This window comes from Sitodiplosis mosellana, unplaced genomic scaffold (genome assembly GCF_009176505.1).
Source record: "Sitodiplosis mosellana isolate CC-2019 unplaced genomic scaffold, AAFC_SMos_1.0 Smas_scaffold_6226, whole genome shotgun sequence".
In the NCBI taxonomy this organism is placed as follows: domain Eukaryota; kingdom Metazoa; phylum Arthropoda; class Insecta; order Diptera; family Cecidomyiidae; genus Sitodiplosis; species Sitodiplosis mosellana.
The window spans coordinates 17,777,328-17,897,317 of record NW_022601467.1 but is presented as its reverse complement, the minus strand read 5'-3'; the positions used below and the strand labels follow the sequence as shown (position 1 = coordinate 17,897,317).

The 119,990-nt window shown below is 36.4% G+C and overlaps 8 protein-coding genes and 1 long non-coding RNA gene across 22 annotated transcripts; 5 read left to right on the top strand and 4 right to left on the bottom strand.

Annotated features, from left to right (window-relative positions):
• The first annotated feature begins 8,253 nt into the window (after positions 1-8,253).
• Positions 8,254-16,071, top strand: LOC129579157 (uncharacterized). Of its 3 annotated transcripts, XM_055468871.1 has the most exons (8): positions 8,284-10,533; positions 10,655-10,801; positions 10,879-11,040; positions 11,132-11,308; positions 11,396-11,539; positions 13,805-13,888; positions 14,445-14,749; positions 14,819-16,071. In XM_055468871.1, the coding sequence occupies exons 1-8, from the start codon at positions 10,110-10,112 to the stop codon at positions 14,900-14,902; spliced, it is 1,527 nt and encodes a 508-aa protein (XP_055324846.1). In that variant the 5' UTR covers positions 8,284-10,109; the 3' UTR covers positions 14,903-16,071. The 3 variants fall into 3 exon arrangements, with proteins under 3 accessions (XP_055324848.1, XP_055324846.1, XP_055324847.1); XM_055468872.1 differs by lacking the exon at positions 13,805-13,888 and having other exon boundaries at positions 8,285-10,533; XM_055468873.1 differs by lacking the exon at positions 14,819-16,071 and having other exon boundaries at positions 8,254-10,533; positions 11,396-11,832; positions 13,805-14,585.
• A 147-nt stretch (positions 16,072-16,218) lies between these two features.
• Positions 16,219-19,510, bottom strand: LOC129579156 (transmembrane protein 161B). Its single transcript, XM_055468870.1, has 8 exons — positions 18,947-19,510; positions 18,503-18,656; positions 18,116-18,422; positions 17,815-18,030; positions 17,433-17,690; positions 17,192-17,366; positions 16,828-17,121; positions 16,219-16,724 (listed from the first exon to the last, which is right to left on the bottom strand). Exons 1-8 carry the CDS (start codon positions 18,947-18,949, stop codon positions 16,605-16,607), a joined length of 1,527 nt encoding a protein of 508 aa, XP_055324845.1. The 5' UTR covers positions 18,950-19,510; the 3' UTR covers positions 16,219-16,604.
• LOC129579155 (membrane-associated protein Hem) lies at positions 19,460-25,377 on the top strand. Of its 5 annotated transcripts, none has more exons than XM_055468865.1 (4): positions 19,460-19,629; positions 20,186-21,554; positions 21,639-23,310; positions 23,461-25,377. In XM_055468865.1, exons 2-4 carry the CDS (start codon positions 20,410-20,412, stop codon positions 24,013-24,015), a joined length of 3,372 nt encoding a protein of 1,123 aa, XP_055324840.1. In that variant the 5' UTR covers positions 19,460-19,629; positions 20,186-20,409; the 3' UTR covers positions 24,016-25,377. The 5 variants fall into 5 exon arrangements, with proteins under 5 accessions (XP_055324840.1, XP_055324842.1, XP_055324839.1 ...); XM_055468867.1 differs by having other exon boundaries at positions 19,582-19,888; XM_055468864.1 differs by having other exon boundaries at positions 19,589-19,757.
• A 1,151-nt stretch (positions 25,378-26,528) lies between these two features.
• LOC129579251 (uncharacterized) lies at positions 26,529-62,125 on the bottom strand. The gene is made up of 5 exons (XM_055469120.1): positions 58,989-62,125; positions 30,125-30,185; positions 29,832-29,906; positions 29,374-29,634; positions 26,529-28,072 (listed from the first exon to the last, which is right to left on the bottom strand). The coding sequence occupies exons 1-5, from the start codon at positions 59,083-59,085 to the stop codon at positions 27,985-27,987; spliced, it is 582 nt and encodes a 193-aa protein (XP_055325095.1). The 5' UTR covers positions 59,086-62,125; the 3' UTR covers positions 26,529-27,984.
• Positions 62,126-62,205: 80 nt separating this feature from the next.
• On the top strand, positions 62,206-64,137 carry LOC129579252 (uncharacterized). The gene is made up of 3 exons (XR_008689212.1): positions 62,206-62,332; positions 63,703-63,918; positions 63,980-64,137. It is a non-coding gene; the product is annotated as an uncharacterized LOC129579252 (long non-coding RNA).
• Positions 64,138-67,420: 3,283 nt separating this feature from the next.
• LOC129579250 (NADH dehydrogenase [ubiquinone] iron-sulfur protein 3, mitochondrial) lies at positions 67,421-69,355 on the top strand. Its single transcript, XM_055469119.1, has 5 exons — positions 67,421-67,585; positions 67,666-67,737; positions 67,828-68,075; positions 68,140-68,385; positions 68,522-69,355. Exons 1-5 carry the CDS (start codon positions 67,525-67,527, stop codon positions 68,681-68,683), a joined length of 789 nt encoding a protein of 262 aa, XP_055325094.1. The 5' UTR covers positions 67,421-67,524; the 3' UTR covers positions 68,684-69,355.
• On the bottom strand, positions 68,873-84,054 carry LOC129579246 (longitudinals lacking protein, isoforms H/M/V). Of its 4 annotated transcripts, none has more exons than XM_055469110.1 (9): positions 83,609-84,040; positions 83,104-83,288; positions 82,092-82,514; positions 81,927-81,999; positions 81,751-81,827; positions 81,493-81,622; positions 78,371-78,574; positions 77,177-77,305; positions 73,449-76,802 (listed from the first exon to the last, which is right to left on the bottom strand). In XM_055469110.1, exons 2-9 carry the CDS (start codon positions 83,272-83,274, stop codon positions 76,165-76,167), a joined length of 1,845 nt encoding a protein of 614 aa, XP_055325085.1. In that variant the 5' UTR covers positions 83,275-83,288; positions 83,609-84,040; the 3' UTR covers positions 73,449-76,164. The 4 variants fall into 4 exon arrangements, with proteins under 4 accessions (XP_055325083.1, XP_055325084.1, XP_055325085.1 ...); XM_055469111.1 differs by having other exon boundaries at positions 81,927-81,992; positions 82,091-82,514; positions 83,609-84,039; XM_055469108.1 differs by lacking the exons at positions 73,449-76,802; positions 77,177-77,305; positions 78,371-78,574 and adding exons at positions 68,873-72,216; positions 72,289-72,971 and having other exon boundaries at positions 83,609-84,054.
• Positions 84,055-84,500: 446 nt separating this feature from the next.
• Positions 84,501-108,785, top strand: LOC129579248 (melatonin receptor type 1B-A-like). 5 transcript variants are annotated; one of them, XM_055469117.1, is made up of 5 exons: positions 84,501-84,549; positions 87,878-88,107; positions 105,256-105,620; positions 106,210-106,382; positions 107,220-108,785. In XM_055469117.1, exons 3-5 carry the CDS (start codon positions 105,275-105,277, stop codon positions 107,958-107,960), a joined length of 1,260 nt encoding a protein of 419 aa, XP_055325092.1. In that variant the 5' UTR covers positions 84,501-84,549; positions 87,878-88,107; positions 105,256-105,274; the 3' UTR covers positions 107,961-108,785. The 5 variants fall into 5 exon arrangements, with proteins under 5 accessions (XP_055325092.1, XP_055325089.1, XP_055325093.1 ...); XM_055469116.1 differs by lacking the exon at positions 84,501-84,549 and adding an exon at positions 87,040-87,285; XM_055469115.1 differs by lacking the exon at positions 84,501-84,549 and adding an exon at positions 87,040-87,285 and having other exon boundaries at positions 87,635-88,107.
• An 8,487-nt stretch (positions 108,786-117,272) lies between these two features.
• Positions 117,273-119,985, bottom strand: LOC129579247 (insulin-like growth factor-binding protein complex acid labile subunit). The gene is made up of 3 exons (XM_055469112.1): positions 119,442-119,985; positions 118,953-119,371; positions 117,273-118,886 (listed from the first exon to the last, which is right to left on the bottom strand). Exons 1-3 carry the CDS (start codon positions 119,662-119,664, stop codon positions 117,885-117,887), a joined length of 1,644 nt encoding a protein of 547 aa, XP_055325087.1. The 5' UTR covers positions 119,665-119,985; the 3' UTR covers positions 117,273-117,884.
• Positions 119,986-119,990: the final 5 nt, after the last annotated feature.

The window sequence follows — 119,990 nt, the reverse complement described above, 5'->3', positions numbered from 1 at the left end:
TCGTCGTCGTCGTCGTCGTCGTCGTCGTCGTCGTCGTCGTCGTCGTCATTGCTGCTGATACTCTATGGCTTGTGTTTCGAAAATTTCCGAAATTTCACCAAATGGTCTTTCCGTTAACAGAACGCAACCAACTGAATAAAAGACTTTAACCACAGTCTAGGCTTCGTAACTTTATCAACGAAGCATTTCCAGTGTGTATGTAGTATGAATAGTTGGGATGTATGGTACAGGGCCTCATTTCCATGTATTCCTGATTGATTACAGGTTTTGCTTTCACATCATCACAGTGTTTATTCGGCACTTTCTGACATCTCCACATCACACTTTTGTGCAACGAGGAAGTTCACGTTGATATCGACATAATTGTTCATTTGATTTGAAATTTCCTTGGAAAAAGCGCCCTGCTACATACACTTATGTCTATATATGGCTTTTCCATTTTCCAAACCAAAGCAGCTCACTCACTGCTTTCTTCTTTACACTCTTCCTGTTTCGCTCTTCCCCTGTCTCTCGCTCTTTCTATTTCTGCATCGTCTTGTCAATAAAAATAGACACAAAAAGGAGAGAAAACGAGAGAAAATAATTCAAATTGAAAGAAACGGCATTGTGCATGCATGCCGTAATAAATGAGATCTAAAACACAGTCATATATGTGGAATCGCAACCCGAATCGGAAAACATTGTCTCATTTTTACTCGTTCCACTCGTTCACTCTCACTCTCGCTTCTCAGTCGGCACAGCAGGCAAAGTGACGCATACACATCCACACACACAGAGAGAGAGAGAGACAGCGGTATGGTAGTGTATGTTAGCGGCATAATATGTGCGTTATGCGTGCGTATTATTTAATCAAAGAGAATAAATGAACATAGTAATTTTCTCGAATCTAGTAGCATTTATGCCAAACTAATGCAATTTGTTAATCGAATTATTCGCGATATAATTGAATTTACTGTCACAATCTATTAAAAAGTTCTATGCGTTCAGTACATGCCATACGATGCGTATGTTGTTCGGCCAATGTAGCCGTTGAAGTAAATACAACGCGACTCCAAATAGCATCATTAGAACCGACCGAGTTCTGCATACTAGAACGGCAACGGCAACGGCAACAGCAACATATTCAACCAGATATCTAGATTCAAATTCCAACCATTTCACATTTTGTCTCTCTGTATCTGTCTCCCTCGTCCCATCTCTCTATGTGCCCCCAGGTCTCTCTGTCTCTGTGCCATGCATCAACACATGCGACTACGTATTCAATTTACTGTGCATTATTTTCTATAATTTCTTGTTTAATGAGCTTCGGGTGGAAGACAATCAAAGTCACTCATTGCGAACCGAACGTTTCGCATCAGTCAAGATATACAAATGCCAGTGTATGTGTGTGCAGTAGCACTTTGCACAGAAATGGAAATCGATCGTTGAATGTGTTATGGTTCCAAAAAGGTTGAAAATTTTCATAATTGATTGAATCTTAGAATGAAAATGTTGCACAAAATAATAATGTTGAGCGCATCATAGCACTAAATGAAAAAAAAAATCTCTCCTTCTCTAATTTTCACATCACCATTGATATGATTGCATTCGTTTTTTGTTTTGGCTTGTGTTTGATGAATAAAAGCGGTTAAAATTCGATAGCCAAAGATGTTGTTGTTGTTGTTCAAGACATAACGAAATTACAGACGAAGGAAATTTTTGCACTCAACCAATGTATGATGGTAATAGAATTCAACTACCACTGTTCATGTCGAAAGTGTACAAAACGAAATAGAAAAAAAATAGAGAAAAACCATCGCATCACACTCATTCATACATATATGTATATGTGTGGAGGATGCAAATAGACCATCACAGCGAACAACTCTCGTTGTCCATATTCTCGCATTCATTTCCAATTTAATTCACTTGTCGTCGAAAACAATTTTCAACTAATACCATTGGCCATAATTACCACCGTCCGCATCGCATGACATGGTATGGAAATAAAATCCAGCAAATTATTTGCATTATATTGATTTTGACACGATGTGTGTCTTGCACCGGATTATTTATGTTTCCATTCATTTTTATTATTCGTTTCATTAGGTCATCTGTTTGTTTAGCCACGTTGTTTCTCTCTGCCGTGTACAGCAGTAGCAGCAGCAACGGCAGCAGTGCATGTTATTACCTTTTTTCCTCGCTCCAGCTTGCTTTGAATATCTGTAATATGCACATTACGTATTTTAATTAGTTGCGGACGCGCAATATTCCGGATTTTATTGTTCAACAAAATATTAGATACGGTCCAGTGGACTTGTTGAGTATCGTGCGATGCGGTGCCGAGGCATCATCACCGGTGTTCCATCTGTAAAAGCCGTTTGATAAATGTTTGAGATTATTTACCAAACCAGGTTTAATTGAAAGGAAGTGGGTGAAAAAGATTCATTTGTGTCTCTAGCCAAAGCCCAAACGAATGAATGAATGACTGAATAGAAGACAGTACAGAAGAATAATTCTCTTTTATGCCAACACATTAGCGACGCAGCCTGTTCAACCGTTCAATTTGTACGTTGTACAATGAATAACAACAGAGAAACAACGAGCAATACAGTAAATGAACAAAAACCATCTAAATAACAGGAGCCGGGCAAACAAAACGAAATCATAGAAAAAGCATGCATGGACATTGCACTGGAACCGCACACTTGATTCTTTTGCCTCATGGTGCATATATATTAGGGTGTTTTTGGTATTAAATAAACAGAAAATGGTAGTTTTAGTTTGATAGAGCAGAGAATTTGGAATCGATTTCATATATTTTTGTCCGGAATCAGTCCAAGATGGCACTACCCACAAGCAAAACAAATGTTCGTCGAATTTTGAGGTTATATCACTATTCGCTAAAACTAATCTGATTTTTTCCATTTTTTTCGATTCAATCTCACTGCCAGAGATGAATTCTCAATGCAAACATTTATTTTCACGTAATTTTCATTAAAATAAGTGGCCAAATAGTCGAAAATTCACACAAATTGTATTGCCTCTTTGACCGGTTCTTCAATCATAGAAAAAAAACCGACAAACTCATTTTTTCACAGAAATTCATTCAATGGATTTGAAATAGACGATAAATTATCTAAATCCACCAAAATATCCATTCGAAAAAAAACAGGAAGGCCAAATTGCAGCAAAACCAAAACGTAAACAAAAACGAGCTGTCATTATGAAATTCGGGCTTAGTTTGATGTTTGACAAGACCAAAATACATCTGCGCGAATCACTGTGTGCGAATTGACTGTGATCCATTCGCACAAGTGCATTGGTAGCCCTTTAAAATTTCAAAGAAGCCCAGATTTCATGATGACAGCTCGTTTTTGTTTACGTTTTGGTTTTGCTGCAATTTGGCCTTCCTGGTTTTTTTTCGAATGGATATTTTAGTGGATTTAGATAATTTATCGTCTATTTCAAATCCATTGAATGAATTTCTGTGAAAAAATGAGTTTGTCGGTTTTTTTTCTATGATTGAAGAACCGGTCAAAGAGGCAATACAATTTGTGTGAATTTTCGACTATTTGGCCACTTATTTTAATGAAAATTACGTGAAAATAAATGTTTGCATTGAGAATTCATCTCTGGCAGTGAGATTGAATCGAAAAAAGTGGAAAATATCAGATTAGTTTTAGCCAATAGTGATATAACCTCAAAATTCGACGAACATTTGTTTTGCTTGTGGGTAGTGGCATCTTGGACTGATTCCGAACAAAAATATATGAAATCGATTCCAAATTCTCTGCTCTATCAAACCAAAACTACCATTTTCTGTTTATTTAATACCAAAAACACCCTAATATATATATATATATATATTCGCTCTTTTGATCGTCAATCATTCGTACAGCCATGTATACTTAACAGCGCAACGTGTACATTATGCATCAGCGTCTAAGATGATAGATTGGAAAACTGCTGACGGAAACGTCGTTGATCGATTCAGATTGAATGGTTTGAAACATTCGTTCGATTCTATTCAAATTATAATTTGTAAGTAGTTTTTATGTACTGCCAAAAATGAAAGGTGCCCAACAAAAACGTCCACATTGAGCAAAATCCGTTTTTGGCTCTGTTCAGGTGTTAATATTCAGTGTTGTGGTGTATATAAAACAGTGGCTATCAGCAGTTCATCACTCGTTCGCTTGAAGTTATTTTTTTTCGCTCCGGATGGTTGTGCTTCACCCCAGCATATCATCGAAACCACCACATTCTATCGGTTCGGCTCATTGGCAATGCATTTACTCTCATTTTGAGAAAGTGAATACAATGATGGTGTCATTTATATATTGGCAGCATCAAAGGAGATAGACGAACCCAACAACGATCGAATAAATCAAACACAAACACACACGCATACATACACCCAGGCTCACTCACATACACGATTGAATCACATTGCGGGGCCATTAAAATAGAGACCAAGAGAGAGAGAGAGAACAAGGGGCCTTGATGAAAGGTTAAAATCTCGTTCCCATCTTCAGCACTCACATATTGTCACCTAATTTGTTTAGGTATTCATTGAACTGTAAACATTCTCAAAAAGGTTTGTGGCAAACGGTTTCGTTAAAATATTATGTCTAACGATTAACACGTATCCCATCTGAACACACAGTGTGTGCACACCGGGTGGGTAGCTCTCATTGGGAAAAATAGTTGCTAAGTGTACATTTAGCTGTAAATCGGTTCGAAGAGGTGAAAAAATGACGACGACAACAACGACAACAACAACATTAACATCAATATTCTCAATTTGCAAACAATATTATAGATCTCTGTGGCGAAATGTCTGCCTCCAATGCGAACGACAGGAACATCGAAAGCGAATGAAAGGAAGAGAGAGGAAGAGAAAAATCCCTTGCACGGAAAATCACAACGGTTACATTTAAAACTATGGATTATTGGCTGATGGAGAACATGGAAGGTTTCAAAACTATGACAAAATCCATACACGATGCCGAACATCGATTGGGATATTCACGGAAATCTAAATAGATCCACTTGTTTTTAATTTCTCCCTCGCCCCTTTCCTCTCTTCCTCTATCTCTTTTTCGAAATGTGTTCGCCTCCATTAACTAATTAATAACACTTCGATAAATGATTGTGTTCCAAAAGCGCTGTTAGTTATGATAATCGACAAAAGGATAAAGGCATCAGAAGAAAATTTAATTGGCACATTTTTCGTTTAAGCCGTGTGCCCGTTTTTTGTACCCTCTTTTGGGCGTGTGTGTGTGTGTTTGCTTTTTTTCATTCCACGCTAATTTGTTCATTTGAGCCGTAAACATTAGTTGTGCACAGCCGTCGCGCTTCTATAAAAAGTTTAAATTTTGCAACACTTTTTTTTCGTGTGTGTGTTTGTGCTGCTGTGCTGAATAAAGTCGATACCATATGTTAACCTGTATGACATATATGTACTTTACTTATATTGGTTTTTATCACCGATTAAAACGTGTTTCTTTTGACAACCGACTATTCGTTTTTCTTACCGTTTTCTCTATTTCATTATTTCGATTATGCTCATCGACACATATGCATTCGCTTCCATCGAAATGGAAAAATATGCTCAAAAGATAAATGATGCACAATAAGCGAAAAAGAAACCGATCATAGAATGTGAAGGGGTAGGAGGAGAAGGAGCGGAAGAAAAGAAGAAAAAACTATGACAAGCAAATAATCGAAATACCTTTAAACATTCTTTTATGCTCATTCATTCGATCACTATACCAGGCTTCTTATTGCCTGCAAAAAAATTGTCTAAACACTGTAAATATAACACATTTGTAAAAGAGATGAGAAAAAAATCGGAGCTAATCTCTTAAGCGATTTATTACCTAGTTGTTGAAAGTTAGCTTCAACTTCCTGTAACCACCACTTTGGTAGCATTCACAATGAAATAACATCCATATTTTATGAACATTGTGGAACTGTGTTATGCATATTATAACAAAGTGGATCTTCTCTAAAATATAACACATTGGAAATGGATGCAAATGATTCAATAATGGAACAAGTCAGAATCAACAAATTCGCGCTTATGTGATTGACACAAACATGGCTTTTGGGTAGATGTACCACTGCTTATAATGCTAAAAACCATTGATTGATCGACACAGTCCCCACTCATTTCTCGACATTTCGAACGAAACCCACTAAGTCAAACACTAAATTAATTTTGAAACTACATTAAAATCATTTTATGTTTAATTGAACGAACACACATTTCAACCGATATCATTCACACTTGCTCGGAAAGAGCAAGTTGTTCCAATTTTTGGCCATCTGTATTTTTAAATTTCAAAAGGTCAAATTTGTGCTCTATTTTCGAACAAACGTTCGTTTTGACACCATTTGTTTCCCCTTTGCTTCGATATTGCAATATCGGCGGAACCGTTTTTAGTAGTCACCACGAAAATATGTTAATTTGCAACGTGAAGGCCGAGTCAAAAACGGTTTGAAATCCAACCTTTTTAAAGGTGGAATATTTTGTATATATTAATGCAAGATTTTTATTATATAGTTGCATTAGAATGAAATAAATATTGAAATCAACCACATCGTACATTGTAAGCTATTTATTGGTGGAGTGGTGCCCAATAAACCTCTTCGCAAACTTAAAGCATTGCATACTCCAGTTGTAATAAAAGCTTTTGCAAAAGCTCTCTCTATTCTTGTGGATTACATCGTCTTCATCTCATCTAACGTAAACTTTGGCATAGCGTTTGTCTTGTGAGAGAATATTTTTTTTCATCATTTTTGAGTGATTTGACATTATATTTCCTCCAGAACTCAGATTTTCCAAATCCACCCAAGCTTGACCTTAGTTCATCATTTTTAATGTCGAGGAAGCGAAGGGTTGTAACAGTGATATGATCGGCACATGAGCACCATCTCTACTGATTGCCATTATTGCCATGTAAATGAATAGAATGTCTACTTCTTCTACTTCTTTTTCTCAACATTAATTGCATACGACTTATGGTAACTCTCCGTAATCATTAGAGGTGGCGCTACTTATGCGCATCAATTGACTTTTGCATTGGCTCTTATGTACTGTGCGTGCCTTTTGCGAGGAAGTGAGCCTAACCATTTTCAATCGGTAGAAGTTCAGCAACTGATCATTGTTATGGGCTAGCACTCTTTAAAGAAAACTTTAAGACACGTATAATTCATGTTGGCTTTTTTCTATTTGGTGATAGTTTCGATCGCTCTGAAGGTCAGTAGCGTTTCCTTGCCTACTTCGCAATCTTCACAAATCTTTCTTTGACAATAGGACATTTTACAACGGTTTGAGCTAATATCCATAAACTTTTCGGTGCTTTTTTCATAAATTTAACTACAAAAATATTTCATTTTCCAAATCCATCACTTCTACTGACATGCCAATATTTGTTATCACGTTTTCTGATACTTATCTACCCTGCAACACTTTTGAATTCTCGTTTTTGTTCAAATCTTTTGAAAACTGTTTGCGATTTCTTTCTTGTACGGAATTCTGTATACTTAGAATGATTGTAGCCAGTTGACTTTAGTGAAACAAAGTGATGATAAAATGGCCGTGTGATGTACAGAAAATCACCTGTATTAGTAGCTCCATCACACGTTCTGACCAGGTTTCCAAGATGCAGAATCATCTCTGAAAATCTCTCGGAATGAATTTCGAATTAACCACTCATTTCAAAAATTTCACCCCAAACCAGAATTTTTGAAATATGCTTGGAAACAACTTGGCGTCAACGAAGCGAAAATTGTCAATCAATTTGAATGAGTGTATGCATTTAAAAAGTGCAATGGTAAGCTGTTTTTGATGGAGTGTTTTCTTCAGTGTTCGATGGATGCGTTATCTCAACGTTACGGCCAAAGCTTTTACCTTATTGCAAAATGGAAATTGCAAAAGCTCACGTCCTTGTGAACGGCATGGATCATCTCATCTTGTCAATATTTCCACATTACCTTCGGTGCACTGCTGTGTGCGTCAGATGTGTTGAAATGGCTTTCGAACTATTTTAACATTGGATATTCCAATGGCAATGAGCGGAACGGTCAATTCACTCCATCTAACGGTGTGCCGATTTCGCAACTGAATATACTTCCTTCTCCTCTGCCAGAAGGAAAAATGCGCGCGCAAAATTTTTGCTCTTGAAAACTAAAGTAGCACACATACTTCAACTCACACACACACACACACCCATCAACTCTTTAACTCAACCAATGACTTTACGGCATAGACACACTACGAAACTACAGGTTGGCTGTAGTTGAATTGTGGCAAAAGGGAGAATAGATATTTTAAGCGAACATTGAATATATGTTAGATGAACCATGTCGAGCAACAAGATGTCAAATAAATAAATTGCACAAACATTGCAACAACGAATTTGATTGTTCGAATAGTCGATTGTTTTGGTAATTCGTGACTGGATTTTGGCATTCGTTCAACATTTGGCATTGCGAAAATCGTGTAGTGGTGGTGGTGGTATCGTATCGTTGGCGCGCGCGATGCATTCATTCGCCTTAAAATAAATTCGAATACGAAAACAGAAGAGAATGAAGTAGCTTTTCGAAATATCACGCTTCTAAACTAAAAAGTCAATCGGCAAAGTTGGCATTTAAAATAGCTGGGCCATCACTCCTTTCCTCCGTCATTTCATACAGCAGCAATCCAGAGGTGGTGAATCCATCGGTACTCCGTTTGCAAGCAGAAGGGGTTTTGCGCTATTTTTTTTTTCCTATTGTGTTGTGCTATTTTCTGTGCAACGGTGAAGTAGTGCTCATTACATATTAACTTCTTTACAATAATAATAATAGACATTTTGTACAAAACAAACAATGTGTTTCAGTGTGAAGGCAAAAATGACTGTTCTCATTTTCGAAATAAAGAAAAAAAAGGAAAACATGAAGCATTGCATAATCGGATTTAATTTTATTTTTTTAATGGAATTGTGAGGCAACAGGACATTCTTGGTGTGCAAAAAGACAAACACAGTCAGTGAAGCGGACACAAGTTGATAAACATTTCGGTGGTGCGATTGAGTTCAAAACATTTCGCGCAATAGTTCAATAAATATTCCATTAAAATTTCAGTTGTGCCAATAAATTACAACGGCAATAGCACAATTGACCAATTGTCTAGTGGAGAAAAGTTGATAAACTATACCACCAGACAACAAAAAAAAAGGAGACGAAGAATAAAAATTGCATCGTATTCGTTACTGCCCTCATTGAAAAATCAATAGTGCACTAATTCTTGGATGTGCTTTCTTAAAATAGATTGAAACAAAGGAGCCGAAGCAAAAAAGAAAAACAAAAATGAGTGAAATGTTTTAGAAAGAGAGAGTAATGCAACCATAAATCGTACGATGGAGCTTTGATTCACCATCGTCAACATTGCGACAGAATGCATTGCTACAAGTGTTAAATTGTGATTCACTGGCAATTAATTTAGTTGTTTGCTCCCTTTTGACACGGTTGACAATGTAGTTATCATGATATGTTTCGGAAACTCTTTAACCGTTGAGTGGTCTCGCGCTACTTTTGTTCGCATTTGCTGTTATTAAATGTTCAATTTGCATAATTCGCATGGCATGCAATGCGGTGGTGATGGTGCTGATGTGTTTTTCGCCTTGCCACACTCACAATGTTACAACGCGAAATTCCAAAACGAAACGAAACGTGCGTTACACACATTTTCCATTCTCTCTCACCCCTAAATGAATTTCTACATGTATGTTGCGTGTCAACGAAAAATTACACACTTAATTGACGCATTAGCAGGACCAGTGTGTGTAAGCTGAAACGCAACTTTTTATCGAAACCAACGTTAAATGTTGGCGTTATTGTTATTTAGCGTTTACAGTAATTGTTTTCATTATTTTTTTGCTTTTCGGATTTGACATTGTCTTAAGACACACTGGGCTTAAGAAATGTTGAAACAATAAACGAAAAAAAAAGAAATGTTCATAAAATCCACGTAAGAAAGTGTTCACACAAGTGATTTTTCAAATGCCTTCATTTGGTTATTATTACTATTATTGCACGACATCGACTGCGAATCCAAAAATTGTTGTGTTGATTTTATCAAGATGATAAAACACGAAACCGATCTGAAATGTGATTTGATGTCGCCGTCACTTTGCATGGTCGTTCAACGTTTGTTCTACCGAAAGCGTCGGCACGTCACATCTTGCTACGAATACAGTAGCCATGGACTGTTTTATGTGCTTCTGCTACTAATTTATAGCCAATTTTTGATAAAATCGCCAGCCATTGTTTTGGCCGAAATTACGACGATGAGCCAAATCAAAGGCAGCACCAACGACGAACGTATAAAGACATCCAACGAAATGGATCACATTGTAATGGCTGTTAAAGTGGAAAATATTGGGGTTGCTGCCGATGCCGATGCCGCTGCCGCCGCCGCCGCCGTCGCCGTTGCTGACGACGAATACTTTGAAGACGATCAAGATGATGATAAGGAATACAAAGAGCTGCTATCAAACAAATCGGGTAATTACATGGGCTGGCATGACCTTAGTGTGTGTGTGTGTGTGTGTGTGTGCCAGTTTCATTCTGTCTGCCAAGTGAGATTATTTCAATGGTGCTTTTGTCTGTTTTACTTCATTTACAGCAAAAGGAATGTATGTTGGTTCGCCATGCGAGAGAGGCTGGTGCAATATCAAATTGCATCATGTGATTTGTGATAAAGCGACAAATACCTGCATCTGCGAAAAGAAATATCCCGTTGTTATCGGTCTATTAAAAGGATGTGCCAAACGTTAGTTACTCAAACATACACATTTCAATTCTAGTTTTGTATTCTATTCATTAACGAAATTCTTTACTTCTGTGCAGCGAAAAAATTGGGTGAACAATGCTTTTATGATCAAACTTGTATGCATAATGATATCAATTCATTGTGTATTCAAATTCGGCATAATGCATTGTGTCAGTGCGTGCACGGATTTCACTCTGTCAGCTATTTGAAGCCGACCAAACGAGTGTTCTGCACTGAGGGTGAGTATACTGTCCCCAATTTCAATAAAATACATGACACATGACACATCCGTGTGCATCATTGACTTCTTGTTTCGTTTAATGTTTTCAGACATGTCGACACTTACATCGGATCTGCCAACATTGCTGGGCGTTTCAACGGGGATTGCCGTTTTGGCCGGTCTCATCTGTATGGTTTTGCATTTGTTTACCAAAACCAAGTATCCACGACATCGACACTTTAATGACAATAATTTACCTCCGCCAATTATGTATTCAAGTGATACAGGTGATTTTTATTGGACTTCCATTTACCAAACATATTGATTTGTTTTCCAAAGCCTCCACCTAGAAATGTTCCATTCGTCCATTTTAGTTCATTCAGCCCGGCCATCGTCACGTTCAGCGAGCATCCGTTCAAGCAATTCATTCGGTTCGTATGGTCATCGTCGGCCATCGAGTGCACCGCATACCAATTCATCGGGCAGCAAAGGGGTGCTCGTATCAACAAGTCGTTCAGGTGCAGCTAGGTCCGCGGCCATATTGCTCATCTCAAGCCACATTTCTGCTACCAGTAAAAATACCAGTCAACGAAATAGTGACGAGAATATGAAGAAACATTTGCAGAAGCAATTGAAACAACAGCGCAACCAATTGACATTAGAATTGCCACCAAATACGGCACGCATATTGACAAAGCTATTAAAACGTGGCTTGGATAATTGTGACGATGATTTAAATAGTCTTGGCAATGGAACCACCATTGAAATGGGCGCACTTCCGTCACCAGCGTGTGAGACGGCTCGAGTCGCGGTAAAATTTCTGATTTGTTGTCAATAAAAAAAAACAGAAAAAAACATATTTTTTCAACCAAAAAAAAAAACAAAACAATCATTAAACAGAAATCTCGGAGATTTTTGAAAGAGACACACACAAAAAAAATAAAATAGAATATTTAATTTGATCCCATCGAAGCCATATGCCATGAACGACAGCCAACAATTACACACAAATAAACGAAAAACAAACAAACAAATAAAAACTACATCCACAATTCGAATTCGTTCGTTCGTTGGTTCGTTCGATGTATGTTTTGGAACGGCGTCTCTTTTGTTGACATATTTTTGTTATGTTTGTCAAGCTTCATTGTTGTATTCGTACATGTAATCTGTGTATTGATGCCGTTGAAATCAGTAAATTTGATTGAAATTCTGTTTATTTTTTTTATACCCGACATTTTTCCCCTTTTTTGTTTCCTTTTTGGTTGGTCTGAAAATTGAAACCAATAGACAACAGCATTTATGAACACACACAATTTTTTTCTTCAGTTCGATTCTCCCTCGGAGATAATGTTTTGGTTGGATGAATTCTACAATTGTTTTTGTTTTTGTATTGGAAAATGGATTATTTATCGTATCAGTTTTTAAGTAGGTTCTTTTTTCGATGTAATTTTCATTTATCAATGGTATCATTTTTTGTCGTTGTTAATTTTTCTCATCGTTGAAAACTGACTACCGCATCCTTTCGAATGAGATTTTAATCATTTTCATCGTTTAGTTTTTAATTTCGAATCATCTTGTGGCATTTCATTTAATTCTCGAATTGAATGCGTTTTTCTTGTCTCATTTAATTGTGTCTTTTAAATTATCCTTTTTTGTTTCGATTGTAAAAATGAAATTCTATGGTAGCAATTGATAAAATATCATTAGAAAGAACAACACTGAGTTCCTCATTTCCTCACCCGTTTCGTTTGGTTCGGATTTATTTATTTTTACGGTGGACAAGTTTTAGTTTCGATTTGAAAGCTCCGTACAAAATGTGAGATAGAGCGCGAAAGAGCAAAATAGTGACAGACAAAAAGAAAATGGGAGAGGGAGAGATGATTGAAAAACGCTCGAGAGAAAGAATATGCGGAAAAAAAGCAGTTAAGCGAACATTTTCCCAGTTGCATTGCCTTCACTTGATTCCAATTCATTCCATGTGATTGTTCTCAAAAATTATGTTTATCAGATATTGTGTCCTAGATTTCCCTCAATGACTTGTTGTCGTATACAAGCCCATTTCCATTCGCATCAATATCAACAAACGAAGAAGAAAAAGAAAAAGAAGAACAAGAAATATGTGTGCCTGTTGGCCAAATGCCAATTAAGATAAGGACGTAAGCGCAAATCAAATAAGATGAAAACACGAATGGCAATTCAAACAAGACAATCACATATGAAAATTCATTTCATGATTCATGTTGCCTTTCGCAACTGACACATTTTACATTATTTCCATTCAAGTGAAAGAGGGGTGGGTGAGAGCGAAAGTGTAAGGATGAGAGAAAAAGAGGGAAAGAGAATAAAAGTAAAAGATAAATGAGAGAGACAGAAATAAAACAGCGTAGTTTACTACAGAAATGTAAGCAGATTGAGCAATATGGCGGTGATGTTTTTTGGTAAACGTTTTGAATTTTCAATAAGTTTTTGACTCCCTTTGTCTTTACACATTTGATTTTACGTAAACTTTGATTTTTTTCTTATCTTTTTTCAAATACATACGACTTTTTTTCCGTTATTCTTTTATCACTTCAATTTTCGATTAATATATTCATTTTAAGGAAAAAAAAATAAAATCAAGGAAATTCAATCCAAAATCCACATCAGAGAATTTTTTTTTAAAGCAATAACAACCGCAAAAAAATGGGCACTCTTTCATTTTAATGATAATCAAACACGGATAATACATTGCATTCGCTTTTGGCTTTTATTTTGTTGATTATCACAAGTTTTTTTGTTTTCAGTTGAAACACAAACAGGATGTTTTATAGCATGTGCAGTCTTTCACAGCGCAACGTGTTATTTTGTCGCTTTCGGTCACCAAAAAAGTGTGTAGAATGTGGGTAATTTGTTGTACACGCTGTTCACTGTTGTTGTTGTTTTTTTTCGTTTCTTTTGGATTTTGTTTTTGTTTTAGTTTTATTCACTGTTTTTCGATTTCGACAATATGATGGGCAATGACAACAGCTCATCATTTGAAACACACATACACACAAACAAACACATTTTGAATATTTAAAAAAAAAGATGTTCTTTGTCGTTTTTAAACTCTGCTCGGTGCATGTATCGCATATTGCATATTTTCTTATGTCTCAACGTAACTGTGAGTGCATTCAAACTAATTGAACAACTTCACGCTCTCTAATCGCATGATTTGTTTTTTTTTCTGAATTTTTTTTTCATGGTTTTTGATTTTCTTCAAATAACAGCCGATTTGTTTATTTTTCTCTCAACAATTTATTTATACCTTTGTACAATACTTTGTGTGAACTGGAAATTTATTCGGGAGTAGAAAAACTGGACAATTGATATATTTCTGTTTGGTTTTTTTTTTCGTTTTGTTTTTTTCCCATTTCGAATGTACATTTTCACATGGTAATATAGGTTCAAGAAGACCATCTCTAGCATCCGTGCACAGCACAAGCTCTTCGATAAAAAGCTACAGTGCAGCGCGTTTCGAAAAGGAGCTACAACAAAAGGAGATGCGCCAGGAAATGAAGCTTCGTTTGACCCGTTTACAGCAACAGCAGCAATTAATTCAAAATAAACCGCATATTATAATTACTGATCCGCATGTAATCGTCGGTGGTGCCGTATCTCGCGCCGCTGCAATCGCCTTAAAAACTCCTAGCCCGCTTACGCCCAATTCTCTGGATGAACTATTACCGTGTGTCATCGAAACGGCCGAAGTATTCATTTCAGAAGTTCTTATGACAAGGAAAAAAAAAATGTTTTCTCACAATTTTTTTCTATTACAGCCACCAACGCCGGTTAAACTACACCGTTCAGAAGCATACACCGGCCTGTGCAAATCATCACTTAGTGACGAGCTATTTAATTAAAAAAAGAAAACATACGTAAAGCGTAATAAGACGTAGTTATACTCCATATACACAGACGAAATCTACTGGAATAGTTTGGATATGTCTATTCGATTCCGAATGAAAATAGGACAAAACACTTACCAAACGTTGTACTGTGTACACGAAACATTTAAAAGACAAACACACATTTCGAGAAAAAAAAATCAAACTGAACAAAAACCAAATTTATTTTGATAAATGCAACTTGAAAGTCGATTTTCAATGTCGGTATGAATCAGCATATCTTCAGAATCCGCATCGAATCGCACCGCATTTCATTCTAATCAACAAGCGACAAGAAAGAAATAACAACTACCACTGAATTCGACGGAATACGAACCAACCGAAGAACAGTTGAAGTAATTTCCCTCTGGTTCGTCATTGTTTTCCATTTTAGTCAGCAAACAACACAAAACTGACCAACATTTTGAAGAGAGAAAAGAAAATTAAGCAAACCAAATATTGAATTTAAAAGAGATATTTATTGATTAATATTTAAACACAGAGAATTACGAATGTATGTTAAAAAAATATATATATACTTACGGCTTTTATATAACGACGTTAGAGACAAAAAAAAACAATTGATCTATGTGTAATAAGCTTTTTGTTAAGCCTCAGTCAATGTGAAACGAAAAATTGCGCCAATATTTTGTTTCATCTTGGCTATTTTGGGCTTTGTTTTCTTTTTATATCTCTCACACACAAAACTGAGGTGGACAAACCCGTAGTAGACAATTGAGTACGCTTTCAAGTAATTTCGAATAATTTCCGAATCCTTTATTCTTTCGATAAATTCATATCATAGTCAATAAACTTTTGATCCAAGCAACGGGCATTTAATGCATGGAACTTCGAAAGAATGTCGATTATAAACACAAATGGGTTGAATTCTATTTAATGCACTGGAATTGTATTCAAGTGCATTTTAATGTTGTCTTTCATTGAGTAGAAGAGAAGAAAAAGAATAAAGAAAAAAAAAACACAGACACAGGGCGATTCGCTTTTCAACTTACGACTTTACAAAAGCGATAACAATGTATTAGTTAAACAAATTGTTAGATCATTATTATCAATGAACATTTTGAGTGGACTGAACAAAACAAAAACCAAAAAAAAATATAATTTAGCTATGATGTTAAAATCAATTGTGTCTCAATGGTATTTTTCTTCTTGTGTGTGTTTTCATAACTCTTCACGCTGATTCCAACGAAATCGATTCGAAAAATTCGCAGGTAACGTACTAATTCGATTTCTACCTTTTACAATTGAGTCAAAATAAAACACTTTTCAGATTCAGAGGTTTTTCCATTCAATTTACTTGTGTAAAACGTTTACAAATAAATTATTTCATTTTTGTTTCATCTATGCCTACTAAATTATTATTTATAAAATTGATTTCGTTCCGAAGGAAATTTGCTCAATACGTGTTTTAATGGTAACTTAGAATTAAGTTTACAAACGTAACAATTCAATACTTTGTAGTCAATGTCGCGCGGCATTTTCAGAAGAAAACAAAAATTAATTTCGATTCCAGAAATGACCGAGAAAATGAACATATTTACAAACATTTCACTCGAAATGAGGCGCATATCGTTTACAATTTTGTGTGTATGTGTGTGTGTGTACGATACTGAAGTATTTTGAGGCAAAATGCACAGAGACAGAGAAAATGGTTGATTTAGAATTTGGTGAAATATGATTGATAGATCATTCCTAATGACGATGCTGCAAACCACACAAAGCACGTCCACCACGTCGCAAATCCAAATAGGCCTCGATACACATCGGTGGTGAACACCTGGATTAGAGCAAAAATAAAATGAATAAAATAAAATAAAATACCATACAACAATATTGACGATGGTAAAAATGATTCAATGTGAGTTTTTCCCATAGCTTACCGCTTTCAATCCATGAAAAGATGATTGCAATTCCTTGGCCGATTCGAGGATCGTTTTATCAAGTGATTCTAATGGCTCATCATCAAAATCAGGATCACCTAGTGTTGTAGTTACAATTGACTCCTTTACCGGGATTGTGCTGGTTAGGTTGCTGTTGGTGGTGTTATTGGCAAACAGATCAGTCCAGCTGTAGCCACCCAACGTTTTGTACATTAAGGCAAAGTACAAGCACATCAAAATCGGTGCGACATACTGCAGCGTCACCACACATAAATAATAAAATATTGACGCAATCTGCAATTCAATTGACAATCAATTAGTAAAAGAAAATCAATTTCGTTTCGAATTACCGGATGATTCGCACCTTTTTCTGTAAATCAACATTTGTTATTCGACCGGCTTCTTTTTTCTGCTCTTCCAATCGATCATACGCCAAATTCAGATATGCTTGCAAATAGATTGGCATCAAGATCAAACGCAACGCAACAGCAAGTATAATGAGTAGAAAGCGTATTACGTCAAAGGCTTCTGGCGTCAGCCTGAAATAGAAAAATTAATCAAATTAGAAAAAATGATCAAAGCAAAGAATAAAAAAAATTACTTACAATGGATGATCCATGCCGGCAAATACGCGATTTGTCAACGTTTCACGGCTTATTGGTTTAATCCATAGGATTACAATGATAAATGGCAGCACGAAACTGATGTTCAATATCAATTTCAAGAATTTACTTTCACGGCAGTATTTTAGGGAGTCCCAATGCATTCGAGCCATACGAAGACCGGGAAATGTGAAAATGGCACCTAGAATACCGCACGATACTGCTATACAAAATTTCACAATGATTTTTGATGCCGGTCCACTGAAAGTACAATGTGGATTTGAAAAATTAGAACGACGCGATAGAATTTGAAGAAAGTATTGATGAAGTGATATGAAATATTGTCATCGAATTCAAAAGACCTAATAATCAAAATAAATCTTACGATGAAGAAACTCCTCGTTCCTCCAGGTACACCGAAGCACTTTCGTTGAAACTCTTGTATGCTTGTTCCAAGCCGATTTCCAATGTGTTCTCATCAACAATGAGAACAATCATTGCGATCAACAAATAGACCAAACCGGTAACGATACAAGTGGAGCGTTCACCGATTGACTCATCACTTTTGAAGTATTGCACGGTGAGTGAAATCAGTAGTTTACTGCAAATAGAATCGAAAATGATCTTTAGAAAAAACAATCAACCATTTCTGCGTCGAATATGAAACTGTCGAGCGGTCAACTTACAATGCAAAAAATACAACTAAAAGACACCACATCATGCTCAAATTGACCTCCTCTTTTAGCGGTATGTAATAATGGTAAATTTCCGAGATGACATAGATGATGCATGCGTACAGACTGAAATCGACTAGCCATTGGTATTCGGTGTAATATCGCAGATTTATTACATCGAATGGTGTCACTTTAGTCACTTCCAATTGAATGTCTAAATTTCTTGGTACATGAAATGTGTGCGATTTATCATCATTTCCGTTGCTGTATTTGCTGTGCCGATGCTCTTTTTTCGTTTTGTGCATACTTTTCGGAACACCTGCAAAACACAATCGAAATAATCATTTATGGTCATGCATTCCTACCGTACGACCGAATAAATACGGAATCAATACATACCGGCAAGGGTTTTCAATTCATTATCGGTGGGATGAAGAAATCGAATTAAACCGGTCGAACACAAAATCCATTTGGCTAATGAATAATGCGGGCTTAATTTCTGTATCACACTGACCATAATCAATGTCATCACTAGTTGTGCGCCGAGCAAAGCCTGTTACAATTGCAAAAAATCATTGGTATTTCAATTATTAATTTTCGTAACCGAATGGAATTAAAATTGGATCAACATTATGTGTAATGTGAATAGCGTATCGACATGGTAAGGCAGGAAGAAGTTCATTAACACCATTTAGCATGTATAAGAAAATATGACACTAATTAACTGCCTCGCACATATTCTTCTTATGTAAAGCAAAATATAATTCGTGAAAATTTCAAAAAGTCAAACATAACCAAATACATTTCAAAGAAGAAAATCGATTATTTTTGAATGAAACTTACCATGATTAATTGGTATTTGTCGACCAAAAATGACAAATTAATATCAACAAACAGCCGAAACCGAATTTAGAACCGAACAGAATGAATCAATGATCAAACAAAAGTATTGAAACAATAGCAAGAACAAAAACGGCAATTTAGCTGTTTTTGATGTATAGCTGTTTTGTCTGTTTCTTTATTTTCGGGAAGAAAATCTATTTATAAACGAACAAATTTTTTTTAGAAACATTTTACTCCGATTAATAGTGCCAGGCCTGGGCAACTGAACTTGACAGATGCTCTCGGTAACAAAAAAAAAAGAAGTGTATGTAGTCGGTGCGCAAAACTGTTTCGAACAAAAGAAAATACCACATTTATTTCACACTGGAACAACGTTCAAAATGATTCGATGCGAAAAATGTTCGTTAGTCAATAAATTTAAAATTTAGAATCGATACGAAGCAAAAATGAATGATTTTATTATTTGCATTTTAGATAAAAAGTCGATCGGTGAATAGGCCGCAAGATACTGTCAAACACGCATGTGTCACGACTGCATGTGGCCATACGTCAAAATGCGGGCTAAACTCACGCACGATGGCGGCTGCATATAGACACACACACACGCACATACACAGACGAAGTGATGATAAAAAGGCCTATGACATTTTGATGACATGTTTGTATGCATCATTCTCAACACGGTAAATGTTTCATTTGTGACTTTAGCGATTTTTTTTTCTTGTTATTTTGATAATTTTACGCCGATTTTTATTCGATTGTTTTCAATTTTTATTCGTCGGTCACATAAACAACCCAAAGAAAATCTATTGTGAGTTTGTGCGAGTGCAAAACGAATGAAATCCAATTGAATTGCAGTTAAATTTTAGTAATTTTTTTTTCTCTGTTCATTGTTGATTGTGACAGAGGAAAGAGCAATTATTATTGTTATTATTGTTATGAGTATTAAGTATTTCCATATATACACTGTGTGTGCGGTGTTCATCAGGGCGTTGCACAAAAATTCTCTTCTCTTTGCTGGGTTTAATTTGATTTTACATTTGTGCATCAATTGTTACACTCCACTGATACCATCCGCACACACACACAAACACTAATTCAATTGCAATGTTTGCCAATGTATTAAGTGCATTTTAATTAAATTGTTTTATTTGTTTTTCTCTTGTTTGGTTCTGTTTTATTTTTTCGGTGGTGATTTGCTGGTTTGTGCGGTATGGGGTAATGCATCGCATGCATCAGATTAGAGAGTAAATATACGAAACAGATGAGAACACATTTGGATCTGCTGAAAGTTGGTCAACCATTGAAAATAGCCTCGATTATTTTGGTTGGCTCTGAATCATTACTAGCATTGTGTGCTGCGAAGGTGTTGCGGAAAGATTAGTTATCGTGCAATTATTATCAGTTTTTTTTTCCTCTTCTTCAATCGACAAGCAATTGTTAGCAGTACGTGAAACATAAATATGGCTCGATCGTTGAACGCAAGCCAACAGAAAATCTCCGAAAAATTAGTCATTTTAAATGACCGTGGTGTAGGCATTCTGACACGAATCTATAATATAAAAAAGGCATGCGGTGACACAAAATCGAAGCCGGCCTTTTTGTCGGACAAATCATTGGAATCGGCTATCAAGTTCATCATCAAACGATTCCCAAACATAGACGTCAAAGGCTTAGCGGCTATTGCAAACATCAAAACGGAAATTATCAAATCGTTATCACTGTATTACTACACATTCGTTGATTTGCTCGATTTTAAGGACAATGTGTGCGAAATACTCACCACAATGGACGCCTGCCAAATCCACTTGGATCTCACGGTGAACTTTGAATTGACCAGGAATTACTTGGACTTGGTCACCACGTATGTGTCACTCATGGTGTTGTTGTCACGTGTCGAAGATCGCAAAGCCGTTTTGGGTCTATTCAATGCAGCCTACGAAATGCAACACAATCAAAGCGATCAGAATTTTCCACGTTTAGGCCAAATGATTATCGACTATGATGTGCCGCTGAAAAAACTCTCCGAAGAATTCATTCCGCACAGTCGGCTCTTGTCAAGTGCATTGTTGTCGCTCACACAAATCTATCCCATGCGGAATTTATCGGCGGAGAAATGGCGTGAATTGCAAATTTTGAGTTTGGTTGGAAATCCCGCAATGCTGTTAAAAGCATCCAAAACCGATACCATGTCATGCGAATACGTGTCACTGGAAACAATGGATCGCTGGATCATATTTGGCCTGCTATTAAATCATCAACTGTTGGGACAGGCGTCGAATGCAACACAAATGTGGATTTCAGCACTCGAATCAAGCTGGGTCATCGCACTGTTTCGCGATGAAGTCATTCACATTCATCAATACATTCAGAATACGTTCGACGGCATGAAGGGATACAGCAAACGTATTTCAGAGGTCAAAGACTGCTACAATCATGCCATACAAAAGGCCAGCTTCTTGCATCGCGAACGACGCAAATTTCTGCGAACAGCTCTAAAGGAGTTGGCTCTCATTATGACCGATCAACCGGGATTGCTGGGACCCAAAGCGTTGTTGGTGTTCATTGGCCTTTGTTTTGCACGCGATGAAATTCTTTGGCTTCTGAGGTACGTGTATGCTATGAAATTGTTATGAGACTAGAGATAGAAGAACCTAAGCAGAAAATCTAATAAAATAATTCTCTTTTGCAGACACAGCGAAAATCCGCCGATTGTGAAGAGCAAAGGAAAGACCACGGAAGATCTAGTCGATCGTCAGTTGCCCGAGCTGTTGTTCCACATGGAAGAGTTACGTGCATTGGTTCGAAAATACAGTCAAGTCATGCAACGCTACTACATTCAATATTTGTGCGGTTTCGATGCGACCGATTTGAATATTCGCATTCAACAGCTGCAAGTGTGTCCGGAAGAAGAGAGTGTATTGTTGTCATCGTTGTATAATACGGCCGCCACAGTCACCGTGAAACAGGTGGAAGATAATGAAATTTTCGATTTTCGTGCATTCCGGCTGGATTGGTTCCGTTTGCAATCGTTGATGAGTATGTCAAAGTCAGCGGTTCGCATAATGGATCACGTTGAAATGGCACGTCTCATCGATTCCATGGTGTTTCACACAAAAGTTGTTGACAATCTTGATGAGATTCTCGTGGAAACATCGGATTTGTCCATTTTCTGCTTCTACAGCAAAATGTTCGAGGATCAATTTCACATGTGCTTGGAATTTCCGGCACAAAATCGCTACATAATTGCATTCCCATTGATTTGTAGTCATTTCCAAAATTGTACGCACGAAATGTGCCCGGAAGAACGGCATCACATTCGTGAGCGTTCATTGTCCGTGGTGAATATGTTTTTGGATGAAATGGCAAAAGAGGCTAAAAACATTATAACAACCATTTGCGATGAACAGTGCACCATGGCCGATGCATTGTTGCCGAAACATTGTGCGAAAATTCTGTCAGCTGCGGCCAGTCGCAAAAACAAAGGCAAGGGTAAAAAGCATTTGGAGGACATTCGCAAGCCGGGAGACGAGAGTTATCGAAAAACGCGTGAGGATCTAACAACAATGGACAAATTGCATATGGCACTCACCGAACTGTGCTACGCCATCAACTATTGTCAAACGATAAATGTATGGGAATACGCATTTGCGCCTCGTGAATATCTGTGTCAGCATTTGGAAAATCGCTTCTCACGCGCACTCGTCGGCATGGTGATGTATAATCAAGACACAATGGAAATTGCCAAACCATCCGAACTGTTGACATCGGTACGTGCCTACATGAATGTACTACAAACGGTGGAGAATTACGTTCACATCGATATCACACGTGTGTTCAACAATTGCCTGCTGCAACAAACCCAGCCAATGGATACACATGGAGAAAAATCGATTGCATCTTTATACAACACCTGGTATTCGGATGTTTTATTGCGTCGCGTTAGCGGCGGCAATATTGTTTTCTCCAAAAATCAGCAAGCATTTGTTAGCATCACACCGGAGGGCTGCATTCCATTCAATCCCGAAGAATTCTCCGATGTAAATGAATTACGTGCATTGGGTGAATTAATTGGCCCGTATGGCATTAAATTGCTCAACGAAACGCTAATGTGGCACATCGCAAATCAGGTTCAAGAGCTCAAACGAATGGTAATTCTCAATAAAGAAGTATTAATCACACTGCGAACCAGCTTCGATAAGCCCGAAGTAATGAAAGAACAATTCAAACGCCTGCAACAAGTTGACAACGTACTGCAACGAATGACAATCATCGGCGTCATTCTGAGTTTCCGCCATTTGGCACAGGAAGCACTGGTTGATGTGCTCGACTCGCGTATCCCATTTTTGTTGAGTTCAATTAAGGTGAGTGGAAATCATTTGATTTAATTTCATTTTGGAGGTGACCGGTCATTTAAATCCTTTTTTTTCACCTGGAAATGACTCAAATCGATTCGAACAAATTCCATTTTCAAATGTATTAATAAGCTATCTTTTTCATTTAAATAATTCCAGGACTTCCAAGCTCACTTGCCAATTAATGATCCAATAAAAGTGGTGGCTGAAATGGCCTCGGCCGCTGGTCTTACGTGCAAAGTCGATCCAACGCTTGCAAATGCGTTGCGTTCACAAAAGCCCGACAACGACGAAGGCGAACATTTGATTGCCTGTTTACTCATGGTCTTTGTGGCCGTATCAATTCCAAAGTTGGCACGTAACGAGAATCTATTTTATCGTGCATCGCTTGAGGCTCATTCAAACAATACACATTGCATGGCATTGGCCATCAATAATATATTCGGTGCAATGTTCACAATTTGCAATCAAAATGATATTGAAGATCGTATGAAGGAGTTCCTTGCATTGGCCAGCTCATCATTGCTTCGTTTGGGCCAAGAGTCGGACAAAGAAGCGACCCGAAATCGTGAATCAGTCTATTTGCTACTCGCTCAAATCGTTGAAGAATCACCATTTTTGACAATGGACCTACTTGAATCATGTTTCCCCTACGTATTGATACGAAATGCGTACCATGCTGTTTATAAACAAGAGCAAATTCTATACAATTAAAATTAGTAATAGTACAGATTTTTGTGTAGATGCTAATCGAATGAAACATAAAATTAAATTTATTATTGTCCAAAACATCATTTTCGTACCGCAAATTGTAGAGTAGAAAATCCGGCAAAAAAAAGACAGTGAACAACGCGATATGGGTAGAGAGAGAGAGAGAAAGAGAGAGAGAGAGAGAGAGAGAAAGGGGTGGAAAGAGTGCAGGCGTGAAACAAATGTGCGTCTGAAGAAGCACAAATTAAATGAATGATTATGGCATTACATTTTGCAAAATTTAGTAATAGTATTAATAATCATTATACTAAATTATAGTTAAGAGAGATGAGCAAATATGAAATAAATCCAAATGTGGTGTAATTAAAATGCGCATATTGACTCCGGATATCAAATTTAATGCTAAAACACGTTAATGCTAATGACACTATAGCCACAACATAAAAATTGATATGAAATCAACGAACAAAATTTAAGCATACAGCAATTGTAAAAGAGATACGCTGGACCCGCACCGACCAACCTATCCATTGGAAACCGCGTGTGCGTTTCGGATGCGACCAACACAAATTTTATGTTAACTTTTCAATATTTATTCAGAAGTTTATATTTTATATGCGCATTGAGAGAGATATACAAAATTAATGTGTGTGCATTGCCGCACAAATAATGACAACGAAAAGGGTGAAGAGTGGGCAATGAGAGTCGGCACATAGCGACAGTGAAATAAAGAATTGCATTCAGCTAGTTACAAAAGTAAATTGTTCATAACATTTGACCGCCAATGTGAATTTACACTCAAACAAAACTGTTAATGTCAATCGAAATTAATTGCGCAAAAGAAAAAAAAAACACAAACGGTTTTATATCCTAATCATGGCCAGCAGCTGGGTGCAATGTGGATATGAAAAATGCGCACACAAATCAATGCGGATTTGGCTTGTTGCAACAAAATGCGAACCCACGAAAAAAAAAAGAAAAGAGAGAAACGATTAAACACCATCAATTAAATGAATCTCGGTTTTGAGTGTCATTTGGTGATATTCACATTCGTTCAACACAAATCGTTAGACGCTTCAATATTATTAAATAGTCACAAATAGACATGCCGACACCGCACCACACCAAATACAAATCCATGCATGCAATTAGTTAAATTTGTCTTGTTTATTCAATTTTTTTTCTCGGTCTGTTCGTAATTTAAGTGAATCTACGTGAGAGATTCCATGTAACTGTACGGCTATAATGGTTGAGTCTAATCAAATTGTATTTGAGATTTTTTTTTCATTTTTCACTGAATATTTATTCAAATGAACGAAAGGTAAATAAAAACCAAGGAAATTTCATTATATATATATACATAAATCACCGATTGTTTTATTATAATAATTATTTATTTGTTATCATAAATATCATGTGAGATTTGTTTTACCTTCGGAATAGGACGTCAATAACCGTTCCCACGGATATCAATTAGACGTCAATCGTAGCCCAAAGTGTTGAGAGGTGGAAAGAGATAGAGATAGAGAAAGAGGGAATGAGAAAAACACACATCGTCTGAACGTTTGGTAAGCGTTTATTTTTAATGTTTATTTTGTGTGAGTATAGTTTTCAAACATTTACAATATTCTTGACGAAAACTGGAAAATAAAATCGAGTTAGTATGGACTGTTACTGTTTAGTTGCATAAATGTGCTTTTGACTTTGACAAAGAGAGAGAGTTCGACCGATGGCCGCCTTTAGTTTAGCTATAAATAAAATCATATATATGCATATATATGGTTATTTCATGTCATTTTCAGAACACCAAAAAAACCATTTCCCTTTATTCAATATCAGAGTTGAGATTTTATATATATTTTGCTGCAATATTATATAGTTTTTTTTTGCTATTATTATTTAGTTAAAGAAAACAATCCATTGGTTATTCCATTTTCTCTAGACTTAAAGCTACAAACAAATCCATCTCCAAACAATTATCTTTGAAATTACATTTATGCTAATGCAGCGCCGTAGCCAGGATTTTTGCCAGGAAAGGGTGGTTCCACTTTACCAAGTGATAGCTTGCCCCAAAAAAACAACTATTTCGAAAAAAAATCTGGGGGTGCACTTGGAAGTTTACGGAGTTATGGGGCAAAAAGGCAAAAAAACACGAAAAATCACGAAAAATCAAAGTGGTCCGATTTCGATGAAAATTGGTACACGGGATAAGTGAGAAAATATAAGAACTTTGGCACTAAAACTGGTCCAAAAAACTGGTCCGAACTGGTCAAAAAATTTATTTTGACATTTTGACAACTCCGTAAACTTCCAAGTGCACCCCCAGATTTTTTTTCGAAATAGTTCTTTTTTTGGGGCAAGCTATCACTTGGTAAAGTGGAACCACCCTTTCCTGGCAAAAATCCTGGCTACGGCGCTGTGCTAATGTGTTCTTCTATATGCTGCTTATTTTATGTTTTTTTGTTGTTGTTTTTTTTCTTTGTCCCATTTACAGTATATACAGAAGTGTGTGTGTGTTTCTTTTTTTTCCTCGTTTCTTTGTATATTGATCATAAAACATCCATGAACTAAAATGAAATTCAATTCTACAACATGATGAAGTTCTTGCATTTATCTATGTATATATCGAATAATTCCATGGTTTATCTTTCGATCACATTCTCTTTTTGTCTCTCTTTCTCCCTTTTGTTGTTGAACTTGAGCTTTTCTTCCACTAGTTATTCGGAGTAATTTTATGGTACACGGCAAAAGAGATAAAGAGACACATAGAGAGAGACAGAGAACGAGAGTTTATGTTTCATTACATAAAGTTTCCAATTTGTTATGTTCTGTTGTTTTTTTCTTTCGGTTAGTGAGATTCAATTTTAGCACTACACAGAGATGGAATATCTAACATGAATTTGTATTTGTTCATAAGGCACGACTCTCCATCAAAATTTTAAAATAATTGGATTCTCCTGTTTAGATTAGCATTTTTGCAGAACACTTGCAACTGTTTGCGTGGGGATGACAAACAACAATGTCTTAACCACACTGTAAAGCAGATTCACTTAAAAAATATAAAACGAAAAAATATGTTTGAATTATTCTTTCTCGGTTTTGGTTTTTTCTCTCATTCTTTTTTCCAGCAAACAACAACGACAGCCGAAAAATAATTATATATGTAAAAGATTTAAATGTTGGTTTCGGCTTTGGTTTCGGTTTGTACCACCAGGTAGATTCTTTTTTTTAAATCAGATTTCGAGAGAGTATAGAATTTCACCGAAGACTGAATGGGCGGAGGAGGAGGGTGGAGGTGTTAGAAAAGTTTAGAACAACGTCGTAAATGTATAACACAGAATAACAATTAAGATAAATTATTTCATTGGGTTACACACCAGGTATAGATGTATGGCGATGCTAATGCATTTATTCTTTCTCTCTCTCTCTCTCTCTCTCTCTCTCTCTCTCGGTATGTGTGTGTTTGCGAGCTGTAATATTATATACATATTGAATGTACGATGTTTTGCGTTCAACACCAAGCCATACCAGTTGAAAGCTCGAATGGAAAATACTCAATCGTTTTCCTTCCAACTTTGAACATTCAACATTAATTAACTAAGCTTAATGTAGTGCTGAGCCATTTTTATTCACCTCTTTACCATACCAAAACCCCTCTTTTCATCGGATTGAATCACCGAGAGAAAGAAACAGTAACACAAATAAAAAAAAATCTTTTTTTTTCTTTTCTCTTTTCGTTCGCTTCATTTAAGCTTCAGCCATCCCGTTTGATTCACACACTTTTCGCCATCGTAAAACATTAGAACTTAGAAGTAGAATTATTGTCACGCTTTTGTCGGTATTTATTTATTTCAGTTTTTATTCATCGCAATCGCTGTTGCTCGTCGCTTCAAATACAACATTTGTGATGATGGTGATGGTGGTGCTGGTGCTGCTGTTGTTGTTGTTGTTGTTGGAAAAAAAACGGTGCCGTTAGACGTCGTCGATGAGTTCGTCACCATCCAACATTCTACCCGGTGCTGGCATACTATCGTCTATTATATCTGAAACGTTATCTAACCTGGATATGACATGCGACAAAAAAGAAGAAGAAGAAGGAAAAACAGAAATAGAAAGTGTAAAATGCATTAAATCGATTTTTTTCTTATTGACGAAAATTCCAACGTCTTCCTCGAAATCTTTTTTGGCAAATGCAAACGAGCGAAACAGAAGAAAGAGAGCGAACGAAATTGCGCCGAAGAAAGGGAACGAATGAGAAAAAAACGTCAAGCTTTTATTTGTGCTGGGATTACTCGGCTAATTTTACGCCACATTGACATTACAAGATCCGGCATAGATATAGTCATCCTGCACCATGAACATGACAGGCATTTGTTCAACATCAATAAAATCCAGGAGCATTTTATGTTTCAATTTCTTTTCGCTCGTTGCATGATTCTATCCTTAAAGGCATGACTTTACTTTTCGAAGCAAGCAACAGAAACACTCAAAAGCTGATTTAAACAGAGCAATTTTCCACAAATGTCCCGCCACCAAAGGGTGGATATATATATATATATGTGTGTGTGTATGGAAGTGAGAAAGGGAAAGAGCGTGAGAAAATGAGACTCTCTTGCCATCGGACTAATGTTTCTTATTCGAAAAATTTGCTGGCGAAAATAAAAGGTGATGACAATCTAATTTGATTTGGATTTAATCATCTCTATAAACGGCACCGATATCATTTTGAAAATCTTAATTGATTTTAAACGAAGATTTAGAGGAATGCGTGATGTGCAGAGACACAAGCACCAAGCACAAGCCAAACAAAATCTGCGTTGACGTCATGCATCCAATAATAAATGACTCATTTGGCATTAAGTAAACAGAGAAAATGAATTGAATTGAAATCCGTGCGATTCTGAAATCCAGATGAAAACATCAAAAAACGAGTTGATGGAGGCAAATTATACCTATACATTATGAACAAAGTTTGAAGGCACGTGAATGGCACACCGTTCTCTTGTTTACTTAGATTTTAATGTCATTTTCATGGCAAAAGATCGCACGCAATAGGTGATGAAAAGGCAAAATCAATTATTGTCAGTGATGATAAAATGATAACCAGTGGCAGGCAGGGAGGCACTGTCATATTGTCAACGACAACAACAGCGGTAACGGCATAAAACTCTTTCCGTTGTGAAATTCTTTAATGGATTTTATTGATGCCATAAGCAATTTTGGGTGTCCATGTATATATATACGCGCTCGTCGTGAGTATGGTGTCGAGCGGTCGGGCATGTTCAAGTGTCAGTGTGCTTAAATCGCCTAATTGAAGTGAATAAAATGTAATTGATTTACTTGTTGGGCAGAAATACTTACTTTTCGAAATATTCACGATTAGCGGGCTGCTTTTGTAGAAGACTTTCGCACTTAATCGTATTACTTTGGTAACGGAAAATGGTGAACAATCGCAGAATGGCCAGAACCAGCAATTGGATACCAACGACGGAGCTCAACCAAAGTCCATTTGGCCACATTACGAGTGCAACGCCTAAGGAAATGTAGAATGGTGACAGTCTCCATCCACTTAAAAAATTGTTCATTCGCCTACAGCAAGAACAATATGCGGGCGCATCATTTCTGTAAATGCGAAGACAGTGACAGCAGCAGCAACAAACAACGGCGGCCAAATTGAAACGGAGGCAGCGCATAAGAAAGGAATAAAAATGGATGAGAAAACGAGTGCGAGAGAAATAATGGGCAGTGAAAAAAAGAGATAGAGAATCAACACTGTCCTCATATAACATATTCATCACATTATCGTTGGCAAATCTTACCCTCCACTTAGCAGATCAACGAACAAAATGAGAACCCACTTTGTTTCCAGTATGAAAACCAAAATCGAGGCAAAACTATAAAATAACAAAATTGTCAGAGTGTGTAAGTGTGGTGACTGGGCAAATGCATTTTGATATATAAAATTCTACTTATGCTGTCTGCTTTTGGGCTGTATGCATGTGAGATTGTGTGTCTGTATGTTTCGGTCAGTGCCAATTTGGCAAATGTGAAACCAAAGAAATTCGATGAGGATGAAAAAAAGAGCTACACCGAAAGTGAACAAATGACTTACATTAAATAAATTCCGGCTGGTTTTTGATGGTAGAAAATATCAACAGCTACTCCAATTAGAACTGGAATAAAGGAGAAAGAAAGAAAGAGAAGCATTAGTAAAATTTGTGCTGTAAACTATTTTGCGATATGTAGCTGTTTCCGTATCAGGCATTCGAATAAAATTACACACGTCTATATCTATGGTTATACATGGGATACATAGGATTTATTGATTTGATTATGAGTTACCAAAATTGTTAGTTTATTTATACGTTCGAGAAATGTCGAACGAGAAATGTGAATGAAGCCGAACTTTGGTGTTTCATTCACATCCACGACGAAAAATGTGAAAATGGCATTTTCAAGCCAAACAGTAGCAACAAATGAATGAATGGCAAACACTCATAAATAGAAAACTTGATGGAATAAAATTTATGATAGTGTACGATTCCCACTTAAGATAATTTGGTTTTTCAAATTCAAATTGAGAGTGAGAGGGAGTTGTAAGCAGCAAAAGGGGTTTTTGCGGACGATGGGATCGTCTATGCTGGCAAATGTGAAAAACGCAAATAGTAAGAACAAGAACCAACGAAATGGACAAATAAGCGAAAGAGAGTGCCAAGCGCCAAAAAGGTCGCTCGTTCTCTACTCTCTCTCTCTCTCTCTCTCTCTCTCTCTCTCTCTCTCTCTCTTTTTGTTCGCTCTAACGCTGTATATGCTAATGTCACAAACTTTTCGTTCGGGCTAACGATCCACATACACAATTCGTTGGAAATTTTTCCACAAAGTTTTTCCGATTCGTCGGAAAATCTTTTGTTGTTTGCCAGTCGATCCAAAGCGGTACACGCTAATAACCGTATTTGTATTTTGCAAATGACATTCATTTGTGTACGTTTCTTCATGTGTGTGTATGTGTTTGTTCACATAGGATCTCCAGACGATATATTTACCATCTATTTAATTAGAATGGAATTGTTTGGGCTTATGGAATTTATTCATTTTGTTTTTCATATTAAACACATTTTCGTTTCGCATTTCATTGCTCGAGATTCGATTCGTGTTGGTTTAAGTGGCAAAAAACTCTGTTGTCGTGTTTTTTTCGTTGCTTTTTTTTTCATTATCGTCTTTAATGTCACTAGCAAAATGTTACAATGTCCTTTCATTTGGAAAATGGTGTTCGAGCCGAAAAGGTGTCGCATAACACCACTTGAAATGTGATGAATCAAAAAGTGCGCGTCGGTTCACTGGTTGCCGTGTAGAAAAACACTCGTCGCAAATTAGATTATTTTTAGAGCATTTTCTTTGAGACTTTTGTGTATTTGCATTGTTTTGTATTGTCATGACTGATGAATTCTTCTCTACACGAAAACTCATTCTCTCTGTCACTTTGTATCGTTCTGCCACTCGACAAGATACACAGAACCGCCTTTCTGATGTTGTACGAAATGACGAAGACCGTACACACAAGTGTTGTATGTAAAAATGTCGACTTAACATATTCGGCTGTGCGATTTCAATTTTAGCACAAATAACAAAAATCACCGGGAAAAAGCAGCAGCAGCTACGGCAACTACAGCAACAGCAGTGCTAACAGCAAAAACAACCCTTCAAATGCTCTATCATAATAATAACCATTTGTGAATACCACAGAAGCACATCGTTCAAAGACCAAATAGATGCCACTATTTCTTTATAGTTCAATAAACGGAGATTCTGACATTCTTTTTGGCATGTTTTACAGCTGCAATTCAAAAGTTCATACAAGCTCTTGTCGCACAGATTGTTGCTGATACTCTTCATTGCGCACGGAATGTGAATGTCGCCACAAAAACGAAACAGAGAGCAAAAAAAAAATAACCCACCGGAATACTCACTCATTCATTCGTTCGTTCATTTATTCTGGCTCTCTCACTCTCTTTCTGTCCCTCTATTTCAAATCTGCTGCAATGATTTAATTTGTTCACCTATTTTGCTTATATGTTCCGCTTCCGACAATATTATTTTTAACGTGCTGATGTTTCTTCTCTCATTAACTTAATGCGATCTTTTAACTTTGGTTTGACGCCGTGCTAAAGCAGACAAAATGTAGCATTTCGTCACGTGCATCCGATTTTATCGTGTTAGTATGAATGTGTGTGTGCTGTTGGCACCGAGTGAGCGATCGAGAGAGAGAGAGAGAGAGATACACAAGCGAGGTGTGTGTATCAGTGATTTGTATCCCACTTGCAGTAACTTCGAGCAATAATATGATGAATGGCAACTGCTGGCAGAGAGCTTATGCTCTTGCTGGCTCAAGATTATGGTTTCGTGTTACGATGTGGCCCCGTATGCCCCATCTCCATCCAACGACAAAAAGTCAAGATGATAGAACAATAATCACAACAAAATCTCGAAACCAAGTGAAACGAAGAATGAGAATAGGAGACGGAAAAAAGCACGCACATTCAAAACCAACCGCATTCATCTATCTGGTTGTCTCATTGCGCTCATAAAAACTCGTTAATGTAGTTCATTCCGTAGCATATTCTTTTGTTCAATTCGTTTCGGTTTTTGTAATTGCAATTTGTGTCATGGCATTATTTCTTTAATCGAAATTGTGTATGTATGTGCGTTTTTTTGTTTGATCTTCTTCTACTCTCCTCAGCGTTTGTTCCATACGCTAAAGCTTATTTGTTCACTCTTTTCATCTCGATGCATACGAGTCATAATTACTGGCCGATCTACGTGAACGGATGAGCATTCCGTTTTGAATGTTGATGTAAGAGCATACCAATACGAGGTTTCTTTATTGTGCACAATTGGCAAAAAGAATAATGGGTCGAGCGAGCAAGTGAGTGAGCGATTCATGTTTGAATCCTTTGGAGAACAAACGAGCCGAAGGAGGAGCAGTCGACCAGAATAATCTCGGAATATTGAAACGAAGCAGAGAGTGGAGAGTGTGTGTGAGAGTGAGAGAAACACGAGTAAACGGATATAAATAAAAAAAACCAAAAACACTGAAGTGAAATCGTCCTGCCCATCAATTTATCCACAACGACTTCTACACGATGTTGAATTTGTGCTCTTTCGCAATTTTATATGTATTTTTTTAATGCGCTTTTTACATTCGGTCAGATTTCCTGCCATGCAGTTAATATGTAGTTACACAAACGGTACACAGACACATACACACAAATCGTGTGATGTGCTGTCTTCAGCATTGGCACAGAACATCGATATGCTTATGGAAGGAAACATGCTTTTATCGAATGAATGAACAAAGCGGCAGCGAATGAAGAAATGAAATCCGGTTGAAATGGAATATGGAAAAATAAGGAAATGAATGCCACATCTCACACCAGAAAAAAAACACAAACTCAAACACATACAGTCAGTCACAAAAATATTCGGCCACTTGAATTTTTTTTTTTTTTTTGGATTTTTTCGTGTTATAAATGACAAAAACCGAACTATTTTCTATCTATTTGTTAAAATTATAATCTGTTCTTATAAATTCAGGCCGATTCCGGAAATAATTAACATAATTTTTGCCTTTTCTGTAGCCATGTTTGTCGAGAGGTCGAAATTGTGCGCAAAAAAAGTATTCGGCCAAACAGATTTATTTGAGAATTTCTACAAAATTTTCTATGAAATATCAACATAGACGCTGCAAAACGATGAATTACTAATATTTACAGTGATTTCAAGCCATTTCACGAGTTTTCAAACATCATTGTGTCAGCTGCAGGGTGAAATTTGGCCGAATGGTAGTAGCGCCGGCCAATGGAAGATGTAGCGCCACTGAAAAAGAATTTTTTGTGATAAATATTTATGTTGAGCTATATAATCGTGAAATAGGATAAGTATATGACAAAAATGAAAGATATCAATCAAAAATTTTTACGAAATTTGTGGAAATTCGGTCAAAGTATGGCCAACGACTAGTTTTTGGCGGCTCCTTATTCACGAAAGCGGCCATTTTTCGGAGACTTTGGATTTGGTTTATGTCCAAATTGATAGTTATATAATGAATTAGGTCTTATTCTATCATTTGGATTTAGTTTTAGCCATTTCTAACAAAGTTCAACATGCAGAGAGACCACTCGATTGTCCATTAACAAAATATTGGTAATAATTAGAAATGAAAGGCAAATGAAGTTCAGAATATTTTCAATCCTTGGTGATATACCGTTAAATTTACGAATAGACAAGATTGAAAATGAAGTAATTCAAAGGACTTAGCATGATAATATGCACAAATAAAAAAATTCGTATCAAGAACTTTCATAAAGGGAAAGCCAAACTTTTCATCAGTTGTCAATTTTTGTTCATGGACAATCAAGTGGTCTCTTGCATGTTGAACTTTGTTAGAAATGGCTAAAACTAAATCCAAATGATAGAATAAGACCTAATTCATACTATAACTATCAATTTGGACATAAACCAATTCCAAAGTCTCCGAAAAATGGCCGCTTTCGTGAATAAGGAGCCGCCAAAAACTAGTCGTTGGCCATACTTTGACCGAATTTCCACAAATTTCGTAAAAAATTTTGATTGATATCTTTCATTTTTGTCATATACTTATCCTATTTCACGATTATATAGCTCAACATAAATATTTATCACAAAAAATTCTTTTTCAGTGGCGCTACATCTTCCATTGGCCGGCGCTACTACCATTCGGCCAAATTTCACCCTGCAGCTGACACAATGATGTTTGAAAACTCGTGAAATGGCTTGAAATCACTGTAAATATTAGTAATTCATCGTTTTGCAGCGTCTATGTTGATATTTCATAGAAAATTTTGTAGAAATTCTCAAATAAATCTGTTTGGCCGAATACTTTTTTTTGCGCACAATTTCGACCTCTCGACAAACATGGCTACAGAAAAGGCAAAAATTATGTTAATTATTTCCGGAATCGGCCTGAATTTATAAGAACAGATTATAAACTTAACAAATAGATAGAAAATAGTTCGGTTTTTGTCATTTATAACACGAAAAAATCCAAAAATAAAAAAAAAATTCAAGTGGCCGAATACTTTTTTGACTGACTGTACATCCACGCCGTTTGTTTCTCAGTCGTTCATTCTATCAACAAATTCAACTCTTATGACAGCTGTTGTGCCTGCGATACAATCGCAACCGATTCGAAATTAATGAATGGCAAGTATGTAAGAAGTGACGATACACAGTCACTCTTCCACTCACGCACCGTGTGTGAAACAATTTACCTGAAAGAAATAATTGCAAATGTATACGGAACACAGAGCACAATAGACCCTCTGACGTTCACAAATCAAGTGTGCGTCTGTAAACAAACGTATAATCAAAAGAGCCTGTCCACAAAGCGCATTGGTGCATAGAATACAGCAGTAGCAGCAAAAAAAAACAACTCAAAACCCGAATGTGAAATAATGACGGAAATTTTGCATGAATACCATCCATGAAGGAATAATAAAAGTGACTCTGTCGTTGAAAAAGAGGGAGAAACTTGTTGAGAATTGCATTCGAACGAATTGAAATATCAACTTTGCCTCGTTTGAATCTTGTCGTCAAAGCGTCGTTTGTTTCATTTTCCCTCCTGATTCTCCCATCTTCTGCGTACACAACTCTAGCTCAATTGAAAGAAAACACGGAAACACACGGCATTTTCCAACATCGACACGATGAATTGGCGGATTGATAAAAATGCCAAAGCATAACAATTCCGAATCGTTCGCATCAACACAAAACGGATTAAAACATTATTTACACACGTAGACAACGAGAGACAGACAGAGAGAGAGAGAGAGAGAGAGAGAGAGAGAGAGAGATACCGAGATGAATATAGAGAATGTGAAATCAGAAGCGCAAAACAATAAAATGAAATGGAGAAAAAAGAAGAAATTACAAGAAGAATGTACTTGTGCAAATGGTACCAGGATGGATAGAAAGAAAAGAAGAGGAAGAGATGGGGAGTGAGAGAAAATCGTTTTGCTTATTTTGCCGCGGAATTGGAGATGAAAACACATACACACACAATCCAAATAAGACCAACTTAAAAACTGTAAATACAGAACATATACACAACGAAATAAACAGCTCCTTTAAAAGCGTTTAAAAGCACACATCGATAAAAGTAAAGCACATGGCACATGGCATAGACACATCGCATTGCATCGTATCGCAATTTTTTTTTTCTCCCTTTCACAAAACCCCATTGTAAAGATGAGTGAATGTGGAAGTTGATGCCTCTCTCTTGTTGTTGTGTTGTTATTTAATTTCCGGCAAACACGAGAGAGTGTACGATTTAAATGATGGCAAATGCTTAAATCGTGTGGAAAGGCGCAATAAATTGATAAAAATTCAAAATAAACACGTCATATGTGGAGATACAGAACAGCGCAATTAACGGGTTTATTACATTTTGAATGATTTTGTGTATGTGTGTTTTGTTGTTGTACATTGCTTATCTTTGTTCTTTTATTTGGTTTTATCGTCTCTTGCTTATCAATTTAGCTGAGCTCGGAACATTCTCACATACTTGCAGTTAATTTACATTATTCAGGGATAAACAATTTTCCCTCGGCATCCAATTGATTTTCCCGGCAAGCGAAAATTTTTGCAGTGTACTGTGGCCGAAAAAATGCGACCATAAAAATGTTAAAAGCATGTGGTGAAAACTCTGACTCACAATTCGCCCAATTCTCTCACACACGTTCGAGACTATTATTATTTTCGGCTGAAAACGGTATAGACAAACACACACACAAACACCGAACGCGTAATGGGCAGAGTTTCTCACGATTGAATTACTCACTTCATCCTCGAGCCGTATCTCGGTTTTAGTGTGTCTATATACCATTTTTAGCACTACATGAAATGTAGAGCTACTAATCTGTTTTTTTTTCTTAATACTCTTTGAGTACTAAAACAAGTTATGGTGAATTTGAATTTTATGCTCATATTTTTTATTTAATTTAATTCAAAAGCAGTATATTTCAAAAAAGAAATAAAACCAAGATCTTGTAATTAATTTTTGAAATAACTGAGAATTTTTTTTTGTACTTTGTTGCAAATAAATATATTACTTCAAAGTTACTTTGATGAAATAAGTTTCATGTAGTGCGCCAAAAAATAGTTCGTTGTGAAACAACAAAATAGAATAAGTAACTAAAATCTCAAGATCGCAGAGCGGAGCGAAGCGACGCTCCTGTTTTCTCTCTCGTGTGTTCGTGTGTGTGTGTGTGTCGGTGGTTGTTCGAACTGCAGCCTCATTCATTCATATCACATGAATATTTTCGATTTATTTAAGTACGCGGCATGTGTGTGTTTGTGTATAAAATTCAACCAATTTTCTTGCTTGATTTATAGAAGTCATAAAAGTGTTTTATTTATTTATTTTTCAGCCAAATTTCTTCCTCCAGCCGCCGAATGGTTGAGCCTTTATTCGTGGCAAACATACGCACATATTCAAGGGCATCCGTATTTCGTCTTGCACACACACCGCAAACACCATTTCATACCGTAATATTACTCAACTCACAGCTCAGCATCATTATTTATTGACCAAAAAATTGCTAAATGAAAAGAAAGCACCTCTTGTGAGTTTTGGTTGTTCCCAGCGAAAGGAGCCGAATATCATCTTCATTTCATTTTTCCGGTGCTTCTCTTTCACGCAGATAAATTGGCTTTACTTCCCCAAAATGATCTATAAACACAATTTCAATTTTTCCACCAAATATCGTCTGTTTTTTTTAACACCAATAATGATGATGAATCTTTTCTCTCTGTTTGTCATGGTGACTTATGATCCGTATACACCGTGATGCGCTCACTCTTTTCTGCATTAGGTGAGTACGCACGGTCGCAACACGCCCATTTTTTTGCTGCTACTGCTGCTGTTGCTTGAAATTCTGGCCGCTGAACAACCGCTTAACAGCCTCGGATCAATTTATTATCTCGTACCAAATAAATTTTATTCAACAAAAAGGCCAACATTTTACATTGCAACCGATTAAATCAATTTTCTGTTTAAATTACCATGTTTCGAACCATTTTTGTTGCAATCATGGTACGCATATATATATATATATATATATACACACACACACACACACACATGCATTGGGAGCTGGTCACGGGCACGTTCTACCGCACGTTTATGGACTTTGAATTACATTCAGGGCAACAACAACAAGAAATAAAGGTAAAATGTGTGTCGAAAAAAAAATACGGAAACTTGCTGTGTTAACAAACGTTTCTATATATTTCAAGAACGAATAAAAAAAGCATACACTTACACACACACACACACTCACACATTTTCTTATGTATCGGAGAAGAAAAAAATGAACTGAAAACGGTGCATTTTGTCGTCCCTTCCTTAAAAACTTTGGAATCGGAATTCATTGGCCATAAAATAGATTTTACCAGACACTTTTCCCGAACTTCAATAACAACGGCGAACAGGGAAGAAAAAAAAATGCTCCAGCGCACGAAGTTTGTTCTGTGTAGCGTTTTTGTGTGTTATATCATTTGTTCAATGTTGTGTTGAACAGTTCAAACATATGTATTTGCACGCAAATTGAATATCAATGAATCATATGACTATAGATAGTATAGAGAGCAAATAGAAACTTTTGCCATTGGCAAATGAGCGATAGCATTTCCGATTTTTCTCTCTTCGTCTATCTTTTTCGCATTCGTTATCAATATTCATGGTTTAAAAGAGAGCCGCAGCAAAATTGGGGAATTCGCTCTATTCATCACATTTAATCGGATAAAAGGAAATCGATAACAAATATGATTACTTAATCCATGTGTCCACAAACATTTATATATGTATATATGTGGATATGAATAAATTGCGGCGGAGGAAAGTAGTTGATTACTGCAATCGAAAGCCTTCAAGAAGAGTTTTCGATCAAGTCTCGAGTGTTGTTCGACCAAAATTATATATAGTGTGCTGTAGCTATGTTTGGACGCGATTCAATCACATTTAAGTTCAAACTCATTTTTTATTTAATTCATATTTGACCATTGGTCTAGCGCTTGCAATTTACACGTCTACAAACAGCACAAATTCGGCCATCCATTGAAACTGGATCGAGTGTATGCTCTTATATTATGCTCTTTATTAAATACATCTGGTGATTTGGCGAAGCCAAATAGCCCAAGTATGTGTGTGTCCACTGTCCTGTTGTTGTGCATTCAATGCAGACACAAAGAGTGAGTGAGCCACAGACAGAGAAGGAGAGAGAGAGAGAAAGGGCCATTTGAAGAGCCGATGGGCAGAAAATTCAAATACGCTTCGCATTGAGTAAATATTAGGAATTGTTGTTCGCATCGTATATAACTACAACTAATGATAATGAAATAAACATAGAAATTCCATTCTGCTGGCTTAAATGGTGATTTCGGGTTTGTGGTTACAAAACAAGCCGAATATTGTTTTTGGTTTCCAATTCAAAATTTGCAAATTAAATTCTTTGTGCCAGATAGCATTGCTTCGCTCCTCGAACAGATGTAGCAGTCGGTAGGTTCTAACAGCAGAAGCAGCCGTAGTAAAGCAGCAACACATATGTTCAAATAATTGATAAGTCTACTTGTGTCAAGAAGGAATCGTTTTGCGTTTCTTACTCTCGCTCACACAGCCCATATTCAGAATGCAGCGAATAAATCTACGTTCAACTGTCTCAAAAAGAGGATCAAGTCAAAAGAATTTATAGCACATTTCCGCTCACATTAAATAATATGCTCCAAAATTTGATATTAAAACAGTTCTAATTTAATGTGGTTCAATGGTTGTCTCTTGCAAAAACTCTTTTTCTTCATCGTCGTCGTCGTCGACGTCGTCGACGTCGTTGTCGTCGACGTTGTCGTTGTGGTCGTTGAAAGCAGCAAAATGGATTGTGCCAGCAACATGTAGTTCCAATTCATTTTGGCCACTCCGTGCTGTGTTTTTACAACGATTTTAATGGTTCAGGTCCTATAAAATTAAATACCCTCTCAACACATTACAAAACCGAATCCAATTCAATTCACATTTTTATGAGCGAGAAAAAAGATGGTAGATTGAATCGAGCAAATGGAGAGATAGAGTGAGATAGATAGAGTTAGATAGAGAGACGAGCAAAAAAGGGAAGAGAACGTTCGGTGTGCTTAAAACAAAGATGGAAGATCTTTCACTTAGGTGAATGAAGCAGACTATTGAAGCCTTGGTATTTTACGCTCGCTTCATTTTATTATTATATTACCAAAAACCGAAGAAAATTATGCGTTATTAACCCGCAAACGTGCATAATGGAATCGTTCCAGTTCACTGCTAATCATCAAAATAATTCTCTTCTTGAGTATCAAAGCATTTTACTTGCGTTTTTTTTTCTCTTCATTTATTCATTTTATTTTCATTCTGTCTCCTATGTCGCTCCCTCTCTTTCTCTTATTTTTCTTCTGGTTAAAGCGCTTTTTCGGCAATCGACATTGAATAGAATTTCACTTATCCCAAATGAAGTTCTTGCATTTTTGTATCGTCATCTCGTCCAAATTTTTTCTTCTTTGGTGTAACCGTGGGTAACGAATAGATACGTATATAAAAAAATAGAAATACGTAGCGTCGGCATTCGTAAAAGTCGAGAGAAACAAAATTGGAAAGCATTCGGCGAGATGTATGAGATTAGTAACACAATTTCGTAGATAAAATGAGGATTATTTAATAATAAAAAGCTTTATCAAATAATCGTATTACGTGTGGTTGACTGAGCTCAGTGGCTCAGTGGTTCAGTGGCTCAGTGTCAAAAAGACATGGTAAATGATTCAACAAAATACGTTTCGCACTAATATGCGACTGTGGCTACGTACGCACACATCGCGCGCGCAAAATAGACCATTCGTGAAACATACACGAGCACCCGCCACACCGAGTGCTGAGAGGGAGAGAGAGAATGAGAGTGTATGAGCAAAAACACCGTTTGAATGAATCGAAATAAGGAAATTTGAGGCGAATCAACGCCAACAGAGACTTAGCGATGGTGTATTGCGAGCCGGAGCAAAGTCATGCCAAGCCAAAAATTCGTGTCGAGTGAAATAGTGGCATGTTAAATGTTCATATTGATGGCAACACAGTAGAACTAAATACCAAGGAATGAATAAAAAAAATCCAAACACGATGCGATAGATCTCATTCGAACGAAACAAAGACCAAATCCACTCGCATCGATATAAACTTATAATGAAAGACATATTTCGACACAAAATACCACTAGCAGCTATGAAACTCGAACCTAATTTGGCGATAATAACAGTTGATATCAAGTTCTAGACTTGCGCGCCGAATAAAATACGATCTAAATTCGAATTGTTGCGATGTGCAATGAAGAGAGACTGAAAGGGATGAAAATACGCGGGCAACTTCATTAGAATATACTACAGCCAACGATGTAATTTGAGCATAAGAGAGCATCACTTCTTGCCATTCGGTCTGTCGCACTCGAAATTGACTCGGATCACCCTCCGCAAGAGAAAGTCAAGAACAAGTAAAAAAAAGAACGAACGAAAGAGACGGAGAGTTTGAGAGCGAGGGGAGAGAAAAAAAGAGATAAAAAAACATGCAAAGTGGAAAAGTTCTAATCGTCTAGTTGTTCACAATTCACAAACACAGAACAAATAATTAAATTAAATCGGAGATAATTACTTTCGGAACCCTTCAAAATTGGCGCAGACGGTGCGATATGCAAAATTGCTCGCTATTTCCAACCATTCTGCACACCGCGAACGACGACGAAGTTCGTTTAAAATGAATGGCAAATTGATTGGCCAACGTATCACGTCGAAAATCTGGTCTTGTCGATGCCATCGATTAAGTCATTCACTTTTTCATTTCTTTTTTTCACATTTTCTTCTCCCATTTTGCTGAAATGCTATTATCCCTTTTTTTCTCTTCCTCTTGAATTTTTTTCTCTCCTTCACTCTGTGTGTCGTTAGCTCTCGGTTTGCAAAATTTAAAGAAACAGCACACAGCCAAAGTGTTTCATTGTTGTACAACGCAAATGTACATAAATCATACAATTTAACGGTTGAATGAAGTGTAGCCATCAAAATATGTGGCAACTGATTAAAGTTAACATCCCATTTTAGAGAAATAAAAGTATCCGCATTTCGAAGAACACCTCACTAGAGAACCAAATGAATACATGCATGTAGAGCTGTCATGTACCACCCACGGCATTTTAACTTTTCAACATCGATGACTTGCAAAGATTGCTCAATTTCGTTTAACGTATGTCTTGTTGGTGCGCACGTGAGCAATCTATATGCCCGTATCTGCTTGGATGTTCGAGTTGGTTGCGATAAACGACGAAGGAAACCTAAACTAACGTACGGAACATCGAAAATGTTCGTATGAAATTTTCTTTTTCACTCTCCCACTCCTTTCACCGTGTAGCTACTTGAACGTGTTAGCAAAAACGAAAGTCGAATCAAGATTCGATGCACAAAAACTAGACGGCATGAGAAATGAAGGCTCTACCTTTGATAACTAATTGAATGGAAAACCCTTTTTTTTCTCTCGTTGGTTCAATAATTTACAGCATTGATTCGTGTGGACGTTACCAGCATTCGCAAAGTCAATCAATTCAATTGCGTTCATTTACCAGAAATTTGCTGCATCGAACATGGTTTCGCTTTTCTTTTTCTGTTTTACGGCCTTGATCATTTCAAGGGGGTCGTTAGGTGCTACGTTTACACACTTCCATTAAACTGGACAGGTACATAATGTCATATTATTACGTTCAATCTGAACCGTACACCTTAACATTCAAAATCAATTACGCGTATCAAAGCCGATGCCCACCCTCAAGACGGTTTACGCTTCCAACACTTTTCGACGATAGAATCGAAAAATTTCATCCATTGCCATTCAAATACCTGACTTATTTACGCTCAATTTTCGTTATTAGCATCACATGTGACCATGTGCCGAAGCACATTTACAGTTTATCTGAAGACAATGTGTGTTCGCCGCAACAACAATTGAAAATCCATTTATTGACATGTATTTATAAAATGAAATGCTGGAATGTTGGTATGTCTGTGTGTTATGAACGGCCGTTTTTGATTGCGATCCAGTTACCTTATCGCATTTAAATTTTAAAAAAATGTTTGACATTCGAGGACATTTTGATGTCTGCGGAAGGTATATGCGTAGCCAAAAATATGATTTGAAAAGAGTTTCACAACCACAGTCGATTGTTTTTTCGGATGTTCTGTGTTCAAGTACACAATATGAGCATAAAATAAAAAAGTGCAGTAAAACAGTACACATCAAACTTTTCCTATATCGGTATTGTTGATGCATTATTGTTTTGTACAATAAAACAGATCATTGTTTGTCTAATAAGAAAAATTTAACGTATATTTCGCAAGAACTTAAGTCATGTTATTTCCCGTCTCTAGCTTCTAGTGGAGTATGCACTGTACAAAGCATGCGGAAAGTTGTTATGGTAAATACGTTTTAAAATTAATAGATTGGTGTGTTTGTATTTGAGAACATTATCTGTTACCTCATACGCACTGCCGTTCGTATTACAGTCCGTATGTTTGAATGGTATACATGAAAGTAATGCGTTCGACAGCGTGTTGTATGCCGTATAGCTTCTTCGTTATTTAATGGCATTTATAAAGTAGATGTTATTTCATATATTCACAAACGCAATCAAAAGTCGCTATCAAAAAGAATAGAAAAACGTGTATACAAAGTCAGGCTAAGGAGTAATGAATGACGGTTTCAACAAATAACAAAATAACTTCTGGCGAAAGGTGTCGATGTATTTGTGTGTTGTTCTCAGTGAAATTGGGAGTGGACGTATAGGCATTTTCGAGCGAAAGATCATTTGAAATTGAATTCTTTTTCAAATTAGTAATAGGTATTGCCCTAGTGTTATAATTATTCATGTCAATTGATCGAATCGTTTTCAAGATCAACTTCATTTCAGATAAATAAAAAAACATTTTTTAATGCACCAGACTTTACTAGTGAATTTATTATATTTATTGATTAATCCTTATTTGCATCTTCATCCTTATCCTTATCCTCATTTTCATCTTCATAGTCATCGCTGTAATCACTGTAATCACTGTCACCTTCAAATCTATCGCTAATACTATCAAAATCGTATAACCAATCATTTTTTGCGAAGATCTTAAATATCAAATATTCAAATTCAGTATTATTCGCCAGTACAACTTCAAAAAAAGACAAATATGGTTCTAGTTTCTCTGAAAGATCATCGGCCATCTTTTCATCATCAGTTTTGAGCGATTGTATTGTTGTCTCCATGTCTCCGCTCGATAACAAATCAACTATTTTGTCATTATTGCCATCAAATACAGCGCCAAAACTACCATCATGACATTCGTCTTCACCCATATTCCGCAGTAATTTATAATTTGATCCTTTATATTCGAACAAAATGACGTCTGCGGGCGGTAACATCTCTTGACGCCCTTCGTAAAACTCGTCTTTATGCCAAGATGGTAGATTTGGAAAGTTTATATCAATCGGTTCGGTTTGTTCAGATTTCACAATATATGTATAATCATCGTTATTCAATATTTCTCTAAATCTATCACCACTTGGTCTTTTCATTGTTCGTTTTATAATTGAAAATTGAGAAATTCAAACAAATTATACTTTGAATAGTCAAAAAAATATCTAGAACAGTGGTAACCCATAAGGGTAGGGTAAATTAACAGCGGCCAGCAATAGAAAATGTATTTAAATACCACGTGGAAGGAATAAGCCTTTTAGTTGCTTGAGTCTTAGCCAAGCACAATTTTGTGATTTTCCCAATGGTTATCAACCGAAAGATGAAATTTTTTCCTCTTTTGAACTATACAAACGATCTAGTTAATTCTCGATGTGTTTTGAATGAATGCTTATTCACTTTTTCTTCCAACCACTAGTAAAACGTCGAAATATGATGAGTGAGTCACTGTTTTCAAAATTGCAAAATTCTCAATTAAGCCAAATTAGGTTGCTCACATTTCAACTTTGGACTTCGTTGAAATATTCACTGTTTTTTTTATTATTTGAACATACATTTAATCAATTTTCAGCAGGTCTAACTTTATTAAATTTACCAAATGGTCTTTAAAAGAAGTAAAAATGTTGTTTAATTCGGTGAAACAATTGTGTTTGACGTGCGATTCGTTTGACGTTTGCATGGAAATAAAGAAAAATGCTTGTATGATGTCATCCCATATACACTGCAGCTGTTTCAATTCAAAACATCAAAACAGCGTATAACTTATAAGTATTGACATTGGGAGACATTTGCCGGTATGCGGTAAGCATGCGGAAGGCATACGCGTTACCAAATATATGATTGTATTATTTCGACTTGAAAATAATTTCACAACGACGGTCGACTGTTCTTTCGGATGTGCCGTGTTCAATGTGTACATCATATGATTCATATGGGTCTATACTCAAGTGAAAAAATACCCTTCGAATCTGCGGTGTACGTATCACTCACGCTATGCGTTCGCTCTTTTTCTGCCTTATTCACACTTACACTATATTCGTCATACAAAACAACGGCAGAACCCAAGTGTAGAACGCATGCGGTGCGCTTCAGTTGTGTGTATCGATATTGACCCAAGACCGTATGCATTAGTATTGGTGTGAGAAGCGCGAACGTTTAGTGTATCCGCATGCGTTCTACACTTACATTCTGCCGTGTGAATAAGGCAGAAAAAGAGCGAACGCATATCGTGAACGATACATACACCGCAAAAATGAAGAGTATTTTTTCTCTTGAGTACGAGTATGACATGAACAAAAAAGGGCCAGTAAAAAAGCAAATAACAAACTTAAGTATTTTTGAAACTCCAATGTTTCGAAGAACAAAACGTTGAGATCATTGTTTGTTTAGTAAAAAAAAAACAAGTTTAACGTTTAATTCGCATGAAATTAAGTCATATTTTTAATTAGGTGTTGGTTGGTACTGGAACACATCCAAATCATTCCTATACGACTAAAAGTGCGCATATTCCGAACAAAAATCTCTTGAAAAATGCTTATCGATATGCAATTATTTGTGCAAATAAACGATTTGAGATGAATAAGTTTTTGCTTATTAAATAGATTGAACATGTAGAATATACAACACATAGATAACAGGTGAAACATATACTGGATACACAATGTGGCTGCACAATTAACTGTCATTCTACACACCTCATTTTCAACTTCTACTCATGTAATATCTATACGAGTAAAGAATATAGAACGCATAACGTATGGAGAATAATGTCTTGATGTCCAGTCGCTTTTCACTGCACGCCTGATTGACGGTGTAAATTTACGAAATGTGAGCAACCTAATTTTACTTAAACGGTAAATATACTCTACAACGTATAAATAGAGTATCTACATTGAACAAGCTTTCGCTTTTCTTTTTCCTTCTGTTTTGAGGCCTTGATCACTTCAAGAGGTGTCATTGGACGTTGGGTTTGAACGCTTCCATAAGACTGGACAGGTACATAATGCCATATTATTGCGTTCATTCCGGACCGTACACCTTAACATTCAAAATCAATTACGCGTATAAAAGCCGATACGTCACCTTCAAGAAGCCTTACACTTCCGACGATTTCCGACGATAGAATCGAAAAATTTCATCCACTGCCCATCAAATACTTGACTTATTTTCGCTCAATATCCGTTATTAGCATCACATGTGCCCGTATGCCAAAGACCATTTACAGTTTATCTCAAGACGATGTGTGATCGCCGCTTTAGCAGCAACAACAACAGTTGAAAATAAAGTGTAAGAAAAGCATAATGTGTGGAAAATGGTGTTCGTATCCAGCAGCTTGTCACTGCACGCCTGATTGACCGTGTAAATTTACGACATGTGAGAAACCTAAATTTGCCTCAAAAGGTAAATAATTCGTCAAGCGTATAAATAGTGTTCATATGGATGCTATGGACACAGCGCCCGTTTGCGTTTGCCATTCCATGATATGATGCCAACACAACTAGCCAAATATCCAAGTATGCCACTGGAAAGTCGTCCAGCAACTGAATGAAAGTATATACTAGTTCAAACTAAAGTCGAATATAAAAGCCATTTCAATGATACAAAATGCAGGACGTTACTTTGGTACATTTGTCAATGATGCAACAATCCGTCATATTTTAATGGTAAAAAGGCAGGAGTTCTCTCTCTCTCTCTCTCTCTCTCTCTCTCTCTCTGTGTGTGTGTGTGTTGTGTGATCATATCCGTTTTGAATTTCGAAATTGTGCGTATGTTTTGTCAATTGGAAAAGCTTTCCTTTGTTCGGAACTTTTCGAGCGGAAAAGCGAAATATATAGAGAGAAAAAAGATCGCATCTTTGATGTTCAAAGTCAGTGGAAACATGCATTCACTTTGAATATTGAAAAAATAAACTCTATTCAATACCTTTGATCGTCAAATATTCTCGCTACCACTACATCTGGTCGTATGAAAAGTTTGGCATGACAACGTTCATGGAAAACTGAAGTGTTTGAAGCAGAAGTTTTTATTTTCATGTGTACATTAAAAAAAAAAACTATATCGCATGATGACGTACCACAAAATTTCATAGGAAAAACTCAAGGAAATCGATGAAGTTGGTAAGCTCATAACTTTGATTGATAAACAACAGTTTTTCTATTTATATTATGGCATCGTAGGAATGTAACTATGCGAAAAATGTTGGGACTTTATTTTATGCTTATTTCTCTTTAGTTCTTTTCGTTGCTTCGTCTTTTTCTATTTCAGTTGGAAATTGTAGAGTTCCTGAACGTTCGAATTTGCGGTTGAGCCTTGAAATACGGATGCAGCATGACGACCGAAAAAACGAATGTACGAACGAACGAGAGATTGTCGCTTTTTCTGCATATATCGGGCGCATTTCATTTTCTCTCTCTCTCTCTCTATGTGTGTGTGTGTGTGTGTGTGTGTGTGTGTGTGTGTCTCACCTCCACTGTGCATGTGGCAAAAGAGCAACAACGATGACAACTTTTAGGAACATGCTTTTGCCTTTATTATGCCACTTAGTTACTACATGTGCTTTGCATAAATAAAAATGGGAAACGTCGCTCGAGCCGCATTACAATATGCTTAATCTTTTATGAATGTTGGCAGTGAGAGCGTAATACATTTATACAGAGAGAAAATTGAAAGAAATTCCGGAATGTAACATCGTCGCATCGAGCATACACAAGTAACTCTGAAATTTCTTGCTGTCTCTCTTTTCATTGATGCTGTTTGAAGTTTTTACTCTTTCTTCCGACTTCAGTTTCTATTCAATCATATTTTTTTGGCATGGCAGTTTTGCGTTGCACACATTATTGCCGCTTTCACTGAGTGCGGCTGTATGTCTCTTGCTCTGTCATTGCCAGTTTTCGTTTATTGTTGTGTCTTTTTTGAATTTCACAACGAACTTCTCATTTTCGACGAAACTTTTTGCAAAGAAAATTGATTTTGTTTTTCATTTCGTATTCAATTTACCCATTTCTTTTGTTTTTTTTCTCTCTTGATTCGTCTCTTCACTCTATCAGTGCAAAATGAGAGATCATATAGCGATGGGTAAACAAATGAGTGCAGATGGAGAGAGAGAGAGAATTACATGAATAATAAAATGTTTTACCATGTAAAATGAACTTTTCCGCACATTTTCGGTAGAATGTAAAATATAGATCACTTGGATGGAATGTTGCAATTGTTAAGTGATGTTACCATAACCATGAAGGACCCGGATGGTATTTATGTTCATCTCCGTTCCAAGACCTTTCATATGATACCCATATTGACTATACTTATGTAGAAATGGTATGAAGTCCATCATGGTCACCATGATGGACGGATATAAAGTCCATGTCCACGCCCATTTTAAAACCTTTCATATGACACCCATGTCAACTATTCATATAAAAAAATGCTGTTAAGTGGTGTTAACATAGCCGTGATGGACCGGGATGGTGTTTATGTTCATCTCCGTTCAAAGACCTTTCATATGATACCCATATTGACTATACTATGTAAAAATGGTATAAAGTCCATCGTGGTCGACCATCGTGTTATAACACCATTTAACATCACCTACCATGGGAAAATGGTGTAAAAACAGTAAAAAAAATTATAGAAATTGTTTTTCCGATCGAAAAATCCAAGGGGGGACCCTTGGGTGAAATTCCATGATATACCAAAAGTACCAGATAGACTGGTCCAATTCGGTCCAACTTCTGATACATTCAAGATATTTATACACGATGACACCACGTTGCAAAATTTAAACAAAATCGCTCAAGAGATTCGAAAGTTATCGTGTTTACAAGGAATTTTCTTTGGTTTTTCGAAACAGTAAAAAGGACATCAAAATCGTCCATCGTGGTGAGAACACCATTTAACACGGCTAACATATAAAAAACAGCCAGCAATAGCCAGAAAATGCATTTTGAAGCGAAAAAAGTAATTAAAAACAGACCATCATGGTCGGCCACCGTGGTAAAACATCGTTTAACACGGTTTACCACGAAAAAATCGCGAGGAAGACTAAGAAATAACCAAAAAATGCATTTTTCGTGATGAAAAAAGAAATTTTTTCCCGAAAAAATCCAAGGGGGGACCCTTGGATGAAAATCTATGATGTAGCAAAAGTACCAGATGGACTGGCTCAATTTGGTCCAACTTCTGATACATCCAAGATATTTACGTAAGCTACCTCCTGGCCAAATTTAAGCAAAATCGCTCTACTATTTTGTAAGTTATCGTGTATACAATGAAAATTTAAAATTTTCACGACGATCGCTATACTTTCCTTCACACTTCGTGTGCGGAAAAGTAAAAAAAGAGAATACCAACAACATCAGGCGAAAAACGAAGCCAAGCCAAACCAATTCGAATCTAATAAAATAGATGCGATGGAATTTGATAAAGCTTTGTGTGGAGCTCATGTTTGTTTATAGATTATATGCAATTTACCATTGAATTCGTTTGTTTCATACGAAATTTTCTCAGAAATGGAGAGGCGCTATTATGTTCAAAAGCGCCGTCCTTTCCGTTGTCAGAGATATGGTGTGTGTGTGTGTGTGTGTGTGTGTGTGTTTTTGTGTAGAGAAAGAAAAACAGAGACTGAAATTAAATTAAGTAACTTGGCTTGAAATGTCTACCATTTTATACACACATTGACACAAATTGTCCCATTTTAGAAACATTGCACATTTATTAACCGGTTCGTAATGTTCGACATCCACACAGAGTAGAGCAGTGTGGTGCGGAGCGGTGTCAAGCAGAACAATTCGATGATGGTAACACACATTTTCGACACAGGAGGTATGTGTAAATCATGCGGTCGATTTCTATCATCAAGTCGTCCACTGAATGCCATTCGGTTAGAAAGTTGTGTTTCATATTGTCTGATTGATTTTTGTGGCGATGGCAAACATGCAAAGGCATCTGGGATCGTGTGTGATGGCAAAATGGAAATTCAATAATACGAATTTATGCGTGCATGTTGTATCCAGGATGCGATCTGTGTTGTGCGTGATATATTCGTTGAATGGCTTTGAAACTGACGAATGCAAAGCGACCGATACGTTTGGGGCGTCACACAGAGACAAGCTGGTAGGCAGGCGGAACACAAAGCATTGCATAGCCACACATATCCATAGACGAAACAGCAATTCGATCGCAATTTGCGGGGAATCAAGTGAAACGGTTTATGCTCTTTTAGCATATGCTAAACCAGCATATTTTTGCTGTGTTATCCAAATTGAAGTATCAATATGTGATTGTGTTTTCTAGCGTCGAAAAATCAACAACGAATATGGCAAATATCACATATATTGAAAACGAATTTATCCAGATCCTTTTAATGTATCTACGTTTGTGCATTATTTCATTTTTATGACGCCTGCTCGTATTTAAAACATAAGCCGGGGTCTTATATTTAATCCAACATCTGGATTTTTGCGCTTCATCTCTCTTTTGCTCGCTTACACACCGTAACACGCTCTCGCTCGCTCGCTCACTCACTCACTCGTGAATCGTGAATACCGTGAATATCGTGAACTCCGTGCGACTCTGTATGCAATGGATCATAGATGGATCTGGAAATTGGAATGCAGAGCATTATATATGCCAATATTTATACGCGTGAATATTCATAATGCAAATTTTGCTACATTTGCCAAATGAGCACTTGCGATGAATTTCAAGAAATAACCAGATGAAAGGTTGTTAAGAATGTTTTATTGTTTTTGGTCGAGCCAACAGCATCAGCAGCGGAAAAAGGAAACAAATGAACGAGTCGAAATGCTAGTCCAAAACCGGCTTATAGAAAGGAATCTCTATAAAAGCTCGGTTGGTTGGATAGCCAACCGAGCACACCATTAAATCCTTTAATTCTTCATGAAGATGATGAGAGAGCTAATTCATTAATATTTAACAAGCAACAATTTTCATGCTCATTAGTTGATTACGCTAGCTAAGGTTTCCGCCCGGTTAAAAGGGCGTTCATTTTAATTTTAGTTTGTTTTTTTTTCCTTCTGCGCCATTTATTCTTTCGTTAAAGCGGAATGCACCTCATGACTTGTGATCCAACCCTTAGAATTACCAGCAATTAATATATCTTCTTGAATGCGATACTGGGCTTTGTGCCAAAATGCCTTCGCATTTATCGGTGACAAATGTAAACTGTCAGCATTTTTTTTTGCTCTGTTTGTGTGTGTGTGTGTCAATAGACGAGAAAAAAACGTGCAAAGCCAAGAAAGTCGCGCGTTCTATGCGATGATGTTGAGTTTAGTTTGTATCAAAAATTGGTGCACATTTTTCATCTTCCTCTTGTCCTTTCTCTCCCATTTTCGCTCTGTACAACACAGCCATTGCAAACAATCTCTTTGCGTTGAAATAATATTAATATTTATGCGTCAAGAAGCAGTTGGAACAGCAGCATACAGCCAATTCAACGATCACCGTCAAAACTATCTCGAGTGTAATCAACAATTTTTTTTATCAGTCAACTTACATATACAGACATACAAACACATACATAATACACTATTGGAGTACGGTAAAGTTGTTTTTTTTCCACCGGAAATGCTCGACTTCAAAGCTGGAATTATATTCGGAGAAACAAGAATAAAATGCAAAGGGAAAAAATTGCGGAAAAAAAAACATATTATAATAATTTGCAAGAATATACGCCATATGCCTCCGGATAATAATTTACTACAGACTGGAAGAGTTGTCGCACAAGAGATGTACTCGTGTGTTTATGTGAATGTGTATGTTCGTTGGGGTGATTCGACGTTGTTTTCTGTTTTTCCACCTTAATCGTCTCTTTTTCAGTGGATACGCTTTAGTTGAATTAATGTACAAAGCATATTTTTCTGCTGCACAGAATGTTTGAAAAATTTAAATACAAAGCGGAATACGCGATACGGTTTAAGCTCCTCAAAGGACTCACTGGAATACCTTTTGAATAATTCTATTTCCGTGCACTCATCGTGACCATGTGCGTTTATGAATATTCTCGAGTTGACGATATACGATTTGACTCTGTCCCAGACGCAAGCGACACCAATGGACTCGGTAAACATGCACACAGAGAGTTAGAGAGTGAAAGAGTGAGTGTGAGAGATAGAAGGAAAGGCACAGCGACACAGACAGACAGAGATAATGGTAGGAAAAGGTGAAGGAGATTTGTGCAGCAGCGCTTTAAAAAAAGAAAATACTCGATTAACTGCTTTAAGCTCATTACACACTAATGCTTTTGGCTTTTTGATGTGCCTGAATATGGGGAAAGGACTCATACAACAAACATAAAAGTAAATAAAAAAAGACGGAAAAGGGATGGAAAAGGGAAATAAATAAAATGATCTGTTTGCCTGGTTTATTTTTCTGCTCTTTCGCTTTCATCAAGTGGTGGCCGTAACCGCTAGCCTCAAATCGTTCTGTGTGTGTGTGTGTGTGTGTGTGTGTGTGTATGTGTGTGCGTGCATGAGCAAATAAATATTAATATTTAAATTGGATTTCGGTACATTTGGGCAATTTATTCATTTGTATTAATGCGTACGAGCGTATGTATACGGTGCGTAGGCACCGTGTGGAGATAATATAAAGCTGCAGCGCACGGCCAACGCTCAATAGGCCTATCATTTCTATATCTGCCTGAATGTTCGCGTGCTACTTTCATATTCGATCAAAGCTCATCTCAATAAAGTGCATAATGGTTGAGTGGTTTCGTTGCATACAAGTACTAGACGTGAGTGATTATGGGCTCATAAATAATTACATACGGTTTTTGTTTACTTGCATGTATTCATCAAATGGCCATTCTCTCTCTCTCTCTCTCTCTCTCTCTCTCTCTCACTCACTCACTCACTCGTGCTGGCTTGTTCCGCTTCCATCATAATATTAAGCATACACATCTGCATAAATTAACTCACCAATAACTGGTGCTCGTTTGGCGCTCTCCAGGCTCTCGTTGCTGATGTTGTTATTGTTGTTTTCCGCTAAACGCGAAACAATAGGCTTGACCAAACAACCAAACACAGAACATACACACAATTCATAAAAGCACCGCACACAATCTGGGTAGCATGAGCGCGTGCATGATGTGAATTACAAAATCAATTCAGGAAATGGCCATAATTCATTTGTAATTGCTAGACATCCGCGAAACAGAGCCTTGCCATGAAGACCGATTGTTTTTGAATAATAATAATAATAATAATAATAGTCGGTTTAACTATAGGACTATAGCCGATGACAATCGCAAATAAATTACACATTGGCATTCGGCTAAAGTTCACATATTCGGGACATGATCATCACCTGCGCTATTAGTAATTAACATACGTGTTAATTACCGCTTAAAATGTCTGGTCAACCTTATTATATCGCACCTTTTATACCGAGACACACACAGAGTAGGTTTCCAAATTGACATTCGAAACTTGTGCACAATCATCATCATCATTTCATTTCATTTCATTTCCATTAGAATGCAATTTTCAAACGTATAAATGAAATTGCCTCTCGATTCGATTCAGATTCGTTTGATTGTGACTATAAAATCCCCAATGTTCCGGATTTTCGTGTAACGATGGACAATTTGTATAATTCTCCTCGTCCCACGCTCGCACGCACACACATACACACACAGAGAAAAAACAAACTCTTTTAATAATTGAAAATAATGACCAACCGGATTTAAACGGGCGTGTAGCATCAAAACAAGTAAAAAACAAATAAACGATTAGTTAAAGCAATCTTTCTTTCGATTGCCTACAACGAAACATCATGGTGCAACTAGTAGCACGAACATTTGCAAAATTGACATGACATTTTTCGTGCCACTAGCGCACGACCGCAAAATATTCATAGAATTTTGTAAATCTAATTCCTTTTTAGCCGCGTGTGACTCGATTTGTTCACATCAATTCCATAATTTTGCCCGTTTCACACTCCCTGTCCCTCTCTCTCTCTCTCTCTCTCTCTCTCTCTCTCTCTCTCTCTCTCTACTGTGCCCCAAAGCTCTATGTTTATTTTCAATTTCCAATTTTCTGTGTGCGAGAAAAATATTGTACCGTTCGGATCGGTCTGGTTAAGGGTTCGGTACCAGTTTTGTTTTGTTTCTTGTTCCGTATACTGTGCTGTGTGTTCTGATCTGATGGTGTTGTGCACTTTCTGTGTACCGTGTCATGTACCGTGTACTGCCACCATTAAGCACTATACCAAATTCACAACTAATTAATTAAAGCTAATTTCCATATAATTTTATGCTTTCGCATAAAATTAATTGCGCAGGCAGAAAATTTTTACGCATTGCACGTGAATATTGAATATCCGATGACGACTGACCGACCGAACGAAAAGACGCAAACTCCGATTGTTTTCATATTCAGATTTCGTTGTGCTACGTTGATTTCGTTATTGTTTATTCTATACGTTATTTTTTCTTTCATATATTTATTCATTATTTTGTGTCGTGAATAGCATTTGATTGAATGAATTTTCAGCTGTTTTCGAAACATTTGATTTCAGTCGAGAAAAGTTTACCGAAATTGCGCATCATCTTGCCTATCTGCAGCATCTAATCGATGTATATCTATAAATATAGGCAAACACATTCACTGTTGGCATCTTCATTGTCGCCGCCGCCTTTCGTCAAAATACTCAATAAAACAAATTAAATATCATCACGACTTTGAATGTGAGCGGAAATTTCGTCTTTTTCACATTTCTTTTCAGTTTTCGACAATACAAACGATGTATATATACATTCGCACCTCATTTGTTTCACCTGTCTCGTTCGGTATTTCTTCAGTGATTTTGACTGACTTAATTTGTTTAAAATGAGCCAAATTTACAACTGAATGTGCGTGTACGTGCAAGCGAATGGCAGATTTTTTTTTGTTCTGTTTTCTTTTCTCGCGCGTTGCTCATTCACCACATCCCAAAATGAAACGTGTTCATCCTGAATTGCGTGGATCAACTTGGATTTAATTGGAAAAAATGCCAAAAGAAATTCGTTTCACTGTTCTCATATGCACAGAAAAAAAAACAAACCATCCCCCAATTCGAACCCAACTTAAATTCCAAACACATTCTGACTGACTGAATGGAAAGTGTACGCGCCGTGTGAACGAAAATTACGTGAAAATGATAATTAATCACTAAATGTTCAAACACATCAAGCGACTGCCATCAGGCGTTTGGGAGTGGTTATGGGTGTTTGTTGGTGTGTTTTTCCCCGTATCCAGCTCTGTTGGCAGGAGGTATGTGTATCGACTGTTCACCAATTTGGATGATTAACGGATTCGATCTCTCGTGGGAGCTTAAAAGCACTGGTGATTTGTACTATCAACAGAGCGCACATAAATATCGACTACTTTGACTAAAATTCACTCGCTCTCGATATACCGAGTGGCATTGTTCCTCTTTTATTTTCAATTTGTACATTAAAATGTGTCCATCATTATGTTTATAATGGTGTCGCATCGAAAAATGTCACTTATTTCTGTTGATTTTTATTTCGATCAATGATAAATTGGAATCGGGATTGCAGAGACAACATCAATACAGCGGTTGATTGAATAAAAGCGATATTTTTTGAATGAATTCGAATTGCTATTTTGATTGCCCGCTGACAATTAATGTCAAAAGGAATCATGTCACCGACCCCTGTCGCTCGACGCACCACAAGCGACCACTCTTTCACTGTTCAAAAATCAAAGTCATTTTTGTGGCATTTCGATCGTTAACCTCTGTCTTGTTTCTGTTCTGCTGTCACACATTCTGTGTGTCATACCACACTCTGTTTTGTTGGTTTCTTTTGAATGAATTCCATGTGATATTTCCATAACGGAATATTGTTTGCAATTATTGTCAATTAAATAAATTTTTGATGGTACAACATTTAAACGGCATAAATTGAAACCGAATAAAATCGGCCTGAGAGTGAAAAAAAAAACCCGAATGAAACAGAAAGATATCGCTGTATATTAGAGCAAAAGTTGTTGTAATCATCGTCGCCGTCGTCTCAGTTGCCACATTGATCTTGTTTAAAAACTATCTGGCTGCTTTTTAACTGCTCCTTGCATTTGTCAGCTATTAATTTTCCATTGAACTGGTTTTCAGTTGGCGCGCAGCGTATTTAGATCATCACCCCGCCAAACAATGGCATTTGGATACACTTTGACTGAAAATCGACGAAATGTGCCAAGTGTCATTGTCCATGATGCGCATTGAGAAAGACACAGAGTGAAAAAGAGAGAGAGAGAGAGAGAGAGAGAGAGAGAGAGAGAGAGAGAGAGAGCATCCCATTGTGAGCAAGTGATATGTGAATTTCAAATTCCAATTCGACTGCAAATTCACAACGAATTTGTCAGCAAAGCGCCGCGAACATCTCGCGTGCGTCAACAATATTCTCTCGTATTCGCCTGAAAAAATAAAATGAGCATTCGCAAAGTAACAACCGAGTGCATTTCTACATCGCATTGGAATTATTAATTTCACTCGTCGTTTTTTTGCTGTTGTTGTTGCTGTTATTCTCATTGAAGTGCTATGTAGCATTGTATGTGCAGTATTATGAGTGTCACTGAATGTCACCTTTCTAATTTGTTCATTTGCATCAAAAACGCAAAGTTCTTCAAAGTTGCATTGTTTCTGTCCAATCGAGGAAAGTGATAGCAACAATTTCTCTCTCTCTCTCTCTCTCTCTCTCTCTATCCCCCTCTCACTCGTGTCACACCAATATTCAGGTAATGCGGATTCCATTCGGCTGTAAATAATGGATTCTTTGTAATATATTGTTGTTTGACCTTTGACATTGGATTCGGCCATAAATCACGAATAATATCGTTATTTGCATTTTCCGTGCGCAAGTGGCAAATGAATGGCGTGATGCAAACAGACGGAACGAAGAAAAAAAATTATAAATTTCACAAATATCAAGATACATACACACAGAGAGAAACTAAGCGATTAATTGCATTTGCGATTTAAAACACGGATGCCGTACGATTCAATCTAATAGCTACTTGGGTCCACGTACATATACATTTTACGGATATGACGGCAATCTTCTTCTGGCGTCTCAGATTTTGTTTTTCTTCTTCCCATCGGCAAATAATTGCATTCCCGTTGGTATCAGCTACAAATGATATTTCATAATTTATTGGATGTAATGTGTAATGAGTGTTCCAAGCGAGAAACGGCAAGAGTTTCATTAAAACTGTGTGCAAAATTTTTTGTTCATTACATCCAATTTGTTTTTGTTCAGCATCGTTCACTCATTTCGCATATTTGCCATTGTTTTAGTGCTTCAAATTCAGGCAACGTGCTATCATCGAATGGGAGAGATAGAAGGAGAGCGAAAGTGTTTGTACATACGGTACGCGTCTTCCGTGTTCTAAATTCCACTGTCACAATGATATTGCGTGTGAAGTTGACTGATGCTACACAGTTCACTAGTAATATCGAAAAGCCATGAAAATCTGATGAGCACATAAAAGTTTTTCCGGTCGTTCGTTTGTTCATTGGTTTATTCTTCATTTCGTTGCCTCTCTCTCTCGCTCTCTCCCATTTTTTCTCTGTGTGTTCTGGCTCTTCTATTTTTTTCGACAGCAGATGATTTGGTCCCTTGCTAATTTAAACAGTCATTCATACTTGCCAAAGTATATTACATGAGCAGCAAACACCAGAGACTGCCTCTACGCTCGGTTATGATTCATTTGTAGCCATTCTGCTGGTGGCTCCCCGTATAAAATTCATATGCGGGAAGCGTTGAATGTAATGTAAATATACGCCATCCTCATACAATTTATGATCAAACTCTACCAGTTAAATCGTCAAAACTTGAAAAGCTGTTTGATCAAGATCGCTCTCGTTCGCTTTCTCTATCCTCCACGCAATGGAAATGCCTTGTGCATACTTGACGCCGAATATCGTTGATATCAACTAGAGCAACGATATATTGACGAGCAGCAAATAGACAGTGTGCGTATACTGGGCAGAAACATGGAGTAATTGCACTGTTAGGCTCCAAAAAATACGCGAAAAAGCAACAACAACAAAAAAGACACACAAACAGAAAAACGTCAACAAAACAGTGCAAGCAAAAGAGAGTGGAATCGCGAACGAGCCAAAAAAAACAGAAACAAAACAAAAATAAAATGATATGAAACGCGCCAAAGCAAAAGCGAAACATGAATATGAATGTAAACATTTCAGAATTAATGTCTATTTCATATAAATATAAATTTGATTATATGCTCTCTCTATATATAGATTTTGAGATATACGCAAACAACGAAACACGTCGAATCAAACAAACAAACGAATAAACAGAAGAAAAAAATGTGTTCGAATTTAATATCTTACCAGTGCTTGTGATAATGCCCCACAGACGGATTAGAAGACGAAGTGCATTACAGGGGTAGCCTTTTTGGCGTCTTCGTCGTCGATTTGTTGATTCCATAATTTTCTAATCCAATGAAATTATTGTCGTTATTTTTTACACCACCGAACCCAAAACAAACTAGCTAGCAACACAAACACAAAATGCGGCAAACACACACTCGAACACGCTTTTGCCTCGCACCACTTTCCGTTTCGACCGAAAACTGTCACAACATACACAACACACTTTTCATCAAGTTTTACACCATCAAAATTGGCATCGCACTCATTCAATCTTCCGATCTGTCTGTGTGCTTGTCTTTCTCTCACTTCCGAATAGATAATAGTGGTACAAAATACACGATATTATATATATTTATCTGTGTAGTCTATGTGACGTTCAAATAATAAGTTGTTAGCACTAAATCTGGCATCAGCATTTCTTCATTGGTCTCGGTTCTTGGCTTCAGCGCTTCGGCTTTTTCGCTTTATAGAAATTGGCTCGAAAGTGATATGCTTATATTGCTGTCGTTATTACTTTTGCTCCTGCGGTCGTGTTTTGCTCCCGCTTTCTCTCTCGCTCTCTCTCTCTATCTCTATGTCGAGCTTATTACATTTTTCATGTCGTTTGTTCAGTCAATTTGATTTTGTTTACATTTATCATGGTTCTTCGAATCCGATTGTCTTGTCTTTGATGACCACTGCACAACCGTTTTTTTTTAGTATTATGGCGTCTAAGCCGCTCTATTGAATTATGGGCTGTTCAATGCCGAGAGCCGCATTTATTCGACACTATGCAATACCGAGTTTAGCCAGTCAACCAACACAAAAAATACACTCACTTACTTACTATTACTTTCGAGCCTCTATGAGCTATGAATGATAAAATAAATGTGAGAACGTGCGATATTACGATGTTTGAATATTGCTTTAGGCTTTAATAGACAGAACTACTGAACGGCTGAATTTGTCGTTAGTGCCTTGTCACACATTTCCATTCAGCGTAACGTAATTCATGGTTCGTTCTTGGATTTATGTTCATTTAATAACTTTTTTGTTGTTGCTATTACTCCGCTTGTGTAGTCGTTGTCGTGCCTATCACATGTAAAACATGGCCCATGCTATCGATGCAGGTATCTCCTTACTATTTTACTATTTCGGTTATGGTTTAATCGTATCAGAGGTAATTCACACATAACACATACAAATAACAGCACAAGCGGTCACCATTTATTATGTTCGTTGCGTTTTTGCAAATTTCAAGCAGCTATGATTTGTCGGTTCGTTAACTGCTACCACTATGGCTGCTGCTGCTGCTGCTGGTGGTGGTGCTGATGCCTGCCTGCCTGCCTGCCTGCCTGCCTGCCCGACTCAGACCCAAATCGAGAATGAGGAATGACCAATGTCAGTCGCAAAAAAGCGTGACATACTCGAAAAGTTGGTGTGATTAAACCAGTAACTAAGTCGAATTGTCTAGCTGACTATCACTCGAATTGGACCGACACCCTTTCGCAACACTCAAACATACGTGCACATGAGGCTCTCTCTCTCTCTCTATCTTTCCCTCTTACTCACCCCTCGTCTCGTGCCCAGTTATAAAACTGTTAAATTTTTGCACACCGTACAGCAAAAACAGCAAAAAAGTTCGAAAACACTTTGAATCTTTGGTCTCGCTTTGCAATTCGTAGTTTTGTTGAAAATTCCGTATTTCGTCATTAAAAACTTCTTCTCCGCTTGATTCAGGCTTGTCCGTTGTCCGTTGTCCTTTGTTCCGCTTTGAGTTATTATTGGTGGATTGCACAGTGTGTGCGTCTATGTGTGCCGCTTCTCTTCGTAGTCAAATTCAATATTGAAACGAGAGAACAAGCGATAGCGATGGAGAGGAAGAGATTCTCTCTATTTTATTTTCGGTCGTTTTATAAAAGCACACAATTCATGCCAATGCAAAACATTTCTCAAATTCGCATTTCACACTTTAGTAATCATGGCCAAAAAGTTTCGGTTTTTATTGCTGATTTGGTTTCGGCAATCGTTTTGTATTTGATGCGCATCTAATATAATTTTCGGTTTTTCTGGCTGGAGAAAACTTACGACCCCGGAACATAGATCTGACAGTACACATCAAGGGTAATAAAGTGTCTTTCGATTCAATGAACTTAACACCACACCGAAGAACAGGCAAACCGCCCGAAAAACCGGACTCGAATAAGCGGTTCAATTCGATCCTTATTCAAAAACACACTCACGTACAATCCGATTTATTAGTTATTTCAATTTCAGCGTCGCCCGCACTCTCGCTCACTCAAATTCGATTCGAATTTTCGAATGAGTCGAGTGGTCAGTGCAAAAGTCCTCTGTTCCACAATACAACACGCACAAAACTAAACTCACATCCGATTCCAAATAAAATCAACAAAAACTACTCAGAAATTTAAAATGTAAACAAAACTAGAGATTGAAATGCAACGAAACACAAAACAGCAACAACAACAACAACAACAACAACAACGAAAAAAAATACTCAACAAACAGTAGCAACCGAGAACATACGCAGTAATAATGAAAAAAAAAATAGAAATCCGTCTATATCTGGTAGCGAATAGCACAAACACACAAAATGTGTGACGAATTGTGAACTTTGTGTTTTCTTTGGCTAAAAATAAAAGGGTGAAACCGTCATTAGCCGATTGAGTGCGAAATTTATTTGAATATTGTCCAAGCTCGTTACGCTGTTCGTTCGATGCAGTATTTATAGAGGTGATTGTTTGGATTGTTGTGCGTCTGTGTGTATGTGGCGTTATTGCTGTTGCCGGTGTTTTTTTTTATTGAATTATTCTCGTCTATCGATGATTTTTGGCAAAAATAACGTTATATGGTAGCCACCAAAAATGACCACCTCAATTCGAATCGAGAACCAACGCTTGTTTACACATGCTGACAACGCGAACGAATTTCGATCAATGTCCAACCGATACGGTACTCTCTCGCGCGCTTTTCACGAATTTAAATTTACGTACGATCTGCCTATTCCCCAACACACTTGTGATGTTTGTTACTATTTGCTCAGAGTGCGACCATACCGAAGCATGTTTGAAATGTGACTGTTCTGTGCTGTGTTTGCATCATCGTGTTTGAAATCTTGCTCGTTTGTAAGCACATCGACAGTCGGATAGAGTGAACAGTCGGCATACAATAGCAGCAGCAGCAGCACCAACAACAACAAAATCAACAGCGACGACAGCAACGGCATGCATTGAAAGCACACAAGTCGAATGTATGCCGAACCAAAGCAATCCACCAAAGCATCGTCGTACAGTACAAGTACCGTATGTATATATCCATGTGCCGTGCTGGTGCGGAACATTCCGAGACAAACCTATTCTAGCCGTAAGCTTCTGTGAACGAGGTGAACAGAGAGCCAACTGAGCATGAGCATTTTTCGAACGAATCGAATAAATATTACGACTAAAAGCAGGCGATAGAAAACGAAAATATAATATGGAGAAGCGAAAGAAAAAAAAACAACAAGAAGTGGAAGAGAGAAATGACATAAACACACGAGCTTACAAACAATGCCAAATGCGACAATAAAAACCAAAAACACAAGAATATCCGAACGGACAGGTTGTTAAAAAGTCGGCGGCGACAACAACAAACAAATACGGTTACTGAATCCACTCTTGAGTTCTTCGTTTTTTTTCTCTCTCTCTTTATTTTGAAGTGGCGACAGTGTGTGTATGCATCGACAGAAATGTGCATGTACAAAGCATTGCATCGAACCATCGTAACAATCGTGTCGTCGTTTCTCTTCTGGTATTTTTTTTGTGCCTTCTGTTATTTTCGGTGTTTGCAACAGCACCGCGCCATGCCGTGCCACTCTTTTACTCCCTGCTTTCATCTTGCTCGTTGCATTTTCCGATTTCGAACGAATAATGTTATGTGGATTTCAAGTGCTCAATGGTGGTGATGGTGATGGTGGTGATGATGGTGGTGGTGGTGTGCATACTGTTTATTTTGTGCTGACAAAGTAAACATCTTGATACTTACGTTTCAAACACTCTTAAATTATTTATGATAATCACATTCAGTATCAATTTTCAGTATGTGTGTGCAACACGCGATCCCATTTTAAATTGCATACATGCAGATTGCGACATAATGCACTCTTTCTCACACCATCAATTGTTATGCCGTTGCTCTGCCGTCGACATTATCACTCGTTCCTATGGAAAGTGGATGGCACTTTCGCAGAAAACAAAACAGAAGAGAAAAAAAAAATTAGAACAAAATGCATGGATAACAATATGAATTATCAATTGACGAGCGAGTAAAATCCAGTTTTCTTTCAATTCATCATGCAGTTTTACTGGCACCATCGTTGGCAACGCGACTATGAACATGTGATTGTTGTTCGGCTTTCGATATACACATGTGGATGGAAGTGAGTGTGTGTGAGAGAGAGAGAGAGAGGAAAATGCTTTGGGGTTGGCAACTCATGTCAGAATCAGCATCGAAGTTACAATTTCCACATCCATGCTGTACACGTATCATGTATTTGAGATGCCCTTTCGTTCAACGATTTCAAATCTTTGTAAAATTCAGTTATAATTTCATTACGGCGCCTGAATGAATTTCCCATTGAGATGACAAAAGAAAGCGTATTGAGTCCATTCACATGCATAATCTTTTTCCATAGAAAATCTTCAACCATTACACGGGCACACAAGCACTATGACAAAGGCATTTCATTTGAAGGAGAAGAGAGAGACGAATGAGAGAGGTATATCGTAAAGAAAAAGCACGCAAATCCATATCGCTATTGTGATAGAAGAGCGATAAAGATAGAAGAAAAAAAACAACATTCTAAACGCCAAACGAAAAAACATGACGAAGAAGCGATCGAATAAACAACGTGTGTATATTTTTTTTTCTCATTCTTTCTGATGCGTCTTCATTTCTCTTCTACTCGCTAGGTTGGCTGGCTGGCTGGCTTGCTTACTTGAAAATCACAATGGAACGGAAAATCCCCATGGAGAAAAGGCGCAAAATATTCCCGATTTAAACGGAAATTAATGCAGATTCATTCGCTATCTGGTGATTTTATGTGCGATTATATCGTATTAGACGTAAATATATCTATTTATAAATGACAAAAGATATCATACATCCGCTTTCGATGTGTTTTTTTTTTCACCTCATCTTTTTTTCGTTCTTTTCCAAATTTTATTTCTCCTTCTTTTTGCTCTTCACTTGCATTGCAACCGATTTGGTCCAAAGCCGATACACGTTGAAATCCCACGTTATGGATTTATATCGCATTTACGGTGAAAATGGGAGAAAAGGAGGAAGAAGAAAATCGGTAAAATGGAGAAAATGCACGTAAGAAATGGATAGAATGCGATAGAAGAAGAAAAATAAAAGGAAAATCCAAACGTTTATTGTGTATTTCACCTTTGCGCGCCTAGATCGAACGCTGATTTGATGGATGTGATGGCACATTGTGCGTTTGCTTTTCGATATATCGACAACACGCTATCATACTACGTGTAGATGTGCTATTTTGGAATGTATAGCCAAGTATATTATCGCTTTTGGGAAAATCTACGGCAAACTTAAGTCATATTTAATTCAATAAAAAATTCATAATAGCATCAACAACAGGTATGATTCAGTCGCTTCTGTGTGTAACTTTCAACTATGCGTCGTTTGTGTGAAAGGCATAGTGAGTTGCATGTTGTACAACGGGTGCTCATCGTTTTCGATGCTAACAAAGGAAAGGAAAAGCGACATTTCTTGATTTTTGAAAAACATCGTCGAAAACACATATGCATCGAACCCTTTTGTGCGTTCAAACGAGTTTTTTTTTTCTTGTACATACTTAATCACTTTTACACATACACACATGCTAACGCACCATACCAGCGGAACAAAAGCCAGCCAATCGGTTTTGAGGCTTCTTGTGAACAATTTTGTGGTTTACAATTTCTCAATTGAGTATGAAATCCGTTTTTTGTATGCTATTCGAACATCGTTGTACCAACCCGATTATTATTTCCTCAATTAGATAGGCATACACAAAGAAAATTTACCAGAAAAATCCATTCATGCTCTTGCTTATTCAATTTGACTACTCCCGGTATCTATATATCGGTGAGTGTGTTTGTATATCAAATATGTGGTTTGACACGTTGACTTTGAGACGAAGAAATTTCAATGCATATCACTTTAATTAATACAACTCAAGAGGACTTCTTAGGCCATGCAGGGCCTCCGCGAGCGCCGAAGGGCGCTGAAAAGGCGCTCGAGCGCATATATTCTCCATAGAAAAGGTGCAGAAAAAATAGAAAAGAGCGCATTTCTCATAGAAAAAAATTGTTGCGAGAGCGCCGATATAGCACGAAAAAGGCGCAAACACTGATGTGATTCTTATATTACACTAAGAAAAACATGCGAACAGTCTTTTTGTAAATATTCAAAGCAGAACAAAATAAAAGTGAGAGAACTATAAATTCTTAGTCTCAAAAATGATCGAAATATTAATCAACGTTTGCACCACATATTATACGAATAATTGCTCCTTGCCAATGTTAGCAGTTTTATCTGATGTTCTTCAAATTCAAAAGGAATTTGAGAATCAATGAAAGCGTCCGTCAGCCAATCGATATTTAGCTTCACCTGAACAATTCCAAAATGATTTCATACTTTTGCTAATTGAAGTAACTAAAAATTCTGTGGAGGAACGATTTGATGCACTGACGAAACACAACGATCTATTTTCATTTTTGTATGACTTTGAAAATTATAATGAAAACAAAGAGAATGGCCATTTGCTCAAATCATGTCAGCAGCTTGAACACGCACTTTCTTATAATGGTGTAAGCGATATAGACGGCAATAATTTATTTCGTGAATTTCCAGTTGTTTCAACCTTAGTTCGAAACAACAATTTGACCATGGCTATTGATATACTAAATATCATTCATCAGAAGAGTCGTATGGTAAATTTGGTTCCTAACTTTGTCATAGCTCTTCGAATTTTCTTAACGGCACCAATAGCTGTTTCTACGGGCGAACGCAGTTTTTCGAAATTAAAACTCATAAAAAATTATCTGCGCAATTCAATGGCACAAGAGCGCCTTAATGGTCTTGCAATTACATCTATCGAACATGAAGTTGCAGAAAAAATTGATTACAATGATATTATCGAAAGTTTTGCAGAAAGCTAAAGCACGAAAAATTAAGTTAACTTGAACAGATTTTGTTGTACTTTGAATAATTTATTTAAAATATATATCACACCTCAAATTCGATGCATTTTTATTTTATTGAAAAAAATTATCCTCTTTTTCTTTCTAATTAAAAGGCGCTGCGACATATCTTGCCCCGAGGCGCATGTATCAAAATATTAATAATCAAAACAGAATTACCTTTCTTATGCGAAACAATAACACATACAATAATGCATTCGATTAAACATTTAATTGGGAACATGCTTCAACCGGTAACAACGACGTATCTTTGAATATATGAAAAAAAAACCGTAAATATCGTCTCTGCTTCTGCTGGAGAGTTACACGTACACATAATGTTAATCACATTTCCCCAATTCATCAAGAACTTAAGTTCAAGCAGGTTTTCAGAAGAAAATTTTTTAATTGCATGGAAATTATTTTGTCATTAATTTCGTAGCACACACACACACACACATGAATCGCTCACTCAGCGGCGTTGTGAGTAAATTCTAAATTTCATTAAAATGTTTGAAAAAGAAGAACTAAAATTCATCTTTCACAAAAAGGGTACTTTCAAACGTTATTACATAGTAACTACATTTAGTAAATTTACGTTTCAAAACGTTAGTATCGTCCCTTTATGCTGCCAAACTTCAGTTTTTCGTCCCGTTTACGTGCAACGAATTCAAGTTCCCAATTTTCGAAAAAGCATAATCAAATTCCGTAACAAGAACTGCGATGTGATCTGGTCTTTATTCCCAGCGGTTCATATATACATAACACTTAAGATTGCCTATATTAAATTTGGCTCACAATAACATCGATTGCCACCACTTCAATCAAAGTTCGCATAACTTTGATTGGATCGAGTGCAGTATTTCAAGTACAATTGCGAAAGTTGAAAATTGATATTGTTATTAAAATGACAATGATAACGATGAAACATGTTGAACATCTCCAGATTTATGTTAAGCACACTGCATGATTCACTTGTGTAAATGAAATTCAAAGAAATCATCAAATCAAACGTTGATTGATGCGTGTGGCGCGTTAAACGATAATTCTTATTCGCCATAAACAGTCGATTGAATTGAGGTTTGCAACGCCATCTGTTGTTTCATGCCCGACACTATGTGCCAATAGTCCCGTGCATTCATCGTGCTGACAGCTCCCGTGTGCTGTATTGTTTGGCACAACTGCTGATAGTTACATAAATACGATTTTTTTCCAATCTGTCAAAATTTCATGCAAATAAATTAGAAAAGTGTAGCTACAGACCTTTTCCGATGGCATCGTTTCTTCGAACAATATCCACGAATCTACGCAGTGGATTACAATTATCAAATGGTAAGTAGATCGAATTGAATTGTGTCATTTATTGCATGAAACATTTCATTTTTATTGATTTTTTTTTATCCCAACAACAGTTGCCAATCGAGTCAATCCAATCGTAGTGCGGTCGCTGTCATCGGATGTAACAAAAGCTGAAGAGAAGAGACGTATGATCTTTTTTTCTTACTCCGTTCCTTTCATCTGTGTATTTTAATTGAAGAACAGTTTAATTTATTGATTGAATGTTTGTATTGTAGCCACTGTTCGCAAACCAGATGAGGCAGCACGTGCAAGTTTAACCGATTTTGGAAAATATGTAGCCGAATGTTTACCAAAATTCGTGCAAAAGGTTCAACTCACGGCAGGCGATGAATTGGAAGTTTTGATCGCACCAGAAGGTGTTATACCAACATTGCAATTCCTGAAGGATCATCACAGCGCCCAATTCAGCAGTTTGGCCGATATTGCTGGCTTAGATGTACCCAGCCGAAAATATCGCTTTGAAGTAATTGGATTGTTCAAGTTTTATTTTCAATGTTTACATAATTAACGCTTTGAATCTCACACAGATTGTGTATAACCTTCTGTCATTGCGATACAATTCCCGGATTCGCGTCAAAACATACACCGACGAATTGACACCAATCGAATCGGCTTGTGAAGTTTTCAAAGCGGCCAACTGGTATGAACGTGAAATCTGGGATATGTACGGTGTATTCTTTGCAAATCATCCCGATTTGAGACGTATTTTGACCGATTACGGTTTCGAAGGACATCCACAACGTCGTGATTTTCCATTATCTGGTTATGTTGAGGTAATTGCAGATCGTTTACGATTTCTTACATTCTATCCAATCCTTGAAATGTTCAATAATTAAATAAATGGCAACAATTTTATCGCATCATTTTGCTTTCGCATTTAAAATTGTGAACCAAAATTGTGTATTGCAGGTGCGTTATGATGATGAAAAGCAACGTGTTGTTTGTGAACCATTGGAGCTAGCTCAGGAATTCCGTAAATTTGATTTGTCCGCACCATGGGAACAATTCCCGAACTTTAGAAATGCAAATCCAGCGTCGGAGGAAATTCCAACCAAAAAAGTTGAAAAATAAAATCTGGAATTTATTTAAAAATGTCCCTGTGCGAACCCGATTCGCTCGAATAAAAGAGGAAAACAATAAAAAAAATTCAAAAAAATTTACATAGAAAATAATGAAAAAACAAAACCAAATCGAAACTATTCAATGTTATGGTTTCAATTTCTTGCGGAGAGAAAGAAGTAGGATTGAAAAACACTGGAATTGGTTTGTTTTCTTCAAATATCATTTTTTTTGTTGCATCATTTCAATTTATTCTTGATTTGAATGCATTAGAAAAATGGTGGTTCGTCCAATGCAGTACAATCACTTTGCGTTTTAGAAAAATAAACTTTCGTCGAGTAATTCCATTTTCTTTTTTCTTAATGAACAAAATATTTTTTAACAATATTTTTCATAAGAATTAATTTTTTTCTCTGCGGAATTTTAAAACTTTTAATCTCCAATAGTTTTTTTTTGTCTGTAATCAAAAGAATGAATTTAGAGCATCGATTTTTTTCTCTTTGCTTGTCCAATTTGATGAAATCGCCGGATGAATCTTTTGAATATCAAATCATTTATTTTGTTTTCAATTTAGAAATCCTGTAACCGAATGAATAACGAAATTTAAATTGTTGTCATTTTTTTTTTAACTTTAAGTCAAATGATGGGTGGAAATCGTGTATATAAATCTGTCATAAATATTTTTCTTTTGTCCTGTTTTTTTTTTTGAATTCTGTTTTTTTTGTAGAGATTTCTATTTAAACCAAGCACTATTTTAAGAAAAGACCCAAGTCAAACACACGGCCACATTTTTCTTCAAATGTATCAACCGGCTCGGGATAGCCTCAAAACATCAACATTGGTCAAATTTTCATTTTTTATTATTTATGTTCTAGTACACCAAAATGTATTCGCTCGAATTGAAAATTTCTGGGGCGTAATTTTCACTAATGATGACATAATATGTGCGAGCAATTGAACAGTACTTTTATTTAAAAAAAAATTCAATGTCATTGCCTCTTTTGAGCTAAACTCATTTTATATGAATGCCACTTATGAGTTTATTTGAGTGTAAGGAAAAGTTTCCTCCAAATCCAGTAGGAACATATTTACGGTACAAATGTCATTAATCGAATCACCAGATATCCAAGAGGGTATGGCTAGAGAGAGGGTATGAAAAAAATCTCTCGGTTTAAATATATTTGCTGTATGGCAATTGACTAAAGTTGTTTGAATTTTGAAAACTCGTTCGAGAACAATTTGATTGATGTGAGAGAGTTGTACTGGGGAATACTTTCCATCAAAATTGGTTTTGCATCCACGAGAGAAAAAAACGACTCTATTCTTCTACTCCACGTCGTCAAAATGTTAAACGCAAGCGTTTCTCTAAAAATTTCTTCTTTTCCACGTATTTTCTCTCTCTCTCTCTCTGTGTGTGTGTGTGTATTTTCTATCTTAAATGTTTAGTTTGATTCATGTTCAACAATAAGACTTTTCTACTTTGATGATTATTAATTGGATGAGTCGGCTCATATTACAACAACAAAAATAACAACATCAATTTATTTGACCAAATAAAAATGTATCTCATGCCTGAGATACATTATATAGAGTTGATCATCGTTTTCATTAATTTATTTATATATATATATAATTTCCATTTTTTTTATCCATTGTGTGTGTGTTGATTTAAATTTTCGGTTTTGGTATTTGGTTTTTTTTTGCAAATTGTTTTTGTTTGTTTTGGTAAAATTTTGTCATAAAAGTGACAGAAGACTACGTTTTTTTTCTTGACGTTTTCAATGTGTGTTAATTCACTAAATGGCACCATTTTCCTGTCAACTCTACCAAGTAAAATCGCATATGTTTTTTTTTGGATTTCAATTTTTCTCTTCTCTCTTTTGGAAAAACACACTGGTGATGCAATCCAGAAAGTAAAAAATCATCTTTGTAGCTCTTTGACGATATTAAATGCGGTTCAAAATTGTGGAAATTATTTAAAATTTACAAATAAAAATCGATGTGACGACTCTTGGTTTACAAATATATTTCATTTCCATTTTGTTTGTAGCTTTTCAAGCCATTGTTATGATAAATTGCGGTTACCGATTTTTCTATTTGCTGAAAACACATCGAAGAAAAAACATTAAACATTTTTGTGCTTTTGAACTACGATTCTATATAAGACAAATTATTTATTTTTCTCTTTTGGTTTAAAAAATCTTTAACATGTATCTGTGTTAAGCGTGGCGACAAGTTCACAATCGCATTTTTCTTCATCTTCTATTTGTTTGTCACACCGGTCATATTCATGTTTATCCATAGACATATGTGTATGTTATATTTAGATATATTTATTGCGATAATTTATGTGTATTTGTATTTTGTTTTCTTCTGTTTCTGCAAAGGGCAGACTACACACATCTACGCAATAAACAGAAAACAAATTAAATTGAATATATCGGGAATTCTCAGGTTCTATTTTGTACTTTTGCTAGTTACGTAAAATTTAATTTTGTTTTTAATTTTACATTTATGGTTTGTTTGTTTGTTTTTATTTTCTCTTCAAAGGATATGATTCTATATGTTTTGCATAGCTTGTGTGTATGATTTGTATGGTTTTTTTTTTAATTTGTATTACATCCATCTATACATACTATTGATTGAACATCATTTGCAATGAATCCATTAACTGTTACGTATGCTTGTCATTTGTTACATGTCGATTGTTTTCCATTATTTCTATAGTATAAATATAGAATTAAAGAACACGGTGTCATGTTGGGTTGTGGTGTAGGGCAGGTGAGGTATGGCGATTGGTAAAACTCTGTTCAATTTGCCATTTCATAGCAATATTATTACACAGATTCGTTTACTCGACAAAGAAAACGAATTGTCACGGTGTTTTGTAGTCGAAGCGCGAAATTCAAATGCTTGCGATAAAAGTATGAATTCGCCAATTGGTTTTTGGGTTGAGGTGGTATAAAATCTAGGGGCTAGGAACAAGTTGTGAGATTCACATAGATTCGCATATATTCATGCGTTCGTGGCTTTATTATTGTTGTTGTACACTCACTGCGCTGCGAATGTCTCGTATACACAATCACACGAATTCACAAATATTTGTACGGATTCGTCTCAAGCGCTTGTGTTCTTACCCCCTAGTATAAAATTCATTTGTGCCATGGTTTTTGTTGTTGTTGTTGTTAATGTTGTTGTTTATAGATTATTCATCATCATTCGTTTCACGCGAATCATTCTTATGACAGCGAACTGGACTTGGGATGATGCCGCAAACCGGATGGTGTTGTTAAATTTTTCGCTGTGTCATTGGACGAGGAAGTTGATGGTTCATTTGAATTTTGTCGTTCGTGGTATTCCTGAAAGCATGGCACTATACACAAATTCGTTTGACATTCGGGACAATGGTATTTCGTTTTTCGCCGCAGAATACGTCCATGAGCATCAATGGTATTCCAACAGAAATTACAACCCAATGCCGGACCCGGTCGTATAACTGGACAATGTTGTGAGCGATTCTCCAATGAGATCTCTCGCAGTAAATGCTGCAATGAAATGAAATAATACACTTGGACCATTTCTACCTGGTTTTAAAAGGCAAAACATCAGATACAAACCTGCGGCGATGAAACAGAGCGCTGCAGTTCTTCAGATCTGACTCGCATCGGTGGTGGCTGGTCGGTTGGTTCGGACACAACAACAAATGTTGGACTTAGATCATGGGCCGATTTTGGTTCGGTTATCGATATACTGGTGCTGATCATGGGTCGCAACGAATGACTGCTACTGCTGCTGCCGCTGGCGCCGGCGCCGGCACCGGTGCCGCTCGACAAACTGAGCGGCTCCTTTTCCTCGGCAATCGTAAATGGATCGGAACGATCGGGCGGAGGTGAATGTGCTGATGGCAGCGACAGTTGCCGATGCAATGAAAAATGCGAATGCGACTCTTGGCGATGATAAGAGAATTGCGTATCACATATCGAATGACTGGGTGCACTGTGTTGCTTGGTTAAAATGGGGGCATGTGGTACAGTAAGTAAATGCATCGCTGCTGCCGCTGCCGCCGATGATGACGGTGGCGGTGATTGTGATGACAATCGCGGCGATGGCTCGGACACGTGCCGCTCCATTTTCGCAACGGCCGACAATCGGTTGTGTGATGAGTATGGGCTCGAGCTCCGTTCATAATCAATATCATCGGGTGAGGAGGGCATTTGACTTGGATCAATGTCTTTTTTAATTCGCGATTGCCGTATCAGTTGTCTTCCACGTTTCGTTCCAGGTACAACTAAGTTTCTAGCTACAATCAAAAATGTGCGTGAGTGAAAAACAATTTCCATTTTAGAAACGAAAAAAAAAGAAATGAATAAATGAATGTTCTGAATGCGAAATGACAGACATCAATCAATCAATTATCGAACAATGGAACGCATAGCAACAACAACAAAAAAGTGCCAGAACAAAAACAACGTGACGATGACGATGACAATGATAATTAATGCGATAAAATGTTGAATGTTAACGAAATATGATGACAGCGAAAAGCCAAAAAAAAAAATTCAATAAATGATCGAGCAGTAAGAGTTGTGTGTGTTTTTTTTTCTTTTTCTTTTTATTTTGCATATCGATTGAACTTTATTTACAGAATTTTTCTTATAGGCTGATAAATGATTTGTTCGTACAATATTACTCGTGTGATTGTGTTTGTGTGCTTAGACTGGTTCATTTTATTCTTTTCTTCAGAAAAAAATACCGGATAAAAAACTAATAATAATTCATTGCATAAAATAACCTGATTTTTATTCAGCATTTTGCAGATAGAAAAATATGCATGATATAAATTACAAATTAATTGTTGTTGTTTTTTTTTCAAATAAAAAAAACATATTAGGAAAACGAAACATTTGGTAATTGGACTTAAGAATTAAAGACACATAAAATGTTTATTCCCGTGATTTATGTTTCAATCATTTTATTACTGAGAATTAACCGATTTGTATGCGACGAATGACTAAAATTGCAATTAAATCTATTACAACTAATAATAAAGAAAGGGGGAAAAAACCCAAGAAAAATTTGGATGAATAAATGAGATAGGTATATAGACAAAGAGAGAGGGAGAGATAAAGATGGAAAAAGGTCAATTGTATGGGGTTTTGTTTTTGATTGATCAGTGTTTCGATGGACATGAATCGGTGCGAAATGAAACGCATTAACTCTGCCAATTGTTCACACAAATTGTTTTGTTATTATTTGTTTTTGTTTTTTTTATTTTACAAAAGTAATAAAGTCTTATGTAAGTCTCCCGTCAGTTTGAAACATTGTCTTTCGGTTAGCATGAACTGGGCATTTGTTCATTTTTTTTTTCTTGATATGAAGCTTCGTTAGTCGAATTTAAGTTGTGTTTTATATGGCACTTCCATACGTTACGTTAGTTTCATTTTGGAAATAAATGCTTTAGCTGAGAGGGGAGCAAGGAGGACGCGATTTGCACGTGACACGGCAAATGACTTTATTGCAACACAATTTTTTTTAGTTTTGTTCTCATGCATTTCGTTTCTATTTTTCTTTCTAAATTCTTAAGTCAGTTCTCCCAAATCACACAATTTCAATGGAGGCAGAACGAAACAAAAAAAAAATTGCTCTAGGAATTTGATCTGGAAACTACAAGAGAGAACTGCACAAAAAATTCGTAGGAACACACCGCTTATTATATTAGGTTTTTTTTTGCATTATATTTAGTTTCGAGTTGCATCTCTTCGGTTTCTAGTCTCTTTTTGTTTGCTTGTTTAATTAAAGTTAGTTGTGTTTTATGGAAATAGTGTTTTGCTTTTTCTTTAGCTAGCATGATGACTTGTATTAGCAAAATTAGTGTTTAATGTGTATGTTCGTTAATGCATGTTCCATGGTTTGTATTCGTAAAATGATTGCTCTTATGGCCTAAACGAAAAATTAAAGCGAAAACGAAGACGAAGAGCGCATTCTTGTTCATGAATTGTTTGTGAATTAGCAATGGGAATTGTTCCTCCTCTTTGTGTTCGTGTGTGTGTCTGTGAGTGTGTCATAGTGTGTTTTTTTTTCTGGGGGGATGTGTTTATTATAAGAGTTTTACTTAATTTTTTTTTTGTTTCTTTAATAGTCACAATATATATATATTTAACATCTACATAGTCACTATTAGTATAAATTTTGCCATAGGTCAATTTGAAATCTTACAATCTAGTACATATATAATTTACTTTCAAAAGTGAAATCATTCTTGCAATCTTTCCCACACAAAATCATTGTGTTATATGCCGTACTTTGCGGGGGATTTTTTCTTCTTCTTCTTCATCCTCTTCATCTCTTTCGGGGCTATGGGATCTATTTATCTACGAACTTGTGGGCAATTCTCTTTAATCATTATTTAATCGTTTAATCTTTCACACATCTTCCTCTCTTTCTTTTGCTTATTTTTATTACTTCAATTTTTTTTTGTTTAAATTTTATTTATTGAAAAATAAACTAATGAAATGATGGCTACACATCTTATAAATCTAGAGTTACATTTATAAACAAGTTCAAAATTCCTAGATGTATATGCATAGCTTTATAAGTAAAATCCATTTCAATATTCATATATAGGACTTATTTTCCATTTTTTTTGTTGTTGTTATTTGTTGTTGTTTACAATCAGCAGAAAAAGTATTGTGCCATGTAGCTAAATACACAATTGATAGATAGTTGCATTGGAAACATAGGAGAGTGAAACAGAAAAATAAAAACAAAATCAAATGTTCGGAGGCATAATATGTAATAGTTTGCTATTGCAAATATATGCAAAGAAAAAATTTAGTTTCCTTTTCGCAGTTTAGACGACACAAAACTATTAAATATAAACCCTCACATATGCACTGTTTTTGCAAGTATTTAAATTAAGACAGTAACACAGACAGAACATCTTTTACGTTTGTTTATTATAAAATTTCACGTTTATGCATCGAATATGTCACATAGTTTTACATGTGGTTCTTATTTTCTCCTTCTCCTCCTTTTCTTTTTTTTCATGCTGTCACCCAATTGTAATCCCGTTTAATTTCGGTTTGTATGTGCTGTTTTTATCCATGGTTGCTCTTGAGATACTGGGTGTGTTGTTGTGATTGTTTTATTTTTCATCTTTTTTGAATGGATAAAGTATTTGAAAACGAAAAATGTTCGGATGATGGCCACAAGATCATGATGCATCACCGATGCACAATCGATACATGTCAGTTTTGTGTGTGTGTGTGCAATGTTTTTCTATTGATAATATTTCCATTTAAATCTGTTCGTTATTCTTTGTTCCTTTTACATCCTTGGGTTGGCTGTTGATAGTCTGTGGTGCGAGACAACGTCAAGAGCATTCTAGTCGGGCCGATGATTTCCGTTGAGTTTTGCATTTTCCAACCATATTGTTGTTCCTTCCATCCGTTTCATTTGGATGGGTACCGAACGATTACACCAAAATCATGTGCTTACATCGAATTAAAGTTGAGTCCTTGTAAGTTTATGGCCGTTGGATTGACATTTACTCCGTCTGGATATCGTTGGCGCTGCAGTGTGGTTGGATGCGGTTCGAATGACACGTGCGTTGTACGCGTTGTGTCGAGAAAACTCATGACGCCCATTGCTGGGTGTGCGTGTGGCGGGCACATAATTGATGTTGGTGTTTCGGCTGGCGGTGGAACGGCGCTCATGTTAATTGTCGATTGCTGGGCTGGTGTCATGTTGTGTTCATAGTTTTCCATCGATGTGTTTTCTTCATTGGTTGGTGCGGGCGATGTTGGCGGCGGTGTCATGTTCGGTTCCAATTTGATTCGATTCTTTATGCTCGGCCGACTGATTGGATAGCCGCGCTTCTTGTATTCAAGCCATAGCGTTCGATTATTACAACCATACATGCGAGCTGCCTTACAGAAACCAATGCCACCGTAACGAACTGCCTCCAGAGCTCGTTGGAAATTCTCATCGCTCTGTGGATTAACTGATCGCTTCCGTTTTGGGGCTGCTTGTGATGTTGTGGCAGTGGATGTTGACGATGAAGATGTGGTTTGTGGTTGTGCGGCCTGTGGCGGCTGTTGTGACTGTTGTTGTTGATTTGTTGTTCCACTAGCTGCGATTGAAAAATTATTGGTTTTTTTTTTTGCTTAGCAAAATTGTTTTGTGGTGCGGTGCGCACATGAAAATTGGACAAATTTTCGACCAAATTCGGCAAAACAAAAATAACAAACAATTGAATACAAGCTTTTTGGAAGAGAAAATTAGTGCATAGATACATGTTGTAGTTTACAACTATTTGAAACAAATTTATTATGAAAGTGATTTTTTTATATTGACTCATTTTAATCTAAGTCAAAAATTGGTTAACAAACTAAGCAATTCGTACAACCAAAATGATGCGGAATCAATTATTATTTCTGTTTTGCCGAATCGGGCCGTAAATTTTCAACTTGATTTTTCGTTGTCAAAACAATTTCTGATCCTTACAATTAATAGGTGACTGGTTTGGAGTGGGTCCTTGACTATATTGTACTATATTTGAGTCGTTTCCTTGTGGAGATGTCGGTGTCGATAAACTCGCCGAATAATTATTGACTAAAGTATTTGGATTTAATGCTAAATCAGCAGCATAAACGAAAAAAATTTATTGGTTTCAGTTTGGGAGAATTTCAATCTTTTTTCGGCGTCAATTCAATCAATTGTTTGGCAAAAGTGACTTCCATTGGACCAGAAGGTGTTTTATAATTTGTGAAGATTGGACGGAAAAGGGATGAATCGGTTGCATCAATTCATTTGATACGCACAAAGCAAGAGTTGCACTTATGTGTTTTTTCTATAACTAAAACGAAGAAAAACTTTCAGCAAAAGGGAGACAAGTGAAGTTGCGAAAAAAAGTAACAAAACTCAGTATTGAGCGGAATGAATGTTCTTTACATTTTTCTCATTACGTAAAAAGATAACGATTAAGTATCGGCATATTTGAAGTTCTTCTGATGTTCTACAATAATGTTCTAATCGTTATTCTCTTTACAATATCGAAAAATTGCAAAAAAAAACGTCTTTTCCGCTCAATACTGAGCTATGTCACTTTTGTTCGCAACTTTATTTGTTTCTTTTTTGCTCAAAGTTTTATCCGCCTCAGTTATTGAATTAGTTTTTATAAGTCTATCTCTTGCTTTCATCGTGCTATTTGTTTTAAGTTGGGAGAAATTTCCGAAAATAGCGTGAAACGTTGTTGATGGTTTTTTTTTGTTCACAGAAAATTTTATTCGAAGTTAATTGTTTTCCGGTCAGATTTTTTCTACAGAGATAGAGGATAGGTTGACCGTGTTAAATATGCGGTGGTTTTTATCAGGATTTATATTTGAATATTGAAAAATAGGCAGAAATTGTGCAAACCATAAGCAGTACAAATCATTAGCCGATTTGAGCTGATTCAACAACGGAACTAATCATTGTGAGAGGAAATTTCTTACCAAACGAGAGAAAAAAACAATCCCAAATTTGAATAATGCTGCGAGAGAATGTGATGCCAATCGGTTGTAGTCATTAGTCCGAAAATCACATTTGCCGAACAATTAAAATGAAATGCCAAGAAAAAAAACAAGAAATTCGTCCGGTTTATCCAAATTCTTTTCTTCTTTTTTTTCTCTGGTTCTCTTGTCACATTCGATTCATTACTTGTAATCATCTGGCCACTCGTGTACGCCGATCCGTATTGGATTTGAGTGTGATTCGATGACACAGCTGTATTTGATGTTGGAGCTGTATTTGATGTGTGCTGATTATCTTCCGGATTGTTGTGGTGTGCGGATGATGCTAGTCCAACATTTGTCGTACATGTTGATAGTGTAAATCTATAATTCGAATCGATCCATTGCACACCTGGGAGAGGATGAGAGCCAATTAGATAATAAATTCATTGAATTTTCACCGAATTACTACAAAATCGGTTGCTTTTATTTTGCATTTTGTATGGAAAATTGAAAATTTTCGTTTTCGCGTTTCACCGAATTGTCTAAAACAAAAATTTTTCGTTTTCGAAAAACAAAATTTTAAAACATTGTATGGAAAATTACTAAAATGGGTGTGTTTGGGAGACATTTTGTCAGCCCATATCTCAATCAATGGTCATTTGCCATGGACGGCAATCAAAATACATGCAATTTGGAAATTCGCAAAAATTTCGAACACGAGCTAAATGCGTGTTTTGGTGCCTCATATCGAATTAAATTCTCTTTTCTTACAGAATTTTCATATTTTCCATACAAAATCTGTTTGTTTTTATTTGTTTTTTTTTTTTATTTCAAAATTAAGACACGAAAATCTAACATCTGTTTATTTTGTTTAATTTTTTTTTTTGCAAATCATTGTGTGTTTTCTTTTTTTTTTCATTCAGTCTCATTGAAATGAATTTCATGAAAATGAAGTAATTGAAAAAATATCCAAATAAATCGTTAAAAAAAGTTTTTTTAAGAAAAAAAAAATCATATGTAGATTCAATTAGCAAAACGAAACCATTGGTTTCTTGTTCTTGTTTTCGATTGTATTTGATGTATACAAATTACTTCTTGGTTGGTTCTACTTCTGTTCATCATAATACATCACAAAAAAAGATACAGTTTGATGATTTTGGAATACGTAAATGTACAAATTCGGAAAACGTGGAAGTTCAAGTAATGCGACCATTATCTCATTACAGACGTCAACTCTTATTCATTAACATTTTTCATTGTTCATTTCTCCAAATGTTGTCGAAAAACCAAAACAGAAACAAAAAAATTGTTTTGAATGAATATTTAAAAAAAAAAAATCGGTCATAAAACGAAAACAAAAGTTTTTTTTTGTGTTTATAGAGCTCTCTCCTCGTCCCAGATTGCGCAGCAGATTACACACTCATGCGAATGTGCGCAATGAAATAGATTTCACAACAAAACAGCAAATATGTTAAACGGTGTTGGAAAAAAAAAACCATTACAATTTTTTTGTAAAGAATGATGTCTGATCTGAGAGGTCTAAAATATCATATCATTTCTCGGATGCATGGAGATTCATCATCGATCGGTTCATTTTTATTCGCGTTGTGTGTTTTATTTGTTTGTGTGATTGTGTGTGTGTGTGTGTTTGTGTTCAACATTCGATTGTTGCCTTCTGTTCACATACTCATTACTTTTTGTGGTTCATACAATTTGACTGATCAATTCAATTGTATTTACATCTTATTTTTTAAAATGATTCTGTGAAATGTTGAAAGTGTAGGAATGTTTTTTTTTCATTTCAGGGAGAGATATGCGTATGTATGTGTATGTGCTAATTTATGATGTGTGCTGCTTTTATTCGAACAATAGCAAAAGATTTTTTTTTTAAATTGAAGTTCATTCTGTTCCTTTTGCTTTGTTTGTTTTTGGCGAAACATACATTTTGAACAATTTTCAATATTTTCTTTCTTCTTATTCTGAATGATTAGAATTTTATCATATTAAACAAATTATTTCATGATTGGTGTTTGTTGCGAAGAGCATGATAAGTAAATGTTGCGTATAACAATGCCAATATCTCAATGGGGAAAAAGTCGGAAAAACTTAAATGGATTTGAGAATGTCCATGTTGGCATTTTGTCAGGCCTATCTTGCTATCTCTGATCGATTCTTCGAATCAATTCAAATGTATTGAATTAAATGTATCTTAGGAGACCATTTGAGTCGCAAAGAAATCAGAAAAAGCAGTCAAAGCCCGTGCAACTCGCGTCAAGCCAACACGGTAGTTCTTCCAATGAACGAATCCATTTATATTTTCAACCATTTCCATGAGATGAATCAAAAACTAAAATGTTAGGATTGTGAATGTTCAAAAACAAATATTTTAAAATTAACGCATATGGATTATGATTCTTATCGTGTGCCAATTTCCGTTGCATGGTATAAATTTGTACGGTTGATTGCTCTTACTTCTGACAGTAATATGAAATGTGTAATGTGTGGTATAATGGCTGGTTTGAATAGAGGTTGTTTGTTTGTTTTTTGTTGGTGGAGGGGGTTGGTGCCATCGAAATAAATATAACAATGATAAAACAGAAGAATTTCGTAAGAATCTGAGAGGCTCAAAAACGATTTTCAATGGACAAACGAAATGAATGAATAAAAAAAAAACAGAAGAAACATTTTTTTCGTTTCAACGCATCTATTAGGGATCAATGTGCGGTCGGTTGGCGAATTCATGACATTTGATGAAAGAGAGTATGAGAATGTTGTGTGTAATGTTTTTGTGAGTATCATGCATCTTAAACAAGAAGTTCGTATATAAAAACAAAAGAACGAAAAATAAAAGCGAAAAAAAAAATTGTACGAAAACACAACGGAAAAAAATCAACAAAACAATCAGGGATTAATGTCGTTCATTTCGAGCGTGAAATGAATTCACATTTAAAAGAACGAATCGTAAAAAAAAGAAAAATTATACGACAACAATTTAGCCGTCGTCGGAGTTATGAATTTATTAAAAAAAAAAAAACTATGATGGTTGAGACATTAAATAAAATAGTTCGATTAATTGATAGATGTTGAGATTTTTCGAATCTCGAAAAAATGCTGCATCTTCGTTAAATACGACTCCATCGTTCGAGTTCAGTGTTCACAAAAAGAGCAAACATTCTCGTTTGTTGAATGTTTGCATTCGGTGATATCACGAACAAAATCGTTGCTTCTCAACGAAAATGCAAAATTTTTTCCAAGAAAATGCTAAAAAAAACCGCCCTAAACATAGAAGCAGCAACATTTTGTTTGTCTTTCATGTGATTGACTTACCGTGCGGTGTTTGTGATTGCGAACAACTAACCGACGTTCCATGATCTGATGGCGTAGTTGGGCTCGTAATATCTATGGGCATCTGTTGTTGCGACACATTTGACAATTCATCCGATTTCTTAATATAAGACTGTAAACGGAAACACACACACAATTAGTATCGCTCATTGAATCGGCTGAGTCGGGTGGGGGAAGAATGCATTTCCCGCGCCACTTCTTGCTTTATCTCAAAAACCAGCAACAGAAAAAAATACTTACGATCTGATGAATGTGATGTGAGTGATTTCCGGCATCAACATTTTCGTGCGTTGCATCATGTGGTTGATTTGTGGCATCTGGGTTACAACTTTCTTTGATTATTTTCGTATTCATATTATGGGATAAATTTGTTGGTGCCGATCCACAGAATGGATCAATTTGACACATATTTATACCTGCTTGACCTTCGATGCTGCTATGTTCTTCCGATGTGCGCTCAGTGGATGCGGAACCAGAACCAGCTAAACCAGTAGATTGAACGAAAAAAAAGGAAATAAACAATAACGCTTGCCTATCTTATTTGCATAGGTGGTTTTTTTTCAATCTGTCTTCCACTTACCTGTTGAGGCCTTTCGCAGCCGCTTTCGTCGATTTGCCGAGGGTGATATTGTGCCAGGTGTTGGAGAGCGTCTTTGTGATTGCTGCTGTTGAGACTGGTGTGATGTTTGATGTTGCAGAGTCTGTTGGTGATATTGCTGTGATTCGCTGCTGCCCCACATCGACTCAACGCCACTGTTTTGCACATTCGGATCAGTTTGATCCGATGACTTGCTCTCCGATTTGGTAAGGGAGACTGGATCGGGCATCTCAGCTAAACCTTTGATTTTCAGCATTTCAGCTGTTTTCAGTATATGTGGAAGTTGTTCTTGTGACACATTTACTTCGCCATAGTACATGAAATCAACCATCGTTTTCAGATCATTGTATTGGACATCTTTCAATATCACTATCGGATGCTGGCAAGGATTGGTTGTGAACAGCGACTGCAATGCCACAGCGAAATTGATTGAAAATCGCGCGCGTATGCCCAACCAGCCAGCCACAAATGGAAGAAGCATAAAATATTTGAGAAAATGAGGGAGAGAAATTGATGCATTTTAATGAATAAAAATCAATGTAAGTCATAAATCTGAGTGTGTCGTGAATTGTATACAATTCGCACAGTATCGCACTAGGAACACTTGCAAATACAAACAATCATGGCGGATTCAGTGCATATCTATCTATCTGTCTCTGTGTATATATGTTTGATATACGTATATCGATATGTAAGTATATATATCTATATGTGCACAAGCATAGGCACATATTCCGAAAACTGACGCCAATCAAGCGCTCAGAACAGAACCCACACTAAAAGCGCGAACAATGAGAACGGAAGGGGTACGAAAAAATAAATAAATAGAAAAACACTGAATCCGCTGAACGATAACAACACAATTTCGGGCTATATTTTATCGCTTTACTCTCGTTTTACACGGGCACACGGGCACGCAGACACAAACACACGCACTCAAATCCAAATAATGCGATTTTTATTTTGGTCGAATTTTTTTTGTTTTCTGAACATACCTGAAAGTATGAGCTGCATGCCGAAAGCACCACTTTATGGGCCTGCAGCTGTCTTCCTTCAGCCGCTAGCGTAACGTCAACAAGAGCCTCATTATGTAAAAGTGATGAAAACACTGATATAAAGTTCGGCTGATGATTGTTCCAGCGCAAACAAAATTGTTGCACGGACATTTTCTCACTTATCTCTGTTGTATCACCGAAAACAGAGAGTCACCCACAATGATGAATATACACAGAGTACACACGCAAAATCCAAAATAACAAAATCGAATCGAATATCGAAGCGATTGGCGAAGCACGAATGACACCACACACACAGTTAGAAGAAACAAACGAATGCGAAATAGAAACAGAGAGAAAGAGATAGAGAGAAAAAAAAGACGAAAAAAAAAATATAATAAAAACAAGTTAGTTCGCCGCAATTACACTTTATGACACTTTGGTCGTTCAATTTAAATAAACACGAATATTTTGATTTGGATCGTTGTGCATGGAATTTATTTACCAAAAAAATGAATTTCCTTAGGACCTTGAATTCATCAATGACGTCATTCGATAAACAATATTGTATAATTCGAGAGCATATACACACACTCAGTGTTGATGAGAGCGAAAAAAAATAATATATATATATATATTTATATATATATATTCAACTCTTGTTTCGGGGGATTAAAAAATACGAGTCAAAAAAATAACCAACTTGAATGTTACATTCATTCGGTATTTTCACTGCACAATTATTGATATTCACTGTTATCAATGCATTCTATCCATATCGAGGCGATAATTGGTCAATGCAGCCCTTGAACTTATATCAAAATTCAAGAATTAAAGACGTAATTAATTTGTTCACGATTTTTTTAGTTTAGTATAGAAAATCAAAATGGCGTTTTCATCAGTAATAAACTGAGCGTTTGCGTTCGTCTGTAACTTGTCGAAGGCATTTGTGTATTGCGGGTGCGTTCACAATGCTACTCTAGCCGTACAGCCATCTGTGAATTGTCAGTGCAACTACATTGGATAAACAAACACAATTCGCAAGCACAAATGAATTTAATTCAATTTGAAAAAAAAAAATTCTATTTTCACCGTAAACAAAATGTAAAATCCGATTTTATCATTAGAAATGGAAAAAAATAAGAAAAAATCACCGTCAAATAGCAATGAACTCGATACGCTGGCGAACGTTTTGATTTTTGATTTCAAATTGCACAGCGTTTGTTTTGATAGGTGAACGATGCCATGGATATTGGCGTTGGTTATACCCGATGCATTGAATTTTTGGTGTTGACAGTTGTGACTGAAAATAATACGAATAAACAGAGAGATGAGAAAGATTGTCAAATTGAATTGTAAACTTGCACATAAACAATAACATGTATGGCTGGGTGATATGGGATTGCGCGAAGCGTTCTTATCAATTCGCTTGACCGCGCACAATTTGTAAGTAGAAACAGGAAAGAGGTGGTCGTTCGTTGTGTGTGTGTGTGTGTGTGCGTGCGTTTTTTTTGTTTCTTTTCAAAAAGAAATGTTCGTTTATTTTTTCTCTTTTCCATTCATTCAATGCTTCTTATCAATTACGTGTTGTATGAAATTTTATTTGAATTGCTGGATTTATGGAGATTTTTATGCATGATTTCTGTTTTCTATCCGCCGCCAATCAAACAGTTTTTATGTCGTAATGATAGTGACGTCATGGCTGTTAGGGTGATTTTTGATGATGCTCATTAAAATTCTTAGCGTCGCTCGTAAAACGAATTTGAATGCATGTCGAGCAAAGCGAAAAAAAACAGAGCCAGGGAAAATAGTCAACATTTAAGATGCTCAGATAACGACCGGAGAATAACAATTGCACACACGCAATGTGAATGAAGTATGAATATTGTCGGCTGAGTTTTTTGCGTGGTGCGATGTAGTCATCGTCATTGGCGTCGTCGTCGTCGTCGTCATCTTTGTCGTCAATATTTTGGCTATTCTGGCTTCGTGCGGATGAATGTGTTGCTTCGCATAAAATTTATTAATTCGCTTTCGATGGCTGGAGTGGATGTGTGTGTGTGTGTGTGTGTGTATGCTGTTTAAATATGTGTACGTTCCGTTTGATGTATGTGTGGGTGTTGAAACGAGCATTTCCTTGGGTTTCGTTCCATCCATCTCCATCGGTTGTTTGCATGGCAAAGAAATTTGCTTTATATATGATGGCGTTTGCATTGTGTCCATTGTGTGTTGCATTTGATTCGGCTACAAGAGAATTACTCACACTGCATTTGATGGGAAAATACATTGGATTATTGTTATCGCCTAAGCTTGTAAGCGAGGCAAATTATTGGAGCCGGTACAAATCAAGGACACACACACACACACACACACACACACACACACACACACACAGCGAGAGAGAGAGAGAGATTCATATCGAATAACCAAACGGCAAAATTGATAGTAAACCGCATTTACACGTCATGCAAGAGATTGAGCGTGTGAGCGAGCGACCGAGAGGATGGAAATGAAGAAATAGGCCTAATATGTGACTCATAGTAATTTCGTATTTGCTGTTCATCACAAAGCCCTTTTCCTGAATTGTTTCGTTGTTTTGCTTGTAAAATTTGACGATTTTCATCACGCCTCCCCCATTCACGATATTTTGCGCGAAACAACGGATCCACACAATACCGGCAACAAGATAAACTTAGCACGTTCAATTCATAAAACGTTTCGATGTATATAAAAATGAGATTACTTATTGTAATATATATCAACTATATAGCTCACGGCCTTTTTTTTCTTGGCGGTGGTTGTGGGTTGTTGTTGTTTTTGCTGCTGCTGTTGCTGCTGTTTTTTTTCGGTTGGCGGTAGCGCTGCCGGCATTCTGAGAATGTGAAATGAAGATATGTTCCACGAACTGAACGACGAACGGAAACTGAACTTGCTTTTGACTTCTTTCCCCATTCAAACACATCAGCTCCAGCCATCCAGCCAGTCACACTCATTCAATAGGTTTTTGAAATGAAAACGGTTATTTTATCATCTTCTATTTTATGATTTCATAAATGTAGTTTAAAATTTAACAAACTGTAAGTATTTTGTAGGAAAATGTGTTAGCATTTCTTCGAAATTCGACGGCATCATATTGACAGTGCGTGAGATTGGTCCGAATAACATCGAAAGCGTTCGTTTAATAATGTTTGCTTATGTTTCTATGCACGTCGATTGCTGTAACACGTCTATTTATTAGCTGCTCACATCCCTTATTGCCGACAGGGCATAGCCATCTTTCGCTGTATACACAACAGCTCGGTATCTTTGGCTACGTTTATTATATTTACGACGTTTTCTTCCTGCTCGCTGATCGACATTGGTGCAGCGTTGAAAAAAAAATAATAGAATAAAAAAGTAACAATAACAGCAGCAGAAGCAACAGCGGCAGCAGAGAAAAAAAAATTCGGCAATAATAACCGACACAAATGGTTCGATGTGTCGATTGAGTTTTTTTTTTTAAAGAAAAGGATATATATGTGTGGCGTATGCACAAGATTTGTTTTCGCTCGTCGAAATGGAAACGAATTCTCGGTACGGTGCGACCGCCGTTCAACCGTGCCTTCATGTATGTACATATCATGCTCTATAGCATCGGCGTTGCGTCTCTCTTACAAGCTGTTGATTGTGGACGAAGTATACTATATATAAGAAGTGGAAGAAAAAAATCATCGACAGCAACAACAACAAGAACAACAAGAACAATGGTGTGTCGGATCGAAGGATTTCGAAGCTGTGCGCATTTTCCCAGCGCATTATCTGTTCCCCACCAATCAAATCAACAAAAAGCGTGTACCGTTCAACAGGATACACAACGCGCGTTTTTCACATGAGAACACTGTATGAGAGAGAAGTAGCGTGAATCTATGCGACACACAAACGCCTAATTCACGTTAAATTCATTCGAACAAGTTAAACACGTCTAGGACTTTAAGTGGAATTGACGATCTTCTACGTGTTTCTCTCGCGCGCGCTCTCAATCTCTCTCTCTCTCTCTCGAAAGCCCGACGAGCGTTTTGTGTCACTCTCGATATATAATAGAATAGTGAAATCATCGTCGTCACAGTAGCAGCACCACCAACGACAAGGCACACACAAAACAGTCGAACAAAATTCAAATCAGATTCAGAGGGAAAAGAAAAAAGTGTACGTGTTTTGTATTGCAATTGAGATTCGATTCGGTATTTTTTTTTAATTTGCTATTTCAAAATAAAATCATTTAAACAAATAATTCGTCTAATTGCTGTACTGGCGTAGTATTAAATTGTTCGGCACTCTTTTATTTCTCCTGTAATTTTTTCGAATACATTTAGTGTGTACTGAATTTCATGCGAGAATAGATCAATCTATATCGTTTTTATGTCGGAAACATTCTCAACCGGATTTGGTGCGGAAATTGCTTTTCACAATTCATTACGAAGATCTGCACAGAACAAGCGTCTTTAATTATGTTTTCCGTTTTATCATAAACATCTATAATTGTTGTTATTAACAGGTTTATTGTGAGTGGATCATTTAATGCCAGTTTTAATATGAAATTACATTCAAGAATAATAAATTACGAGAGAGTTTAAAGCGTTGAAATAAAATAACAACAACAGCCGAAAAACGTTTAAATAGTGTGTCAAACATTTTAAAAGAAATTCGGTTTGGAAGGAAAAACAGCGGTTAGTGAAGGAGCAACACACAAGTCAAAAATTAAGCTGTTCGCTTTTCATTGCTCATTCGTTTCGTATAGGGTTGTACGAATGGAAAAGTAAAAAAGCCAAGAGTAAAACAAACACACTGGAAAAACTATTTTGACAACAGAACTTTTTAAGTACGATTGGAATCTAATCAGGTGAACCGTATGAACGCGAGACGACATCACGACAATAGCTTTTCAAATACATAGAAATCTACTCTCCGTCTCTCGCTCACCACTCCCGATCAAACACATTCCATTGTGGGCCCATCGTTCCGATAGCTGTAAGTATTTTACACAAAGTTGTTTCTCTTGTTTATTTAACTGATGGAATTTTTATTTTGCCCTTTGATTTAATTAAAGTGGTGTGTGTGTGTGTGTGTGTGTGCCTCTTTGCTGCTTCCAAAAATAAACAAAAACGAAATTGAAAGAGAACAAAACGGAATGAAAGTACCAAGAAGAAAGAAAGAATTTGATGATAACGAGGTTTTGGTGATGGCAACTCGAGCAAAAAATATAAATGATTTTGGATAAAAAAATTTTTTTTGTCATTTTCTGAGGACGTAATACGGTAGAGATAGACAAAAAGACAAAAAAAAAATTTCGTTTGTAATGTCCACATTCTCTGTTCTCTTGCTATTGATATATGTCTAAATGGGATGTATAATGAGAAAAAGAGAATCAACAATATGAAAACAGGATATGTGTGGCGATGTCCTGTAACTGATGGTTGGTGTTGTTGTTGTGTGTTGTTTTTTTTATAAATCGACCACTTTATGTTTGTGTGTGGTATGTGCGTTGAAACGCGCCGTATCACCCCATAAAGAGATAAAAATTGGTACCGAAGACAAAAAAGACAAAGGGAAAATGGGTACATACAAATAAAAAGAAGAAGAAGAACCGAGAATATAATATGTGTACAAAAATGAGAGAGGAAAAAAAGAAAGCTGTGTTTGAATATGTGCTGTATTGGATTGGAAAGTGATAAGGTTAGTCAGGTCGCCTGGTATATATATATATATGAATGTCGGTGGTGACTCACAGTAATCGGCAAAAAGGTGTTGCGTGAACGAACGTATCGCCTCGCGTATTTTTCGTTGATTTCGTAGTGGATTTTCTCTTTGTTCTTCCCAAGCGCCAGAGCACTGTGTGTATCGCGTATGATATGAAATGTTTTATCAATATTGGAAATGCTATCGTAGCGGTGAGCTTTTTCTTTCTCTTGGCCACCGATTTTATTTTTTTCTTGAGTGCAAGCGTTGCTGGCAGCTTACGGCACATATCGAACCTTCGCTGTTGGTTATTGAGACATACACACATACACCATACATTCGATACGACCAGAGAAAAAGAGCAGCAAGAAACACTAATGAGACACCGGCTGTCAAATTCGCTGAAATGAATACACTACCAATTACATTTTGATGGCAAATAAATATATTAGACAATATTCACCTCTCTCATGCATAACCGAGTGAAAAGTGCGCGGAACGATGACTAACATATCTATCCATGTCGATTTGCCCGAAACACACAGACATCTCATTCTCACTCTTTGGTGCGGGAAAATCAAATTGAATCAAGTGCGTGCAAAAGGAACGCACACACAACAGATAAATAGAGAAACCAAAAGAGAGAGAACGAGGGCGAGACAGTTCCCGAAACGAAAAGTTTTCGTTGTCGGTGATTCATTCTATTCGTCGCCTGTCAAATAGAATCTGTGTTGAAAGTTCCACGTAAATGTCCAAAACGAAACATCACAATGGATGTATGTTTGGACTGACATCGTAGTAAACAACATGGAACAACAAGACGAACAACACAATTCAATGGAATATTTAGATTAAATTGCGTATCGATGTCACTTGGTGTAGACAAAAAAAAATTCAATTACTAATAAATAAACCACTTTAGTCTATCCACAAAACATGGTGATATCGATGGTCGATAGCCCTGCTGAGCATATTACTTTCACCAATCACATTCGTTGTCGCCACATCAGTTGCTGTTGCTGTTGCCGTCTATGCCGAACCATCGATGGATAACGCACATACTAACTCTCTCTATCGCATACACATATACGCACATACGCACACCCGTACACACTACGGCAACACATAGCGGGAGAGAGAGAACAAAAAAGCTCTCAAAAGTAATTGATTCGTTAAAAAAACAAATTCTTACCTTTTTCTCACGTGTATGCATTCACTCGCACACTTTTTTCATCACTCTCACTCTCATTCTTATTGGCTCTTTAATTTTTTGTGGCTTTATTTCAAGTGCCTCAAAAACAGTAGTAAACACTAAATTCTACCACATCAATGAAATTATTGACGAGAGACTAAATGGATTCTATAATTCGAAACATCACTTGTTAAAAACCCCATTAGAAAATATTCCACATTTTGTTTGACGAGAAAGTAGTGATTTTGACCAAATTTCAACGACAAAAGATTTAATCCGTCTGTGTGTGTGTTGTGTCGACCCTTGAAATACTGTGGCCTAGTTAAATTCCAATAATCGTATAAATTTGAACGTTATCAATTAATGCTCATTGTTTCGGCAAGCCCAGTCACCATACGTTTAATGACAATCGTTGGTATTTTCTGCCTGCCGCTTCATCTTCCGAAGATGTTCACCGTTTTTGGCCTAATCTTTCGGACACGATTTGTTCTGATTTAAATGTGAAAATGTTCCGTTTCCAATTCACTATGCATTGGCAACCCATAGTCATAATGATGTGTATATCACTTTGTGGTTGTTCTCAGTGTATTGGAAACAGTTTTAGGGCCAATCAATTGCAGTCCGTCCAATCAATGGCAAACAAGGTGTGTTCGGAAAAACTTAGCCACTTGAACGAAACTTTCGATCGAAATAGGGAAAAAAAACATCAACAAACAAATTCATCTTCATTAGCCGCTGCCATTAGAGTGAAATTGCCGCTGATGGAACATAAAAGTAACACCGAAAAGAACATCAACGCTGCTTGTCATTAATTTGAAGCGCTTTAAATAGGAATACGAAAGAGAAGAAGAAGAAGAAGAAGAAGAAGAAGAAGAGGAACGTTGTAACGCAAACAATTTAATGGTAAACGCGTTCAAGCGTTCACGCGCTTTACTTCCATCATCTAATTACTTGACGCTTAATTGCGACAAATATTTGACGTTTCAACCATTCATTCCGGCTCAATCTGTTAACGGCTTCAATTGGGGGGGGGGGGATGAGGCATAGAAAAATTGTGTATACGGCAACAGTGGCACCAGGCACTGTCACACCTTAAAGATCTAGAAATAAATTTGTATGATTATTCATCTCCTCCTCCATCTTCTATGTAAGGTTGTAAGCGCACACAATTCACACACCGATTAACACATCGTTTGTGCATAGATTAACGACGCATGTGGCCATTGTCATCAATAGGTGTGCAACTCTGACGAAAAATCAATTTTCTGCATCGCAATTTATTGGATGTTCAAAAGCTAAAATTGGTTGGAGCTTCTTTTCCTCCGCAAGCTGTTTAATGTTCATTGTGTGGTCTTTCAACATGGTATGTTAACTGATGTAATGGAATTACCCCTTACAAATTGCTTCCGCTCAAAATTTTGCCATATTTATGAAATCTTTCGCACGAATTATTCACTTCTGAAATGTTCACAATTTTTTATTATGATTTTTTTTCTCGCCTCCTTTTATTTTTTTTATCCCGGACGCTTAGATGTTACGATCGTTCAGCGATTTAAATACAGAAATTACAATCTGATTCAGAGAAAGAGGAAGAGAGAGAGAGAGAGAGAGCAAGCGAGAGCGAGATAAAAAGAGCGAAATGAACGAAAGTTTTTGAATGAAACATTCTTTCGCGTGGTTTTTCCAATATGCACACAAAAGAGAACAACTTTCTCTTCATTCATGACATTAATGAAATTCTTCGAGGACTTTTCAATTCTCCCAGAGCAAACTTATTTTTCTGCGTCTATTCAGTTTTACTTCATCTTCTTTCCGTCTTTTTCATTACTAAGAACTATATTGTAGAGTACTTAAATGTATCGTGCATCGAATGATGTTATGTGTTCTATTGTTTTCATGATCGGTACGCGGAGATGGTTCGGTGTGATACACATAAAACGCAATATAAATGCCGTTCATGGTATTGGATGGTAAATGCCTTTATCCATCGCATAGCGTACATATAAATCAGGTGATATTGTTTTAAATGCGATGACCTGAACCATGACCGGCTCGTGTCCCCTCTCCACGCACACGGGTACAATGTTATTGGTTCAATAGACTAAACGAAAGCCTCTCAAAGCCAGATTTGCATAATCGCTGTATGATGGTAATGTGCACGTTTTGACGATGAAATAATTAATAATTATTTCAAAACGGATTTTATTGTGGAAGTGACCGCCGTTCAAAGACGACACAACCAAAATACGCACATACGCCAGAGAGAAAAACAGACAGATATGTATATGAAAAATGTTGAGGCGAGAGAATTTATGATTAAATCATCATATTCCCCTCAACCATTTGTATTGGATGAATTAAAATTCAAGTTAACCCACTAAAATGGTATGGATGAGTATCAAGTTAATCAATATTAAAATTAACAATGAACACATAATACATATTCCGGAAAAAAAAGTTTTGATCAAAGTTAAATTAGGCGCTTTATACTGGCGGATGCAGAAGTTGAGCTGTTCGCAACCACTGCGAATAAAGTTTTAATGATATCATAGGCTTTACACATGCACACAGCTTGATTTGAAATGTTTTCGAGCTTTTCTCTCTGTGTTTGTTGAAACAACTAAATTTTGGCATATAATACGGGAGTAAGTAAGCCGTATCCAACGAATTCCAATGGCAGTAATAAGCACACAGCAAAATTCATGCATTTTCACGCGAAAGCCAAAATTTTCGGATGCTTTATGTGAAGACAAAAGCAATATGTTTTTCGTTACTCTATTTTAAATGAACGACGCAGAAAATTTTACGCCAGTTCTGCAACAAAGGGTCGGCATTCGCAAGGGATGCGTATTTTTGTGAGTGAAAATACGAGTAATACGGACAGATAGTGAGATAGAGTGAGAGTGAACGTAGAAGAGAGTTACAGAGTGATGACAATAGATAAAAACAGTTGATTGTACTTGCTCTCGTCGTATGCCTGATGTTTCTTCATGCCATTTAGGTCTATTGAAGTCGGCGATAGTTTTTATTATACTACCGAACCCATAGTAACAAGAGCCATCGGCTTTTCGAACCAATGTCGATGTAGTGTATTTCTTTTTTTTCTTCTTCTCTCTATCGCTCTATGCTTTTCTACTCATCTTTTCGGTTTCCATGTCCCCGTTTTAAGTAAAAATACGCAACGCAATCTCTTTGTGGCTGGTCTTGATATCTCAGTGGAATTCTCGAAAGAATGTATCGTCTTCGAATGGAATGCCAATTTGAGCATTTGATCTTTCACATCTAACCCGGTTTTGCTCTTTCCCAACCCTCTCTATCACTCTCTTCATCTCCATTTTATTCATTCTTTTTTTATTATGGCAGAAAAAAAAATTTACGATTGCGCCAGAAAAAATCATAAAAATACGCTTTAATCAGCTCGATAAAGCAAACTGAATATAGAACGTCTTGCTTTGTTCTATGTCCGATGACATGACTACTTCAAATACACCAAATAAGATAGGTGTTGCCAAGAATCCAAAACTTGAATACGACCAAAATGGTCTTCTGGGTTACATGAATCTCAAGACTAATGCTTCGTCTGAATAGCTGCGATGAGCTTCGCTTTTCCCTTGGAGTAACATGAAAAGAGTATGATGATCGAATGAGCAAAAAAATGAACAAAAACTGAACTAAAACTTATTCTCCGTGGAAATATAATTTCTGTTGGCCATATATAAGTCAAAATATAAATAACACATAGATCGTGGTCGATTACATGCTGTTGAGTTTGGCTTGCGATGGAAATGACGCGGAAAACTTTTTATTACGAGTGTAATACGATGGTTTTAATATTCGAGAGTTCGCCGCCAGTAAAATTGCACAGCGTACTAATGGGCACGCACACAGAGAAAACTGAGTTGATTTTTACGTAGCAAAATGTTTGAAAGTGTCAAATTCCAACACACGTTGAGTTTTTCGCGACAAATGTTTTTTTTTTCATATTGACTCAAGTATTTGAAAAAATTAGACACCAGCTCATAAACAACGTGAAAATTAGACACGATGTATGGGAGCGTTAGGGAATTTGACACTTTCAAACATTTTGCTACGTAAAAATCAACTCAGTTTTCTCTGTGCAATAAAATACCAAACTCAGCGCGCTTCTTTGACTCATACACACTTGCAGGGTGTCTGTACGCCAGCAGTGCTGGCCCAGCACACCCTTCGACCAGTGCGAAATGAACATGAACGCATTAAAAAAAAAGTTAAGTATATTTTCCGTTGGATGGCGAAACATTTTTAAAATATTCGAATATCGATTTGTGCCCAATCTCTGTCTATCTCGAGCATGGATGAGTATGGTGTTTATTTTCGGCACGATGATATGCGTTCACATCACAATAATCATTTGTGTGTCGTGTCATGTCATATAACAGAACGAATATTGGTTGCTATTAGGGTGGATAGAATAATATGATCTCTGGTTGACCCCAAGTTCATCATATATCACTTCCTGAAGTTCAAGATAGTGTGGATTGACTTGAATGAGATTATAATCTAATAATTATACTAATTTTTCCGTCGAAAAGTGATTTTTGGCGCAGATTTTTTGGAAGAGAATAAAATTGCTATTTCCTATCAGGCTTAAGTCGTGGAACAGAAGTTTCTTGTATTAAGCCCTCTTTTCGATTGGTGCCGATTTCCCGCTTATGGTCATATATAATTTAAATACTCGATCCACCCTAGTTGGCATCGCAAGCTAAGACAACAACGGAAAAATCAACCAGCTTTATAAATTATTTTGTGGACGTAAAATTGCTGGTGTCGTGATGTTGAAATGAAATCCAAACAAATGAAGCGAAAGCATGCCGAATACAAATTCGATTCAAATATCCATTCGATTTCGGTTGTATATTAGCGCACAGCATTTTAATGGAAAACTGTTTCTGTCTCATTCTATCCGTATCCTTTGCCTAGACTCGCGACGCTTATCCAATATACGAGATATTATTTGTAGTGCCACACAGAATAAAGTACACACAAGAAGCAAATAAACAATCGAATTGAGCCAATGTACATTTTTTTCTTCTTCCTTTTATTTTATGCTGTGCTGTTCATTGTGCAGGGCAATCTTGTATGTGATTGTGTGCGTAAACGATGGATGTGTGCTTAGATTTTCCCTGTGGTGTTACTACTAAATAAGTTGCCAGATTTTTCGTTTCTATATTTGATGACGCTCTCGATCTCTCTCACTCTTTGTCTGCTTTTGTTGAATGCTGTCAAGATGCGAGCAGAACAAGAGAGACTGGCATAAGAATGAACGAACAAAAAAAAACAAGATTTAATGCTTATGTGACGGGGTGCTGATGCTGATGATGAATGTGCCCGCATATATAGTTAAAGGTATAATAATGTTATAAGACTTTTCCGAATGTTTTATGAAGCTTTACTTCATAAGAAAATTTCGCCCAACATGAAATGGAAAACCGTAGAGACAGACGAGCATTTGCTTTAGGGACGAAGGATCACTGTAAGACCTCATTGCCTCGCGCGCGCGCGTGCGTTCACATACTCACAGAACACCACCACTCATTTTCTTTCCCAGGGAACTTTTGCGGAACCGTTGCCATTTGTCTTGTTTGGATGTGCTGCCATCAGCTTATCGAGATATACCATATTTACACATTCACTTAACTGTTGCTTCTGACTATGATGCATGAGACAATCGCAAATACACGAAAAAAAACGAAACACCAACAGCACAAAAGATAATAAAATATAAAAATTTTTTTTGAAAAAACGAAAACAAGACACACAAAGAGTGAGAGAGAGAGAGATAGAAAGAAGAAAAAGAAAAGAAAAAAAAGAAAAAGAAAAAAAATAGAAAGAAACAAGAAGAAGTGACTGTGTGAATACAGTAAAAATCTTTAAAAATTATCCTCGTTTGACACAATAAATTTATATTCTAAACAGCGAACGTTTGCTGATTTTATTTAAATTCCTAAGTCTATTTACGTATGCAAAAGAAAGCATACACACACAGGCATGCACTGCACATACATCGCATACGAAGCATAATGCAAACTCATTACATTCGTAGATTCTGAGGCGTGCCGTACGTTGAACGCTACGATTTGTACAAATAAGGAATCCACCACTTTGCTTCGATCGTCGACTCGTATTCGGCGGTGTTGATGTTGCCGTTTCCCTTTGAATACTTTATACGTATTTTCGTGTTGCTCCTCATTGGAAATACTATTTCGAGTGACGGCATTTTCGCATATGCGAGTGAAAATACAGTACGTGTGTTTGTGTTTATAATCTAACATGGGTTTCTTTTAAAGGTATAATAATGTTCCTCCAATGATTTATGTGAATCGTTGAATTTAAATATATTTCCAACGGAAAATATGCGCGCACACCGACATACACATGAAGAAGACAACATTTCACAAATGCCAAATCACCCCAAGACTCTCTGCTCTTTGCTTTATTTTTCGCTGAATAAACATTATTCCAAAGATGACGAAATACAACATCGATTTCAGGTTTGATGCAATTTTATCAAGAACTCATTTCAACGTGTGTCTGTTTTCGGCATCATCATTTGTGTTTCGGTTGCTAAATTCTTGGCTGTTATCGACACTTATAATATCGATGAATCAAAACAAATTTGTAAAATAAATTTCTTTGAATCGATTGAACCGAAGGATGAAGGAATCGTTGTCCTCACCAGAGAAGTATTCACATTTATGGCAATCGGCGTAGAGACAACCGAAGAAGAAGAAGGAGAATAAAGCAAAATTTGTGTAAACTCTGCATGAAACCGTATCCTAAGCTCAACATAAATCTCAATTGCTCGCCTATGACTCGAAATCTTGATTACTGGACTGAAATCTCGAATTCGGCACAAGATAAATAAAAGGGCAGATTATTATAAATTGTCCCAAACAAGTAATCAAAATTTCTGAGATGCTTATGTGAAAGAGAAAAAAGTGATTGGGAACAACAAGAAGAAAACAAACGAAGAAAAAAAAATTCGCCTATAAAATAAATACAATCCACAAAATCGCATTTTGACAATAAATAGAATTATGCGCGGATGGAATAATTTAAATAAATGATATGAAAATCCGGTTCAATATGCTTATACCGTTAAATGGGATTTTCACTTTCATATGCTTTAGTATGCGTAATTTATAAAATGTCATGTGTGTGTGTGTGCACTAGTGTGGAAGAATAGGTTTTGTTTTTTTTTCAGAGGTTTGAAACGACTTTTTTTTTGTTACTTTTACATATTTTTTCTAGGGGCTTCCATGTATATTCCATCCAAGAAATATACACCATAGATGACAGTCATACGAAATATTCACAATACTGGCAAAATATGCACCATATTCACGGAATATACACGATATTCATGAAATATACACCTCATATTCACGATCGGTAACAAAGATTCGACATTGCCGTAAACACATATTTTTTACATGCTGTGTATATTCTGTGAATATGGTGAATAATATACACGGATTATATGCAATATTCACGAAATATTCACACAAATACGAATGTATATTTTGACTTAAAAGCCCCTAGTATTTTTTTCTCTCTGGTGCTGTCGTCGTCACTCTCTTCACACCGTGTGAGCAGTAATAAGGAAACTTCCAATGAATGTGCACGCTCGACACCCACTCGTCATTTTTTCTCTTTACAGAAATTGTAAGAGTAGGCGACAAGCGGCACGGAATTTCAAGAAGTCAAGCCCCATAAAGATTTCATGAAATGCCCATGAACATCCGGATTAGTGAGAGAAAAAAAACCGACTGCAAATACGGGAGAGTAATAGAGTAACGGAGCGAAAGTAGGAGGGAATGACAAGCATGATACAAACAAATCATTCACTAGGCGCCAATACATTGAAATAGCAAAAGAACGAAAAAAAACCATTTCATCATGTTGTCGATAACGCAATTCTTTAGACGAAGATTAAATATGCTTCAAATGGTAATCCATTACAAACGCCCAACAAAGATACATTAATGCGATCGAACATTTTGCAAACAATTTAGCGACATTTTCCATGATTAATTACGCAAATCGCAATTGCACACTTTCCGCTCTAATTCCATTGCGATTTGTATCGATAACGTTTTAACTATTCACATTGATGATTGTTGTCACGCCAACAAAACGATATTTACATATTGTTGCGCAACAGATGAATGCTGCACATACGTTTTACCTTCTTTTTTTTTATTCACACAACACCAGACAGCTGGTGAATATACACTATAATGGGAATGTGTTGTGGCACAAATGATCAGCCTGTTGCTAGTACAAATTATAATTTGTAATTTCAACCATTTCGTTGTACGCGCTTGCGATTTGTTTTTCTCTCGTCTGTCAACAGCAGACGGTTGAATTGGTAATATTCGTTTTGTTCATTTGGCATAGAAACGGATTTTTCAATCGATATTTATTTTATTCCAGAATAAATATCATACCACCACCAAACAAATCCATCATTTTGCTTCGAGATAACGCAAACGAGCGGGTGGATGTATGAGTGTGGCATGTTATTCGGTTGTCAACGCTGCATGAAACAATGCCCGAAGAATAAAAAAGTAGATCACATTACACATTCGTCGGAATTTTCAATGACGACAAGGCAGAAAAATTTGAAAGAATTATGCAAATTTGGTTTCAGTTCGTTTAATTTTGAATGGAATTTCGAAGGGATTCTTTATTTTCGTTCATTTCATTGTGTTGTGCGCTACAGATGTTTTTGATAACAATTATCAAGCTTAAAACAGTAAGCTATGAAAAGAAATAAGAAAGAGAAGGGACTAATTTGCATTCGGAGGCATATCAACGACATGCGGTTAAAGTCATTTATGAATTTGAAATCCTTAGAAAAATCAATGCTTTTTTTCTATCAAGAAGATTGTTTTATCCTTTCCATTCCATTCCGAAGGCGTATCAAAACAGTTTTTGTCAGTCCGACCGAACCGAGATCGAGGAAATTATGATGAAAAAAAAAAACGAGATGATGAAAAAGAAAAACAACAAAAGAGACGGAGAAAATAAATTGACTTTATACAAATTGATATTGCCGCAAACATGGCCAAAATCCCACAGAAACCCGTTTGTTCTGTCGTTCATTTTATTGTTTTTGCTGCGTTTGAAGTAGAAAATACATACACGGTTATTTCGAGTGAATTTGGTTGAATTGAACGACAATCTCTGTCAACAATCATTTTTACACGATTGCTCGAAAACTCCAAGTCTCAATACATGTGTTCAAATCAAGGGGCGAATTACTAACTGAAAACCGGTTTTCAGTACTTTTCAGTACCTGCGATCGATTTTCAGAAGCGGTTCAGTTTTTTCAGTACCTAGTAAATATATGACTTTTATTGCAGTTCAGTATTGTCAAAATTTCTTGACACTTGTGTTTAATGTTTGTTTTTTAGCATTCGAAATGGAAATTGAACGTATTTTATCAAAAAATAAAGTCCACTTATATTTTAATTAGAAAAGTCCAAAGACACAATAAAGAAGCTGACATCAGAAAAGAATGATTTATGTCGAAAATATATGTCTGGCAATTTTCGTCGAATGAAAATGTCTATGACATTGATGTGTGTGTCATCAACTCTTTGAAATGTCAGTGCATCTCTGAAATCACGAAGACTAAAACCAAACAAAACAAGAATTGATTTTTTGCACAAATGTTTTTCGGCGCATTTTTATTTCCAAAGTACTGAATGTCGTATTTTTATAGTTTGGCACTTTTGTAGACAAATCTTTTTCAATTTTTTCCAAAATTCTACCTCAGTGTCAATTTTAAAACTGTATGGCGTTAATGATATAGTAGATAGTCAAGTGTCATAGTTTGAAACATTCAATGCATAAACTGACACTGAAGTACTGAAAACCGGTTTTCAGTACTTTTCAGTATCAAGAAAAAAAAATCCATTTTTTTCAGTACTTTCAGTCAATTCAGTAGTGATTCGCCCCTTGGTTCGAATGGTTTTCCAAACTTTGGTTCTTCCCATGAATTTCGGGTAATATTTTGATTTAAGTTTCGAAACATGTTGATGTGATGTTTTATCAAACCATTTCAAATAGTTTTCTGTCGTTGGTTGTTTGTGATGTGCTTGAAAATGTGCGTACGCCATAGACGAAATTATGTTAAATGAATCATAAATATGTGAGTGTTTTATGATTGCCATTAATATTGATGGGAAGTTGTCCAGTTATAGAATATTATTTCATTTATTACATCCATTTTACTACGATTGCATTTTATTTTATTTCATTGGACATATGGTTGTATTGAAAATCATATCGATTTTCCACAAACAAACACCCACGGCCCATTTGGTGACGTACGATTTTCAATAATTTTCAATCAACTCACCTGTGCAATGAATCTGGTTTTTCGGATGCATCGATATCCCCAAATTGAATCAATCAAATTACTTGTGTTGATAAACTCTGATATATTGAATGGGCTGAAAGTCCATTTGGATGAAAATGCAAAATGCAGATTTGGCTTTCATTGATTTTGTCATCATCCAATTTGAATGTCTGATCAGGTGGAGAGTGTGATCTCTACACGAACGTCGACGAAAACAACAACAATAACAACAACAACAACAACACAACCACCACGAGTATGTGTGGCATGACTCATCAATTTTGAGGGAAATCTTTTCATGTTGAAAAGCAAACAAAACGCAATTGACGAATAAATGAAGCTGATTGAGCGCGCTGAATTTGCCCACATGCCCATAAATAAATTTGCTTATTCATGCAATCTAATTTGAGTTTCTAATCAAAATGCTTACCAGTTGATTTTACACAGCGAAAGCACTTGAACCTCTTGTGCTTTTAGCCTTTTTTCCCTTCCTTTCTATACGACTTGTTTCCTTATGCTCTCCCCGTGGCTTTTACCCAGTTGCATTTAAATGCTTGTAAAATATTGTTTGGCAATAAAAAAAAAAGAACGAAAGAAAAACGTGCATATAAACTGTTATTAGAATATCGGAAACGGTCATAAAATTGTGTCGGTTCATAATGGTAGAGGTAGAGAATGGCACAGAACAGCCTAGAATGGCTCACATAAACTTGATGATCAAAATAGAAGAGATAGGTGATAACAGCATTCGATGAAATTACTTTTGCATTTACCGTGCAGCGCATAAAGCCAAGCCAAGCCAAGCCAGACGGACGAAGAACCAGAAAGAAAATTCATTCAAGCATTTCTACTTACCGTAAAGCGCACTCATCGTCTTTGCCATTTCCTTGCAATTTTCATATTTACGGAAGTCACATTCACAACAACTCAAATGACCGTGTGACGTGTGTGTTCATATAACCCTTTCATACGTCACCCACCCAACCTCTTGATCACCAAATCGACTGCCTTTATACGCTATACGCCCCACGCATACTGCATACAAAAGCTCCTTCAACAAATAATCATAACAATTTCTCAAGTCGGATATTTATCGGTTTGTAAGAGATCCAATAAAATTAAGTGTTCTTATGTATAAAATATGGGAGCGCAAATAACAAATGCATAGGAAGCACAGTGATTGAGAAAATAAGAACACTTCAACCGGTTATGGAAACTATATTTCATAAAAGTATTTCGATGATGTCATGTGTACTAGCATTTGAAATGGTGATAGCTGGAAAATTGAACTCAATCCGATAAATGTGGATCCGATTCCGTCTATTTGCTTGTTCACTGTTGTTGTTACTGTTGTTCCTCATGGAAAGTGGTGGTCCCGGCTTTATGTTCTGATACCGTTTGAATTATGAATGAGTAGAATATAAGACAACGTGTATCATCCATCATAGCATTGTGCCTGTGTTTTTCCATTTTACGCGTTCAATTGGTTGGAATGACGTGAACCAAAAACAAGCTAACAATCATTAATTTAATTCATGTCGGTCTATTGGTCGCTGTTTTGTCTACCTCTCTGTCAAATATTCTGCGTTCTAATTTCGAAAAACCACCCGAAAACCCATGACACTGTTGAGTCATCATATTTCGAAATTAAAACAAATATTACATTGTCTCCAATGGTTATGCGTTCAAAAACTGTGTGTCAATGCGATGAAAATTGCTATCTGAGAAGACAGACACAAATTCAACAATAATTCAATAACACATAGGCACTATTATGGTTTGTCATAGGCAAAAATGAAGAAGAAAGTACTTGAGATTTTTCTAGCATATTATCAAGTTATATGTTTGAGTGGGTAAAAAGAAATAATCGTCTTGAATTACGGCGCGACGCTCCTTATTTATACTCAACGTCGCAAAGTGAGGCGCAACACTGAAGAACACCAACACAGCACACACACACACACACACACAGCGCAATTTCATTAAAGTGTTGAGACAGACATTAACTTGTTTCAGTTTTTGCCATGAAAAGCGGTTGGAAAGAGAATACTTTAAGCATTTAATTGGTATGGTGTCTCTCTCCCCGGGGTGAGTTTCATATTCGCATAGTATATCGACATCGAAATATGCCGCGCACTGCCATCATTTAGGTGGAGTAAATAATGGCAATTTTAAACAAATTAATCATTTCTTTGCACGGGCAATTTTTTTTTTCGTTCGTTCGTTCGTTTGTTCGTTCGTTGTAGTTGCTGTTGTTGTGGTTGTTGAAGAGCTGAACTGCGCTTACCGTCATCAAAAATCATTGTGTGACAAATCATCTCAAAGTTCAACATGGTTTCATTTTCTCTTTATTAACAACTTACGAAAGTGGTCGAGTTGATTGTTTGCACAACAATGACATACCTAAACCGTGATCAAAACCACCGCGCATATCGTGTGTTTGACAAGCGTTTGTATTTATTGGCATTTGCCAGTGCTCCGAATCGATTGTGTTTTCCCTTGGGAAATCCCATCTGAACTGAGTTACAAATAACAAAAGAAATTCCATTTGAAAATCGACAAATACAAGATAAATCGTATGTGTTCATTATATGAATGATTTTTTCTTGTTCCCCATAAACAGGGTAAACTGGAAATATGAAAAATGGATATCATAAATGAAAAGCACAAGAGGAAAAAAACAAACAATTCAAACGTATAAAAAATAATACTTGGCTTACTTTGATACCGGATTTTCAATTGGTTTTCCGTGAACAAGAAATCATTTTTCATACCGAACAATTTTCATAATGATAAAGCCACATTTACCGTTGGTTTATTTCGTTTGAATCGAATATGCGTTTCTCGTTTCATTGCGTACGCAGAGGTCGCATTAGATGGTACATTCGTTGGGTTGATTTTTACCGAATGATTTGAAAAATTTAACTTTTCAAACTATTTCCATTGGCACAAAGGAGAGAAACGCCACCTGACAAATGTGGCAGAAACAGATAGTGTGGATATACGCAGACAGAGTCACAGTATACGATGAAACCCGATTCCAATTAAGTGTCTAACGAAGTTATGTTGCCACTCGATGTTATGATCAAATGCAAACACTATTGCACGAGCGCGTGCTACATGTAGGACGGTTCTATTTCATACATTTCGTTGTGCCACTATCAACACCATAAATTTTCATGTCGTTTCATTCATCGTCATCAAAATAAATACCATAACTCAGAAATTGTCAACATTTTTCCCTCAACCACGAGATAACCACCAACATCAACATTCTCATAAGGTATTTGGCATTTTGGCGTTCTACTGCGCACACAGTATGTCAGTGGCAATTGTAATTTCAATATTTTCTTATACTTTTGCATAGGCGTTATTCTCATGGGTAATTTTATATGAGATCATGCTGTGTGATGCTTGTCTTCCACTAATGTCTTTTCAATTTTTCAATGCTGCTTATGGAAGCGCCGAAGCGCGGGCGAGCACATCACCACAGAGACACAGAGAGAGAGAAAGAGAGAGAGAGAGAGAGAGAGAGAGAGAGAGAGAGAGAGAGAGAGAGCGAAAAAGTGATGAGTGGAACGATAAAAGCTACATGATGGCTGTTATACTTTAATATTTACTCGCATCTTGTGGTTTTTCTCTACCATAACTACTTCATATCCGCTCTGATTTTAATCCCATCATGACTTTGACACAGGAAAACGGCACCATGTCACTTTGATCTCATCATGAAAGTATAAAATGTAATGAATAAATGAGGAAAATAGTTGTGGTTGATTAAATTTTAAACAATAGAAAGTCGTGCACTTTGTCGTCATTTTTCTTGTGCGTTCTCTCTCCCTCTCTTTCTCGTCGCCTCTTATGTCATTATTCTTGCCATATTCAATTATTTGACTAGTTCTGTAGTTTTTTTTGCATGGCGTTTTCTAACACTTCAACGACTCGATCGAATAAAGTCCTGCAGAGAAGATATTCCCCGACCAAACGGAACCATGCAAACTAAAAGCATTCCGTTTGTCATGGAATGAAAAGGAAATTGACATAAACCAATCAGCAGTTGTGGAGAAAAGACAAAATGCCTCCGGCGAAAGAATGTCACAAAAAGCTTACAGTCTTCACGATTATAATCTCATTCATAATCACTTAGATGACCAAAGTCACACCTAATGACCTATCAAGCATCATGATTGAAATGTGCTTAAGAGAGTGTACCTCCGCCTGATTAGATGGAACGCTCTCTCTGGATTTTGAGATCTGTTTTTTTTTTCAGAAAAGCCTGGTTGTTGGACTTTTTCGGAAAATCCCCAAAAAATCCATAAGTGCCAACCACTTTTGTTTTAAAATCAGACTCCCATTGACAACGATTCACTGTATCATCGACTTAGCCTCGAATCGAACATGGAGCACTTTGTATAAGTGGAATCAATGCCATATTCAACTCATCTATCTAATCTAATTGTGATGACGTCAGACACTGATGTCTGTGAAAGTGCAATAACGTCATCTCTGTCGTTCAGCTCACAAACCGAATTGTTATTTTAACGGTTTAAATCATACAACGCACTTACTTGATGTGAAACAACGTTTCTAATTAAGCTGCTTTAACTGCATCCCAATGACGGTTTAAGCATCCTTCATCATAATAATGTTATCATTGTTACGCGATTGAAATTATCGCTGAAGCAAATAAAAATTGAAACTTTAATCGCTGCACGAAGTACTAATATAATTCTTTGCTCATTACATTTCCCGTTGGATAATGCGATGAACATTTTACTAAGCAATAACAATATTGAAGCAGTGAAAATAAAATTTTTACCAATATTTGTTTCGATTTCAGCCATTTAAATAAAGCGAACATGGAAGTGTCAACGATGGCGTTCCTCCTGAGTAACAGCAGTAGTTTAGTACCGGCAACGACAACGGCCATATCAATCGTAGCACCCACAACGATTTCAACGACTACCACAACATTCAGCATGCCATTTCTATTTACATCCATGTCACACCGAAATCTCAACCATCTCGCCAAAGTGACCGCTAGCACCAGGCATCACAAAAAAGACTTTTCTCCGGTTACATTGTCAACGGAATGGTCGAGTATGGCCCGATTATTGGTGTTGGCGTGTTTATCGGTGATTGGAAGCATTGGAAATGTTTTTATGATATCATCCGTTATGATTGAGGATCATTTAAAAAAGGCTGGTGAGTCCGCTTCGCATTTTCTGCATCTTTGCTTTCGACAATTCGTCTCTTTTCTTTTATCAAGTCTCCCTTTCATTTTCAATCGAAATACTTTCTACTCTTTCTTCACAACGGGAAATGCAAGTTTTTTTTTCTTTTGCCAATAAACAATAATGCATTTTTGAGATATTTTTTTTATGTCTTTCAAATAAATCTCTAACATTCAAACACTAGGTCACAATTTTTTTCATCCATTCAAACACTAGACAATTCAAATATTCTTCGCTTCGCTACTATTTTTTAAAACTTAGTTTCACTTCCTGAGAATAAAAAGATGATAATTAATTTCTAAACAATTTTCACAACCATGAGAATGCAATTTATGCCATTTACAGGCAATTCCAAGCATTTTTGCTCACTTAGCATTCCGTTTCATTTCGATTCGATGATGAGTGACGTCGAATCAAGTTAGCATTTCGTTCATTTTTCAATTATCCCTTTCCCATCTTTTTTTTGCATTGATTTTTTGTTCCAAAATTTTCTCTTTTCAAAATATTTAGAATGTTTTTTTTTAAACCATAAACAAAAAATACCACAAATATTTTTCCAGGTAATGCATTTATAGTAAGTGTAGCGTTAGCTGATTTATTAGTATCTAGCATTTTGATACCAACATCGGTAGTTGTTTTGCTGGCTGGGTTTGATGAAACGTCAAAGGAGATTTGTAGAGTGCAATGGTTTTTTGCTGCCTGTGCATTTTTAGTGACTATTCTCTCTTTAGCCGTAAGTAATCCAAATATTTGCAATGAATGTCACCTGTCGTTCTGTTGCTCTGTTTTTCGTTTCGTTTCGTTCGTTCGTTTTATTTCTATATTTTCCGTTGGTTTGTAACAAATTCAACATATTCCATTTTTCCAACAATTTCATATTAATTTTCCATTTTCATTTACGTTGGCTGCTCGTTCGTTCACTCGCTCGCTCGCTCGCTCGTTCGCATGCTCCGGGTTTTGGTGATTATTTCGTTTACATTTTAGCAGCTCAACGCTCTTTTCATTTGATAATTTTTTGCAGCTGCATGTGTATATATACACACTGTACGCGCCCTGCAAAATAATTGATCAACATAATCTGTGTTTTAATTAAAAATGACATAGAAGAATTTTACCAGAGATTGCAAACGTTCGAGTGTATGAAGCACGTACCTAATTTAAGCGATAATTAACTGGGGAAATGTGTGCTGTTTCGTTCTCGTTCCTCATAATTTTCCAACGGATGCCAATTTTGTCATTTTGTCATTTTGTTTACTTGGCACTGCGTTGAGCCTCACAGCAATTGCATTATCATTTTCCATTCTGCATTCAACAAAATTGAAATATGCTCATCCACCATTTTCTAGCTTAGATTTTCATCCATATATTATGCTATAATACATTTTTGCGAGTTGAAAATGTTGCTGAACACTGCTACTTCAATACTTGCATATATATATTTTTATGTACATGTATATTTGTGTATTTGTGTTGGTATATCGGGGTGCATTGGTGCCCAATTTATATTCCACGTGTTTGGCTAATGTATGTTTTATTTTCCGTATTCATTCTCTTCTTCTCCTTTCTACAGTTAACAGCATTCGAAAACTATTTACGACTGTGCACGCCTCAGGATTCACCGTCATGGTTCAATCGCAGTAACACAACCATAATTCTATTAACCGTATGGCTGGTGGCATTCGTAGCATCGGGCATTCAGTATATATCAAATGTTGGCTTTGACTTTTGCAATTGCGCATGGAATGGATTGGTGCCGTATCAGATGGCCATTTTTGCAATACTCATTATTGTTCCGATCATCATCACATTTTACACACACTTGCGCATCATATTGGATGTAAAACGTTTCATGAATACGCCTAATTTTAAGCCAAGTCTCAATTATACATGGGATTTGTCATTGGCCCGCACCAATTTTTATAGTTTCATCATATTTGTGGCATTTTGGTTACCATTCGGTATTGTATTGTCCTATCATACATACTATCATACGTACCATCATATAACGGCCGTTGTGAATAAACGCTCATTCTATACAACCGCATGGATTGGATTCATCAAATCGTGCTTTCACAATGTCATCTATTGCATCACGAACCGGCACTTTCGCAACGCTTACGTAAATTTATTTCATTATTGTTGCTGTAAAACAACCGTTTCGGTATCGAGACGACAAAGGAACGATACATGCCGACCACCGTCCGATGTACGCGTTCACATCATACCTGGCTATAATATGTATTCGTACACAAGTCCACGATCGGGAAATTGTCATAATTACTGGAGCAAACGAGATGTGCATGAATTATGATCTGAATAGGAGCACGAGCAAACTCGGTTCAACCGTGCACGAACGCATCAGTCAATGCACGCCGTGGACTTTGTCTAATTCAAGTGTGTATGTGTACGTCTAAGTGTGTGTCTGTGTGTTATGTGTGCCATGGTGTACCCATTTCTCTTTGTGATCGGTGTCATTTTGCTTTTGCCAAGTGGTCGTCCTTTGGTCGATAGTGGCATTTTTTTTTGCCCCACGAGTCCTAAAACGCCGAGTTTGCCCATGCTTGCTTTCGATAACAGCTTCGCCAAACATAATTCTCTTTTGTTCGCATTTATACTCGCAGCTATCTAGACATACTTAATGCCGCGTAGATAAATTCCTCGTACGGTATTCGAATATCAAATGGGCCAAGCAGCAGTAGAAACAAAACAAAAAAAGAAAAAGAAATAAAGCACTCAACCATCTCATCAGCATACCGTATGATGCACGTAAGTTTGATGAATGGTTAATTAAACGAAAATGGTTGAAACCATATTTGTTCGCAAATACCATAACAACCATGTATATAAAATACTTATTTTTTATCAAAGAAAAAAAAGGAAAAAAAATAGACGCAAAAAGCTGAATGTAGTGTAAAAAAAACATCGATGTAGAAACGAAAACTATGAAGAAAATAAAACTTTCTTTGAACAAAACACGCTCTGATGACATTTTTATGGCTGCTTGCAAAATAACATATATTTTATACTATAAACTATTTTATGGATCAATAATTTTTATCACGAATGACATTTTAACTGAACACGCAAAAAAATTTATTATTTGAACACACAAAATCTAAATTTTGTTGAAAATCAACTTATTGTTTTTGCTGTTGTAGCACAAATGATACACAATTGTACTTACTTCAAGTGAATGCGCATTTCGAAACGCTCTACGGGCGTTCATCATCAACACTGACACGACTCTCGATTTTGCCGGTGATTTGAGGAAAAACGACCACACACCAACACAACGCAAAAACAGCTGACTCAGCAACAACAAAATATTCGCCGCATCAAATCAATGCAAATAAGCAGGACTGTATGTTCCCGCTTTCCGCATTCAATGGTGCTGTCTCTCTCTCGATGTAATAACTCTCATACGCATCGAGCCTGCTCTGTCTATTGACATTTTTAATCAGTTCGATGCTATGGTCACTTTCATCGGTTCCATTTAACAGTTTTTTTTAACATTTACAGTTTTCTTTGTTAGTTTCGAACCCGTGCGTTTCGAGAATACATGGTTTGCCGAAAATCCATAAACCGGGAAACTCAATGCGACCAATTATTCCGTGTACAAACACTCCGTGCAGCAAAATAGCTCAATGGTTGGTAGGCGAAATGAAGAGTTTGCGCCCCTTCGAAAGTATGTCGGTTAAAAACTCTTTTGAATTCGTTGAACAACTAAAAGATGTTGTTTACGAGTGCGATGAAGTGAGTGTTTCGTTTGACGTCGTGAGTTTGTTCCCGAGTGTACCGATAAATGAGACGTTGGATTGGTTTGATGAATATTTAGCCGAGAACAATGTGTGAATTGAAAAGAGAATTGTATACAGTAGAGCCGCAAGAATGTGTATGTCGCATGGTTTTTTTCAATTTAGGTAGAAATTTTACAAAACCACGAAAGGAACTAGTATCGGTAATCCGTTGAGCCCCTTCATGGCTGAGTTGTTTATGTCGCGATTGGAAATGAAACTGAAACGCGAAGGAAAATTGCCTCGGTTTTACCACAGATATGTGGACGATATTTTTGCAGTGGTTAGAGAATCGGAAATTGATTCGGTATTAAATGTGTTCAACAGCCAGTGCGAATCTATTAAATTCACCTGTGAAAAAGAAAACAATGGAATTTTGTCGTTCCTTGATTTGGAATTGACACGTAATCGGCAAAATAAAATTGAGGTTGGTGTGTTTCATAAGCCAACATCGACCAAGAGAGTCATCACAAGCGACTCATTTTGTCCGATTCAACACAAGCATGCAGCGTTTCATTCGTTAGTGCACAGACTGGTCAATTTGCCACTCTCAGTAGGTACATTTGTGAAGGAATATAGATATATTCTTGATGTGGCTTCTTTAAACGGTTATTCAAAGGCTCTGGTTGATCATTTGTTGTTAATCAAATATACATACGCGAAAAAGAGCACAAAATCTTGATACGACTCTATACAGTCAGAATAACGGAACATTAAGTGAAAAGTAGAATTAAGAATCGTTTGAGAGAACACAAAATAACACCGGTTTATTCAAATAATCACAAAATGAAAAATCGTTTCGCGTCGACAAAAGATAAAATTAGTGATAATTTGAAATCGGGCATTTATGCAATTGAATGTGGTGTGTGTAAACTCCGCTATATTGGGCAAACGAAAAGAAGCATAGCAGTTCGATATAAAGAACATTGTAGTTGTGCAAAGAAGAAGAAAATGAGAGAGTCAGCGTTTGCCAAACATGTAGTGGAGAGTGAACATGGAACCGATGAAAGTGACCATAGCATCGAACTGATAAAAAATGTCAATAGACAGAGCAGGCTCGATGCGTATGAGAGTTATTACATCGAGAGAGAGACAGCACCATTGAATGCGGAAAGCGGGAACATACAGTCCTGCTTATTTGCATTGATTTGATGCGGCGAATATTTTGTTGTTGCTGAGTCAGCTGTTTTTGCGTTGTGTTGGTGTGTGGTCGTTTTTTCTCAAATCACCGGCAAAATCGAGAGTCGTGTCAGTGCTGATGATGAACGCCCGTAGAGCGTTTCGAAATGCGCATTCACTTGAAGTAAGTACAATTGTGTATCATTTGTGCTACAACAGCAAAAACAATAAGTTGATTTTCAACAAAATTTAGATTTTGTGTGTTCAAATATTTTATGGATGTTTTTTTTGGGGTATGTCATGTTTTTATTTTATTTTATAAACGTCAAATGTGTTAACAGCCAAATGCTAATAAACAAGTAAATCAAAAGTCATTGTTCCATTTTAATCGTTCACTTAAATTTCACTAAATGACCGCTCATTCATCACTGATTGCATTTTTCAGTAACGGTTATGGTTTATAAAATCAACTGAAAGCAAGTTTACTACATTCTATGTATGGATCCTTGCATTATATGCCAAACGAAATTTATTTAGCGAAAAAAAATGATATACATTATATACACGTTAAGCTATAAGCATTATTATTTTTTCAAATGCTAAAAGAAAGAGAGCCGAAGTGATTACAACTTCGTGGGTTAGTGATAAATCCGTAGGAGGTCATTAAAATGACGAAACTAAGTATTGCATTTAATAGGCATTTTGCTTGCATTCATTTGTTCATCAACGCTCAACTAAAACAGCACAAGCTCATCACAAACAATAGGCCATAACGAATCGTGCTAGCTCATCCTGGCTAATGTAATCATGCTGGTCATCCATCACTGTTACAATACAAGTCCAAAGCGAACCGCGAGCGTCAGAACTTCATTCAGTGCTTTAAAACACACCATGGTGTATCCATCTACACTTCAGTCATTGCTTACTCGTCGCATATCTTCTTGAGTCTAATTTATTCTTCCGTTTTCCATCAAATCTATATCTGGGTATTCTTAATTGCCTTTCTAAGTAAGCGTGTCATAGCAACCAAGAGAATAAATGGCCAATTCTTAAGAGTAAATTTAAAAAAAATTTATATTTTACGTTGTTTCGTTTGTGTGTTCCAACTTGATTCATTAGTACTGTTCGCAGTGGCATACAATGCACCGCGAACTTAAATTAAAAATTGAAATGAACGGAACCGGGGCTTTCATTTACTCTCGTTGTCGTTATATTATATTACGTTCATTCTTTTCAATTTTCTATGTTTCCATTTGATGTCTCACCCAACGAAAAATGGTCTTGATTTGTTTTTTTTTATCTCTCTATCTCGTTAGAAACCATTTAACAAATCGTTGAGCGGATGCGACTTTGTTTGATTGCATGCTGATTTTCATCTCACTCTAGCACGGCACACACACACTTTCTTCGCCTGTTGAAATTCATAAATTTTAACTTGATGAATCTTAAAAGGTGAATTCTTTTTAGAAGAATTGAAGGCATTATCGTTAATGTGGCTTTTGGTGAATGCTGCTCTGTATTATGTCTACTTCTTGTAAGAACTTTTCCACTGAGTTCGTTGGGGAGCTTCAAGTAGATTGCCATCAATTTTTCTCTATTTTTCTTTCGTGTTTTGAATTTCAACGTTTCTTTTTCCAAGGGAAAGTACAAATTAACGTTATTGTTTCAAGATTTTATTGACTTTATCCTAATTAACAAAGAGATATATGATATCGAATTAGCAATTTGCATTTGTTCTCACAAAATAGTGACTCCACGATTGATTTGTTGATTGAATTTCGAAATTGAATTTTTCCTATTGATTGCCCAGCCAACAGCTAAAATGTCTATAAATTGAAATTGAGTCGAATTCGTGTTTGGTTGCATCTGAAAATTCTTGAATTGAACCCAAAAAAAAGAACCCACCCACCTTACGAATGACACGAATAAAAGGTCTCAATTTTAAGGTAAAAATTCATCATTTTGTTGGTGTAAAAAACTCATTTCGAGTCATGCTAACACAAAACAAAGCACATGAATGCGAGGTAAACACATGACGATGTGTGTTCGAATTGAAATCAAATTCCAAGACAGATTCAATTGAAGACAAACTTTCTGCCATGTCACATATGTGTCTAAAGGTTGAACGAACCAAAAAATCAAGACGACGACGACGACGATGACGAAGAAGTAGTAGAAGAATTGAAAATGAAAACACGTTCAACATGGCAAAATACATGATTCAATTTTTGTGATTCGAGCACGTTAAACTTCTACGAGATGGATGCAAGTTTGCAGTTTTGATAAGTTAGGCAATAGTTTATATGTATTTATTTCGGCAGATGGAAGCAACCAAATGGAAATAAAGAAGAGAAATCATTTCTAAACGATGACGAGTACGAAATAAAAAGAAAATGTCAATGAATGAGACATACATCACGACGAGTCAAGTGCATGTGCGATACTGAGAGCGATTTACGTTTCGAACTTTTGTTCTGTTGCAAAAAAGGAGAGAAGCGAAAAAAGTTTAAATTTAGTTTTCTGGCTTTTCACATGAAAAAGACAAATAAATTTCGACTCAACATTTGTACAACACCTACACATACACATACGACACGTGTTGAATTTAAATAGAATATCATAAAACGTCATATGATCACATACACTTGTGCAAAGTGTAAACAATACTAAACTTTTCTCATATATAAATTTTGCGCTTCATATATCTATTTTATTAACGACGCCGTTCGAATAAAATAGTATTTTTTTTTCCATTAAAAAATTGTTTTCCCTCAAAAATCCCAAAGTTGAGAAGAAGAAAATCGTATTACATTGACAATTCAACAAAACCGACGAAAGACTGTATTCAGTGTTATACTTGTTCGGACTAGCAGTAGCACTTAAACATCAACAGCAACAGCCACACACTCGTGTTGCTTCTTCAGACCAATCTTCAATTTTAAATGTTTAGATAACTACAACTGGAGCTCATGCATTTTACGAACGAAAAACAAATAATACCATAAATACTTTCGAAAATTGCTTGCAAAGCAACTGAAGGCACACACACACAATACCACATTTCCGCATCGAAATTCAAAGTCATGCCGAAAAATGTCTGTGGCAACCAATTTGTTGCCAAGTAATTTCGTTCAACGAAGAACAATTTCAAAGTTTTCACATCCAGAACATATCACAAACCGAATTAAATGAATGCAATACGAACGGTAGCGGTTTGCTGCTATGCCTACGAAGTTATATTCGCATCGAATGTCTCAAACCAATTGTCCAGATGCTTATAATCGAGTGGAGGCGAATCAAGTGGGTAGCTTTATTAGATAAATCAATATTGTTCAAGCGTTCAACGACAAAACCATTCCAAAATGTTGAATCCAATCAAATTCAATGCATTTAGAGACCAATTTTTTTGTTCTGTTTGTTTGCTATTGCATGGGTTGAGGTCAGACTTTGCGATATATATCAAGCAAGAAGAGAAAAAAAACAACTCAACTGTTTTCTGTAGAAAAATGACTGGCTAAAATTATCATTTCGTCACATATACCACCCCCCCCCCCCCCTCCAACTTCATTGACGGACCATCAATTGACATTTCCACTCATGATTATCACGTGAAAATTGTTTCCTAACGCATCATCATCCAAAACCATTTGCGCGACAAATAATAATTAAATGAAATATATTTGAATGTGCTGAAAATGAAAACTAAAAGCAAACAAACATTAAAGCAACGTCTTCATACAACAAATTCGATGTGCTAAATTCATATTAAAAATAATATTTAGATAATATAAACATATTAGAATGAGCGAGAGTGGACGAGAAGAAGAAGAAGAAGAAGATTCAGTGTTGAGAAAAGAGAGAAAACAAATAATGATTAAATTAACAAGAACAATGACCGATGACTTAAGCATTAATTTATTCTTATGAAAATTACAACAAGCTTTTAATTATTATAAATTTTTCGTGAACTTGGCTTTGCAACGCAACAACAACAACAACAACAAATGAATATTAATGAGAGCCTGTGGGCCAATGAACATACACCGTTTTAAAATTATAATAATATCATACAATACACTATGCTATGCAGAAGAGGTTTATTCTCTCATAAACATCGTCCGTCTCATAAAAAATGGAGCAATTCCGTCGGTTTGTTCCGAGCATAAATATTTCGTTGTGCCATTTCTACCCATGATTATATGTGTGTATGGCTGTTTCTTTTCTTCTTTCAAGCAAAGTTTCATTCTCCTTCACTCGTACCTCTGTTCATTTCAGTGGAACTACAACAATAATAACCATAACCACCATGAGAGAACACAACTTTTTTGAAAACATATTGAAGCTGCAAAAGTTTTTGAGAGAATAAATATAAAAGTAAACGGTGTGTTGTTGTTTTTTTCATTCTTATATATTTTTTTTCGTGTTTAAGATGAAATGAATTAAATGTGTTGCCTTTTTAATAACTGTGATGTAATTCTATAAAATGTATGAACAAAAAAAAACCACAAAATGTATGGAACGAATTATGGAAATGTTTATTTAATGGTAAAATGTATGTATTCACCGAAGTAGAGGAGTAAAAAAAAAACAGAAAAAAAACCGCACGTATCGGCCACAAACAGTTTTGGAAAAACCGTTGGAAAAAGCAAAGTGGAATTATATTGTTCATGTCGTAAATTCGATGTCATTTTGTAAAATCGTATCATTTCCACGATTATAGTAAAAACGACCCAACACTATTCGTGTATATTTTTCGCTGGAAGAATTGAATTCATATTTCTACAATATGCTTTGTTCACAGCGAACGTTTGCATCATTCAATTCCTTTGTTGTTTTCTAATCTCATAATGTACGAACATCAAAGAAAAAAAGAGAGAAAAATAAGAAGAAGAAAAAAAAGAATACCATAAAAATGGGACCATTTAAGAAAGGAAAGGACTTAAAAGAAAAAAACAGAAATATTTCAGTATTTTATTTTTACTTTGTAGGCATATTAAATGGCACCCAGAAATACACACAAAAGCGTTTCACATGAATACCAAAATCCGAATGAAAAAGAATTTACCAAAAAAAAAAAAAATAGACAAAAATATCGTCTAATGAAAAAGCGAAAATCTTTTGAGAAATTGAACACAACCAAGCCACCCGTATCCAAAAATACGCAATGGTGGTATGTTTATATGTGGTATTTGTTTTGTAAGCAATTGCACTTGGAAATCGATGGAAATCAGCGCCAATTACACTAGGATCAATCGAAAATGAAATGCCAAATGTCATCCGTATTATATGTTGTTTTTCCCCGTTTCTTACGTTCCTTTGACAAAAGCATTATTTGCAAATCATTGTAATGGGGTGGTTTCAGTTCAGCGATAACGAGCCAAGATAAAGGGCAATGAAAGAGAAGAAGAAAATGGAACAACAACATATTGTGATACGAATTCCGTGATGTTGTTGCTCTTGTTGTTGTTGTCGGTTTGTTTGGACGTGTTCAAAGTTAGGACATCGGAAAAATTCTTTATGTAACTCTCCCTCTCCCTCTCCGCTTCTCTCTTCCATTGCATTGCGCTGCATAGATCCCGCAAATTTTGATCTTTTTTGTTATTGTGATTGCGTGGGCTGTCGGCGAAAGGTTAACTATTGCGCACAAAATCGCGATCCAATTCACGGTAATTGCCTCGTGTGTGCTTGATGGCAAAATGACTAAACTGATAAAAAGTCAAAATAAAGATAGAGAAAAACAACGGAATCGTCCGCGCGGGCGAACCCAGCATGTGTGTGGATGAGAAAGAAATCGCGCGCGCTCAAGCATTTGCGTGGCAGACACAATAATAAAGAACCAATCAACAAAGCACAACCATAGATAGCACAGGCGACTCTATCGCTGAATACTTTGGCCATAAAATAAAATGAGTAACGTTTATTGGCCGTAATAAAAACGGAGAAGGCGAGAGCGAGAACTCAAAAGAGAAAAAGGAAGAAAAAAAAAACACGAAATTTTCACATAAAATTCACGAATAAAGTTTTCTTCACGATTCTTAAGACAGAGGCAAAAACAAATCGCTTGTAGATTCTGCGCTTCTTATTAGCACTCGTACATACCAGGTTCTTAAGCAATGCACAGAGACAATGTAACGTATGTAACGTAACGAAGTTCGCCAAACAAATGGAAATTTGTTGGTTTTTCTCTCGCTCTCTCTCTCTCGCTCTCGCTCTTGCTGGCTTGCTCATTCGAGGGCAAATGAAGTAAATGAGTTTGAGGAGCAATTTTGATTACAACAACAACAACAACAGCAACAACAACAGTGGACTACAATCGCTAGGGTGTTGTTAAAATAAGTGGGATTTAAAAGTTTTCCATATTTTTTGCATTCGTTTCCTTTCGTTTCATCATTCATTTGTTGCGTATCCTTTTTTTCTTGGTTAATTTCATTATAATAATATGAAGAATGAAACAAAAGAAACGAAAAAACCACTGGAAATTCGAAATGAACCGTCGTAGCCAAGTCTGATGATGAAACAGAATCTTTAGGCTTATTTACGATAAGACGGACGTGTATGTCTGTGTGTAGAAACATTTACGATTTTCGAATTAAATACGGATGTAATAAAGAGGAAAAGCTTGTAATTGTTTCAATACGTCCAGGTTATTATGCAGTCATAACCACGAAGCAAAAGGCAAAAGACGGTGACAGAATAAAAAGAACGGTTCATGTTATACTCGAATTCAGACAAAGTGAATTAGAGAGAGCATTCCCTCGTAATCCGTTTATTATTCAAATCACACCAAAGACAAGAAGTGAGAATGTCACACAACAAATAGCAATAACAAACTCAGATTCGATATCAGAACATGAGACATCCAAAACGAAATACTGTATAAATCGATATATGAATGTTAATTGTGCTTTGAATGTTTTAAGTAATTCTTATATACAATAATAACAGTATGTTCTATTTATTAATATCATGTATGTGAAATGCCGTAATGTGAACGAAATCAAAATAAATATTTTATCAACAGAGCAAAAAAAAAAAACATTTTGATTTCTTTTTATTTATGAAGAGTAAACATTCCTTACAATTATTCAGACGTTGTTAAAATATATCATGGAAGAAGCACAAGCAAAAGGAAGACCATGCAAAATAAATGGAAAATAATAATGCATGTGAATTCATCGGAAGAGCGAACACTTTAATGGTTGCGCCTACTACACATCAGCGGAACATATTGACATTGGTAGGTATTGGAATCGGCTAGGACATGAGTATGGATGGGTATAACAGGAAAAAGGTAAATGTCCTTGCTTACAAAAGTGATTGTTTTAGCCGCGCAAAGCGTTCTCATACAATTCGATCACCCGATACTGTCTCACCAAGTCAATGTCACGAACGCATGGTGCAGCCGGTTTGACGGGTGGTTCGTAGCATAACGGTTTTAAGCCCGAGTAAAATGGATTATTCGCACTATAATACTCGATTCGTCGACGTTGCGACTGTTGTGCTACAAAATTAAAAATTTCCGTCAAACATGCACATTGCCAGGGATTGCCCTCAACCGATAGCTTTTGCAAATTGTTGAATGCTTTCTTTGTTGTTGGCAAAAATGTCAGTCGATTATGTTTTATCTGTAGCTCCGTCAGTTGGCTTATATCTTCAAACGTTTTCTGTGGTATCCATTCGATTTTGTTGTTGTGCAAGTGTAATCGTTGCAAATTTACCAGCGGTTCAAATATATTTTCAGGCAACGAAACGATATTATTTTGAGCCAATGATAAAAAGTCTATATAAGGCACCCTAACAAATGTTCCGACTGCTACACTTGCAATGCTATTCTTTGGTAGAAAAAGTTTTTGCAACGGAAGAATTTGACTTCCGAATATATTGCCGTCGATGGATCGCAACGAATTCGAACTTAGGTCCAATCGTAATATTGATTGAAGGTGGGCAAATGTGTTGGTTTGTATGTTCACCAGAGCGTTATTCTTCAGTATGAGTGTGTGCAATTTGGTCAAACCGACGAATGATTGATCGTTCAAGTTGGTGAGTATATTTCTGGAAATATTCAAATTGAGCAGCGCTTGCAGTTCACGAAATGCCTGGCTTTTGATTTCATTTAGATCATTTTCACTCAAGTCTAGTATATGCAATCGACTCAGGCCCTGGAATGTATTTGTCGATATTTGTCGCATACCGTTGCTAGATAAATTCAATTCTCTCAAATTGTTCAAACCAATGAACGCACCATCTTGAATCGTTGAAATGCCATTTTCTTCGAGCTGCAGCAATGTCAGTGCACCCATGTTGCGAAACACATTGTTCGGTATCTGTTGAAATTAAATTGATTTTTAGTCTGAACGAAAAAAAAATAGAGCTTGAAACACTTCGTTTACCTCATTTATTGAATTTTCACCCAAATCCAGAACGTTCAATCGATTCAGGCGGCCGAGCGGTGCAAGTGCTCGTATTCGATTAAATCGTAAATTCAAATGTGTTAGCTGATTGAGATCTTCAAATGTATTTTGTTCAATCGTTCCAATATTATTGTCCATCAAATTCAACAAGCGTAGCTGTTTCAAGTGTCGAAATTGTGTTCGTTTCAGTTCAACTAGTTCATTGTGACTTAGATCCCATTCCAAAATGTTATTGTTACTGCTGAACCAACCGTCACCGATGGCACGAATCGATGCATTTGCCGAATTCAAACGTTTCAACGATGCATAAGGAGCAAAGGCCGAATTTGGTATGATCACTACGCCAATGTGGCTCAAATCCAAATCTTCCACATAACCTACATTATTGCCATCCGTATCTAAATAATCAATGCAAAACTGTATTGAAATCACTTTGATATCGAGTGCTAATTATTTTTTTTATTGTACCTGCAAGCGAGAATGTGCCCGTATATGCAACCACTTTGATATGCTTCCAACCGGGACGAAATTCACGTGATATATCTCGCATATAATTGGAGCTACCACAAATTGCACTCTCAGTCAAAAATGTGTAAGCGCATCGCTGGATAATTGTTGATGTTGTTTGAAATTGTGCACATGTCAACGAAATGAACGAAAGAAACAAAATTTCACGAAAAAAATGCATCATCAATACGTGTTTAAAATTGTGTTTGACACGTTCTACAAAAAAACAAAACCGTTTCACTGATTGGTTAAAACACTGCAAAAAATAGCAATATCAATTTGATTAATACATGACGAACGAAATGAATATTAAAATGATGCACAAACGAGCCAACATTCAAACTTTGCTATCGATTTTCTTCTAAAAAATACAAGTAAACCGGAATCCAAGCTGCAATCATGTGTCGTAGTTCACATGGAATGATGATGTTTATAGTATTCGTTTTAGTTCAACTTTCCTTCTGTGCCAATAACTGAAGCAGAGCACACAAACGAATGCTTAGCATCACG

What these genes read in the sequence shown, in the direction of transcription:
- LOC129579157 (XM_055468871.1), top strand. Translation starts at nt 10,110, where the DNA reads ATGATAAAACACGAAACCGATCTGAAATGTGATTTGATGTCGCCGTCA. An exon ending in ATTAAAAGGATGTGCCAAAC is followed by an intron (nt 10,802 to 10,878) that starts GTTAGTTACTCA and finishes ACTTCTGTGCAG; the next exon opens with CGAAAAAATTGGGTGAACAA. An exon ending in CGTATCAACAAGTCGTTCAG is followed by an intron (nt 11,540 to 13,804) that starts GTGCAGCTAGGT and finishes TTTTGTTTTCAG; the next exon opens with TTGAAACACAAACAGGATGT.
- LOC129579156 (XM_055468870.1), bottom strand. An exon ending in TTAGTTGTATTTTTTGCATT is followed by an intron (nt 18,031 to 18,115) that starts GTAAGTTGACCG and finishes TTCTATTTGCAG; the next exon opens with TAAACTACTGATTTCACTCA. An exon ending in CTTTTCATGGATTGAAAGCG is followed by an intron (nt 16,725 to 16,827) that starts GTAAGCTATGGG and finishes GCTCTAATCCAG; the next exon opens with GTGTTCACCACCGATGTGTA.
- LOC129579155 (XM_055468865.1), top strand. Translation starts at nt 20,410, where the DNA reads ATGGCTCGATCGTTGAACGCAAGCCAACAGAAAATCTCCGAAAAATTA. An exon ending in GAAATTCTTTGGCTTCTGAG is followed by an intron (nt 21,555 to 21,638) that starts GTACGTGTATGC and finishes TCTCTTTTGCAG; the next exon opens with ACACAGCGAAAATCCGCCGA. An exon ending in TTTTGTTGAGTTCAATTAAG is followed by an intron (nt 23,311 to 23,460) that starts GTGAGTGGAAAT and finishes AAATAATTCCAG; the next exon opens with GACTTCCAAGCTCACTTGCC.
- LOC129579251 (XM_055469120.1), bottom strand. Translation starts at nt 59,085, where the DNA reads ATGGAATCAACAAATCGACGACGAAGACGCCAAAAAGGCTACCCCTGT. An exon ending in CCAGCCGGAATTTATTTAAT is followed by an intron (nt 29,907 to 30,124) that starts GTAAGTCATTTG and finishes GTTATTTTATAG; the next exon opens with TTTTGCCTCGATTTTGGTTT. An exon ending in AATCGTGAATATTTCGAAAA is followed by an intron (nt 28,073 to 29,373) that starts GTAAGTATTTCT and finishes TGTCATATCCAG; the next exon opens with GTTAGATAACGTTTCAGATA.
- LOC129579250 (XM_055469119.1), top strand. Translation starts at nt 67,525, where the DNA reads ATGGCATCGTTTCTTCGAACAATATCCACGAATCTACGCAGTGGATTA. An exon ending in TGGATTACAATTATCAAATG is followed by an intron (nt 67,586 to 67,665) that starts GTAAGTAGATCG and finishes TCCCAACAACAG; the next exon opens with TTGCCAATCGAGTCAATCCA. An exon ending in GCCGAAAATATCGCTTTGAA is followed by an intron (nt 68,076 to 68,139) that starts GTAATTGGATTG and finishes AATCTCACACAG; the next exon opens with ATTGTGTATAACCTTCTGTC.
- LOC129579246 (XM_055469108.1), bottom strand. Translation starts at nt 83,274, where the DNA reads ATGTCCGTGCAACAATTTTGTTTGCGCTGGAACAATCATCAGCCGAAC. An exon ending in CATGCAGCTCATACTTTCAG is followed by an intron (nt 82,515 to 83,103) that starts GTATGTTCAGAA and finishes GTGGCATTGCAG; the next exon opens with TCGCTGTTCACAACCAATCC. An exon ending in GCTCTGTTTCATCGCCGCAG is followed by an intron (nt 72,217 to 72,288) that starts GTTTGTATCTGA and finishes ATTTCATTGCAG; the next exon opens with CATTTACTGCGAGAGATCTC.
- LOC129579248 (XM_055469117.1), top strand. Translation starts at nt 105,275, where the DNA reads ATGGAAGTGTCAACGATGGCGTTCCTCCTGAGTAACAGCAGTAGTTTA. An exon ending in GGATCATTTAAAAAAGGCTG is followed by an intron (nt 105,621 to 106,209) that starts GTGAGTCCGCTT and finishes ATATTTTTCCAG; the next exon opens with GTAATGCATTTATAGTAAGT. An exon ending in TGACTATTCTCTCTTTAGCC is followed by an intron (nt 106,383 to 107,219) that starts GTAAGTAATCCA and finishes TCCTTTCTACAG; the next exon opens with TTAACAGCATTCGAAAACTA.
- LOC129579247 (XM_055469112.1), bottom strand. Translation starts at nt 119,664, where the DNA reads ATGATGCATTTTTTTCGTGAAATTTTGTTTCTTTCGTTCATTTCGTTG. An exon ending in GGGCACATTCTCGCTTGCAG is followed by an intron (nt 119,372 to 119,441) that starts GTACAATAAAAA and finishes TTGATTATTTAG; the next exon opens with ATACGGATGGCAATAATGTA. An exon ending in GTGAAAATTCAATAAATGAG is followed by an intron (nt 118,887 to 118,952) that starts GTAAACGAAGTG and finishes TAATTTCAACAG; the next exon opens with ATACCGAACAATGTGTTTCG.